Raw genomic sequence first — 144,179 nt, 5'->3', positions numbered from 1 at the left:
AAAAACCATGGTGGGATTTGTGATCCATAATATCAATCCGCTAGCCATATGAAGAGATATTGTAAAATATAGGGGCCTGCACTTGCAGGAAGGCTTACAGCCTAGAGCACACTGCTCAATCACAAAAGGATCCTCACTAACTACATACAAATCCAAACTACAATCTAGAGAAATGATTGAACTACAAAGATAGCATCTTCTATGCTTGAATATAGTTTTGATTAAGGTCTGTCTGTTTCAGTCTAAAACCCTAAACCCTTACCAAAATAAACCTTACATAAATATCCTCACATACATGATCTCTCTCATATGTTTTGCATCTCCTTTACATTTAATAATATTAAACACACATCTATATTTCCATATTACAAAATGATCTACTCAACTGACCTATATATCCCTTTACAATCTATCATGCCTTGTCTCGACTTACAAAGATAATTGCAATATGAATATACATGTCAGCTCAATAACATAAATACATGAATATCAAAATAATTGTCGATGTCGGATCTCCCCAATGATGTCAGCCTCCAATACTAATAACCTGATTCTAAACCATGTCAGCCTGCATTACTAGTAACCAAAGAAATCTATCCAACCTACTGGTGTTGGTGTTGGTGTTGGTGTCGGTGAAGTGTCTATGAAGTGCTTGCCGTACACAACTAAACCAAAATACGAAGCCAAAACATGTTGCCATGTTTCCATCAATGACAACATATTGAAACCAACCAATTGAGTGTCAATTGCCAACAATCCTGATCATTAGACTCATAATTAAACTCACCGGAGGTAAATTCTCCTCCTCTATCATACCTCAAACACTTCAACTTCAATCCAGTCCATGTCTCCACTTTAGCTTTGAATATTTTGAATTTCTCTAGTGCTTCAGATTTCTCCCTTAGAGAAGTGACCCACATCATCCTAGAATAGTCATCAACCGGCAACATAAAGTATCTATCTTCCTGCAAGATTCTCACTTTAGAAGGTCCATATAAATCAGTATACACAAGATCTAATAATCCATTAGATGTATACTATTTTCTCTTGAATGAAATTCTTGTTTGCTTTCCCAATTGACATTCTTTACATACCGGATTAGTAGGATTCACTATCTTAGGCAGATCTATAATAGCTTGAGTAGAACTAATCTTAATCACGTAGTCAAAGTTAACATGACACATTCTCCTATGCCACAACCAACTCTCATCAATGTGAGCAATCAAATAACTTTTCTCACTAGAATTTAGATGAAAGATATTACCTTTAGTCTTAGTACCTGATGCAATCTCTATACCAGAGCTATTCTAGATCTTACATTTCCCATTCTTGAGTTGCAAATCATATCCCTTATCAACCACCCATCCAACACTCAAAATACTATGCTTCAAACCATCAATATATTAAACATCATTATTATACTTACCATCAAGAGAAATAGAACCTCTACCATAAATTACACAAGATTTGTTGTCTCCAAATCTCACTACACTACTATCATGTTGGAATCAGGGATCACTGAGGGGGGGGAAGTCAGTGATCTACCGGTTAGGCTATTTTCTGTCTTAACTTTAAACCACCAGAAACATACACATGAAACTAAAATGTAGAAACACAAAGCAACCAACCACAAAATCATAACACTAGGATTTTTACGTGGAAACCCAAATGGGAAAAACCATGGTGGGATTTGAACCCACAATATTATTCTACTATAGCCAGTAGCAAAAAAATATTACAATATGGGGAATGCACTTGCATTCAGGAACACTGCCTAGAGCTTGCAACTCATTTACAATAAGGGCTACAACCTTAGAAGGCTCACTTCCTTACAAGTCAATTAGAGTCATGTATTACAATGAATGAACTCCAAAATAGCATCTACAATGCCTCGATGAGTTTTGGTTAAGTGCCAAATATTTTGACTGTATCACCTCTGTTGTTCTGCTTTGTTTTTCCATGTTCTCTGTCTCAGTTAGCAACCGGATCAAGAATGTGCATGTGAAACTACGCTACAAAGGATTATCAATCACCACTCGCTTGCATACAATCATACCATACTCTAAAAACATCTTCCACATCAGACTTATATATCTGCAATCACAAAATAGATCATTCATCAAGTCAGCCTACTAATGTAACGTGTAGTCATATGTTGGCTTGACCGGATCACCAAAGATAAATTTGGATCACCAAATTAATGATAAAATGTTGTCTCTATGTTGGCCCAATCAACTCATACATGATTCATAACACTGCACATCGGGAAGCTTCCGGATCAAAACTGCTTTGATCAAACAGAAATAATAGTTAACTAGCTACCAGATGACGTTCGCTTTTGGATATCAAGATCTGTGATTACCGGATGGGAATCTCATGAAGATTTTCCATCAATGACAACCCTAAACCATTAATCAAGTAGTAGAAGCCACCATATAAGTATCAATTGCCAAAAAATCTCCCCCTTTGGCATTGATGGCAACAGTCATGAAAAATAGCTAAGTAATGAAAACCTATACACCGGATCAAAGGAATTTCTAAGGATCCCCCTTAGACAAAGAATTTTGAAACATGTAATTACACTCTTCTTCTATACATTTTTCACCTTTATTCTCCCCCTTTGACAACAATGCCAAAGACAAGGTTCTTTCCAAAACTTATACAAGGATACCTATCGAAGACTTTACAAGTACTTAAAGACATTAGCAAAAAAGGTCTTCTAAAATCCTAGGTGAGTGTCCCACCCACTCTTCAAGTTATTCAAAACTGTGATGAATACACTAAATGTGTATGCATAAATCTCCACCTCCTTCTATTCAGATGGAACAGGTTGTCCCATAACCTGCATACAATCAACCTTATTACTCAACATGGTGTCCAATTGAGGGGCAATCAAATTCTAGAGTTCACCAACTCTCCTTAAAATTCTATCTTTGTTCATATTAAGGCTCAAGATCTGATCATTTAGAGCCAACATCTTCCCTTCTACACTACTGGTCAGAGCTACATTATGGTTAAAAGACTGTGATATACCAACAAGTTTTCCCTAGCAAACACTTATTCGCTTATCTATGTCTACTGTAAACTTTGGCAAAATTAGACAAGACTTATATATTTTTCCACCTTCTGATAATGCATCTAATATAGTCTGCAAAATTTCATTCAATCTTACTCTATCATTTTCTATCATTATTCAAAATGTCTGCATTCTTACCTCCTTAAATCTATCTAATAGTCGCTTATTAGTAGATTTCTCCAAAGAAAATCAAAATTGGTATTTATATTTTTAATTAATTGAACTAATTTACCAGAGGGGCAAGAATTAGGATCTAACTATACACTCAGAGCCACCTTTTGTAACACATCAACAGACATCAAAATGATTTTTTTGTCTTCAGACTATGATTTGACAAGATCTTGACTGACCTGTGCCTATATAGTAGTTGCAAGCATCAACTTCTCTATAGGTGACATTTGTCCAAGATTTAGAGGACCAGCTAGATTGATAGAGATTTGAGGTGGGGTCCTTATGACTACAGGAGTGTCAATTTCTAGATCAACAACTCCTTTTCCCTTGTCTACCTTAGCATCCTTTACCTCTACTTTCTCAGGTTCCTTTTCAGCTCCATCCCCTTTATCTTATGCACTGGTGTTGCCACTTGGTGCAGTATCATCCTTTTGAATCTCAGGGACTGCAAAAGTACCTACCACTGAAGGATTATCACCGATCTCAACATCAAGGGTTGTGTTTCCTTGATCTTCTAGATGTCCCTTGGTTTGAGTTTCATCCTTCAGATCACCAGAAGCACCTTCTTTTACTTCTGACTGAGAAGACTTAAATGAGTCTTTATACAAAGGATCATTCTTTATGATTCTTCTCCAAATATCTTCAGCCTCCTTTCTCACCTCTTCCACCTTACAAATATCAACCTGTTCACCCTGTTTTTGCTTCTGAATTCTTTCTTGTTAGCTTCCTCAATTATCCTTTTAGCCTCATCATGGGATACATAGGTGCAAACATTTATCAATTCTCTTTACTTCATTTCCTTATCAATCTTACTAGCTATTAGCCTTCGTGCATCAATAATGTTGTATAGATCCTTAGGGATGCTTTGCTCTAGCTCAATTAAAGCTTTGCTAAAGTTATGTAAATACAGAACAACAACTTCTATAACCTTTCTTTGATCTACCAGTTAGGCTATTTGTTGTCTTAACTTTAAACCACCAGAAGCATACACATGAAACTGAAATGCAGAAACACAAAGCAACTAACCAAAAAATCATAACACTGGGATTTTTACAAGGAAACCCAAATGGGAAAAACTAAGATGGGATTTGAACCCACAATATTATTCTACTATGACCAGTATCAAAACAATATTACAATATGGGGAATGCACTTGCATTTAGGAACACTGCCTAGAGCTTACAACTCATTTACAATAATGGCTACAACACCAAAAGGTTCACTGCCTTACAAGTCAATTACAATGATGTATTATAATGAATGAACTCTAAAATAGTATTTGTAGTCACATAAATCTGTCCATTTTAATTAAATGAATATTTGCTATTTATTTTATTAATAAACCCACTAGCCAATAGTTAATTAAATTAACATTTAATTAATTCATCTTCAATCATTCACCTATTAATTAAATAAATTATTTAGTTTATTTCAATCAATTCATTAAACCAGATTCACAATCAATTAAATGAATAAATCATATTTATTTAATTTTAATCCCCTTTCCTCTTTTAAATAAATAAATAAAACATTTATTTAAATCATTAAATCCCCCCCCCTCCCCCCACCTGCATTCTCCTACAAATGCAAGTTGCAACCACAAGTTGAAATAAATTAATTTTATTTTAATTTAAATCCTATTTTCCATCACCCACCAAACCCACTTGCAATCCTAAATCCCCTTCTAGACCCTTCTAACCACTTTCTAATCATTCCTAATTATCCTAATCCATCCACTAAATATTGTCACATTCCTAAGCAACTTGGAGTCACTTCTCAAAGCCTTCAAAGTCTTTGAAAAGCATTTAATGATTTATGTGTTCAACAAGCTAACCACTAATGGCTCTTACATGACCATTAATGGCTCTTACATAACCATTTATGGTTAAAACCACTTGCTCCCATGGTTAGAGAATTTACCTCTAACTCAACCCTCATTTGACCCATGGGTCTCTTCAAGTATTTATTGCTTTGACCATGGTTATCCTCACTAACTCTTGCACAAGAGTTTATCCATTGGATAAAGACATTATTTATTAGATAATGGCTTTATTCTTTCAACTCAACATTAACCTCACCTCCAAGTTAACCATCAAGTCATGTCAAGCATTTAATGTGTATTCCCTCTCCTCTCAACCCATCTCTTGTTGACATTTGTCATCTTGGGATTGGGTTGAAAGTCCTCACATGGATCATAAACCCATCAATCCCGACCCTTGTTGAGATTGCTCAATCTCAACCATCCATTTCTCCATTTTACCTATAAATAGAGCTCATTTCTTTATAATCCAGATCCTGAAAATTTGTATGCATCTAACTTATAGTGAATTTTAGAGAGCATTTAGCATAATCATCTATATTTGTCATTTTGGGATAAAATTAATATTAGATAATTAGATAATATATCATTTTAGTTTGTTCACATTTGCATTCTCATAATCATCCATTTTACAATCTTGAACCTCCATAAGACATCCAGAATAGTGCAAAAAGATACTGAGAGCTACACTCATTTGGGAACTTGGAGAGGAGAGGAACATGAGAGGAGAAGCTACAAGCATGGTGGAAGGCATTTGTTGATGCCTTATTGCATTTGTTTTCTTTGTTAAATGCTCTATTTTTCTTTTAGTGTCTCTCTTGATATGCTTGCTTAGGATAGTGTTTGATCTTTGATTTTCTAACACTAACAATTGGTTTCTTGCTTGTTTGTTTGTGTTTGTCATCCTAACCATCCTTTTTGCAGAGCATCATTTGGTGAACCCGACATGAATCGAAGATGCAACCTCCCGATATAATTTTTTTGAAAATTACTAACTTTTGCATGTTTTAACTGACACATAGGTTGTGCTTTAGTGCTTTTGTTCACACTCTAGCACCTTCAAAATTTGGTACTTTAGCGCTTTTGTTCCTAATAATAGTGCTATTGACCATTAAATAGTGCTATCGTATCTATTTTTAGCGCTTTCAGCTCTCTGTTTGACAGAATTAATTCTGTCTAACAGAGTTCTTTTAGCACTTTTGTCTCTTTTTTTAGCACGCTTGCATTTCTTTTGGTGATTTTGATTGTTATTTAGTGCTTTCGTGTTAAATAGCACTTCTGTTTTCACACAGAGTAGCACTATTGTAACAAAGAGTTGTAAAAAAGACTTTTTGTTACTGAAAAATCAGGATTTAGGCTTGTAGAAGCCCACCATAATCATTTTTGGTTAACTATTTATCTCTTTGTGTAGGTTTTTAAATTAGATTAGGAAGTAGATTTACTTTTTTTACTAAATTTTTCAAAGTTGGCTTAAAAATGAATTCACTTTTTATTTTAGTTTAAATAAACTTCACATTTCTATTTGGGTATAAAAAGAATTACATATTTTGTTTGGGCTCATAAAAAGAATCTCATTTGCCAAAGGTAAAAAGAACCACAATTTCAAAATCCAACAAATTTCTTTTTGCAAGATAGGAGCAAAATCTTTATTTTGGTGCTTAAAATCAACAAAACAAATTTCATTTCTTACGTCAACTTAAAGAAATGACAATCCACACTTCGTTTTGGGAAAAGCTTAAAAAGAGAAAGCCATTTTTCCTTCAAGTTCAAAGTGATTTTACTTCAAGAAAAAACGTGTTCTCAATTCAGTTGACCAGGATTTCAAATTCTTAGACTACAAAACATTTTGCCTTTGAAGTTAAAATAACACAATGATTGTTGGAGCAACATCTCCAAATAGTTAGATCACATTGCAATGAAAATCAGTTAAAAAGAACAAGTGTTTTCAGTGATTGGCATGCTTGTGCAAAGTTTTGTCGAGTGGTCCTACTTCTAACACACACTATCCTCTCCCTTAGCTTTCGTGGTCCCAGGTGCAAGAGAAAAGTGTTAGTAACACTCAAAATTTTATCTTTTTAAGAGAGGCCTGCCAAGAGACACATTGCTCTTGGGAATGACCTCGTGCGGTAAATCCTTTGAGCTACTATAGAAATCAGGTGTGAGTAAAATTTGTAGCCTTGGGTATAGTTGTTCCTATAGTGTAACTTGCCGAAAGGACATATGGGCCCCACCACAAGTTACAAGGCTCTTAAGTGAGTCATTGCAGAATGAACTTATGTCCAAAAACATCAAACATTACTAGACACCTTTTTTTGTAGAAGCCCACCTGTTCTATTGATTGAGGATATTTGTGAAAAGTTCAGTGCAAGAGCATAGATGATTTTGCTCCCAAGATACTCACCATACATATTTCCTTGAGTAGAAATAGGGCTTTTTGAAAGGCTACTTGTAGCTTGATAAAAGTGGTGGCTCCCGCATCATAGGGATCATCTATTTGTTATACTCATGCAAAACTTAGTATATCACATCCTTACTCGCCATGGCGGGATTCATAAGGTATGTAGTACCAAAGTTGAAGAAATATCAAGATTTGGGCTGAAATTATCGCAACTGGCCATTGACCTTAGGGATAAAGTGTGTTTGAAGTGTCTTCATTCTATGTCAGACCAATACAAATTTGAGCCAACTTAAGGCTTTGGAAACATCTAAAATATACTTTTTAAAAAAGGGGTCAAAAATTTCAAAGATTGGGTTGATTTAGACCCATACCTATTTGTGCCTTTTGAGGCAACATTATTGTGCTTGTGTGCTTTCTCTGTTTTCTTGTAAAGGAAATTCCAAACAAATAAAACCAAGTACTTCATCCAACAATTTTTACATCAACATTGACCAAACATCAAACAAAAGTGAAACAAAGTATCAATTTGTATGACCATCACTCACATTTTGAGAAATGCGAGTCTTCATCAAAAGATCACATTGAAAAAGATATCTTTGAGTTCAAAAGCTCTTATCAAAAGAAGGAAAATTTTCTATATCAATAGACAAATTTTTCTCTCACACTGAGACTTGTTGCATCATATGCACTTGTATCTTCAAGGCAAAACCAATGAATTTGACAAAGAGCCTTTGAAAAATAGAGCTTTTACTCAACATAGAGCCTTAAGTTATCATAAAACAAAGGGGGCAATAGAAACCCTTCTTTCTTTCCTCGCATCTGCATTATCTATAACAAAGCACTAGGGGAACCACCAACCCCTAAAAGAGAGGAAGAAGTAGATACTCCCTTCATCACATAAAGTTTCTATTGAGGTATACATCCTACCCATTTCCATTTTCACATTCAGTACATCACAAACCACCTAAATCTCAAAACACAAAAGGTCTTGTCCTTAGTTCTTTTTGATATTGGTCAAATCAAAACAAAATCAATTTTTAGAGTGTCTCTCATCTAGGATCAATCATCCTAAGAGTCATTTCTATGCAGGTTAAAACTAGTCTATGAGTGCATCCTCTCATTACTAGGTAGCTTGGTTTGTAACACATCTCAAAACCTGGCTATATCTTATCACATCACAATTGTTAAAAACATAAGGGCAATCCACAAAGAATTTTTGTTGACATCCAGCCTTCAGTGTTAGAGATTTTTCATTCAAACAAACATTTCATAAACATTGTATTCCATCAAACACATCATCATCACCTCATTAATCATTTTCATAAAACATCAAAAAAATGGTTCACACAAGATCAATGAGAAGCCGACAACCAGAAATTGAAGAGGAGAAAGAAAACCTCAATGATTATCATGAGGCCTTTGAAGGAGGCACAAATGATGAAGGACCCTAATCATCAAGGGAATCCTCCTCAATGGTTCATTCATCCATTCCTTATCTTTCTATACATTAGGGAAACCAAATACATCTTTCTTCTAATCCAAAATGCTCCAAAAAAATTGAAATATTCAAAAAAATAAAATTAAAAATTGACAAAATCAAATAAAAATTGAAAATCAAAGCATGAGCGCATGACTCATCCATCAATTCAACAACAAGAAGACTCTCAAAGTCTGCAATCAAACTAATCACATGTCTTGTTAATCAATTCATCACTCGAAATCTATCAACATCAACATGTCTTATACAAGGATAGGTACAGTCGAAACTAGACAGATCGGTCTAATATGGGGTACTCACTCTTTGAAACTAGACATTCCCATCAATCATCGAGTATTGATAATCAATCCATCTATCAACATCAACATCAACATGTCTTATAAAAGGATAGATACACTCGAAACTAGATAGATTGGTCTTATACGGGGTACTCGCTCTTTGAAACCAAACCTTTTTATCAACCATCGAACAAAACAAAACAATGACATAGATTAGTATGACTGTTAGATTTTGTTCTAGTTAGCCTTATCTTTATTAGTATGACATTCAATAAAAAATCTCATATCATACATCTCATTTTCAATAAACATCTCATCATCATCATCTAGTCACATTCATCTTGCATCCATCACATGCATCTCTATCACATCATCATGAAATCTTTCTTCACTTTCATATCTTCATCATTCTTCCAACTCTTGTCTATCATGTCTTATACAGGTTGTATCATTCCTAAAACCAAACGCTTTGATCATCTTAGTCTTATACAAGATATATCATTCCTGAAACCAGATGCTTTGATCATCTTTGTCTTATACAGGAGGTGTCATTCCTAAAACCAGACTCGATCCCAATCTTATCAATTATATCCGACCTTTTCATTTGATCCATTATATCATGTCTTATACAGGATGTATCTTTATTGAAACCAAACACTTTGATCATCTTAGTCTTATACAGGATATATCTTTCTTGAAACCAGAAGCTTTGATCATCTTTGTCTTATATAGGAGATGTCATTCCTGAAACCAGACTTGATCCCAATCTTATCAATTCTATCTAACCTTTTCATCTGATCCATTATATCATGTCTTATATAGGATGTATCTTTCTTGAAACTAGATGCATTGATCATCTTTGTCTTATACAGGATATATCATTCCTAAAACCAGACACTTTGATAATGTTTGTCTTATACAGGAGGTGTCATTCCTAAAACCAAACTTGATCCCAATCTTATCAAAAACTATCCATCGAAATCCTCTGATCCATTACATCCACAACACCAATAACAACACCAGCATCACCCACAATCCCATCAATAGCGTCAGTAGCACCCACTACACCAATCAAAATGCCCGTACCACCCACAATCCCATCAACAATACCCACAATACCTACCGCACCAATAATACTACCCACATCACTAATAATACTACCTGCAGTACCCATCATCCTACCAATCAAACTAGCAACCCCATCAGCATCAACAACTACATCAATAACACCATTAGCAGTATCAATATCCCCAGCAGCATCAATAGAACTAGTAATCCCATTAGCAACATCAGTAGCGCCTGCAATACCAACAATCTCATCACGAGCAATACATCAGTCGATTACAACTACAGTATTCAACTCAAAGGATATCCTGGTTTGGTATAATAATCGAATACTAGAAAGCGACTCAAAGATAGACTCACATGAGTGGGAATTTGATTTTCTACGTCTATATACTTCAGATGAGGAAGACACATCACCACTTCCACCTCGCAAAGAAATTCCTATTTACGGAGAGGCACAGATTAAAACCTCTTGTGTTTCTGAACTTGAAGTACCTTCCACAGACCCTATGTCACACCAATGATCTTCACCATAATGTCTTAACCCTCACTGACACATCTTATGAACTTAACTTGATCGATGAGTTAATTCCCATTATCCATCCTGAACTCATTGAATGGAACCAACCTAATCCCCCATGCCTTGACCATTTCCAAAATGATGAGGCGATCATTGACTTTTTGGAACTACGAGATAACATACCAAGTGAGGATCACAAAGTTGGATTCTCCATCGAACTTAATAGTGTAGCATACTTTGGGGCCAATGCCAAACCTTTCAGCTGCAAAAATATCACAATAAAACATGGATCTTCTAGTGAAAATCACTTTGTGGCACTGTTTGATCCCAAAAAAGTAAAAAGAAAGAGCGTATCCAATGGTGAAAACCTCTCTGAGGCACCTATGGATGAAAGGTTTGACATCCTCCCCCCCAGTGCAAATAAGGAATGATCAATGATCCTCATTGAGGAAACAAAATAATTCAATGTGGGGACCCCTAGGACTCCTCACCAAATACATTTGGAATCTCTTTTAACTCTAGAGGAACAACCTAAATTTGTAGAACTCTTCCAGAAGCATTAGATCAACTTTGCATGGTCATATGTAGACCTGCTTGGTCTTGATCCAAATTTAGTCATGGATCACCTCACCGTGGTAGAAGGAGCTAAACTGGTAAAATAGAAGCTTTGCAACATGCACCCCCAGATTGCAATATGGTCAAAGCAGAACATAAGAAACTCTTGGATGTTGGTTTCATCTGACCAATTGATTATGAAGATTGGATCTCCAACATTGTACCTATTGGAAAACCAAATGGGGGCATCCGTAACTGTATAGGTTTCAAAGATCTAAATAAAGCATGTCCTAAGGATGGCTTCCCCTACCAAACATTGACATGATTATGGACCTAACAATAGTATATGCCATGCTTTCTCTTATGGATGGCTTTTCAAGGTACAACCAAATAAAGATCACACTAGAGGATCAACATAAGATGACCTTCACATGTCCATGGGGAACATACTGTTAGAATTTAATGCCTTTTGGTCTAAAGAATGCAGGGGAAACCTATCAAAGAGAAATGACCACCATCTTTCATGATATGATGCATACCATAATGGAGGATTATGTTGATGAATTACTAGCAAAATCATTAACAAGAGAAGGCCATCTTGCAATATTAGAGAAAATCTCTAACAGACTAGAACAATATCATGTTCGACTCAACCCAAAGAAATGTGTCTTTGGAGTAACCTCGGGGAATCTTCTTGGATACATTATCTCAAGCAAAGGCATTAAGGTCAACCCAGCAAAGGTCAAAGCAATCATGGACATGCCACCTTCGAAGAACATCAGTCAGCTAAGGACATTACAAGGCCGACTTCAATCCATCCGAAGATTCATTGCACAACTAGCAGATAAGTGCCATCCTTTTACACATCTGTTACACAAAAAACATCTACTTTCAATGGAATGCCAAATGCCAGCAAGCATTCCAAATGCTTAAGGACTATCTCATGAATACACCATTGTTGATCCCACTAGATCCAAGTAGACCTCTATTGCTCTATATTTCAGCAACTAATACGACATTAGGAGTATTGTTGGCAAAATACAATGCAAAAGGGAAAGAGTGTGTTTTTTACTACATCTCTCACACACTAGTCGGCTATGAACTCAATTACACACCTATTGAGCGAGCTTGCCTAGCAGTAATCTTGGTAGCCACTAAATTGAGGCACTAACTATTAACACATAAAGTACAACTCATTGCAAATATCGATCTACTAAAGTACCTACTTAGCAAAGCAGCATCGACAGGCTGCTTGGCCAAATGGGTGATGATTCTAAGTGAATTTAACATTGAGTATGTAGACCATAAGGCTATCAAGGGCCAAATTATTGTAGATCAGTTGGCCGATGCACCCCTAATAGGCAATCATCCTCTTCTTTCCAATTTTCCAGATGAAGAGATATTCATGATCACAACAACACAATCATGGAATCTCTACTTTGATGGTTCATATACTAGACATGGCTCAGGAGTAGGCATTTTGTTTATAACACCTCAAGGCGACAACATCCTGAAGTATTACAGGTTAACTTTTCCATGTATAAACAACATAGCAGAATATGAGGCCCTGATCACCAGACTCAGACTAGCCATACAATGGAAACTGAAAGAGCTATAGATATATGGCGACTCACAACTAGTCATCCGACAAGTCACAAATGAATATCAGACCAAGGATGATAAACTCATGCCATACAAGCAAATGGTGGACAGTTTAAAAACATCATTTATGACTATCACCTTTGAGCAGATACCCAAAGATCAGAATCAAGCTGCTAATGCCATGGCTACCATTGCATCTCTCCTAGATCTTCCACAAAATTCAACATGCTATGAGTTCTTGGTAGAACAACTTTCAATTCCTTATGATATCCCCGAATCTGAGATGATATGTCACCTTGTCAGTTCTGAATCCCTATGGTATGGTGAGTTCTACACCTACCTCCATGATCATACACTTCCTCCTAACCAATTGAATAACCAACGCAAAACCTTCATTCGCTAAACCGCTCAATACACCATCATTGTTGAAACCCTATACCGATGTAGTCTTGATGGTACTCTCCTTCGATGTTTGGAACATGATGAGAAAAAAAAGGCCTTGGAAGAGGTACATGAAGGAATTTGGGGGACTCACCCAAGTGGTCCTTCCTTAGCAAAGAAGATCATGCATGCTAGATACCATTGATCGTCCATGGAAAAAGACTCCTACTATTTTGTCAGAAAATGCAAGAAATGCCAAGCTCATGGAGACCAAATACATGCACCAGCACAAGAATTGCAACCAATCACAAGACCATGGCTCTTTTGTCAATGGGGACTTGACCTTGTGGGTAAAATTCATTCATCTTCATCCAACGACCACAAATTCATTATTACCGCCACCAAATAATTCACAAAATATATCGAAGTTGTTCCACTTACCCAAGTCACCGGCAAGTAGATCACCTCATTCATCCTTAATTACATCATCTGTCGGTATGGTGTACCCATGTCCATCATCACAGATAATGGTCTTCCTTTCAAAAATCAGGATGTCCGTGAGCTCTGTGAGAAGTTTCACATCCAACACCGCTTTTCCACTCCCTATTAGCCACAAGGAAATGGTCAGGCTGAAGCATCAAACAATAACATATTGAGAATCCTCAAGAAGATAGTCAATTATGTTGGTCATGATTGGCACATTCAATTAAATCCAGCACTATGGGCGTATTGAACTAGCATTCGAACCCCTACAGGTGCAACTCCCTACTCACTGGTCTATGGCGCAAAAGCCATCCTTCCTATTAAGGTCGAGATACCATCTCTACGGGTTTCCTTGCATAATCTGATAGATGATGAAGCATATCGAGTCTCCCATCTTCAAGATTTGGAACTACTTGATGAAATATGACAAGTTGCATACAACCACCTCAAAGCCTATCAACAGCGCATGAGCAGAAGCTATAATCATCGAGTTAGACCTCGTACATTTGAGGTAGGTGATCTTGTTCTTCGAGAGAATCCTTGTAACCAACCAAAAAAAGAACATCAGGGAAAGTTTGAATCAAATTGGCTGGGTTCGTATGTTATCACTGTTGTATTTGGGTCTGAGGCATATTAGTTGGCTACTTCAGAAGGAGAACCGCTAGCAGATCCGATTAATAACATGCACCTCAAACGGTTCCATACATAAGCTATACAGAGCATCCGTATCTGGTACATATTAGAGAGAACACCAAAAACATTCAGATAAAAGTCTTGAAGAAACTACAAAAAAATTAAAATAGTAAAGAAAAATCATGCATCCAAACAGTGAACAACCACTCTGGTGGCACCTTGGGTAAGTACGATGGTGAAAACCTAGCAAATAGGAGCCACTTGTAAAGGTTATATCTCCAATGTCTTTTAGACTTGTTGCAATCACATTCATTGCATCCATTCATCCATCAGTCAAACCATGCCTTGTTATTGATCTACAATCAAGTATAGTACTTCATGCGTCTTGCATCTCGCTTTTTCATAGTCATGTCTAAATTGGGGGCAATACTCTTAACCTATTTATGGAAGTGGATTCTACATTACTTGTGATTCATTGAGTTCTTCATTCAAAAATGTCTCACAAAATCCAAAAATATTCAAAACTATCTCACAAAATCCAAAAACATCATAAAACATCAAAAATCAATCAAAAACATTGCCATGCATAAAAATCCTTTGTACATACACATCAAAGCAGATATCAAACAAACATTTTGGACTACTCAAACGATGATCACTAATCAAATCAACCAAACAATCAACATCGACACACAACTGTCTTAAACAAGGATGCATCTTTCCTTACCAAAACAAAGACATGATAACATTTTATTTGACAAGAAAATTATGTTTAAGCTATCAAGTACTTGGTCATTTTGATAAAGTTATTTATTCATTTATATCAGGTTCCTACACTACTCCGAAATATCCACAAGTGATTAGAGTAGCCAAGATGGTTCCTGCATATTGTTTGTTTATCTTCTGCGAATTATTCCAATGAAGTTTTGGGGCATGTACTAATGGTGTCTATGTGGGAAGTTCACTAAGCTACATGATCTTATGCAAAATACAGACATAGATCACTATGGATTGTTGAGTACAATGTATACCTCAACCATATGAGCATGAACCATTATGGAGGGTCCATATTCTTTATTTATGTTGCTTGCTTATAGGTACAATACTCCAAACTTGGTTCCTATTGCCTCGTCCAAGATTGATACTACCATTGCTCAATGATGAAAAATAAAGCACTATGGATCGTCATTCTATCTTATATGTATATATTGCATTTTGTTGCATTCCATCCATCCATGTACATTCATAATAGCTGCATATCATTCATACATAGTAATGACAATGGATGCATACTCGATTTTTTTTTATCTTCCTCCATAAGATTAAGTTCTAGGTCCTCCATATCTTCTATCTAATGCTAAATCCCCCCTCACCCTCCCTATATTGACATCAACATCATCATAATCCCTTCATCAGTTCCCATCAACCCAATCAAGCCAGTTACTCTATCTACATAGGTACATCGACTCACACACACCTAGGCTATCAACATATACTCTGATCAAGTATCTTCGGGTCTCAATAGGTAATCGATTATGGAAAACCTAGACTACAACAGACATTTCTCATAATGACCTAATCTCAACGGGTCTGCTATGATTCACCACAACCATCCATCATAACACAAACACTATCAATTACTCAATCAATCCAACGCAATCACAATGGACAATTACATCAATTGTCTAAGTCTCAATGAGTATTTTGCTTCCTATACCTTGACTTCATCGAGCAATTACATCAATTGTCTAAGTCACCAATAGGTCACTTTGATTCACTTACTCAGACTTTATCTTGTCCAAGCAAACAACTAACATCAACTGTCATGCTTTGACTCAACCGGGGCAATTAAACTGATTGCACCAGATTGTCCAACCAATTTTGATCAATTGTATAGCATCAATCAAAAGCACACACTACCTTTGCACCATATCTCCTGGATGACCTAAGGGTACTCACTGGCTTCCCCTTTCTCCGTATTCACCCCGTCTTCCCCCATTCTTTTTCCATTATTTCTCAATTCTTCTATTCTACCTCCCCTGCACTTCTCATCCTTTTTCAAGTGATCGCCCGATTTTTCAAAATTCTTTGGCCCATCTCTTGAGGGGGCATACCACCCATTAAATTAACATTTATGGGGCATTTTCTTCATACCTATTTTTCTTTCTTTGAAATGATGTGATAAACTGCACCGTCTCAAAGAGGGGAAAATATAGTCACATAAATCTGTCCATTTTAATTAAATTAATATTTGCTATTTATTTGATTAATAAACCCACTAGCCAACAGTTAATTAAATTAACATTTAATTAATTCATCTTCAATCATTCACCTATTAATTGCATAAATTATTCAATTTATTTCAATTAATTCATTAAACCAACTTCACAATCAATTAAATGAATAAATCATATTTATTTAATTTTAATCCCCTTTCCTCTTTTAATAAATAAATAAAATATTTTTTTAAATCATTAAATCCCCCCCCCCCCACTTTCATTCTCCTACAAATGCAAGTTGTAACCACAAGTTGAAATAAATTAATTTTATTTTAATTTAAATCCTATTTTCCATCACCCACCAAACCCACTTGCAATCCTAAATCCCCTTCTAGACCCTTCTAACCACTTTCTAATCATTCCTAATTATCCTAATCCATCCACTAAATATTGTCACATTCCTAAGCAACTTGGAGTCACTTCTCAAAGCCTTCAAAGTCTTTGAAAAGCATTTAATGATTTATGTGTTCAACAAGCTAACCACTAATGGCTCTTACATGACCATTAATGGCTCTTACATAACCATTTATGGTTAAAACCACTTGCTCCCATGGTTAGAGAATTTACCTCTAACTCAACCCTCATTTGACCCATGGGTCTCTTCAAGTATTTATTGCTTTGACCATGGTTATCCTCACTAACTCTTGCACAAGAGTTTATCCATTGGATAAAGACATTATTTATTAGATAATGGCTTTATTCTTTCAACTCAACATTAACCTTACCTCCCAAGTTAACCCTCAAGTCATGTCAAGCATTTAATGCTTATTTCCTCTCCTCTCAACCCATCTCTTGTTGACATTTGTCATCTTGGGATTGGGTTGAAAGTCCTCACATGGATCATAAACCCATCAATCCTAACCCTTGTTGGGATTGCTCAATTTCAACCATCCATTTCTCCATTTTATCTATAAATAGAGCTCATTTCTTCATAATTCAGATCCTGAAAACTTGTATTCATCTAAGTTATAGTGAATTTTAGAGAGCATTTAGCATAATCATCTATATTTGTCATTTTGGGATAAAATTAATATTAGATAATTAGATAATATATCATTCTAGTTTGTTCACATTTGCATTCTCATAATCATCCATTTTACAATCTTGAACCTCCATAAGACATCCAGAATAGTGAAAAAAGCTACTGAGAGCTACACTCATTTGGGAACTTGGAGAGGAGAGGAACAAGGGAGGAGAAGCTACAAGCATGGTGGAAGGCATTTGGAGATGCCTTGTTGCATTTTTTTTCTTTTTTAAATGCTCTATTTTTCTTTTAGTGTCTCTCTTGATCTGCTTGCTTAGGATAGTGTTTGATCTTTGATTTTCTAACACTAACAATTGGATTTTTGCTTGTTTGTTTGTGTTTTTTATCTTAACCATCCTTTTTGTAGATCATCAGTATTTGCAATGCTTGGATGAGCTCTGGTTAAGTGCCAAATATTCTAACTGTATTGTTGGTGCCCAAAACCACAAATTGGAAAACCTAAAGACTTGCCAAATCCTCAAGCAATCCAATCAGCCTTGGCCAACGAACAGGGATAGTCAAAGACTAAATCCCTCTACACTTTAGGCTCCACTGAACCTAGGTGGGTATACCTCCCCCTCTCAAGCACAACAAGAGTTATTTAAAGTAGATTTAAACTTTGATAAGACATCTCTTTTTAAGAATGACAATAATTTCCTGCTACTGTTGAGTGCTTTTATTTGAATGCTTTTGAAATTGAAAACTAAATGTAAAGATAATTGTATATAAAGATTGTTGTATTTTGGAAATAAAATGCTTTTAGGACATACAAGAAATATGCAATATATTAGTTCAAAAGGCTTTAGAAGAATGTTTCTCTCTCAAGGACCTTATGCGTATCAAATCAGAATCTCATAGAATGAATAACAGATCGGTGCCTCTATCCAAGAGTATATATGATACTTTGTGGATAAATAACTTTATCAACTCAGGAGACAATGTTAATCATCACTATAAAGGTTCAGTATGTGTCACATAAACAATAAGAACCCAATCTCACATTTAATGTAACAACATGTGATTCACATTATAGCAAATCCTTAAATAGATTTATCAAGAGGACAAAGAATATTTCATCAACACAGAAGTATACACTATATTTGAACTAGAAATAGTGAGCCTTGTATATTAATCTCTGAGAAATGACAACACACAAATGCTACACTTGGAGATACTTCATTACAATTTGCTTGCACAAAATGATACTTCTTCTTCCTATAGACTTCTCTAATACAAATGACTTTCAGTCCTTATAGTAGCATGATGTTCTATCAAAATCTCTCCTATCCCAAACAAAATTACTCCCTATAAGTATTTCCATGAAAAGGCATATATGAAAGGACACACCCTTTCATACACAAGAGGGAGTTACAGACAGTTGCATTCCCAAAGGACACACCCTTTGGTTTGAAAAATAATTACAAGTAATAACCCTAAAATCAAACTAAAGAAATGCTTTAATAATGTTCTTTTATTTTCTTCCTTGATGAAGTTCCTCCGTAAATCTTTAAATATTCATTATCTTACCAAAATCTCCTGCACATAAGATAAACCAATTAAATCTCGTGGTTTGAACATTAAATATATCTCACCTTCAATTAGGTTAGAAAATATTATTTGCAAAATCAATCAAACTCGTATTCATAGGATATAAATAATTTACCCTAAAGAACATTTTAAATATATTGACTTAGGGTAAATATCATATGAATATATTTCCTCATAACACTAAAATCCATTTTACTAAATGCTACTCATCATTTTACCTTGGGTAAAAAGAAAATAAAATACATTTTCTCTTTTAGCAAAATAATAATCACACTTTGACTCCTCACATACATTATAAATATTTACCCTAACATGTATTCAATTAAGTGTTTTTAGGGGTAAAAATATTTATAAGAATACAATATAATATCCACTTTGGTAATAAAATTCTTTCAATGATTTTTAATATGCATTTAAAACATTTGCAAATATAATGTATTTCTCTCTTTTGACAAAATATATTTATTTTAAATTTCTCAAAAGGCTCTTCGAAATATAATAAATTTACTTTCAGAACGCCTCATAAAATAAAGAACATTACATCTCAAAATAGAATATTAAAATATTATTCTTGTATAAGGAATACTCCCTGCTCCTTAATGTGCCTAGAAATTTAATTTTTCCCATGTGTAACACCCTGCACAAAAAATGACAAAGTTAGTTTATCGATAAATAAAAATATTTACATTAGGGATATATTAAAAATAGAATCTTTAATAATGTAATCCCTAAGGCAAATATTTAAAAACAATAAATCTGCCTTAAAAGAGATATATGTATCATTTCTTTATAATATAACACTTTTAAATTTAGGGCAAAAATATAATGTGAAATATTTCCAAACATTTTTTTTTAATAATGAAGTGATTTTTCTTCTTTAAATAAACTTTAATAATAAAAATCACTTTAAGAAACCCTTCTCAAAATTTAGTAAATAACATTTAAGAATAGGGAGCACCTAAAGAACCTGGATAAAAAGGGGAAAAACATGGGTGAGAAGAGGGAGGATGAAAATAGAGAGCAGCTAAACTAGAAGCAGATTATGGAGGATAAGGTGAAATCACTGGAAGATGGGAAGGAAGTGATAAAAAATCTTATGGGTGTTATCCCGATTTTCCTTTCTGTTGTCATTAAAAACCTAGAGGATATCGCTAAGGTCTGTGACTCTCCAAAACCGGTTGTGGATCTTGACTTGGATGAAGAGACCATCCAGACTAGTAGCGGTGATGCTACTCTAGTGGGTGGTACTGCGAAGAGGACCAGGGCCAGTGTCAAGAAAGTTGTGGCTGCTCCTGCAAAGAATATCCCTAATCTTAGGGATAACATCAAAGAGTTGCATGAAATTAGCAACACTTGGCAAAAGCTCTGGAAAAAATCAACCAGTATCTTCTGGACTCTGGATGGCCTGCTGGCTTTGTGGGGCTTTTTCCGGTTTTCTTTGGTTTTCTGTTGGTTTTTCGTAGGCTTGTCCTCGTTTGTTTCTTGTCGTTTTGTTGTTTAAGTTCTGCTTGTAAAAGGTTTCGGGGCCCCTTCAAAACCTACTTTTACCTTAATCAAAAACATTTAAGAATATTTACTTTTAAAATTTTTAAGAGTAAAAAATGATATTTAATAATGCTTTTGGAAAAACAAAATCATTTTCACCCTTATTAAATAAACTATTTAAAATACACTCACCTCATGGAAAAATGAAAATAATAATATTACCTCCAAATCTTTCATCATCGGGGTAGCTTACTCTATCTAGTGAGTGCAATTTCTGTTATACCGATCCTGATGACTTACTTATTTTTCTAGAATCATAAAATCATTAATAAAAATAATTTACCCTAAGAAATGTATTTTATCAAAACTCAACCTTTAGGGCAAAGCTATTTTTATTACAATAAAACCCTCACAAAATTCTCCTAATATTTAAGAGATTTTCAAGAATGATCTATAAAATGGAAATCACCTAAAATAAACAAAATTTCAAGATCAAGAAGTCCCTATAATAATGCCTTTGGAGAAAAATTCATAATTACTTTACCCTATGAGATAAAAACCTTTTACCTCCCTTAAAATACTTTAAATCTTTTATTTAAAAGATTCAAAGTATGCTCTTCATAATGTGCCCTTAAATCATTTATTTAAATGATTTAAATATATATATGGAAATTATAGTATTTATATATTGCTTTTGAAAATAAACTCTTTATTTCCTTCAACCGACTACATAGTGTTTGATCATTTCATTTGATCAAACACAAAATCTTTTATTTCCTACAAATTACACGAGCTCAAAGTTTGTGTTAGTTTTTAAAACATCATATAGTTTCATAACACAAATAATTTAAATGCTATAATATTAATTGGAGGATAAAAAATAATATTTTTAATCTTTAACACTCTCCAATTAATATAATTAAGACTAATTGTAAAATAAATAAAAATACTGTGATGGAATTCAATCTATATAATGTCCTTGTAGGAGAAAACCACTCAATGTCTAGATAACATGATTTTGAGAAAAATTTAACATTGCACATAGTAAATTGCATTTGGATTTATTTTACAAGATATATAAAATAATAATATAATACTAAAATTTGACATAATAATACTTGCATGTAAATAGAAATGCAAAGACAGCTTACTTTCAAATGAAAGAATTAGGGTTTGAGAGGGCGCACCTGGAGAGATCTGAATTTATGAAGTATATACATACCTTGCATCATAGGTTCCTGAGAGTTGATCATAGGTAATACACACACTCGAATGGAGAAAATTGCTTTCAAGTGTGAACTTGGAGCTAAAATTTGAAATTTTTTAGGGTTCCAACATGTATCACCTATGTTGTTCTACTTTGTTCTGCCTTGTTATCTGTCTTAGTCAGCCACTAGATCAAGAATGCACACGTGAAACTGCGCTACAAAGGATTCTCGACCACCACTCCCTCGCATAAAATCATACCATACTCCAAAAATATCTTCCACACTGGACTTATATATCTGCAATCACAAAATAGATCATTCATCAAGTCGACATGCTAATGTAGCATATAGTCATATGTCAGCTTGACTGGATTACAAAAGATAAATGTGGATCGCCAAATTGATGATAAAATGTTGTCTCTATGTTGGCCCAATAATCCCATACACGATTCATAACACCGCAATCACCGAAACGCTTCTGGATCAAAACTACTTTGTTCAACCAGAAATACCGGTTAACTGGCTACTGATTGACGTCCGCTTCTGGATATCAAGATCTGTGATTAATAGATGGGAATCTCATGAAGAGTTCCCATCAATTACAACCCTAAGCCATTAATCAAGCACCAAAAGCCACCGAATGAGTGTCAATTGCCAACACATCGTACTTCTCCATATTCACAAATTTACCTTTATCATTTGTCATATGATGTGAACAACTATTGTCAATCACCCATTCATCTTTCTCATTAATCTTAGCAGCTAAAGCTTTCTCTTCAATAGTAAAACTTGTAGAATCAACAGATATCGGATCATCTTCCTTGATAGAAATGAACACAAATTCATCTTTTGAATTCCCTTTCTCAGACTCCTCATCTGTCACACCTTCATCAGGAAAATAATTCTATTTCTTCTAATATCTATACTTCTGGTTAGGCTTGTAAGGCTTATCATACTTTGACACTTTTTCTACTCTCTCATGACATCTAGAAGCAAAATGACCAATCTTATTGCAAGAAAATCATTTCAAAGGCAACTTCCCTTCATACTTATCGGCTCCCTTAGGCAATCTTCTAGAAATAAGTGCTTCAAGCTCTTCCAATTCTCTTTCTTTTTCTTGCATCTCTCTCATTTCTCTTTCATATCTGGATACCCTAGTTGAACTTTCTCCTAGATCATACTTCTGCTTCTCGGATATATTATATTTAAATGTAGTCAGTTTTACCATGTGATTCTCCAAGTTCGCTCAATTCAAAAGAAGCAAGCTTACCCACTAACATATCTCTTTTCATAGTTGTCACAATTTGGATCTCATCAATAGCAGCAAATTTATATTTATAAGAAAGAGGTAAAGATCTTAACACTTTAGCTACAATCTCATCTTCTTCAAGGACTCCACTGACACACCTAATGTTCAACAGAAGATCATTTACTTTAGCCATGAAGGATATAATATTCTTATCTTCTCCCATTCTCAACAACTCATATTTTCCTTTCAAGCTCTTCAATTTCATAGCTTTCACATGTTTATCTCCTTCATATAGGGTTTCAAGCTTCACCCAGATCTCATATGCAGTCTGCATGAACCCATCATATTAGTCATCTTTGCATCAGTCAGGACACTTAGCAATGCTTATTTAGCTCTTATATTACTTCCAACATCCTTGATCTCAACTGCAGTAATAGGACCATTCGCAGGAACAAGGTATACCTTTTTTGTGATCTTCCAATAATTTTCTCCAAGGAAATTCAAGTGAACTTCCATCTGGTGATTCCATATAGAGTAGTTAGTTCCATCAAACCTCAGACTCTCCTTCTTGAAAACAACAACTGCCATCCCATATCTCCTCAAGTTGTCAAGCTATTTCCAGAGGATCTAGCTCTGATACCAATTGTTGGCAGCAAGGCAACAACAATGCAGGAAAACTAAGAGGGGGGGTGAAGAAGTTTCACCAAACTATAGAAAATTAACCTTAATTAAATATCTGATCATGAATAGCAATATCAAAGATAAACACCACATCAACAACACACATAACACATGGATTTTTGACATGGAAAACCCAATTAAGGGAAAAAACATGGTGGGAACCTACCCACAATAAGATAATACTCTACAACAATACGTGTAAATATTACAATGAGAATCCACATGCATTTAGGCACACTGCCTAGAGCTTACTGCTCAAAAAAAAGAAGGGCTACAACCCTGAGGAAGGCTCACTACCTTACAAAGATCAAACAACAACCTGGATTACACAAACTGAAAGAATATCATCTCCAAATGTCTGATTATAGTTCTGGTTAATCACATTAGCTACACAAAAACACTTCTCTTGTCTTCCACACTTTCAAATGATAAATTTTCTTGCTCGCATATACAATATACTGTTAGATCATAAAAACAACTGCAAACACACAACTAGCATGATTGCATCACCTATTCTTACAATTCATCAACCTTAACATGAAGGTCAACTCAACACATAAGACCTAATTACAAAATTACGTCACACGATACATAAATCCATAACCGGACCAATACAGTATTGAAAAGGACATAGCATGGACCCAAATCAAATACTTGAACATGCAACACTGCAAAATAATTTGCCAAGATCATCCACAACATACTATACCACCGAATATGTCACATAACACGAAGAATAACACCAGACCAATAAAATATTCAATAACGTGCACCTTGATCAATGCAAACCACGAAAACATATAGCACATGATTAGAGAACATCAAAAAGCAACGTTAATTCCACCACAATCATTGCAACAACTCAGATAACAAGATTCATTAACACCATGACCAGAGCTCAAGAACATCAAGTAACAAACTAAAAGATACACTTGAAAAGTTCCAAATCATGAACCATTTGATCAGAGGATACACATGAATGTCCCAAACATTCTCCAAAATCTATAACTCAAGAAATCATCATTCTGGAGCAATATGGATCAATATGAGCCAGAGTTGTGGTATTTCTACAATACTGATCACTAAAAAACCATTCCACATACCAGACCACACAACTCGACCAAATCACCACATAGCATCATGAAACTCATATTGAATCAACTATAGATAATTATCTCAAAACCCAATAAACCACATCATCACATCTGCAACAGATCACCAAAACAACTCTCTGCAACAAACCAATTCTCTGCAACACATGAATACGTTGACATCAATGACAACAACATATCCCAACAACTCTAATATCCAACAGGAATAAATGGGGCATGTTGTGAAACCTCACAACACAATATAGGTCTCACCCTCTCTTAATTTTTCTTAACCATTGATCTTGAATTTAATCCCCACCATTGATCAAATGAAATGTGACATATAAATGAGACCTTCATTCACTCATTTTCTATCTAGCACTTTTGAGTACCTACGTTATCGTCAAATTATGAAGCAATAATTATCACTATCAATAGCTAGCACTATTTTTTTCAAGTATCAATCCTTAATACTAGCATAAAAATATCAAAGTTATGTAGCGAAATTTGAGAGAAAACCTACATCAAAGCATTCCAACAAGTCTCATGTAACAAGAGACTCTCCGAAGGTCTTTTTATTGGTATTATTTATCATTTGATTTTATGCATAGATCTTAGACTCTTCTTCATGTTTTTGTAGCTTGTGAGTTTGGATCTTGCATTGCATTGCTTTCATTATTTTCATTCACATTTTCACATCAATCAAAATAACCAATGTATTAAGTTTCATTAGTTGGTACCTTGGTAAAATTCATCTTCTTTTTGTCTTAGAATGATGAAGCTTGAAAAATTTGGGATACTATATTTTAGATTACAAAATAATAAGTACCTCATAACATTGCGATATTGGGATATGTAAAGTCTAAAAATTGACATGATAAGAGTACACTACATAAAGAGCAATAAAATATGACCAAAGGGTTGATCAAAGTATGTGAGTCAAACCTATCACTTACAACATGTCAACATATAACAGTATCGAAAAAACTGATATGTATATCAAGGATCAAGCTTTGAGCATATTATCTATAAAAAGTATGTTCAATTAGAGCCCTAAATACCCAAATCCAAAAAACTATAAATACTAGCAATTGTTAATAAAAAATATTTGGGTTTATCATGTCTACAATGTTGAATTAAACATACTTCTAAATCTCTTTGCCTAAATATTTCTTAAGGTAAAGACCCACAAGAATCAATACTTAAGATTATTACTTACATCTTAATAAATTAAGCATATCATTGAAGCCCATACCTAAAATAGTTCTTAAAGAAAAAGCTCAACAAGAAACATAACTCAAGGAAAACACTTATAACTATCTAATTAAGTAGACCCCAAAAGTCTAAACTTAGAAAACTTAAAACACTAGACACTTCTTTTAAATGTTTTAAAGAAACTCATCATAAGAAAACTTAAAGCTATAGGTTTGATAGAAAAGAGGGTTTCACCATTATGAGGTAAGTGGCAAGAAATTTTTTTTTGGGATCCTAATATATGAAAAATTATAGGACTTATTTATTTTTAATGATTTTGATTGATAGTTTTATACATTAGTCCATTACTTTGTATTGATTTTTTACATGTTTCCTAGTTTGAAAAATAAAACAATATAGAGTCAAAGAGCCATAATCAAGTAACAAACTAATCATTCTTTTTAATTATTTTTTAACAAACTAATTATTGACCTTATTACAATAAATTTAATTAATTTTTAAAGTAAAAATTAAAGTTCCCCACCCAGAATAAGGACTCAAACGAGCATGACTAACATTAAAAACCCTCAAAATAAATATAACAATCAAAATCTAGAGTATAATGTTGGAATCCAAATCATAAAATAATTTCAATTTACAATATTCAGATATTATTTCTCCAAACAAACTTTCATTCAAGATAACTACAATGGTATGATTAAAATACATTAGAATAAACAATATCTACAAAAGTGAAATCTAATAATGTTGAACCTTGGTTGAGAAAACCCTAACACACCACTCCAAACTATTCACTTTTAACTAATCACATTATTGTAGTGAAAAATTAATTGGTCATGATTAATGAGAATATTTGATATAGTGGAAGAATTTTTTAATACATAAAAGCTTTGGAAGTCAACTTGTAAGGTTAGGAAAGCAAATGAATATCCATTGAAACTTTTAAATGGGCTCACACACATGAAACCAAGCCATTGATATAGAGTCAAGAACAAAGGTTGGATTGAAGGAAACGCATGCAAAGCATGAGCAATCAATATTTTATCACATCTAATGCAGTTATCAAATTATGTAGATTAGAAAACAAGACCCAAAATTCTCACATTAAAGATTAATATATACAAGATGTTAGGAACCCAAATACCTCAATGACAAAAGAATAGTGTTTTATTAATCTTGACAATTAAAAGACAAGAAAGCAACAACATAAACTCTTATAAAAAGACAAATAGTTGGCATTTGAAGAAGAAAGATGAAATATCAACTAGCCTTTCTTTTCCTTACTTCTCTATTATAGGCAACACATATTATAAGTATTAAACTACTCACTAATTGATCACGGTGATCCAATTTTCCCAATTAGTCAAGAGGTGGAAACTAAATAATATAACTCTATGAAAACATTAATCTTCAATAATGCTCAACAAAAGGAAATAAAAAATAAACTCAAAAACACACTATAATACTACCCTAGAGCGTACACCACTAAACTAGAAATTAAACCATCTACTTACACCAAAAATGCTACTTGACCATTTTACCCATTCATTGAGTAAATAGGAGAAGGGAATGGTCATATACCTCCTAGTGGGTCCTCTAAAATCCATTTTAAATCCATTAGATTTAAAAGTATAAAAGCTTTTGCAACAAAAGAAAGATTCATATTTTAAAGAAGCAACAAAATGCATAGATGGTTTTTTCTCTTTGATTTTTATTTAAAGTACAATATGGTTTTTTCTCTTTGATTTTTATTTAAAGTACAATCATATGTATAATGTCAAAAAAATACATAAAAAATATTTCACCAATATTTAATTCTTAGATTCAATGTTATATGCACTAAAAAAAGAAGAATATGCAAGATTATTTCAATAACTTTAGTGAGAAAACTTCTTATGTTTTGATAGTACAGATTTTCTTCTTTTGATGAAGCAACACATAAGCTCATTCGAATACAAAAATATATTTCTCTTTTACACATGGCCATTCATAGTAAGTGAGAAACTCACATATTGATTCAAATGTTCTCATATTAAAAGTCTATCCCTTAATTGTAACATTTTCAAGAAGTTTGTGTAATTGAAAGTAGGTCTAGACTCTAAGCATAGAGATCGGCACATCATCATCAATTTTACCACATGTAGTACATTATTTTTTATCCTAGAGATATATTCTATGACATCTACATCATCATTAAGTTTGATTTTTAACAACTATATTAATAAATCAAATTTTTATATATAAATTGTTCGTATATAAATCTTTAACCATCTTCCAAACTTTCCAAGCTTCAATTCTGGTAGTCTCAGACAAAGAAGATTCTAATAGTGTCAAAGCTTTCTTGTCATTCTTTGGAAACTCAAAGAAAGTAGGAGCATCAATAAGCTGGGTGGGTTAATTTTCAGCCAAATCTCAAGAACATACTCCAAAATCATATGGTATCATATGCAGTGACTCATGAACACTGATATTTATCGTCCTCCTCACAACTATCTAAATATGATATAATCTTAGGTTTCTGACAAATCATTTTGGTAAGGTGTAACTACTTTCATCACACTACGTCTTTTTCAGAGATTGAGTTACAGCAGAAACAAATGGTTAGCGCTTCTTTCATATGCTCTTCTCAGTGCAACAAACCCTCCCCGTTTACCACTCACCATACACAATCAACAATTCAAAATTAAGCCTTAATCTACCGTGTAGTTTGTTGCTGATACATTTGTTTGATAGAATTAAGCAACCTCAATCACAATCTATATTTAAAATAAAAATATATCATGGATTTCCAAAATTAACTTCCTAGACATGTTACAGTTTATTTTTCATATCCAGCAGATGCTTCTTTCAACTTAAACAAATAAAATTATAGCTTTATCTAACCTATTACTGTAACAAGAAAACATGAATGCGAAAAAGTTTAAGCAAACACATGTAAATGGCTTTTTTAATTTTTAGCGTCCAACTTGCACTCTTGGCATGCCATGTATTATCAAATAACATGAGTTTTCCTCTCCCTATATATATAACAAATAAATAGGTAGCAGGGAAATTAATTAATATAATATGTTTTAGTATTGCATCATACTCTCACAGAAGAGAGTTGATAAATTAGAGTTTTGTCTTATGTTCGCTAGTAATCAGCAATCTCTTCAATTATACTCTACAGGGACTATATATATACTCCAGACTTACACACATTCACGAAAAGATTGCATCCATTGCCTTCAGATTTCATCCATTTCTTTCATTTTAGCTGAAAATACAACAAAGTGAACATCAAGGCTGGAATTTGGTAACTTTTGAAAGATTAAGATTATCCTTCGCAATTCATATGCAGTAAATTTTATATTAAGGCCAAGAGAAGAAAAAACAAAGAAAGAAAATAAGTTAAAAATAACCTACCCCAGATGAAGGGCTGTTAGCTCCTGACGTGCAAAGTGGTGAGCAGGAATCATAAGATTAGGTTGCATGTAATTTCGAGTATCAAAAGCTGGCAATGCATCATATTCAGGATGGTGTACTATCATGTTCATGTTCTGGTTGCATTGGCTTTCCATTATCTGCCCAAGACACAAATTGCAACTCGTTGTAATCATAAACAGAAAGTGTTCAATTCTCAATACATATTCTTTTTTTCATAGGGGAAAAACATTAATAGTCTTATAGTTTCAATAATCTTTTACTTCTTGTACATCCAATTTCTTAAATATTAATTTTAAAGGAGTTCAAAAATTGATAATTAAAAATTAATAAATTTCATATGTATCAATAGTGGTTCTTTTTTTACATTTTTGAATTATAAATGGATCTTTGTGCACAACTACTAAGACAATTGTGCATGACTATTTGAACATTTATGCATAACAGATCACACAACATACACAGTTACTATTCAAAAATCAAAATAACTATAAACAATTAAATTACATGACAGCTACCTTTACACTTCCCTTTATATAATTGTTACATTTACTACAAAGTACAAAGCACTACCTGTTTAGACAGAGCCCATAAATTAACTAATAAAATTAAACAACTCAAATAGTCTCTAGAATTCATACCCTTGATCGAAAAAATTGATTCGCTTCCTGTAGCTTTTGTTCCTGAACAATACAATCATTCCATATACACTCTCTTAATTACAGCTCTTAATAATGCCTACCTAGAATGTTGGTATGTTATATCAATGTAAACAATTTACTGGCCGTTTAAGTTCTTCTGTTTAATAGAGTCTTAACTAACACAAAAGTATGGGAGGGGAAATTTCTAACTCTTTTTAAACAATATTACTTACGTTCCTCTGCAGCCTCTCGATTTCCTCAACACATCTTTCTTCCTATTTAATGAGATCATGAACATCTACAAGTAATTAATATCTGGATTTTGATAGCATTTTCACGCTAAATAAGATGCAACTTAAAGCAGACAATCGGATACTTGAAAAATTATTCGGCCAACCTTTCTCTTCCGCACTTTGCTGTGTGCCTTGTCAATTTTTGACTCAAGTTGTTTAAGGTCCTTCTGGTTGAAATCAGATATTCCTTGTCCCAGAAGATTTCTGACTCAAAGCCAAGAGCAACGATAGTCATTTATAATAAAGAAAAAGTTGACTAACAAACAAAGAATAGAGAAAACATATAGCGTAAGAAACAAACTCTTACCCATTTGAGTTGGTCAGGATGTCAATTTGTTGTCTCAGTTTTGCTGCCTCCTGTTGCCAGAACTGCAATATTCAAGAAAATTATATAATTATTTCTCTAGCTGTAAAGGTACGTAGACCAAATTATGTTATATATTCATAATAGATTGTTTAACATAGAGAGTTTTACTAGAATAGAGATATCTTTCTCATGCAAATCTGAATTTGATCAAACAAATGTCTCTTCCTTTATCACTTTTTACTGTATCAATTATTTCTAGAGTTCATAAAAAGCATCATTTAGATTTTGTATACTCTTATCCCATGTCCCCATGCGACTGCTTAAGTGCAATTTCTGCTTAAAATTAAGCGGTCAGAGTGTTTAGGATAAATTGGAATCTTTTCCTATTTAAGTGGAACAGCAGCTGCTTAAAACTTAAAAATAAGCCTTGAAAAAAAGGGGGGGCTGGAAATAAGCAGCAACTGCTTATTGAGAAGATTGACATGTGGCTTTCCAAAACAGTTTCCCTCTTTTGATTTGTTTCCAATTTTTTCTCCACAATTTATGTGACCAATTAGAATTAAATATTTCTTTTAATAATGCAATTTAAGATAACTGCTTATTTTATAAGCAGCAAAATTTTACATTCATGGGGCCACCAGCTCTACAAATTAATGCTAAAAAAATTGAACAGCGGCTGCTAGCCAAAATAAGCTAAACAGCCGCATGGGGACCTGCCCTTATAATTCAAGAAGATAAAGCTATATAGCAATGAAATTCAAAGAGGACTTAACCTGAGTATTGGCCTCCGTCATGGCTCCTCCATGACCGTTATCGGCGGTAGACTTCTTATATTTTTCAATAGTTTTCTTCACACTGCATACATGAAAACAACATTGGGAATTTTCATTCAAGGCCCAAAGGAAAAGAATCAATATAAACAAACGAAATATTGTGTACGGTACCAGAACTATATTAATCTTATTAGTGTTAGTATTCCTAGCCACAAGGTTTAGTGCTGAACATGGAAAACATCTGATCATAACAAAAAAGTGGGTCTTGCCGTTCAGTCAATCTTGTAGCTGGGCTTTGCTTTCCCTGTTAGTAATTGTAGAAAAGAAAAAAATTGTAAGATGGAGTTAATGATCAGCCATGTATAATAAATGAGCGATGAATGGAGGAGTTTAATGTACTCAAGATTAAATATTCTTTAGATAGAGACTGTATTCTTTCTAGCCAGACAAGTTGTAAGATGAGTTAATTTGATTAGCTATATATATGAGGAGCCTCAATGGACTATTTGTTATGAGATTAAATAATATTTAGTCAGAAACGTCTCTACTAAGTCACTTCATATTAAGACGAGATAATCCTTCACCTTTAATGGCATGTATTCTATCGTTAGTTATATTTTTAGTTTTCTGTTTAGGCATTCTAGTTCTCTCGGATATATATATATATATTTTTGGTATTAAAGTTTATGAATACTAGAATATCAAAATGAAAAGTCTATGATTGTTGCAGAAATTTGGGGAACTAGTGTAAGTTGGATTCATTGAATAAGTATATCATAATTCTCTAAATACTTTTATAATATTTTAACAAACTGAACTAACATGTAATAGAAACAAAAGACAATTTAAGTCATATTTTCTATAGAAATTGCATTGGATGTTTTATTTTTCTCCATATTATTGGCATGAAACAATGAAAGAACGTGTGAGTTGTTTTGCAAACTACACACCAAGGATTTGATAAGTTAGATTTCTAAAGTTCCAAACTCTTAGATGAGACTTTGAAAGTTTAAGGATGAGAGAACTTGAGTGCATCTATTGAAATTTTTACAAGGACTTAAATATAGTGAAAATTTGAAACATCCACGATGTAGTGGTTATTTTCACTAAAGAAAGCTATGATAGAGTAAAGATGTAGAGAATATTTGAAGATCTCTCGTTGTAAAATATGATCTATTGGTTATTTTCATTGAACAAAGAAAAGAGGACTTGGCATCTATTTTTTACAATCACATAAGGAACTTATGCAACATTTTATGGATATTTTGGTTCAAGTATTACTATCTATAATCAAAATTAAAGAAAAAATCTAACCCATCCTCCTTAGAAATGTCAAATATAATGGGAGTCTTCTACATATAGAGCATATGGTATAGAAAGAGTATGAGGAGGATATTGTAGAAGATTAGGAAGAATTTTTCTTGGATCATTGATGTCTAATAAAATTAATGCCAATATTTTGGGCTCTACATATTGCCTAGGAAGAGGAATATTTTTATTAGGTAAAACAAGTTTTGAAGGGGCATCAAAACCCTTCACAAGAAAATTTTGCAGGGATCTATCAACCACTTAAAGAACACTATTAATAGATAAGAAAAGGTAAACAACAATCCAACAACAAGACCAAACAGATTACAACATTAAAAAATTATCTGCAAAAACACAAAGTTGAAGCCACCAACAAGCTCAACTCATGAAAACAATAACCATGGGTTCTGAGAAGGCTCCCATAAACTTACAAAATGTTGTAGCACGTAAAACACAGTCTACTTATGACTTTCAAATAGTATAACATAAGCAATTGAACCAAAGAAACCCTACCGAAATAATAACAAGACCAAGCTAGCAAACCACATTAATGGGTTTAGAAAATGCATCCATGACTTTGTGATGCAGTTCTAAGCAAATATTAGGATTCTCAAAGTCCTTAACATAAGAATCAATAAAAGACACCATTGGCATCCACAAAAATAGGATACGAAGAGTGTTGTTTAAAGGATGGGAAATCACAACCCCCTTACAGAATTTTCCACCATCTCTTATAAACCAAGCCTCCACCTCAATAAAAGACAACTCCACTTTAATAGGACATCCCTATAGAAGACAAGCAACAAGAAGAAAAAGAACAAAATAACCTGGATCACTTCCCACTCCACCTCAATAGGAGCAAAAAAGGAATGGCAACTAGACAAGGCATCAAGAGCCCCCTTAGAGAAGAACCACAAAAAAGGAGTAAAATAATCCTTATTAGCAAAAACCCCTAACGAAAAACTGCATAACAAAATGTGCCCTTGAAAAATAGTAGCCACAAGTAACCCCACCAAGACAAGTAACTTGATGGGGAAACCCCAACCAAAACAAGGCATGGGAGAGACAAGGCCAAGCCAAAAGAAGCCTTGCTAGGACCTAGGAAAGGAAAGGGAGTAAGTTCATAAAAGCTCCTTCTACCAATGCCAAAAACTATAAACCCTTCCCCACCCAACACCACAATAATAGGCATCCATCCAACAAGAGCCATCAAGGTACACGATCGAATCCAAAAGTAGAGATCGCCAAAATAAGTAATACTAGGATAGAAGAACCCAAGCTAGGAGTTAAGGAAGGAAAGAGATCAAATTCATCAAAGATACACCCACCAACACCAAATAACTCAATCTCTTTCCCACTCAATACCACAATAATGAGCATCCATCCAGCAACAACCATCAAGCGGCAACCACAAGCCAAGAAGAAAATATCACAACAAAAATGTCCAAGGAAGATCCACCAACAAGAATAGCCAAATTCATGCCAAAGGAAACCAAGCAAGGAGCAAGAAAAGGAAAGAGAACAAGATCATGAAAGCATCGTGCACTGAAAAAAACTTAAAACTCTCCCCCACCCATCACCACAACAAAAGGCATACTTCCACTGAACAAAAGGTTATCTCAAAAACAAGATCCACTACCTAGCAATCGAATTGAAAATCTACTTGCCACAAAGCAGATAACAAAATAAACAAAGGATGAGGAGAGACAACAAAAAATTATCCTCCTCCAAAAAAGACAAAGCTAGAAATAGGGCTGCTAGAATAAAAGTACAAAAAATGGCCTCAATAAGGGAGAAATATTGCAATAGAGCATGTTGACTCCCCAAAAAAATTAGAAATAGTAGCCAAGAACAAAACCCAAACAAGAAAAACCAAAGGTCTACAAAAAAAAAAAAAAAACTACCAATGAATCCTCAGCCAAAAGCACAAAACCATCACACACAAAAATAGCATCACTAGCAACACCTCCTTCTAGGCATGAAACTCCAGCAAGAGTATCACTCACAAAACAAAAAAAGGTAGCATGTCATCCATTGTGAGAGGACACAACATGCCTTTGACCACATTAAGCCACAATGAGCCCTTTGCAAGCCAATCATCGCAAAAAGCCACACAATATCATTTGCTACACAAAGCATCAACAAGTCCATGGTCGTGGAGAAGCAAGAGAAAAACCATCACCATAATCCTTTGAATCCCCTTCATTCTCACCCTCATTCCCTACAACTCCTCCACCCCAAACCCTAGAACCACTCCTTCCTCTCTCATTCCTACTCATTTTGACTTGAACATATCAAGGGCTAATTATATTGAGGATTTTGTTACATAATTAAAAAAAATGTATTATTCATATAGCATAAAAAAAATTGTTAAAAATATGTGTGGTTCCTAGATAGTGATTTCTCAGATCATATGACTAGTAATAGTGAACTTTGTCAATTTAGATGAATATTAGAAGACCCATAAATGTTGTCAATGATAAAGAAGTTGTATAATGGAAAAATGTACCCTTGTTGTGAAAATGAAAGAGAAACAACATATATTAAAGGTACAAAGTGCATACTAATATTATAACATAATCTCCTAAGTGTTGGGCAACTCAGTAAAAAACTACAAAATTATTTATAAAAATAGCTTCTACAAAATATTTTATAAATTAGGTAATTATCATCTTGTAGATAAGTTTCCTATAATAAAGAGTAATTTGTCTCCTCTTAATTGATTCTTAATGATTTTCATGTCCTCAACAAACCATAAATGGTTTATGGTTCTAGCACACATGTTATAGATATCTAAAATTTCAAGGATCAATCTTGTTTCATAAGAAGAAATGATTGAACGGACTTCAAATTATTTATAATCTGATAATTTTTTATGTGCACTTAGAAAACAACATTATGTAATAAGAAAAATTACACAATTGAAGAATATAATAGAAAATATGCTACAAATACTTAAGAACACTAGGCCACATCAAGAGGTCAAACATCCAAAAGTCCCCAAAAAGAACACAATTCACAATATAATGATAATAACTAAGCTATACCTCTTATTTATATCACTTTTGCATTGGATTCTACCTAGGATAACATCACTAGCTACACGATACTATATTAATCATAATATAACTTTAACTCAACAAAAATCAAATGGTGAGTTGGAATAGAAGCATACGAAAGAGAGGGTGTTTTGAAAAATAGAATGAAAAGCAAGATTGGGAGTAGGAGAGTATTAAAAATAAAATGGTGAAAGAGAGTGAGAATAAAAGTAGAAGAGGGGGTTTTGAAACCTCTATGAATAGGAATAGTTTAGAAGATGATGAGGATGATGACAACAAATATATTGAGGGTGGAAAAGAATATGAGGATTTTAGGGGCATGAGGAGGGATGATGATGCATAGCATCCAAGGAACTCAACCAGTAGGGGAGATATTTCTCCCAACTCACCTATACAATAAGGTGATAACCCTCTTAAACCTCACATGACCCCTCACAAGGTTATGAGTGCTCACAAGGTTATAATACATCAAAACACCCTCATTCTTCTTATTCCTCAACCACTCATTGGAAAATGCACAAATATCCCTCATCAACTTGTATGAACCCAAATCCAAACCCTTCAACATTTATAAACCATAGGTCTCCCTACTAGTTACTCACTCAACACCATAGCCAATTAGGACTCCAAACTCCATTCCAACATACAAAGACTACTCCAACCACATATAATCTTGGTAATTCCTTCAAGGAATTCACAACACCTGCACTCTTTACTCTATACCCACCCAATATACCCAACATGGTTACCCTTCATTCACAATCAACACATTGCTTATTAGGATAGTCAAACGTGCTTTGGGGCAATCATGTAGTAGACAGGGGCAGCCATGTTTGAATGAACTATTATTTTCTTACCACCCTTAAAATACAAACAATGAGAATGGGGATCCACCCTACCAAACCCTTGACACTCAAACTAACACCAAATCCACTTCTAAATATGTAAATGCAGTAATTTTGCAACACATTGTCAAACTGTGACAACCAACTCAAAGGTTTAAGACAGTCATAACTCCCATGGATTAATTGCCTTCCTTGTTAATTTCACACTTGGATAATTCCAAGGGGACCCCTACTCATCCCTCTCTTCACTTACAACACCATTAAACAACTTTTTTTCTTTTATATCATTCAAATCTTCATGAAAACTCTGTGTTTTCAGATTGTGCACTATCAAATCAGCAACTTGACATCAATGGGAATGCGGAAAATAAATCATGGAGATCTAAAACTAATATAAAATGAAAGATTACACTAAAATACATGATTCCACCCATTTTGGGGGTCTAATAATGAAAAAAAAGAGAGTTTTACATTTTTATTGTTCACTGTCAACCCTAGGTAGGGTTTTGGACAATTTTTATAAAAGATAAGATATCTCTTCAAATTCTTAATGAAATCAAATTCCACAAAAGAAAACTTAAACTAGATTCACCCTTCTTTAATGTGCAATCAACTCTAGGGGTGGATCAATGCATTCTAGTGGTAAATAATGATTTTGAACAAACTGTTACGTGGGAGTTCTCAGGAAAAGTGCAGTAAACAATGAAATTTTTATTGATTGTCTTCTTCCCAATAAACATCAACCTTTAATCAGGCTGTGGAAAGGCTTATTTAAAGGTCTTCATGCCTTCCCCAATGGTTAGAACCAACATTTGATATTTCATTACTAACCAACACCTAATCACCTCTTTAAACACAAAAAGTTGCAATGAGCAATTTTTGACATTATTGACAACTTTGGCTAACTTTAATCCTAGACCCAACCTATGACTTAAATGACTCAAAAATAATAAAAATAGGTCCAAATAGGTCCATAAGACCCTTACATAACATCAAACATCATACTTGACCTATTGAGACATATTGTCCACATTAGGCCAATTTTGTCAATATGTGCCAACATGGCCCCCATTAGGACTCAACATACAAACCATTAGTCTCAATGAAATTATTACATAATATATGGACTTATTGCATCTTATATTTCCTTTCAATATCTTATTACAACTTTAATACTTCAAAACACAAAAGATTCAAAATTTGCCTCATAGAGGCTTGATGGTAGCCTAGGTGGTCCTGCACCAAACGATAATGAACTCATTTTGGACATCTTACTTAAATCAAAGTTGCAAGAAGAATATTCCTTATATTTTTTTTTTGTTTTCAATGATTGTTTAAAGGGGAATAAGAGCTAGGCCTTTAAATTGGGGTGTTTCCTCTCCCAAGAATCAAATTCTTCAATTTATGTTTTTTAAAAATTTGAGTTTGTGAGCAATGAAAATTTGCATGTGGTAAGGGCCTTGGTTCTAATGGGTTTCTATATGTGGAAGCATTCGATCTCAATGTTGTTTTAGGTTTATCCTTTATAGAGATACCTTCTTATGTATCCCCTAGTTCTCCTCCTACCCTTCTATTACTATAGGATGTTATTGTCTCATAATCAGATGGGTCATTCGAGGATCCTTTTAGTTGATCCTAAGATGGGCTTTTTTTCTTCTATTGAGCCTTTTGTTGGTGTGGTTATTCCTAATCCTTATTGGGACACCCTTTCCTTTGTTGGTTCTTCCTTCTTTTATTTGGATTCTAGATGTGTTGGTTGACAAATCTATTTCTTCTAAGGGAAACACTCTAATTAAGAGGTTCTCAAGCTCCTATCACAATATAGACTGTATTGGTAGCTAGGCTTCAAATAGATGGAGTGTTGTTGATCAACTATATGTAGTTTCTATGCCTAAAAAGTTCTTCCTTTTTCCTTCCAAAAAATTGAGTAGAGAAATTTTTTATATGCTTAGTGGACCTTGGTTCTTTGGAAAATATATCCTCTTTTGAAAAATATGGACTATCGGATTTTATGCATCCAAGGAAAAAATTAATTGGGTCCAAATTTGGGCAAGGCTCCTAGCTCTTCCTATAGAATACTAACATGAAAAGATGTTCAAAGGTATTTATAATACTCTTGGTTCTTTTTTAGCCATAGACAAGGTCACAAAAGACATAAAACACTTATATTTTATACATTTTTTTATTTGTGTCGAGATTGGTAATCTTCTTCCAAACATTATTAGGTTACATTTAAAGAGGGTGTTTGAGTGCATATTATTCAATTTGATTCTTCCCCCATGGCATGCTCTCACTACCATAGAGCTAGAAATTTTTATCAACATGCCTCACTTACAAAGATACAATTCCTTCTTTCAGGAAGAAGTATTTTGAAGGGAATAATTTGGGCTTCTCTAGTGCAATCCTTGCAAAAATATATATGGGATACCCTCTAATGGAAAGTCAAGGATTTTTTAAGCAATTTGGTTAATGATTCCTCTTTGAAGTCCTCATATGGGTTTGGATGTTGAGGATTCCATTGTGGTCCTAAGGGGAGCTCCCCTCAAGGATAAGAACATTCTATAGTTTTTGGATGAGATTTATTCTTGAAAGTATCTTAGAATGACCCATTCAGGTCAATCTTCATTATAGAGTTCTTGGGTTAAGCTCAAATTCAACCCTCATTGATTAGTGTGCCTATTTGTGTTGTCCTTCTACTACTTGATTTAAATTCCATTTCAAAATGTGTAATCCTTTCCTTTAACCATTTCAATATTGTACAATGAGAATAAAACACATGAACTTCAATATGACAAAACCAACACCTCTATAAGATTGTATAAAACCACGAGACAATATCATCAAATACAAATCATTGGTCTACATGACAAGATTCTATTGGCTATTTTTAATGTGGGACCATATGGGTTCTCATGTATTTGGAATAGTAAGAATGAGACATATCAACCCAAGTACCATATAGGAAATATTTAATTAACAGTTCGTTTGTGACTTTTACTATTATGCTATGGTTAGATCTAGTGCTCAACATTAAAGATCAATAGTTGTGGGTGAAATAGAGTATCCTAACTTGTATGGTAAACCCCTTTGGTAATTTCACCACATAGAGAAAAATACCCAAAGCACAATCTTATATATTCTATCATTTCATCATAGAACAACTCATAACACATGTTGATCCAATTCTCTACCTATTTGAATACGACCAACCAAACATTAATAATTACTTATTATTTGTATTACACGATCCATTGGGTGGTATTATTATAGCTAACCAAACCTATTTTATATGTCCCTATAGCCGATACCTAGTCATTTATAAGTAAAAAAATATCCGCTACACATAAAAATATCTTATTGTAATTCATCCCATGGATAGAAATAAATTGTAGGAACAAATTCAATATAGTTATTTTTTTAACTATTTAGCATAAATGCAAAATTGAAGGGTGAAATAATCCCAAGTCTCTTAGTAGGTCTCTTGTCTCTTTCCTTTTCTTCCATCCCTCTTCCTTGGTGCTATGGTTTATTACATTTTTTTTGGTTAAGTTAAAGGTTCTAGAATACTATTTTCACATAACTCTCATGCATGGAAACCATAAATATAAAAATTGTAATTGTAATATGTGTAGATGGTAAATGATATTCAATATATTTATTAAACCCATTAATTGTTGAAAGATTTGTTTGGATTGATAAACATAATGAAGTTGCATTAATTCTTATATGGATGTATGTTTGAATGATTTTACAACATCATATTTAATAGTGTGAGAGTGGCATGGGACAAATTAAAATTTTTATTTGGTGATATCAATAATTTCAAAATATTTTAGTGGAAAACACAATTGACTTTCATGCATACTAGTACCTTCTCACCATTTAGAACTATCTTTCCAAATTCAATTCTATTGACACATAAATAAAATAATATGCCAAGCATTATGACAATACATCTAGGTAAAAAAAAATGATCTTGTCTATGTTGAAAGGTCATTTTCTAATTATTGTATGCACTTTATTACTTATCATGGATGAAATATATATAAATTTTAAGATATCAAAAATTTGAAACCTTTTAGGAGTTCCTTACTAGAGGGGAAATGAAACTTGTTCAATCTTATTATAGCATGTATAGCTCTAGGATCTAAGCCTTAGTTGCAGATAATTGTATAGAGGAATCTTATTGAAAAATCTTACTTTAGATTGAAGGTATTATTGGCAAACAAACTCATTTTATAGCACCTCAACAAAATCAATTACAAGTGGATGACAAAGATCCTCCAAAGGCTACTCATAATGAACATATTAGTTTTCCTCAAATTTCTAAAGATATATACATATCATTTCAATTTTACACAGAAAGATAAAAAATATAATATTTTCATATAATGAAAATCAATGGCATACTATGTGATGGTATGATGGTAAACCCTAGAAACTCACTAAACATGATATTACAAATAGGTGTATAGAAGGGAAGTTAAAATAAACCACAATTTATAAATAGTGTAACATGATTCATTCATTCACATGGTCATGATCAATGTTCTAAAAACAAATGTATACAAGAAAATATTTTTTATAAAGTGCATAGAATACAAATGGTATCTTAGTTAGTTTTGCAAAGATGACATCAACTTTTCCATCTTTATATACCACTTCTACTCATAGAGAGACAATTCATGGCCATAAGTTATCAATATCTCTAATAAGGCTTCATGTATCGCAAAACAAAATTTCATGGGTGTATATGTTTTCCAAGACATCCATATATGAGATTAGTTCTTTAGCACCAAAATATGTTGATATTGTTAACTAACCTCTTTTATGTGTCACCAATTTCTTTGTTCAATGACATTATTATGTGGCGATATTTTTTTAATATTATATTATTATTCTTCTCTGTCTTTTCATTTGATATCACAACTTGGGAGATATAGAATTTATTTCTTTTTTAGGTTCTAAATGCTCACAATTGTTCTCATTTTATGTATCTTACACATTCAATCAAACACATAGGTAAAGTATGCATTCCATACTCAAACTCATGAATTAATCTTACTAAATTTATTTTCCAATTATACTCAATTGATTTTTCACGCCATAGTTTTATATTTAATTTTGCATCATCATCAATTTGTGGGATATTCTTTGTAGTACAAAAAATTTAAGGGTGCATATTATTTCTAGTTTACACATAAATTTATAAGTTTATATTTTTCCATTGATGGTATTTAACAAGCCTAATATATACTAGCTAAATATTAGAGACATGGAGCAAGTTCTTCTTCCATTAGATTAGATTTATTGAAGATATTTTTAATCAATAATTTTTATGGGAAGAGTTGGAGAAACTATAATTATTCCATTACATTTATAATGGATATAAAATATGGATAGTTTGTCAAACTTCTAAATGGAATAAAATGCCAAAGCCTTATTTTTCCTTCTTTTATCAACTTCACATGTAGCATGTGAAGCATAAAATTTAAAAGGTGAAAATAAAAAGAATTATAATTTTAATAAAATTTTGTATAAAAATTAGTATGACAACAATTTTCTTCTAGAACACTAGTTTATTTTTAATCACTATTTAAATTCTAGAATTTCCTTAAATTCCTTAGAACATGTTATATATTAAACTCCAACAAAACATCATGTATTTATCTTTTATTTTTAATTCACTTAATCAGGCCTACGCATATGGTGTAATTCCATACAATATTTATTTACTATAATTGTTCCCCCTAATATTATTATCTTATCACAGTTGTCATCTAATAAAAATAATGTTGTGATTTCATGTGACATTTCTTTATTGTAGTTGTTCTCCCTTGTAAATCATCCTATCACCACTGGCCATCTAAGTGGAAATAATGGTGAACTTTAATGTGACATTTTTTACAATGATTGTCCTCCTTATTAAATCATCCTATCACCACTCACCATCTAAGTAGAAATAATGGTGTAATTTCATGTGACATTTCTTTATTATGATCGTCCTCCTTAATAAATCATTCACCATCTACTTTGCAATGATGTAATTACATGTGACATTTCTTTACCATTTTCCTCACTTATCCTTGCTAATAAATCATCCAATCACCATTTGCCATCTATCAGAAATAATAATATAATTTCATGTGATATATCTTTACTATAGTTGTCCTCAATAAATCATCCTATCACCACCCACCAGCTAATAAAAAAAAATGATTAAATTTGGAATGCCATTTCTTTTTCATTTTTTCCAATCATCTTCCCTAATAAATTATCCTATCACCATTCACCATCTATAAGAAATATTGCTATAATTTGTGCGACATTTCAGGCAATTATTTTAGTGGCAGTAATAAGTGATGGAGACAAGTCATATTTAATCGAACCTGCGTAACGTGGCGCGTGCACTCAAGCTCATTCTTACACGGTACACTGAATTTCACAACAGTCAAATCAGTCAAATGAGTCCACGTGATCCGAGAGACTTATTTAGTCATAACAGCCTCACAGAGTAAACTGACACAGTACCCGACAAATTGACTACCAAACATTTCAAGTGGGCACGGCTCTCCAGTCATTTGTAGAAGAAAAGTATACTACTTCAAAGCAAAATTGACGAGACAGGGCTTGTAATAAATCTGCTATCTTCAACCCTTGAAATTCTTCTATTGGTTTTATCCCTGTATTTTCTAGAGAGTCCATTAACCATACTAGACATGTCAACTTATCCATACATGGGATATCGCTTATTTTGGAGGTGTGTGTAAAAATGACTCGACTTGAAGGAAGACATTAGATTACACAAAATGTAATGGACAAAAGGACGGTAGACATCTGTTAGTGTGCAAGTATAGAAAGGAAACTAAGCCAAGCAGTAAATATGACACGAAAATTAGGGCTTATATGCAGCACAATTTAAGGAGACAAAAGGCAGGGGGAAAAAGTAATGATAACTGCACTGTATTAGCTTGAGTGTGTTCAATATAGTTAATAAGGTCACGAAGCAATGAATATCGTAACATTTTTTTATTTTATTGGGTTAAGCTGAAATTTAATCTTAAATAAAGCTGCAACGACAACTACAGCATGATTACTGTAACTTTTTTTTCATTGGATCATGAAGCATGAATAGTGTATTTTGGTACAAAATGAATATAAGATGAGATCAAAAGATAGTTTGAAATTGACTTGTCGGAGCATTTGTGGATAGTTGTGGAATAGAGTCAATTAAGATGTAAGCGATCACGTTAGACCGTAATATCATGGGGTTTCTCCTAGTTTGTTTACTTTCGATGATGAATCATGTTCGTCTCAATTGTACTTCTTATCACCATTCAAGTTTCCTTGTATAAATAGCATTTAGGAATACATTCTTTTTAGATACTAAAGATATATTTGTGCATAGGAAGAAATCATATCATTAAGACAAACCCACATTAACTAGACTAGATCACAAATATGACATCACTTTTAGTGATGCTGATCTTTTCTCACTAGCAGCCTTTTATTCATTAATACAATTACCTTTATGCCTTGTAAACAATTTACTTTGGACAGTTCTTTAGACAGTTCTTTAGTAAAAATGGGAACAAATAGTACCAAATAATATTATTTCGCTTTATGGTCTATTTTTACAAGTTATTTTACGCTCCTCTAAGCGGCGCACATTGCCTGCTGCACAAAGTTTTATATGATGTTTAAATGTACTTGGTCTGACGATTGTGAAGTGTATGCAGGCTATTTGTTCCATAAATGGATATTCTAGCTTTAATAAAGGCTACGACTTTCATCCCACCACATGAACTCTCCTGATTTGGTGCAACAATGAAATTCAACTTTGAACCATTCATAAGCTCCAAATGGGTTACATCTGGGAAACTCTTTAAGTTGTTAGGTAAGTCGAGCGCCTATCCCTAGACACAGATGTGCTGACAGGGAACTTTCACAAAAGTTGCACCTTGATTGTAATAGTCTTTTTTAATGTTCTTTTTATTTGTTGTAGTCTATATAATTTACTATTTGAAATATTTTAAATTGCACAAAACAATTACTTATTTCAATCTTTTCTTTTAAAAATCAAGAATTGGGAGATATTCATTTTGTCAAATTATATGGTGCATGAACCTAACCTCATCACTTATGGTTTGAGGTCTTCCATTTAACTATATATCATCCCTAATGGGCTCATTTAAAGTCATTCTTGACTAGAAGACCAAGGCCCTATTGACAATGCTAGTTATTTCACTTGTAGCTTGAATTCATAAATGTCCTTATGGTTCCATATATACATATATATATATGTACAAACAAAAATACAAATGCAATGACAAGATTTTAAAATGTTAGGAATAAGTATTAAATTTGGACCAATCATTGAGAGATTATTAAAAATGGAGTATCAAAGTTTGGGTTCTTAAAACATTGATTTTACTAGACCCATTTATATTATTTTATCATTTATGTTCTGATTAATTAAGTAAAGCAGGAGAGGGCCCATATCCAAAACATAACAAGGAGGAACTCACAAGAAGTGACATCGTCAACACCAAAAGAGAGGACACCACTTCTCTTAAAGAGAGGCTTTTGACTAGAGCACCCAACTGGCAAGAATAGGGGTTCCGAACCCTCAACAGGCTTACATTCTTAGAATGGAGGGGTTTAGGAAAGCACCCTAAACCATATACCAATAAATAAACCTTGCACTAATAGACCAAACAAGGAAACAATAATGCTACCAATGGGTTTTGCAATTCCCACAACCTTTTGCCTCAAGGACCACCATGAACAAAGACATGCTCAACCATGGAAAGGGACCACAAGGATCTGGGGGCATCTAGGGACCTTATGATTGCAAAAAAACTAATCCCCGGAAAAGAAACAATACACACAATAACAAGGGACTAGACCTAAGCCAAAAGACTCCAAGTGTTTTGAAAGGAATCCTTAAATCTTTTGCCAAAAAAAATTTTGCACACATGAGGACCACCTCCATAGGTCCTCTAGTAGTAGTATCAATAACCACAACAACCCCTACAAACACAAGCTTCAAGACCATTTCCATAGGCCCACTAGCAACACAACTATAAACCACCACCCCTACAAGAACAAACATCAAGGCCACCTCAATAGGCCCATTGTTAGTAGCAAACATAGGATAATTGAAAACCTCTATTGGTCCATAGTAGCATTAGTGGACATAGTGAGAAAATCCTCACCAAAATGGGTGTCATCCACCTCTAGAAGATAGTCAACTATAGGAAACCGCAAAATCATTCCACCAAAGTAAAGAAGCATGAGAAAACCAAGAGTGTGAAATAGGGATCAATACAAATCCCCACACATAAAACTTAGTCCCCACCAAGATAGGAAAGTGAGAAGAAGCATGGGCTGAGAAAGAACAACCCCAAAACTACAAACAAAGGAAAACATCCAGAGGAGGGTTTCTAGCCCAAATCCAACCCACATGAAGAACAAACAAACTGTATACATGTGCAAACCACAAAGAGGAAGGGGACCAAGCCAAACCACCTTGCTATCCACAACCAACCCCCAAAGGCATTCCATCCACCATGGACCATCAAACCTTGGGAACCAAAGGAGTCCACACAACAACCATCAATACAACATATATATGATTGGTAAGGGGTAGGGAGGGCCAAACCGAAACTGGGTTGAAGAGAAGCTAGGGCACCCATGCAAGGAATAACCACTAGGTTATTGAAGGCGACACAAGCATTAGCACAAATACTGTCATAGAGAATACCCCACAAACCATAACAAGAATAGGATCAAACATAATACCTAGGCTCAACAACAAGGTGAATAGAGAAGACCCATGAACCCAAGAAGCAAGTTCCCAAGATCTAACTAGTCTCCCCAATGAAACTTGCAAGCAAGAACACTATAGCGATTCACCAAAGGTCCCAAAAAAAGACATGGCATCGATGAGCATGCCAAAAAAATACATAGCATCAATGAGCATGGTATAATTTATTTTTATCATCTCTTTTTTTTTCAATCAAAATTTAGTCGAATCATCTTGATTCATGTAGCAACCTACTAAAAATATTATTTCTTCAATAAAAAAATGGTGTTCAATAAAAAATTACTCACTCAATACACATGGTTATGCCAAGAAAAGCAATAGAAATAATTACTAAAAATTCCATAACATTTAAATTTCTAATTCTTCACAAAAAGTGGTGTTGTATCAAAACTACAAACACAATTATAGATTCATCCCTTCTAGACATCAAACTATGAGAAACTAAACATTACAAGAAATAACTAATAAAAGAGAACAAATTGGTTGGTAGTTGTAAATGGAAAACCATTAACCACTCTTACAAAAAAGGGAAACATATCACCTTACAAAAAGGAAAGAAGGAGAAAACATAATGGAACTCCATCCACCATAGTCACCAGACTTGGAGTTTTAATAATTGAGAATTGGGAGGTAAAAAAATGATGTATGCCTTGCTTTCATCATAGAACAAAACTAGATGTTTTTGCATTTAAAGGTATTTTAACATTAGACATGCCTAACTTTCCTTGAGAATGTGGAGATGCTCCATTTTTCAATGAAAAAGGTTTCAACTTTGTTGACTTTTCCATCAATATTTTCATGTAAAAAATATGTGTCTATATCTAGTGATAGTACCAAACCACAACTAAGACATTAAGTGGCATAAAACACATCTCTCCTACCCAATGACTATTAAGATCCAAAATCAGAATTAGACATAGAATCCCTATTCCAACACAAGGTGACCCATGTCCATCTCCTTGGTAACCTTCCATATACACATCACTAAAGAGTAGAGGTCTAAGATTGAGATTTCACATGCCACCAACTATTGCCTTTCTTTCCTACTATTATTAAATCATCACCACTAGCCCATAGTCCAAGTGTGTATTCTCTCCCCTCCTACTAGTTGAAGATGAGGCCATGTGACAAGCATGGACACAAGGATCATTGAAGACAAGAGTCAAGAAAACTAGATATTAACAATCCTAGCCTTTCTTTATGACAATCCAATGCAATAATTACATAGACACAATGATCATTGAAGAAAAGAGTCAAGAAAACTAGATATTGACAATCCTAACCCATCTTGAGGAGGAGTCCATGTGAAAAGTACATGGACACAAGGATCATTGAAGACAAGAATCAAGAAAACATGATATTGACAATTCTAACCTATCATGAAGACACGGTTAAGTATATAGACACAAGGATCAAGTAGACAAGATTCAAGAAAAAGATATTGACAATCCTAACCTTTATAAAAGTTGAACACAAGGAATTAAAAAAGACATATTATTACCAAGCATTCTTAAATATCTTAACACCACCAAATACGTATTGCCATATCAACCCACAATATGCTAAGATGTAAAATGTAGTATTCTCTTGATATAATAAAATCCCCACATTCAGTATAATCCATCCTATCCCTACACCCTCTAAACATCAATTCAACTCTTATCCTTTTATCATGCTTGAGACAATAGATCTCTTATTAGATAGATACATATTTTTAAAAGTCTATTTTTATTATTTTATTTAAAAGATAAATAATAACAATTAAAACAGGTTACATCATAACTAAATCAATTATAATATTTTTAATATTTATAATGAAAAAGCAACGGACTGAAAATCACCCGAATGCCTATTTATTTTTTTGGAAAAATTATATGCTGAAGAGAAGGCAAAGAAAATCTAAAATTTTTACCGTTAAGGGATCTTCGTATTTGATAATGATATATTAATATAGTCAGAACATTAAGATGTTCTCGTATCATTTTTCAAGGCCTCTCCACAAACCCAGTTTATTGAATGTTTTTTCTATTTGCAATATTACCAACATTTCTTATTTTCCACAGAACTCTGGTTTCACGTGGTTATATGTGCTGTTAGAGATCTAGACACCAAATAGATTAAATCGAGGTTAAAGAGGATAGATAATTGATATTTTTTATATTGTCTTCAATGATACATCATTATATTTTTATAAATAATTAAAAATTTCATATAGTCAAATTTATAAATGTCTGATGATAAATTTCTACGATTATCTGATAATAAAAAAATTAACATTGACCATTACAATTGCATTTATTAATTCTGAAAATTTTCAGAATACAGAATAGAATTTTCGTGACTTCCTTTATCCCTTTCTGAGGTAGCTTAAAAGGATTCAAGCCTAACTGTCTATGGCACAATTTATGTGTTTTGTATATCTATTTCTCTGTGCCTGCATAATAGCCCTATTGAGGAGGTGCTATGGATAAATACTAACTTGGAAGCTAATTCCTAATGTTGATCCTCAGTGTGTTTTGGAGGGATCTAAATGTGATTATGATCCTTTGCCTTATACAACAATATACTGTCAAGGGTTCTTAAGTTCTGCCATTTTATGATTATTTTGGGCTTTTGGTGATATTTTCTTTTCCTTCAACCTGTGTGGATTTTACTGTGGTTTACTGAAGACGGTTTCAATTAGATTTCGTTTCTTATGTACCATGATATTGTTTGGGCTAAGACAGTATGCTATTGTTGCTCTCCGGCTTCATGACAACTGCTATTGATTTTGTGCTCTGTATTAATTAATTTTGTGGTACTTCTTTATTCATCTCTATAGTTGATGTGTAGATACATGGTTTTGACAGTTTTTTATATTGTGCATAATTTCCCATTTTGGGCTTCTGTTTTTTTATCAAAATCTATGAATTCTCTTTTCTTATCTTACTTTTTCATAAAAATCATAAAATTTATCTAAAACGTCTGAAAAAAATTCACACAATCAAAATCATAAGAAAACCCATCAGAAAAAGCAAAACTGGAGCGGATGCAAGAGTGTGGAGGGGGATTGTTTTCACTAAAATTTCTTATTCCGTACCTGCACTGAAATATGACTGTGCAAACATGTGACTACAAAAATATGACAAACATGTGATTGCAAAATATCACGAGACATTATGGGCAATCATGGTCTCGGGGACGTTTATAGTCAAAGAAAGTGATGAGTTTTAGTAGCAATATTTTCGGTCTTGCTGTGAGAGGATACTCTTTTGCTTAGGCGCAAAAACCGCAGAACTGGATGCGTACGACTACTGTTCTCTGGTCCATGGTAATCAGAGGAGTGCTCACAAAGAAACGTTTGTTCATTTAACTACACAGGATTTAAGAAAGAGCTTGTCCACAGGTTAAAATAATAACATCTAAGTTTTTAGGTTAATAACATTAAAGTATGTATATGGAAAGTTTAATGTTTAGAGTCTAGTTAGTCTTTAGAAAATAATAACATCAAAGTTTTTGGGTTAAAATATTTTTTAAAAGACAATTGAAAAGTAAGTTGTATATTAATATTAATAAAAAATTTATTGAAAATTTGAAGTATAAAGAATATTTGTAATTCAAAAGTAAAACATCTATATATATATATATATATATATATATATATATATAAAAGTCTTAAAAAATAGTTTAATTAATCTAGAAAAAATAATAATATTTATATCTTATTTAACTATCAAAATTAATAAAATTGATAATTATGCTATTATATATAAAATTAAAAAATTTCAAACAGTAATTCTTTAAAAAAATATTAAATTCTAAGAGCTCAGATTATTAAGAAAATGAACATCAATTAAATATAATATGATGAAAATAATCTATTTACATAGATAAAAGATAGATTCTTATGAACTTAAATCAATAAATTTAATTTAAAAAATTATATAATTACAAAACAATAGAAATTCATTCATAATTATTTTAAATCTTTGAACTTAAACATATAATATAATAAAATCAATAAAATATTTTATAATATTAACTTTAGAGTTTTTTAATAATTTAATTTAAATTTTCTTAATAAATTTATTTTTAATTATAATATTATTTCATATTTAAAATTCATCCCTAGAAGGCTAGGAGGGATCCCCAACAACCTCATGAGGAGGGACCGTCCCAAGAGTGGCACGAAACATGTAGTGTTACTCAGATTCGATTTAAAGGGAGAGTGGCACGAAACATGTAGTGTTACTCAGATTCGATTTAAAGGGACAAAAGATTGAGGATAGCACATTTAATATATATATATAATTCATATCCTTTGAGGTTAGACTAACTTTTGTTTGTTATTGGGAAGCTACAATTAAAATATAAATAATCCAAAAGCTGGCTCAATTTTTCAAACCTACAACTAATGATCATAGAACTTGTTCAATTTTTCCAAACAAGCATAATATGAACGTGAGTATGTATTTCTTTCTTTCTTTCGCATTATTTTATATTTTATAAGCAGTGTCGTTTCATGTTATTTTTTGTGTATGGAGTTTTAAGTGGATGATATAAATTTATGATTTATTTAATATGAGATATTCAATTTGCGGATGGTTTAAGTCACACATACTAAAATTTGATTTCTATACTTAAAAGTGTTAAACAATTAGAATTGATTGACATTCTCTAGACTTAATATGTTGCTTAGTGCCTATGGTTTAATAAATCTTTCCATTCATTTTTTTTGTATTTTTTTCATAAAAAATATAGTGTCTCTAATCTTATGCTATGACTAGGAGAGTTATAAAACTCATCCAAATTTAGTGACTTCTAAAGAAAGTTATCATTGTTGACATTAATAGAAGTTTGAGACCCAACTACTCAATGGGTTTGGTCAAACTCGCTAAACCTATCAAACTCATCAAACCTAGTGAATTTTGTCATGCAAATTTGGTCACAATTATTCATTGATTGTGATTTTTAAAAGCTAAAAATTTAAAAATTGATTCTAATAGGATTTGATGGTGTATATAAATACTCTTTTAAACATTTCTAGTTAGCTTCTTCAATGGTGTGCAACTGCCCATTGACCTATAGATTTTGAACTTCATAGCAAAGGAAAATTTTTACACATAACTAAGTACTTGTATAGATATCCTAAATACATTTATCCAAAAATAAATGACAAGAGATATCAATTTGGAGCTATTTTAAAAATATGTTTATTTTAAATATTAATATTTTGACATGTAAATTGTCAAATTTAAGATATAAAGTAAGAGTTTTGTTAATACACTCACAACATTATACTCAATTCTATACCATTATATAATGTCACACAACATTGATAAGAAATACAATAACTTGATTTTGTAATGTAAAGAAATTTATTTAAACCACAAGATAAGATAGGGTAATGTGGATATAGCTAGGCTAGCATACATTGTCTAGAATATACAAAAATTGAAATTAATGTATGTATGGCATTTGAATTATTTAAGATTAGGTAGAAATGATAAAATTATGAAAAATGGGATGCGTTATGAAAATCTAGGTGGTTGTAAAGGCCTTAATTTATGCTTGGTGGCAAGGGCTCTAACCCTTAGCCTTATCTTATATTACAATAAGTAGTGGACCAAAGGTGTTGCCCTTGAACCCTCTAAGGGGAATTGCCCTTTGACCCATACACTAGTTCCAAAAGAAAAATGTAAAAATTATTTTAGGTATGATTAGATGGAAAAATAACATTCTAAACTGTTTTGACTTTCCCCAATTCAATTTGGTAGCATCATAAATTGTACACCCTTAATTAGGTTATCCAATTCCACACTTAGTTAACACTCACCTTAGTGTGTCCCATTGCATTATGCATTATAGGACTTCTTTAGCCATTTAATCAATAATTTAATTAAACATTCTTCCTTTCATATCAATTCACATATCATAAAATTGGGCCCTTGATCCTAGGTGTGCCCCATTTTATTATTTAATCCTAATCTTACCCTAATTTCATTCTTCAAAGAAGATCCCACATATCTACACATTATGGTTTGAGCCATCGAGTTGGATTCAGCACTAGAATTCTATTATCTCACATCCCTAGAAATTTAGAAAAAAGGTTGATAGGATTGAGTAGTATACTATGGTCTCACACTTTTCCCCGAATTTTAGGAGGATAATTTGATGGTCTTTCCTAATTCAAATCTCACTTCATGTCAAATTATATAATTCTAGGTCAACTTTTCATCAAATTTAAACCTACAGAATCATCAACTGTTGATTGGCGTGTACCTCTTCCTAAGGATTTGGTATGATTTCATGTTGTTCCTATGCCTCTGCATTGAGCTTTAGGTCTGTACATCACATTATTTTTTAGGATTACATTATTTCTTTATATTTGCATCCCATTTGTGATTTAAAGAATTTATATTACAATCATTTAGGGTTTAATTTAATACACTTGGTTAGGACTCTAGTTTGTATTTAGCTCATAGCAATCTTACATATACATAAGATTCAAGATCACACACTTTTTCAGTTACAATACGATCTATTTATGGAGGTGGAAATAACCACAACAAGGGGGTTGACTACGGAAAACCCCTATAAAGACACAACCCTACCATTTTTCATTTGCAGGTGCAGTTATAGGTATCCAACAAAGTGGGGAGATTTTGGGAGACCTTAGAAAATAGGTATATGTTTACTGTCAAAATTTCAGCCTAGTTTTTAGGGACCATCGCACCCAATGCCCTTGTCCTAGGACCAAGGCGCTCCATGCCTTGGTCCTCCCAGTTTAGTCTCAAGTTTTAGGGTTTTAGCTTAGTCTACATCAGAATCCAAACCCCTAGATCATAACTTAGTAGACTAGGGCATCCAACACCATGGTCCGGCCAATTCTACTCCTAATTTTGATCATAGGTGCACACTCAGATTCTTCTATCATTTTGTACTTGTTGTCTCAGTACTGATATCTGTAGTCTGTCATGATATCTTTACATTCACTTCTCTTTGTACTTTGATCATAGTTTTGCATCTTATTATACTTTGCATATCTGTTTCCATAGCAGCAAAAGAAATATAAACTATAAAAGTATCCCTTAACTCTCTTTCACAAGAGTTATTCAAGGACGATCACTCCTCTAAGTGCTTTTGTAATCCAATGTTTGTATGAATTTGATTTTACGTCCTAATTCTACCTGATTCCATTTTCATCCATTACAAATTTCATATAATTTAATTACATTTATAATTTTGGTTTTGTTAAATTAATCCCATTTGTTAGGATTCAAGCATATTGAAGCAATATTTATAATATCAATTATAATGCAATGCAAAAATAAGGAATAACAATTTACAAGATACATAGGTTCAATTTGGTTCACCAAAAGTGGGCTACATCCACAAAGAAATAGTCCTCCACTTTTTTCCATTATCTAGAAATAAAAAATTATACTCTTGCAACAAAGATTGAGCTATTGTGTGCTATATCAATGCACTCACATTGACTTAGATCTCTTAACTTTTCACATTTCATAGCCACTTATTTATCAAGCAATTTAGGAAGTTTACAAAGCTTGATTCACATACCCTACTAACAACCAAGTATTTTATTAAGTAATGGAAAGAAAATTTCTTCAAGGGCACTAAGCTAAGCCCCTAGATGGAGGTGCTACACTTAGAATCCCAAGGTAAGAAAATTGCTACTAGACCTCCACAATGATCTTTTCCCTTGGGCCCTCATCAAGGGGATGGGTCCCTTGGGTCTCAAAAGAGGGGCTCTTTCCCCTACACTCCCCCATTGATTAATTTGGGATGAAATTGTAGCTATTGAATTCACCAAATTTAAGCCCAACAACATGATTAGTTGCCATGTACACCAACAACATTCTAGAGAAATATTGTCAAGAGTGTGTGTACTATCATATAAGAATTAAAAATGATCTTTGCAAGTGGTGGGTGGGAATATCCTGATGTGAAGGCAGTGATGATGGGTGCATTGAAGGACTAATATGTGTTTGATGGGTCCTTCCTAGTGTCAACTCAAGTATGAGGACTAACATGTAGACAACCATCTCTTTTTTCCTAAAAATATATTATGAGGGAGGTCTTGAAAGTGGAAGTGGATCCTTCTTTGTAGTTCAAACTATGCTGGAATAAAAATGTATGACAGATGAGAAGGATGTCAACATTGGCAATAAGGTAAGTGGGTCCTCTCCTTTCTTGAATTTGTCAGTTGTCAACAATTTTGAGGGGCTTTGGTAGGACCTTTTTCAAAAGTGGGAAGTTTGTCCCAAAGGATGGGGTCTCCATTGAGCTAAATAAGAAGGGAATATGTTTAAATATCAAGAACCAATCCTTGAATTGGTCTCTTGCCAAAATGGAGAACTCTCTTTTAAGATTTTTTTTGGGCAAATACTCTGATATTGTTGTGGTGAACACAAATGGGTTGCCTCTTAGTGGCTTGTTAAAGGTAGTGTGTCCATTTCAGTGCTCCTTATTGCTTCTCCTTCTCTCTTCAAGAGGAGTGCATTCAAGTATTGCAATGTGACCCTAGTTTTTGGGAAGCAACATATTTTCTTCTATAAATGGCGCCAGAATTTTTATCTTGAAATCCATCTAGCGGGTGCTATCGTAAACTAGGTTTGACTCTTGGGGCTTCCCTTAGAATTGCATGATGAAGAGATCATTGTTCGTAGTGCTAACTCCTTTGGCCAATTCCTTTCTCTAGATTTGGTCACTAAACATAGAGTTGAACTGGTATTTGTGTGCTTCTATGTGTGTATTGTGCTTGGAATGACTTTACGTATGCCAATTGAGTTAAAATCTCATTTGATCTCATAGACTCAACCACTAGAATATAAGAAATCAACTCCATTTTGTGAACTTTTCTCCTCTGAACATCATCTCAACAATGCTTGTCTGAAAGGTGGTCGTCAAAAGAAAGTCTTTTCCCCCCAAGTTAAAGGCAAGCGTTTGATGGTCTCTTCCTCAGCTAATGTGGATGGTGGTTTTGGTTCCCATCCTATGGATTCAACTTTTATGATTGGAGGTTTGGCTTCCCATTCTATAGAATCATCTTCTCCTTCCTCATGGGATGTTGAGACTAAATGAAAGAAGTTCCCTCTGGCTATCTAGAAAAGGGTCAGTATGTTTCCTTCTACATGTCAAGGGTCTAAATTTCAAGAATCCTCTCTTGAGGTTTCTTCTCATTGTGCAATTGGCCTCAAAGGAGTCTACCCAATCTACTATGTCTAATTTAGTTTTGGTGGGGGACCCAATCTCTCACCCTATTCTTGACATAGTTCCCTTCATGGAAACAAGTTTTTTGAAGGTAGTTTATCCTTCTATTTTTTACTCTAAGGTTAAATCTCCTCTTGTCAAGACTCCACTGTAGGGTTTGGCCCCTCCTATGTCCTATTTTGGAGATAAGGGTCAATATAGAGCAGTGATTTAAGATCCATCCTCTCATTCTCCTTGGTTATCAGTTCTTTCTTTGTTTATAAATACCTTCCTCCCATCCATTTTGAGCCCCTTTTCCAAGAGTGCTAAAGAAAAGACAGATGTGGGGAAATTCCCTAAGGTGAGCAATAAATTTGCTAAGGAAAATAGATAAACTTATGTAGCTAGAGATGTGGCTAATGGTGGCCAAAGTACTCTGGAGCAATTATGCTTTCAAAAAATATAATAAATGATCATCCTTTGTTGTATTATCAAGTGACTTAATGGTTCCCACAAATAGATTTTAGTAAAAAATTTGGTCAAATAGTTTAAGCATGATATTTTGCTTCTTTGAGAAATGAATATGAATTTTGATGCCTTTCAAAAAGTGAGTAAATTAATTTGGCCCTTATTCTCTAGTTGTCAATGTAGATGGAGCTTCTAGGGAATTATCCACTATATGGAAACCTGACAATCTCAAAGAGCTTCTAAGCTCCCAATTTAAGAATTTCAAAAATTTATCATTCATGGATGAATTCACTAAAGTGGAGCGAATCCTATTTAATATTTATGCACCAAATAATTTGGTTTAGAGAAGGGGTTTATGGTATTCACTTCTTGTTTCAAGGATATATTTTTAGAATTCAAATTGAATGGTGACTTCAATACCCCTCTTTACCCCTCTGAGAAAAACAAATTGAAATTGATGAAAAACAATATTTGTCTATGGAGTAAATCCTCCTTTGGCAACATTTTTATTCAAAAGGAGTTAAAAGACCAAATTCAAACTTTTCAAATAGAAATGAAATAATTTATTGTTGCCCTTGATAAAGTGAATCTTGAGATGAACCTCATGGCTAATCTTCATAATTTAGTTTTTAAGGTGGAACTTTTCTAGAAATAAAGATGTGGAATTTAATAGGTAAATGAAGGGGACAAGAATATGATTTTTTTTTCAAGCGGATATTGACCACTTTTGTTCTTTTCTTAATCTTTCTCCTATCATTAATCCCTCAATGGCTAACATCTTGTGAAGGATTCTTCGTTGTATCCCTAACTCTATTTCCCCTAGAGATCTAGAGACTATGGAACATAGGTTCTTAGATGAGGAAGTTAAAGAGGCAGTCTTCTCCCTAGGTCCTTTAAAATCCTTTGGCATTTATGGTTTACCCTCCTTCTTCTAATAATACTAGAACATTGTGGGTCAGGACATCATTCGAGCTGCTAGAGAATTTTAATCTTTTGTGTCTCCTTAAAGAAGTTAACAATACTTATATTTTTTTGGTCCCTAAAAGAAGTGGGGCTAACAAAATGGTAGATTTTAGACCTATTCTATCCTCTACAATAATTTATATAAAATATTCTCTAAACTCCTTGTTTACAAAATAAAGCCCTTTCTTGAGAAGATGATCCAAGAGCACCAAAAGGGATTTGTTCGAAGGCAATAGATATCTAATTTTGTCCTTATTGTTCATGAAACTCTCCACTCTATGGATAATATCAATAGAGAATGTATGCTCTTAAAACTAGATATCTCCAAAGCCTACAACATGCCATCTTTGCCCTTCCTCTCTATGGTCCTTCGTAAATTTGGCTTCAATGGAAAAATCCTGAAAATGATTGAGTTTTGCTTCCACTCACCTATTTTTTTAGTCTTGGTTAATGGAGCTCCCCAATAATTCTTCTCAACCTCTAGTGGTATTAGATACAAAGATCTCCTATCCCCATATGTCTTTATTCTTATGGTAGATGTTCTTGGTAGGATTATAGAATTTAATATAAATTAGAGCTTCTTAAAGGGTGTTAAATCTTCTTTGTCCCCCTATGTGGTCTCCCACTAGCAATTTGTAGATGATACTCTTCTACTTGGCTTTTCTTCCTTTGTAGAAGCTAAGAGATGGATCTCTCTCCTTTTTGAGTATGTCATGGCTTCTAGTCAAAAGATTAATTTGGAAAAGAGTTCTCTTTACTTTATGAATGTCCCCCCACCCTTGCAAAGTCACATTGTAAAGATATTGAAATGCTGAATCTTGAGCCTCCCTTCTTTGAATTTGGATATGCCTCTTACGACTACAAAAGTAGATAACTCAGTTTGGTCTACCTTTCTTGAAAGAGTTTAGAATAAGTTTTTGGGCTAGAAAGTAGCCCTACTTAGACATGTGGGTATGTGTAGGATCATGAGGGGCCATAAAGTGGCGATATCATGACCAAAGTCCTAATTGATAGGCTAATTGAAAAATATCTATAACTTTCAAATGGTATCATATTTTTTGAATCCGAAATATGTGTCACATTCTATGCTTCGTATACTATAGGATTTTTAAAAAATTGAATTTCATAAAGTTTTGACCAAGTTATGGTGGTCAGACATATGATTTTTCTATATTTGTAAAAAGCTATAGTAAAAAAATCATATTTAATTATTTATTTAAAAAAAATACAAAAAATATGTGTCACATCTAGACATGATTCTTCTACTTATATCTAAAATCTTATAAAATAATATTATGATTTGATTGTAGTTAGGGTGCTCAGATAGACACCTGCTTCTCACCTTTTTCCTAAAATTTTAGTACTACTGCATTGAAATTTCAATTTTTTCAGAAAACAACTAGTAGCCTAGAAACTACATTCAATTTTCTACAGAGTCTATTCTTAAATATTTTTGAAATAATTTTGGTAACTTATTCAAATTTGTTACGTCAAGTTGCCTGACTCTATTTTCTCTAATTTTCATTGCCACTTAAGGGCTTGTTTGGCCCACCATGATCCTGCTCATAACCATGTAAGAAAACTCCAACTTCTTAAGGCTTTCCTTTAATAACCTTTGTGTACCTCCTTTAACTATTCCATATGTTGGATTCCGAAGCTAAAAAATTAGACCAAATCCAAAGAGGATTCTTATGGTTGGTCCTTGAGCAGAAGAATCAAAGCTCTTTGATTGATTAGGAAAAGGTCTACACAAGTAAGGAGTCTGGAAGTCTGAACATTAGAGTCTCATGCTCCTTAAATGTGGCCCTTCCTACTAAAATTAGTTGTAGACTTATTTAAGATAAGACATATTGGTCCAATGTGATGAAGAATAAATACCTTCAAGGTAGAGAGAGTGAAACTTTTCTATTAAGCGATCCCTTCATCAAGGGTCCTACATTGGAACAATCTTATTAAAACTAAAACTCTTTTATAAAAGGGTGTGTTGTGGCATGTTGGTAATGGGAGGGAAGTTAAATTCTTAAAGAACCCTTGGACCTCTTATGTGCCCTCAGAGTTCTACCTAATCAGCTTGACCATTAAAAAGGAATTGATTAACAAGCTTAGAATCTTTGTCAAAGACTACTAGAACATAGCTCCACCCCTCCCCCCCTTCCCCATGGAGGATTGATCCCCTAGAATTCTATCAACCATTATGTACTCTATAGAGAAACTCCTCAAGATTTCAAGTAACCTATAAAGATTTTTTAGAATGGATGTTGAGGACTATTTGGTTTTGTCCTCCTCAAAGGATGAGAACTATTTTGTGAAGACGGGTTATAATCTTTTGGTTCCCTCTTTTCCATCATAGTTTAAATGGATGAATATTTAGAGATCTAAAACAATCCCTAAGGTTTTTTTGGGGGTGGATGGATTTCCATAAAAAGCTCCTCACTATTAACAGCCTTAAAAAATGGAGTATCAAGATCATGAATAGATGTTTGCTATGTGAATAGGTTGAAGAAAGCATAAATCATATAATGTTTTATTTATAGTATTCTTAAAAAAAGGGGGCAAACAATTATGAGTATGTTCTCCATGTATTGGGTGTGGCATAAAGATCCTAAAGTAGTTTTGTCCTGTTGACCCACTTATCAGCCCACCCTTCATAATAGAATTCCAGTGGTAGGCTTTCCCTCATATTGGTTGGAGAATACAAAAATAATGTAATAATGAATATTTAGGGATTTAAGAGTATCTAATGGGAAGTCTTGGCATATCCTATTATCAATAACTCTAAGGAATTTATAAGAAATATTTCACTAAGAACTAGTATATTCATCCACCTTTGACTCTTGATTACAAAATAGCTAAAAATTGAGGTGTGTTTTAATCCTTCTCTCTTTATTTTTTCTCCTCTTGGTCACAATAATGCTATTGGTCCCCCCCAACATGAGCTGGCTGAAATTAAGTTTCATTGGTTTGTCTAAAGGTAACTTAGGTTGGACGGGTGGGTGTGGTTTCATCATGGACACTAAAGGTAATATGGTTTTCACTTACACGGTTAAACTTGGTACCCAGAACTCAAAGTTAGTAGAAATGGTGATGGAATTTAATGAGATATATATTTCTAAAGATAGAGGGATACAAAGAATAATGATTGAGGGTGATTCAAAAAATGTAATTATGATTCTTCATGGAGAAGCTTTTCCAGGATTGACAACTAAAGATCCCATCAATAAAGGTTGATGTATCCTGCCTACCTTTGGCCATGTAAGTCTTACCCACACCCTAAGAGAGGGGAACAAATATGTAGATAGGTTGGCCAATTTGGGTCCTTTCACCAATTCCCTTAAAATGTGGACTATGTTGCATGAGCTACCTAGAGATGTTCATGTTGTGTTCTAGGAGGACATAAAATCTAATGATGTGTAAAGATTCAAGGAATTCCTTTTTAGTTTTAGTCCTTTCTAGAGTTTCCTATAATCACTTCACGATAGGGAGATGACTTTTTATATTAGGAGAAAGGACTACTTTTCCCAATACCACCATTTTCTATCCTTTTCCTACTTTACCTTTGTCTTACACTTTCCCAATTACTATCATTGGTTTTTTGTGAACCGGATTACCATGGGAGGTGATCTCATCCAAACTAAGCTAGATAAGTGTGATAATTTCAAGCAGAATGATATTCTTTGTTCTATGATTGAGAGGGTCCACCTTGTGTCCTATGTGGAGGGCATGAAAGGCTTTGATCTTTCCCTTTTTGAGGATTTTTCTTAGTCTTGGGAGGAGGGTAAAGTTATCATATGGAGTTTTTTTTTTCACTATCTCCATGGAGTTAATATCTACCACTATCACGCTCTTAATTTAAGGTGTGACTTTCCCTAAAAAAACTAAAGGAAATTATAAAGATGATTTCAAGAGATTTTTGGGGCTAGGATAGAGGGTTCCTCATTTGTAGAATGACTTTAGCAGGGAGGATCTCCCAAGTGAATGGAAGGATGTTGCATTGGTTCTTATGAAATAAATCACCCTAGATGATAGCTACAAGAGATTCCACTCCCAGGTGTTTCCTATGCTAAATCATTTCAGACATGGTGTTAAAATGAACTTTCCCTATTGGATATATTTTCTTTTGTATCCCAGTCTGTAGTTACAACTAAGATAAAGGAATTGCTCCCACTACACCAGGGATTAGTTTTCAAGCTCTATAATTTCCACTAGGCCATGTCCCCTACTAATAGGCCCTCCATATATACTTTTGGTCCCCTTCCTAACCCCACTCTACTCGTGAAGCTATCCAATATCCCTGAGGCTAATTGCAAAGGTTCCTCTAGTTCTGTGATGACCACACCCTAGAATAAAACTTTGATTACCTGAGTTAACCCCAAATGCTCAACCAAAAGGATGATTTTTGAATCCCAAGTCCCACCTCAGAAGGAGAATCATGACAAAGGGCTGAAAATTGAAGAAGTTATCTCCAAGGATTCTACTTCCACTTGGTCTATAAGCTCTGAATAGATCCTAGACAATCCTAATGTTACTACAATAGCCCCTAGATCCCCTACATCTTCTTTGGGTCCCCTTCTTCTCTCCCTTGTTTCATCCCCCTATCGAAGGTTGCTAAAAACTTCAATAAATCATGTGTTTCCTATAACAAGCAGAGTGCTACCATCTGTTGGCTCCTAATGAACTTAATACTACCAAAAGAAAAATTAACAAACTAGAGGTGTTGGGCAATGCATAGGATAGAGTTTCTAACTAGGTGACTAAGGACAAAGATTGTAGAGTTTGGATCTCGACAAATGATCTAGTTGAAAGGCTTCTGAAATGGGATACTTTAGAAGAGGAAATCAAAACCTTGAATGATAAGGTGGCCTAGGAAGAGGACTAGAAGGAAATAGATAGGGTTTTTGTGAAGTTACAAGGCAACTAGGATACTCTTAAACGGAAACTAGAGTATATAGTGGCATACAAGAATGAAATGGCACACAAGAATTTGGCATCAATTTAGGCCATTCAAGAAGAGCTCAAGATAAGATATGTAAAGAGGAAGCAGTCCATGGAGATCATGCTAGGTGTTGCAATTGAGTGAACTGAAAACATGGTCAAGGCAAAAATAGAGTCCCCTACTACATTGTTAGATAGATATTTGATCAAAAGGTTGTCTTTCTATGAGAGGGTCAAAGAGCTTAGCCATGACTAGAAAGTTGTGAAAACCCCCAACATGTAGACCATCAGTTTGTGTTTTCTATTGGTAGTGTTATTTTTTTCATGTCTATCATTTTGAAGTTTAGTATTGTATTTTTTTTTTGGTATTTGGCTAGTTCTAGTTCTTTTTGTGCTAGCTAGTCTTCATGTTGGGTGTTCTAACTTCTTGTGAGATCCATGTTCTCTATTGTGTGGCTCTTATGTAAGGATTCAGGCCTTATTCCACTATATCCAATCAGAGCAACATTCTAGAGATATGTTCCTATGGTTATAGTGGTATTATAGACTTTTTGGAGATACACTTGTGTAGGTCTCCACATAGATCTAGTGATGTTGGATCAAGTGGTACAATATCATCTCTTCCATAGTATACCTAAAATAATTAATAATATTTATCTAAATTAAATATTAAATTATTCAACTCCAATAGTTTTTTGCACTCATTTTAACAATCCATACTTGGTATGTCATGAAAGTTGGTTTTAATCTATACTTTAATTAACAAAATAAATTCATATAGAATTGATCAAAAGCACCAATCACATCACCAATCCCCCAATTTGAACATGAATCCATGTTGTAAATGTGATATTCTTCTACTTTCAAGTAAATTAAATCTTCCCTTGATGCCCAATGCATAATTTAAGATAGAAAAGCTTGTAAATCTTAACTTATATGTTGTTGGATGTGTATTATAATTAGAACTTGTAATGAGTGACAATAAGATGACAACTATTCTTTAAAATATAAATGAGTATATTTTATATTTTCCAATGTCACCAAGATCTAGTTACATCCTTGTTTAGGACAATACATGTCATGCCTACATTCATCAAATCTAGAGATTAATAATGATTGAAAAATAGATTTATGGAGTGTGAAAGAATTTTATATTAGCCTGTACCTTACAATATTGAAGGTTGAGGCAATAAAATAAGTAAGGGCGTAGTTTGCATTAGATGTACAGTTATGCACATGAATTCTACAATCCTACAAATAATTAATTTCTAAAAAGTTGTAAGGAATGAAGGCAAATGGATAATTTACAAGGAATGCATGAAGGGGCACTATAGGCCAAAAAACTCACCAAATAATAATAATGTGAAGATACATAGATTTGATACATGAATACTTTACAAGGAGAATTCAAAACTATTCATAGTTTCACCAATTCACCAAATAAGATTAACGTATAAGTTTGTAGGGACAAAGGTTTAGGTTGCAATTTGTAAATGATAAAAGATGCATGTATGGTCTAGAATCTTGAGATGATTGAATTTTTATAGAGTGTAGGATGTGGAGATGAGGTTCCATTTTGTAAAGAGGGTATATAGGTATAAGGTAGGTCCACCATATTTTCAACATTATTATTTTGTGGAATGTGCGAGATTTTCAAGTAGCTTTGTAAGACATGTAAAGTGTAACTGAAGCCCCCCATCCTACCAAATAAGAAACTTATAATTAAAACTTACAAACCTAACCCAATACATTAAAATATGACACTTCAACACTAGTGCAAATTATACATAGTCATTAGAGGAAGATACATAACTTAAAAAACACTTGTTGGTTTTCTGCCCTTAATTATTAATCTTATGGATCTCCTCTTCCCTCGTATCTTAATTATCTTGATGATAATAAATGATTCTATAAATTTTATTTTATAGGTCCTATTAAATTATTTCATGATGTTCTTTTGTCTCTCTAGACACCCATTTGATAATTATTTGATCTTAGTATACCTTGATTTATATATCAAGTTTCAATTGTTTGTAGTCTTAATAACAAAAGTATTTTCTTATTATCTTTTTAAGATATAAATAAGTGATTGAATAATAATGATATGTAGTGTCAAAAATTTAATCTATGATCATATGATTCAAGAAGAGATGTGAATCTATGTTAATGTGTGTTATTTTCTAGATAGTTATTGGTGAATCTCATTGTAGGAATGCATTGTATTATCACCTGTGGTATAATTACTCTACAAAAATGATTTTGTGGTTCTTTTTTTCCTTCTAGCTTGATTTCCCTCACATTTTTATCTGTTGTTACATTTTATAAATGTTAGTAAATATGCATGTAATACCTTAGTGGGTTCACATGGCTAGTATACACAAAGACCACACCAGCTATGAAACCTAGAGGTGGATGGTATATTGGTGTCAACCCAAAATATGTAGGAACCATAGGATATTAGGTTGATGTGGATAATTATGTTCCCTAAAATATCTAAAGGATGATAGGGATGATCAAATTTTCCTAGTGCACTAATAACTAGGAGATATTTTTATAATTATGTGGTCTTGAACATGTTATAATTTATTAGTTTTTTAAAGAATGTAGGCTATATTGATCTTGTGGTGTGTGGAAGCTCTCTAAGATTAGTAAAATTTTATCTTAATAAGTTATAATATATGAAATACTTTTACACTCCCATGGGTCAATATAATTTATATGTTCTTGGTTTTGCACTATTAATCTCCTTGTAGTTGTTTCCTATGATAGTGAGGTTGTTATCTTTTATTTGTATAGCTATTAATGAATAATTGTAATAATTATTTAACTAAGCACATATGCTACATGCATGCATATCTAAATACTTATTATTCTCATAGTCTTGAGTTGTTGTTACACTGGTTGATGAAATCCATTTCACCTATAGTGGGCCCTTTAGCGTATATCTTATGCATGCTTGATATATCAAGGAAATGTGCTTATTGGTGTGTAGTAATATAGTAGTCTTTGAAATATTTTATATAAGGATGATATCATTAGCTTATAGATTCTATTAAACTTTAGATAATATTTATGATGCAAGGACCCCTACATGTATTTAGATGGGTGTATGATATGTCTATGAGGGGTTACATGTATTTTTTTGTCTTACTTGAGGTGAATGATCTTCAAATATAGAATTTTATTATGTGATAGGTTGGAGGTTGACTAACTCTTAGATGTCTAATTTAACCAAATAATGTCACATGCCATGGAATATTATGATGTACTCATTGTGATTGATTGCCAATGGTGTGTGCTAGACATTTAATATGGCTAAGGATATGTGTCATTAAAAAAATATTTGTACAAGTGTGTTTAATGATATGTTTTTTTTATATTTATTGAGCTCAAATAATTTTATTAGTCCTTTGCAAACATCAATGATATCATTATTAGTGTCAAAATACTCAATAAATCATTGAGGTTGCACCATATAATATTTATATGATGTGAACATAGTATAATTATATGATGGGAGCAATTATATGTTGGTGGTGTTTTGCAAGGTTTAATGATGTTAATCTTATTTCATGTGCATCCATACAATTTTAAATTAATACTGAAATTAATTGAAACAATGTAAGTAAGAATTATAATTGTGTAAGAGTGAGGAAATAATGTCACTGAAATATGTTTTCTAATAAACATTCAAATCAAAATATTTTGGTGCTAGATTGAATAAGTACAAAGCTCAAGGTATCTAGACTCATAGCCTTAACTTGTATCTCTTCTCAAGGATCTTATTAGTATTATTTCAAGGTTTTGGTGTTATTAGTTGCTATGAAACCCATCATGCCTTGTTATTTACCAATATGATTACATAATTAATTGCAGATATGATTTTTTATCTAAATTTCTCCTAAAAAATCTAAAGAACTATTTACTTTTAAGTCCTCTCAAATGTTTCAAATGTATTAGCATCATGTGGGTTTGGTTGTAGAAACAAAAAATACTTTTGCTAATTTCTTACTCCAAATATTTTCTATAGCTATTTCATAGAGAAGATGGGGGGTGTACATGTTCACTAATTGAATCCAATTATAACATGATAATTGAGAAAACTAGACTTAACCAAGAGTCACAATACGATTGATTTAGAGTTATCTATAATTTATTATATATGTAAACTCATTTGATTATAAATATTATGAATTTGGGTTTTTATGGCTAACTTTCCAAGTTTTATAAGTTCTTTATCTTGAAATGCATATCTAGGGTGTCAAATGATGAATAAAATTGGATTTTTTGATTTGGGTCTTTCCTTAGGATTGATATTTGTTTTAGGAGATTGTAGATATCTTTTATATCTCATTTGTGGATATTATATTGAGAAGAATTGATTTTCTTATGTAGAAGATGTAATACATTTTTGAGGTTCCTTAAAGTGTCATTCTATTGCAATATATGAAACTTATTTGTTGGTCTAAGGATTGTTAAAGTATGTTCAACTTTTAGTTTCTGACCACTGATTTTGGAGTGTAGTATAATAAATATATAAAAAATACTTATATGTGCTTAGATGCGAATTGAGTTTCTTTATTCTATCTTGAATCACATGATGCTTTAGAGGTAAAATATATGATATAAATGAGTATCTAAGGTTCAAGGTTTAATCTTGCCAATAAATTCAAATCATTTCACCAATATTATTACAACTATTATTCCCACCATATCACTATAATAAACTACTAAATATAGCTTACTTCATTTTCTTATCCTATTAACTTTCATAACTTAATCAAATTGACATCTTTCAATTTTTTTTAATTGAGGGCTAATTAATCAACTTAAACTTTATGTTATTTTTAATATAAATAAATGGAAAAGTCTTAACCAATAACCCTTGTAGTTGCAGGTGATAAAGACTCTATAGGTGATGGCAAGGGTAGTTAAGATGACGTGGGTGTGCAGTCAAGGTCTCTTCCCCATGCATTGGTGCTTGATTCTTGTGTGGATGATGGTTGCTCCATTGAAATTGCATAAGGAAATGATCTCATTGCTTTGGATGATGTTTAAATGGGGTTGTGTCCCTATGTCTATAGATCTCAAGGTTTCTATCAACAAAGATTCTTGGGATGAGAATAGTGATAACTAATTAGGAGGTGATGGCCTAAAGGAGCTCTACACAGATAATGAGGAGAGCTTTCTTGAAATTCTTCTAGAGGCAAGAATACTCATCAAGTTTGTTATTTTTTCATTTTTTGTTGATACGTACCTTTCATATGGCTTTTGTTTATCCAAGTACTTAAAGGCTTCCTTTTGTAACCTCTTATTAATATGGGGTATAGAGAGGATGATCTACTTGAAGGTTATAACGGTGAGATTATTTTATAGAGGGTGTTTTTTCTTTCATTAAATCCCTTGTTTCCTCATTTATTTTGCTTCCACCTCTAGAAGGGGATATTGAGGTTCCTTACCTTGAACCTATTGTTGGCAATTGACACTCATCTGGTGTATGATGATGCTTGATTATTGGTTTAAGGGTTGTCATTGATGGTAACTCATCATGGAATTCTATCTGGTAGCTATAGATCTTGATAACTGGAAGTGGATGTGAGCTAGTAACCAGTTAATCACTAATTTAGGTTGGGCAAAACAATTTTGGTCCGGAAGCTTTCTGGTGATTTCGGTGTTATAAATAATGTATAGGATGATAGGGCCGACATAGAGACATCATCTTATCATCTTTTTGGTGATCCACTTTTGTTTCTGGTGATTCAGCCAAGCCGACTCAATTCTACACATTATACTTCAGGTCGACTTAATAATTCTTTATTTTGATTGCCAATATATAAAACCGGTGTAGAAGATATTTTTGATGAATGGTATGAAGCAATAAGAGTGAGTGGTGATCGAGAATCTATTTTGGTGCAGTTTCACGATCACATTCTTGATCCAGTAGCTAACTGAGACAGAGAACAGAGGAAAGTTGCAAAGCAAATACAGTCAAAGTTTTTGGCACTTAACTGGAACTCATCCAAGCATTGATAGATGCTATTTTGGAGTTCTTTCATTGTAATTCATCACTGTAGATGATTTGTAAGGCAGTGAGCTTTCCAAGTTTGTAGCGCTTATTGTAATTGATTTGTAAGCTCTAGGCAGTGTGCTTGAATGCATGTGCATTCCCTATTTTATAATATTTTTTCGCTACTGGCCATAGTGGAATAATATTGCGAGTTCAAATCCCACCGTGTTTTTTCCCATTTGGTTTTCCACATAAAAATCTCATTGTTATGATTTTATGGATGATTATTTTGTGTTTTTGCATTTCAGTTTCATGCTTATGCTTCTAGTGGTTTAAGGTTAAGTCAAAAAATTTATTAACCAGTAGAAAACTGATTCACCCCCCCTCTCAGTGCTCCTTGATTTCAACAATTGGTATCAGAGCTTGGTCATAGGTTCAAACCCCTTTCTTTCACAGTAGGGTATTGTTCAAGGTATGCACCCTTGGTCTCCTTGTGTTGTGCAACACAACAAGTTTGTGACATGGCTTAACCGCCTTAATTAGGACAAAGCTAATGACTGTGAAAAGCTTGCTAGAGAGAATATTGTGTTGAAGAATGAAATGTAATCCATTGTGATGAAGCTGACTAAGGAGATTGAAGACCAAAAGAAGAATGAAGAAAGATTAATTCAATCATTAAAGGAAAGAGCAAATGAATGCTTCAGGCTTACCTATGAGAATGACCAATTGAAGCTGGAGTTGACACAATCAAGGAATAATGGTCAAGAACTTGAGAGATAGATTGTTGCCCTAAGAGATGAAATTGCTACTACAAATGAATACAAAGAAAAATTCAATGCTAGCTCAACAAGGCTTGATGAGATGCTGGAAAGTCAAAGACATGGAAAAGACACTCGAGGACTTGGATTTGAGAAAGGTGAATCCTCTGGATCTGGACAAAGCAATGCAAAACCTAATCCCAAGAAGAGTAAGAATCCTCTAGTAAGATAGCCTAATGCTCATAAATTCAATGGTAGATGTTTTGCTGGCAATAAATTTGGTCATATGGTGAATCAATGAAGATGAGAGGGTAAGATATATTCTGAGCTATGTGCATGATGAATTTATCTGGTTAGACAAGCCATACTAGATCACCAAACAAGCCATCCATGCAATTACATATCTGCATCAAATCGATGACAAGCCTAATCTGAGGAAGGTAGGTAATGCAACTGTGACAAAGGAAACCAGTGCGTAGTTTGATAACAGATTGATGACTATTGATGATATTTGGGAGCATGATGTAATATTTGCGTCAATGATCATTGGTTACAAGGTCTATCAGTCTAGCAGACTAAATTTTGTCTCTGACACAACCATTTATGCAATATAGATCAAATTCCCGTTACAGGAAAAGTGCATTGGCCATTTGATTTACCGATGGCTACTCAAATCAAGCAAGGTCTGCAAAGATTGAGAAATAGAGAAAATCAGACAGCATCCTTGTGGAGTTTCTTTAAAACTTTCCAAGGCCAAACGAAGGAAAGAGAAAGGATTCCCAAAGAGATTGTTGAGAAATATGAGAACACTACCTGCTTCATGGTGGACAAAGACCAATGTCACATGGAATCTTTGGAGCCCAGGACAGTCTAGATCTTGCCAATGGGTTACGAGGTGGATGGTCAGCCCCTTGAAGCTTATGTTCAATATCTTTTTGTGCAAACTGGTGGACCCCAATGAACCAAAGTTAGGCACCTTTAAGGAAAAAGACCTAGAGTTGCACAAGTAGTTCACCACACCTGCAAGGAAGAGGAAAGTTTCTAAGATGGTTGAGGAAGTAGTTGTGTGGATGATATTTACTAGAGAGGTGGTTAAACAAGATAGAGAGAAGCATTCTCAGATCCAAGAAGCCCAAGGTTGAACCGGTTCCTTCCAAAGCTAAGCCAAAAGAGACCAAGTCTACCCCTACTCTGGTAGTATCATCTACAGGACAAAACTCATCCTGAAAGGGATTTTTGAAGCAAAAGGAGAAGCCTAAATGAACTTATGTTTTTGTATCTTCAGTGGCATCTGAGACTGAATCAGATGAAGAAGTAGATAAGGCCAAGAAGAAAGGATAATTTGTAAGGGTGGTGAGGAAGCCATAATCTGATGGTCCTGAGTAGAGCAAGAAACTTGAATCTGAACCTACCCTTACCAGAAGACCTAAGAGGGGAAGGAAGCTCAGAACTCAACTTGATGATGATCTTGAAACCGGTAATGTACAAGGTAAATACACATTTGTTCTTCCATTGAAAATAGATCAATTAATTGATGAGATAATTATTGATGAAAATTTGAAGAATATTGGAGCATATTATGAAAATCTAGATAAGGAAGATCAGAGAAAAGTTGAGGAAGATTTTGTTTTGTATTTACACAACTTTATCAAAACTTTGATTGAACTGGAGTAGAGAATCCCTAAGGATCTGTATAACATTATTGATGTGAGGAGGCTAACAACTAGTACAATTGATAGAGAAATGAAAGAAAGGGAATTGATCAATGTTTGCACCTGTATCTCCCAAGATGAATCTAAAAGATTCATTGAGGAAGAAAATAAGAAAGAATTCAGAAGCAGGGATAGGGTGAATAGGTTGATGATTGGCAGAGTTGAAGAAGTGAGGAAGGAAACTGAAGAAAATTGGAGAAGTATTATAAAGAACAACCCTCTATATAGTGATGCAGTTCAGACTTCTCATCTTGAAGTAAAGGAAGGTGTCTTCGATGATCAAAAGGTGAAAGTCAAACTGAGGGACATCTGGAAGACCAAGACCATGCAACACTTGATGTTGAGATCAATACAAATCCTCTGGTGGTATATAATGTTGGAGAAATTCCCAAGGATGACACTGCACCAAGCGGTAACACCGATGCATAGAATAAAGGGAATGATGTTGAGGAAAAGGAGACAGAGAGGACAAAGGTGTAGGATGCTAAGGTAGACAAAGGGAAGGGAGTTGTTGATTTGACAATTGACACTCCTCCAGTCAAAGGGACAAGGACCCTACCTCCAATCTCAATCAAACTTGATGTCCCCCTAGATCTTGGACAAATGTCTCCTGCTGAGAAGTTGATGCTTGTAGTAGCAGTACAAGCTAAGCCCAGTCAGGATATGGTCAAATCAGAGAATGAAGATAAAAAACTTATTCTAATGTATGTTGATGTATTGCAGAAGGTGCTTCCGGGTGTGCAACTAGATCCCAATTCTAGCCCTTCTTGGTAAATTATTGCAACTGATTAATAATGTAAATACCAATTTTGATTCTTTGGAGAAGTCTACTACTAAGCGAGTATTAGATATATTTAAGGAGGTTCAAATGCAAACATTCTAGAAACTGATAGAGGATGATAGAGTAATATTGAATAAATGTTTGTAAACAGTCTTTGATGCACTAATAGAAGGCGGTAAAATGTATAAGTCTTGTCTAATTTTGCCAAAGTTCATAGTAGATATAGACAAGCAAATAAGCATTTGTCAGGGTAAACTAGTTGGTATTTCACAGTCTTTTGATTCTAATGTGGCCCTAACCAGCAGCATAGAAGGGTGGATAATGGCTCTCAATGATCAGATCTTGATCCTTAATGCAGATAAGGATAAAACTTTGATTAGAGTTGGTGAACTCCATAATTTGATTCCCCTCGTCTAGACACCATGTTGAGTAATAAGGTTGATTGTATGAAGGCGATGGGACATCCTATTCCATCTAAATTGAAGGATGTAGAGATTAATGCGTATTTTTTTAGTGAATTCATTATAGTTTTGGATAACTTAAAGAGTGGGTGGGATACTCACCTAATATTTTTGAAGATTATTTTTGCCCATATCTTCAAGTACACGTAAAGTCTCTGGAAGATATCCATGTATATAAGTTTTGGATAGCACCCCATCTTTAGCATTGCTATCAAAAGGGGAGAGTAAAGGTGAAAATTGTACAAGTTTTAGAATTATTTTTCTAAGGGGGACCCGTATAATTTTTGATAGCAACTTTGATCCAATGTATAGGTTTCAACACTTAGTCGTTTATCACAAGTGTTGCCATCATTGCCAAAGGGTGAGATTGTTGGAAATTGACACTCATTTGGTGTATGCTGATGCTTGATTATTGGTTTAAGGGTTGTCATTGATGGAAACTCATCATGGAATTCTATCTGGTAGCTATAGATCTTGATAACTGGAAGTGGATGTGAATCGGTGACCAGTTAACCGGTAACTCAGGTTGGGTAGAGCATTTTTGGTCTGGAAGCTTTTTGATGATTGCATTGTTATGAATCATGTATAGGATGATAGGGTTGACATAGAGACATCATCTTATCATAGTTTTGGTGATCCACTTTTGTTTTTGGTGATCTGGTTAAGCCGACTTAATAATTGTTTATTTTGTGATTGCGGATATATAAGACCGGTGCAGAAGATCTTTTTGATGAATGGTATGAAGCAATATGAGAGAGTGGTGATTGAGAATCCCTTTTGATGCAGTTTCACATCTGCATTCTTGATTCAGTAGCTAACTAAGACAGAGAACAAAGCAGAGTTGTAGAGCAGATACAGTCAAAGTTTCTGGCACTTTACCGAAACTCATCCAGACATTGATAGATGCTATTTTGGATTTCTTTCATTTTAATTCATCATTGTAGATGATTTGTAAGGAAGTGATCCTTTCGAGGTCGTAGCCCTTATCATAATTGAGTTGTAAGCTCTAGGCAGTGTGCCTGAATGCATGTGCATTCCCCATTTCGTAATATTGTTTGCTACTGGCCATAGTGGAATAATACTGTGGGTTCAAATCCCAACATGGTTTTCCCATTTGGGTTTCCACATAAAAATTCTAGTGTTATGATTTTGTGGTTGGTTGCTTTGTTTCTGCATTTCAGTTTCATGTGTATGCTTTTGGTGGTTTAAAGTTAAGACAAAAAACAGCCTAGCCGGTAGATCAAAGAAAGGTTGAAGAATTTGTTGTTTTGCATTTACATAACTTTATCAAATCTTTAATTGAGTGAGAGTAGAGCATCCCTAACAATTTGTACAACATTATTGATGCACGGAGGCTAACAGCTAGTTAGATTTATAAGGAAATGAAGGAAAGAGAATTGATACATGTTTGCACCTATGTTTCAACGTAAAAATCCTAGTGTTATGATTTTGTGGTCGATTGTTTTGTGTTTCTGCATTTTACTTTCATGCTTATGCTTTCGATGGTTTAAGGTTAAGTCAGAAAATTTATTAACCTGTAGAAAACTGATTCACCCCCCTTCTCAGTGTTCCTTGATTCCAACAACCGTGACTAGGGTTTTAGTGGCACCTATTCCTCCTTTGGATTTTTCTACTTCTAGAGCTAGTGGTGTTCCCTTGTTGAAGATTTTTATTTTATTCAAAATGAGGATAGTTTTGAGTCCTTTTTTGTGTTTTAGTGATGGTTTAGGTTTGGTGTCCCCCTTCTAGGTTCCTCTCTCTATTGCTCTAATAGGTTCTTCCTTTCTAATTAGATTTGTTGGACATGATACCTTTGCTAGATTGCCTCATGCTCTTATTTCTTTTTCTTCTAAGTAGTCTTGATGGGTGGGTAGATCGAGCTACCATCATCTTGTAATAATTGAATATTGACATTATTCACAGGTGGGCTTTTGATTTTTGAAAGGATCCAGAACTCAATATTGAGGATTTACTGAATGGAAATCTACCATCCTCCTTTCCTTCCTTGAGGAATACACTCACATTTATGAAGAGGGTCTCCGACTCATTGGTAAGGCCACTCTCCATTTACAAAGTTGGTTGTTGGTTTTCGTTCTTCGAAACTTAAAATGCTTCCTATTTAGATTTGTCTCTTAGAGATGCCTTTGTAATTCTAGGATGAAATTAATAGTAGGGGTTTAGCTAATGATATTGTTGAGTATATTACCATTGACAATATTATTAAATCTAGAACCAATTTTCTCTTTTCTAGATTTTGTGTCATGGTCGAGATTACTTTGGAGCTGCCTAAATCTGGAAACTCTACTTCAAGTTGTGGCTTTTGGGAGCAAGACTTTCATTATGAGAGCTCTTGTCTATATCACTACTTGTCTATACCCATGGATAGGAACTAGCTGGTCCAATTCATGAGTTTTTTATTTTATTTTACTCATGAACCATTTCCACATATGTTTAAGAGAGACTTAATTGCCAGTTGGAATCCATAGGTATATAGTCATAAACACATGCTTCACTTCATACCACTCACTAGGAAGGCAAGGAGGTTGAGGGCTAGGGCGGGTCATTATAAATTTGGTTTTATGCATGGTCTACATAAAACTAGAGATACAAAAGAGCTCCAATATATTTTAAGTGAATGTCACTTCTTAGCCAAATTTTAAATGAAAAGTATTTTATCATCAACAATGTAAGAATTGAAAGCTTTAATATTACCTAATAATGAGATACCATACATAATTCTGAATAATATTTTATTTCATAACAAATATTAATAATTAATAAATGTCACAAACATAATAATAATAAAAATCTTTGAAATATTTTCACAAATTAGATGCATACTGAAACATTTTCTCAATATTATTTTTAATATGCAAGTAATTAATATTAACTATACTATTATTTCATATAGTTTTTATTCCATTTCTTTAATCTTATGTCTCATATCTAAATCACCGTCCTCTCCATGACAGTGTCATGACCGTCACTTATATTGTCTAGATCACTATAAACACAGATAATACCATTTATTATTACTATCAACGTTTGGAATAGATAAATTATAACTGATTAGATAAGTTTTCTTCAGCACGACAAAATTCTCCTCTCATCATTTCTCCATGGTGTACTAAATATTAATGAGGCTTTGTGTAATGAATTCGCAAGATCTGTATGATAAATGTTGATTGAGTGTTGGATGATATGACTCGTTCATCATAATGATATTTTTTTCTCAAATGCAGGTTTAATGGGTTTGATTGCAGAAGCATGAGAATGACTGAGCCTTACATCATCAAGGAACAGTGTCATCAGCAAGAGAGAAACTCTATTATGAGCCATGCTCCTTAATCATCTACCTGAAGATATAGGATTTTGTAACAAACTTTTTAGCCTCCATGTATACCTCACTCATTACCGTGTGCCTCCCTTCTATACCTGGTTTATGCAATTTTTACACAGATGTCTCACCGGACTAGTGGTGCCACATATCCTTTGCTTTGGATGATTTTGATGGCTAGTTGCGATGCAAAAGTAATTAGAGTTAGGATTAGGCATGGATTCTTTCATAGATTTGAATTTGGATCCAGCCAAAGATAATGTGATTATTGACGTTCCCAGGTCTGTTTTTTTTCATTCGGTATACTTGACCATGATATGGTTGTGCCTTGAACTCATTGTTGACAGCCATATAAAATGACATCATGAATTCAATATAGCTTGACACATTGGATACGACACAAATAATTCGACTTAATAGTAATCATTATTATTATTATAGAGAATATTATAAATTATAGTTCTTATTTTTTTAAAGTTCAAATTAGTTTAGCAATACAATCAAAATCTGATATTAATTGTTTAGCTAACAGTATCAGATATAAATAAGGTTAAATGAAGATCACATAAATTGTAGAAGATGAATTTTTCAGTCTCCATAATAGCTAAATCAATAGCAATTGAATATATTAGTTTATACAAATAGAGAAATACGACATGGTTAAACATTCAAATGCAGTTTATATGTGATTTGAGTCTCACTTAAAAGATAAATATATTTTTTAAAATCAATTTATGTATATGAGGCATATATAACATTCAATGTCTAAATTTAAAATTATGACCTTGATTCGAATTCTCTATAATTGTGTATGTTGTCACCAATTACCAAGTGATGTGATTTTATTTAATTTGTGTAACTTGTAATATCTTGTATCTTGACTTGACTTGTATAAATAGATGGTTTTTTTCAAGTCTGTTTGATTTCCTTGAGTTAGAAATTATACTAGGAAGCATCAAGAAGCTTGAAAATGTGCCTTCTACTACACAATTAATTTGGTGAACAGTTGTTTTTTTGTCTTTCTAGTAGTAGTTTTAAGGTTTATCCTTATAAATAATATTTTAAGCCATGACATGATCATTTTCTTCTACTCTTGCATCACTTATGCTTCATTTTTAGTTGGAGTAACACTAATACAATGATTATTTCTGTTTATAAATGAAACTCATTAAAGTCACAATAGATTCTCATATCACCAAACTCTTTTTCTTATTTCTTCTAATCTATTTCCCATCTTCTTTTCCATTTTATTATCTCCTTTCCATTCCACTCATTTTTTCTTCCCTTGATTAGATTAGGATAAAACATGATTAGTTTAGGATTAAGATTAGCTTCTTTGGCACTCCATTGCTACATCTAGTTGTAAGAGCATATATCTATAGTCAAGATTCAAAGCACTCATTATGTGCCTATCTCTCACGAGGAAAATCAATGTTATGTGTAATCAACTCTAGAAACGCTAATCAATCTTGCATTCACTATACGTCCCTTGTAAAAAAGCATTACACCTATGACTCTGTTATCCATGTATAGCGAAGACCTAACTATCTTAAGACTTTAGGAAGATCCAGCTTTAGGCTATTCTTTTTCACCAGAACTTTTAAAAAGGTGGAACGGGCTAAATGTTCCAAAAATTTTGAAGATGAGGCAAGAAAACAATAACAAGAGGAGGAGGATGGTATAGTGGATTTCCCCTTCGCAAACTAAGGGCAAACTGGGACAAGTTGCGATTGGATGTAAACTGAGAAATGCGAAAGGAAAATTAAGTTAGGGTTTGTTAAGAAGGATGGGGATTGCCAGTAACAATGAGGCGGAACTTGAAACTTTGACTCGGAGGATCTAGGTGTGTAAAAACAAGGGTGTTGGGCAGGATGACATAGAGGGTAACTCCATGATATGCAGTAATGTTGTAAGAGGAGGGATCCATTCAATTGGAAACTACAGCCTTGGGTGGAATAAATTTGGGACTGTCTGGATGGAGTGCAAGATTACACCATTGGACATGTATATTAGGAAGCTAATTGTGTCGTGGAATTCTTGACCAATGCTAGAGTTTCTCAGGATCCTCGAGAAGTTTGAATTTGTTGCGCGATGGCTGGTAGGAACTCGACGTGATCCACAGGTCCACAAGACCCCCTTTGATTTGTTTAGCATGTCGAGAATGTACACCGATGTGGTGGCTGTGACATGGGCTCAGTGGTTGTGTCATGGGCTTGGTGGTTGTAAGGGCTCCTAAAGGGAGGATTGGAAATCTAATGCCATCGGAACTCTTATGGAATTGGATCAATTGAAAGTAATAAAACATACGACTGTAATGTTAACAAGACGATGATGGTCTCAGGTCCATGGCTGGCAGACTCATGGGTTAAGTAGGATTGTGAAGGTGTCCCGTGGTCCTGGAAATATCCTCCGCGACTTCTGATTGTGGTCAAGGGAAACTTAAGTTGATGGACTGGTCTTGAGCAAAAATTCCAAGATAATCAAAATAACGTTCGAATAGGGACAATCTCGCTTGATTCTGAACAAATGAATATCAGTTGGTTTAGGAAACCATGGAAGATTGGTTGTCAGTTGTCCTAAACTCTCACAATTGTGACTCTCTACAAGGCGCGACTTGGATTGCCTCGAGATTTCATCACAGGCTGGTACAATCCCATGTAACCCACTAGACTATATATGTTCCACCATGGATATAGTGCCTACCACATAATGGCTGGGCCTAACATCTTTGGGGTTTCTTGCAGCTATGCGGCAGAGACCAAGGATACGCAGGCCTTCATTAAGATCACCGGGGAGGTAAAATAGGTGGGTGGACGTATCCGTGATGGAAGAGTTTATGAGATATTCTTCTCCAGCATTGTCCAAATAATGGAAGTCGATGGTAGCGAATAACAAAGTGACTGATAACAATTTTGCAGCCGCCCAGGGTGCAAACTCTACGATAGAAAAGAGGCCCTCGGTTTGATCAGTGGCATTTTCGATGCCAATGTTGCTAACAAGAATTCTGTGACTTTGTAGGTTCTTCAACTGTTCTAGGAGGGGCTAAGCAGAAAATGCTTCGGGACTTTCAGTAGTTATATCAATCAGTATGGTGACTTGTTTTCTCCCTCCCAAAGTTAGAGAATTTGGGAATTCTTGGAAGGAATGATGTACGGGATCCATGAAAGCATACGCACACTATGGAATTGTTCTCTTTGAATTAATATATGGGAGTTGTTCCCTATTGCTTTTGAAGACATCGAGAGGGGAAGGAGTTCATCTACTAGTTATATTCACTTTCTTAGAATATTCAACCTAGTGTTACACTGAATTGAAGAGAAAATCAAAGGTGAACCCTACAGAATTAAAGAGAAGAAAATAAAAGCGAGGAATAGATTGTTCAAAGGAACACTTAGGATCAATAGTTTCTTTTATTGAATTATTTATTATTTTACCAAAATTGAATGATGAGATTTTGAGCATTTTAAAACATTTTGAGTATCTTGAAACATCTTATGATTCTTCATCTGCCAAATAGTAAATATAAGTCCAACATCCCAAGCAATCACCAACAAGGAGGTTGATGCATGAGCACAATTCATATTTGCCTCAAATTCAAAGAAAAATGAAGCAAGAATGATAGGAATGCTTCATATAATCCACCATAATACCCATAATTCTTAAAAAAGGGCATTTAAAGAAAAAACGAGTTAAATTTTCCTCACTATATCCACATAAAACACACTCAGAGGGGTCACAAAATCCTATTTTAATGATACTTTACTATGTTAGAAATCTATTTTGCCTTTGTAACTAGATGAAAAGATTAAATTTGGGTCAACCATATGTGTGTCAAATTTTTCTCCACCAAAGAAATTCTTTGTACAAACCTCTCGTATATTTTGGATATTGATAACTAAGAGAAACTAAATAAATTCCTCTAGAGTTAGTACCATAAGCAAGCATATCATATCCTTCTAAATATCTACATGTTCTATCTTTAATAATTGAATCAACAGTAGTTTGATCTTTAGATAAGCCCCTTTAGGCCAAACATTGGAAGGATAACTAAGAGAAACTAAATAAATTCCTCTAGAGTTAGTACCATAAGCAAGCATATCATATCCTTCTAAATATCTACATGTTCTATCTTTAATAATTGAATCAACAGTAGTTTGATCTTTAGATAAGCCCCTTTAGGCCAAACATTGGGATCCTTCCAGTAGTATATCCTAGATCTTGAGGCAATATCATAAAAAATTTAAAATCTTAAATAAGAGTCCAACTTGCTACCTAGAAAATTTTACTAAAAGTTAAAGACGAGCAAAGTGGAAAGGATTAGAGGGAAATATTCTTAAGAATCCCTCTAAAAATAGCTTTATTATCTTTGTTGATAATCCAAAACAAACCCCCCATAATAATCAAATCTCCCTTCTTTAGAGCATTTTAGACCATATAACCTTTCCCAACCAAATGTGTTCTAGGAATATAATCATTATCACATCCTCCCAAATACTTAAAATTAAGGATCTTAGCCTATAATTTTTTTGGTTGATTACACTAACTCTAATATAATTTGATAGTAATAACCTAACAATTAAATTGAGACTATCTTAGACCAAAACTGCAATGAGATTTAGAACTACAAACTTGATCCAAACGAGTTAAATTTCTTTGTTTGGACTTTAAATTAGTTAACCAAATAAATATCCAGCAAAGAGTATCAAAATATTCAAAAAAAAATTAGAAAAATATAAAACCATAAATCTATAAATCTATAAATAAGAAGATCTTACAATTTTTTAAGAAAGTCAACCTTCCTACAAAAGATAACCATTTTAATGTACAATCACTAATCTTCATGTGAAAATTATCCAAAATTATCTTCCAATGAGTACATGGAAGAATACCAAAAGATAAGGGAATTTCCAAGTAATTAAAAGGAATATTACTAATTCTAAAATGAGAGATGTAAGCAATTCTTTGCTAGATCCAGCAACTGCAGTATTAAAGGAAAATGGATAGATTTGTTCTCATTTTTTTGTTGACTTGAATCCAAAGTTATTTGTCTCATTAATTTTTACAAACCCCATTAATGTTGTATCATCTATAAAGTGAAGGTGGACTGAACCTATAGACCTCCAGATAATGATATTAAACCTTCTCTATTACATTTTAATAAATCATTCCACACCTTCAACCATTAGAATAAAAAGTAAGTATATAATGGATCTCCTTGACAAAGGCTCTTAAGATAGAAAAAGGAGAATAAGGAATACCATTTATTGGCATAGAGAAGAATGGAAATGATTTACACAAATCATCACCCAATCAATCTAATGAAAACATAACCCAAAATATGATAAGGTGTTCTTGAAAAATGATCATCTAAATCTATCATAAGCCTTTGACATGTCTAATTTCATGGACATAGTTATAAACAGCATTTCCTCTTTCAGCGATGGGAATGAGCGGGAATGGAGGCAGCTGTGGGGGTAGGGTTTCTGAGGTTGAAGATGATGCAGAAGAGGCGGATGGTGTGGATGATACTGACGGTTATGAGGGGATGGGAGTGGTATGTTCTTTTTCAACGCTTCTTGATGGGTGTGTTTGGTCCCGGCATTGGCTCGTGGTCGGCTTTGGTGGGAATCTGATTGTTCTGCATGCAGATACTATGTCATCTGTTCTCGGTGGCTGCGGTGGCATTCTGCGTGTGCCCTCTCTGGGTTTCTTGCAGCCTAGGGTTTTTGTTTTTGGTTTGAGCGGATCTGTGGGTGTGATTGTGCGGCGCCCTTGTTTTGGTTCGAGGACAGTCTGGTCAGGTGTTCTCTGCTGGATCTTTTGGCTTTTTTGGGAGTGCGGATCGCCTGTGTTTTCAGAGGGTTTCAGCGCCTTTCTTCCTGCCTTCTTCTCTAGGTTCCCTCCCTGTTCTTCATTTCAAGGGTTTCTCTTGGTTGTGTCTCTTGAGGTGACTCCATCTCCTATTAAGGTGGAGATGTGTACAAACTGTCTTCGGAGTTGTTCAGGGTGGTGGTTATGGTTCTGGGAGCCATGAGGATACCTAGTCTTTTAGGTTTGGGGATCCTACTAAAACCTCATGGGGTGGATTGTATTGCTTATGGGATCTTCATGTTAACTCTTGTTCTTTCATTTTAGAGGAAGGTTAAGGGAGTCTGTCTAAAACCCTTTTCTTTTTTGTTGATGGGGTCTAGTCTCTCATGTTCTTATCTAATGACTCCCTGGTTTGTTCATGCTAAGGATCTTTCTTCCCCCTCTAGTCTTGTTTCTTGGCTTTGTTTGTTGTGCATCATTTTCTGCATCTTGGGGTTACTCCGACTATTCCTATTGAGGTGGTCCTATCTTCTATGGAGTGGGAGATGGATGTTGTTAGAGCTGACTTGTCTCCAATTGAGGTGGAGGTGGATGCAACTTTTTTTGCCTGGATTCGTTGTTGGGGGGCTAATTATTCTTAGGTGTTGGGTTGCACTGGTGTTGTTGATGGTATTGGTGCCATCTTATTCTAGATAGGTTGTGGGAGCCTTTTAAAACCCACTCTTGAAGGTTTGGGGATCCTTTCAAAACCCTCCGGTCCTAGATTGTGTTTGTATGCTTATCAGAAAAATCTGGAGGTTGTTACTTGGAGATTTTTTATCAAGTTATGGGGTCTTGGAAAAACCCTTATTTTTTCTATGTTTAGGTCAGGGGTTCCTTGTTAATACCCTTGTGTTTGTGTTAGGATTTTGCCTGCTTCTTGTTCGGTTGGTTCTCCCTATTTTATCTTTATGGCTAGGCTAAGTTTGGGTTGCTGGTTCTTTTTGTTGTATTTGTTGGCAGCTGTTTGTTTAGGGTTGTGGATCTTTGTTTGATCTGAGGGTTTCGGGTCCCTTCAAAACCTGTTGTATGGGGTTTCTGGTCCCCTCAAAACCTGTTTTCCCCTTTAATCAAGACTTTATGAACATAGTTTTTCCTTTAGAAGTAGACATAGAATTAATAGCATTAATAGCAATGATGACACTATCCAAAATTTGTTGCAATTTACTCAAATTTATTTAACTAAAAATTATGTAAAATTCACATGCATTATCTTTTTAAATTAATTAGTAGTGATTTTATAGATTATTGAACCTTTTAGGCTATTTATTGTTATTAATAGGTGATCTTAGTTAATTAAAATTAAAAAAATCAAAATGACACTTTTGGGGTACCACTAGTTACTACGATAATTCAATATTTGTAGAAAGTGTTAATCTACGATGAATATACTTGTGTAGAGTGACTATTAGTAAATATGATTATGACTTGGTATAGTGATAGCTTTCCTTCCTTACTCTATCATATACACATGGTGGTTTTCCATATGCCTCATGGTAGGAATGAGCATAAATTTAGTTTAGTGTTGAAAAGAAAATTCAAGCTAAATGTAACATTAGAAAATATAAACATTAAGCTTATGTAATTGAGGAGGTTCAAAATTTCATAATTATAAGATTAAATTATTAATCATGCTTAGAAATATATTGATCTATTCATGAAGCAAGTATTAATGTGTTATATGATCCATAACATAAAAATATACATAATATTCTTAAGGAGAAACCACACAAATAATTTTTGAATGGTGACTCATCCACTTAGAAGCTTGTGGTAATGATATTATGCGATAGATCTTGTATGGTACTACCCATGAACTTACATTCAACAAATGGAAAATAAGAATATTTACATTTAGAAAATTATATCTTAGATTTCATGATGAAACAATCTATTCAAATTATTCAAATTGATTGTGATACCATAAAATTTAGATATATTTATACATTTATATTGTATTGTATTTATAAAATTTATTATGAAAATAATTGAGAATACAAAATTTATTATATGAATCATGTGTGAAACTAATTGTTAGATATAGCATTTTTTCTGCTTCTTAAAAATATTGATGAGATCATTAACTTGTAATATTGATATAAAACAATTGTTTTTCAATAGGAAAACAAATATAATTTTATATAGTTGTGCATGATAGAATAAGGTATATCCATTATGATATATAATCATTTGAATGTCATTCCATATAACATTTTCAATATTTTTATCATAGAATATGAAGAATGATTATCTTATCCTAAAGTTAATGAAGATTATACCATATATTTCTATATGAAAAAATATAACAATGAAAGGGAATTTAATGTGATATAATTTTATAATTTGTAGTTAATATATTTTTATAATTACTTGATAATTTATTAAAGTGTTTATGTAATAAACTATCTATATAAAGTATAATATCTTCTCTTGATTACTCAACACAAAATTTTATTGTAATTTAAAAATTACATATTAGAAATTTAAAATCACAATCCTCCTATAATCCTTCATGTTTTGATACACAATTGTATCATATTTCAACTTATTTATTTAATATTATATATAAAATCCTATAAGATGCATCTTATAAAAATGTTTCATAAGATTTTCATTATTATTACAACCTAATAACTGTAATAAAAAATACATTAATTCTATCATATCAAATATAATCAAATATATTTTTATATATTATATTTATGATAAAAATAAACCAATATTATTAAAATCTAAAATAGTATGAGAATGAAATCCTAAAATAATTAACAACAAATATTAAATTAAGAAAGAAAATAAAAATACATATACACATAAAACAAAGTGTAAAAAAGAGAGTGGATTAAAACCCAACAAAAAAATCAAGAGAACAATTGAAACTAATCCTTGATTTTCTCCTCCAATAGTATGGTTACTATGAGCTCAAATATTCCCATGGATAGCTAGTTAAACGAGACCTCACCGACATCACTCTCCTTGTAGTATATGTACATATCTATATTATAGGTGTCACGTAGTGCGAAAAATATTCACATGATAATCAAGATTGTGCTTCAAATGGTTTTCACATGTAGTCAACTACTACACCTAAAACATCATAAAATATTCAACAAATTTCTTTATTATTTCTTTCTTTCAAAAGGTTCAATATATTGTTAATATATTAGTGAAGAGTATGTCAAGTGTATTGCTCCTTTAATTCTTTACTACGCATATAAGGAGAACTAAATTTATCATTAAAATGGATATGGAAAGGCATTAGTTACCTTATCCATGCTTTTGAAATGATTATGAACATGTTATGGTATTGTACTCAAATTCCTTTGAAATTATTTCACGTGTTTATTCATATTTATTCAAATTTTTATATAGATTCTATTTCATTTTTATTTTTATATATTTGTATTTTAATCTAATATATTCATTATTTGGTTTGAAATTATCACTTAATTCTTAAGGGCTATTTTTCAGCAGCTTAAGATTAACGTAATCAAATTACAAAAAATAATCCTTAAGGTCTAGCTCTAAGCACGGGTTAGGATTTACCTTGTTCAATCTAAGGCGTATAAGAATGAGTCTATAGTCCAAAACCTACACCCTAAGGCCTAGTTTGGAGTGGTCTAGGATAAAAGTGATTCAATCCCAAGGCAAGTAAGAATGGAACTAAAATCCAAAATCTTTAAATTAAAATTTTAAATTCTTCACAATTTTCTAAGAGAAATGATGAACCAAATCAACACATGTTTGTTTAACATGTTGTAATTTCACATGATATATAAATAAATTTAATGTATACTTAATTACACTAGTGATTACAATAAGGAAACTCTAATATCACACTTAAAATTTTATATATAGAAATAAAAGTTTACATTATCATAATGGTGGCAATTTGCATGTTTGCCTTTATTTTCTTTGACATCATCGATCATTACTACTCTAGCTTTCCAAGGGGCTTGACCTAGGAGAATACATTTATCTATAGACTTAAAATATTATTCATAGTGTCTAGATACCACCTTGAAATAATCATATGTAAGAAAGATGAACACGAGTAGTTATTTAAGCACACATTTTAGTCATATTTTTCTGTCAAAACAAGTTTGTCATTCATGATCAAACATATAAGACATGGGATTGAACTTCAAATATTTATAAGATATTACAAATCATAAGATAATCAAATTAAGACTATTTTCGAATGATAGAGAATCAACTAATAACTTCAATATCATTATTTAATCAATAATTTTAAGAGCTAATTAGGTGTATCCATACAAGTTAATTTTAATAAATTTATTACAGTTATCTATCCCAACCTAGTATAGTCTAGGTTGTTTTTTAATTATTGATTTCATTTATGTAATTAGCTTATATATATATAAAATATTTCTTCAATTTTCAATGAATTTGACCTATCCTATATCACCTAGGGCTTTTCCTTTGAAATTAGGGGTTTTAAATTTGTTCTTTTTCTTATTTTTTGATTTTTTTTTATAGAACTTCCCTATTTGTGTCATTTTCAATGAATTTGACCTATCCTATATCACCTAGGGCTTTTCCTTTGAAGTTAGGGGTTTTAGATTTGTTCTTTTTCTTATTTTTTGAATTTTTGATAGAACTTCCCAATTTGTGTCTTGTAAATAGGTTTGTGGTTTATAGGCTAGCCTTGCTTTCACCCACCCTACCTAGGCTTGTTGTGCCTTCAGAGTTATATTCAGATTTGGTTATTGATTTCATGTTTTTGCTACAACTCTTTCACCCCGATGATGAATCACGGAGTGTGATTCGAAACTTCGATACAAAAAATTTTACACATTTGAATCTAGATGTAGAATATATGTATTAAATAATATTTAATTTACTATTTCATTCTCATATCATTTATCATGTATTTTCATAGTTTATTCTCCTTCTCTAATATTCATGTTTCTATTGTAGATTTTGATGAGTTCCTTTTTACAATGGGATTCCCTTATCCTCAATGTTTTTATTTCATTTATTTATTTTGTTATAGATGTGGACATCTATTCTATCCAAAGATGTTATTTCATTGTGCTCACATGCATTTTTTTCTCTTTCATTGATTTTTTTATTATTTATCACTCTCTGAGACACTTTATTCATATGTCTATGAGCTTCATTATTTTTCTACTCTTCCTATGACTAATGATATTCATGAACATAAATTTGTTACCTTTGAACACCTTCACTTCTTATACTTTGGTTCATATTGATGATACTTTAGCCATACCTTCTCATGACAAATTCAATTATTTTTCTTAACATGAATATGATATACCTAGTTATAATATCATTTTAGTTTTTCTTGTTTTCATATGTGTTCTGCTATATGTGCCTCGCTTGCTTCATCATGTAATGGGGATCTTAGTGATTTCAATATACACGTTTATCTTCACATTAGGTCATTATCTATTGTTTTATAACTTTTGGTTCATTAGTGATAGTTCTTTATCTTCTCATAATATGGTTTATGACTCTTTCTTTCATTATTATTGGGATTATAATATACATTATTTATGCACATGTATGATAACATCAATTAGTGGTGATGAAGATGCACATTTGCATGCTAAATATTCTTATCAACATGTTATGCTTACATGCATATTTAATGTTCATTATTAATAATTTTTGTGATTCCTTAGTTGATAGAGATAAATAATGGTTTGTTTTATACCATGCTTATTATACATCCTTCCTTGATTTTTCATGTAATTGCATAATGCATATGATAAAAAATAAACCTCTAGCAATGCATGTTGATACAAGTGGGTTTGAACATGTGGCATGTTTCTAATGTCACTTGTATTTCATATCACTTCTAATTTGGTTTTTTAATATGCATTTGGGTTGTTATCCTAGTTTCCTATAGACCCAATTACCTTATATCCTTACTCTTTGGCATCATATTTATCCTATGGTTTTTATGTTTTATCTTTTTCTATTTTTCACCTTACAAATTTGGACATGCTTTATTTCCCCACTTTGGGGCCATATTTATTAAATTTCTCTTATGCTTAACAACTATGCTTTATTGTGAATAATGTTTACCTCTAATGCTTTCCTATTTCCATTGTTACCTACAAGCCTCTTTTGAACCTTATTATTTTCATGTCCATGTTTTTCATCTATTTTTCCATATGTTCTGTGTAACCTTCCTATACTTAATTTTATGAAAATGCATAATTTATTATATTCTTTTTATCCTTATCTTTCATAATTAAATATGTTATTTTCATACCATGACTACTTTTATCATAATCCTAATACTTCTTACATTTACTTATATCATCCTTTTGATTTCATGTTCATGCCATATGATTTTTTAGATCATATATTTAGATATTTTATCCTTACCATGTCCACATCATATAATTCAATGACCCTTATAACTATTAAATATTATTATCCACATCATATATTTCAATGACCTTTATAATTATTAAATATTATTACCCATATCATATCTACCTATTTATGCATCCATATTTATCTCTTTATGCTTATCATCTTGTCACATCTAAGTTATCATGCTTAAATTATATTATTCATTATGATCTTTATCATTTCTTTTTCTTATGATCACACATTTAATGCAATTATCATAACTTTATCTTCGACATCTCGTTGGTAATTTTATTATCTTCATTTTCTCATGTTTCCCAATTCGAAGGTAATCATATCTACAATTTCATTCATTATTATATGCTTAGATGCTTATTTTAATTGACTTCATTATATACTCGATATACTTACATGATTCTCATTATATACTCAATATAATTACATGATTCTTATCTATCCATTAGGCCAATTCTTACTTTATAGCTTGTAACTTATATCATAGGAAATAATATGCCTTTATTCTTCTATCTAATTATGATCTTACATTATGAGAAATGTCAACATTCTTATATTCTTGCATCCTATTTAATAATTTTAGTAATCATCTTATTTTTCTCTCTCATCTAGATTTTACATGATTTGTATCAAGCTAGTTGGAGGGCAATATTATGTCAAGTTAGCACTTTTTTTATGGTTGATATGTTAGATAATGTGTTGTGCTAGATAGGGGCTCATCACCATAGATAGAAAAAAAATTATCATCACACTAGCATCATACGAAGATTTAGTGCATTTTCCACATGTGTGGAGATTGATCACATCTCTACACCATGTAAAGTTTTATCACATTGCCATACTACAAAGAAATTTTGTGCATTGCATGCTTGTATTATATAGATATCTATTAGATTGCTATGCAGTGATGGAGATTGATCATAATGCTACATCATGTAGAGATTATTGTATTACGTTATCCATATTGTATGAAGATTCACTACATTGCATTCCTACATCAGATGAAAACTTATTACAATGAAAAACTATGTTGATGTTTATTGAATCGACACATGATGTGAACATTTATCATATTAGCACATCACGAGGAGTATTTTGTGTCGCATTCAATATAATAATTTTTTTTCTATCCATTGCATATTTTTCTAGTTTTTATAGTTGTTTGAAGCAAAGTTGGTAGTTTTTTCTTATTTTAATTATGAGACAAGAGTTACTCATTGCATATATTTTAACTATTTTATATCTTTTATTGGAGCTTTCATTCCAAGGAGAGTACAAGAGTTACACCACCTTGAAAAATTCATATATGAAGAATTTGAAAGTGAGTAGTTCTACAACAACATACTCTATCATAATGCTCTTTTGTAGTAGATATTGATCTCATGAATTAGATCAAGCTCACATCAATTAGGATTGTATCTACATGACTTGAGATTAAACCATAAAGATTTATGAGATTGAATATATTTTTAGGTAGTTATAAAACTAACAATATTAATGCTCCAATAATTGTGAATCTATTTAAAATAAATTAAACAACATTCTTCTATCAATTTCTTTTAGAGCTATGTACTCCTATACATGATAAACTTATCTATTTATTACAATCACTTTTCTATTTTATCTATAATAATTACATTACTTATTGACTACCTTTATTTAATATACTAGATAATATAAGAAAAATGCTTTCTTTTCTTACAATATTATTTTATCTTAATAAAAGTAAATTACATAAGAAAACAACATCAATTGAACAAAATGATGAAAGGTTATAGATTGATGAGGGCCAAATCCAATATTCCTTTCATATAAAAGGTATTGTACAATTGAAAAGGTTCCTAAAGAGAGATAGCTTAAGTGGTGCATTATGTTTTTCACATTAAAAATAATTTTTCAATTGAAAATATTTCTAAAGAGAGATGGCTAGAGTGGTGTATTATTACTTTTTTGGATAGTGCATGTAATCAACACACTTCTTGACTACATATATACAAATTTAAATTGAGTTTTCATCAAAATTAATATATTTTTGTGGCATTCTAAATGGATATATTAGAAAATGAATAGATGACATTTAATTTTAAATATTCAACAAATGAATTATAGTGTTCAGATGAAGATTTTAAAAATAATTTCATATAAAGGAAGAGTGAGAGAATTACAATGACATAGAAAGAGATGAAAGAATCTAACATAAGAAAAATAGTAATAAAAATATTAGAAGCCATTACGATGTTGATACATATTATTTACTATTAAAATGAATTTAATTATTCTTGATAGTTTAATCTTTGATTGAATATAATTTTATAATTTAGATGATTATAAAATTATTTAATTCATTGCTAATTTTGATTAAAAATAGCAATTTTTTTAAAATTGATTGTGTTTAAATGCTTAAATTGATAGATTTTCACAATAAAGACTTCGGTTTCAATCTTTCTCAAAGTGATAATTCCATATTAAACCTTCATACAAAGTGTGGGCCTCCTAGGTATAACTAAATTAAATTATCTAATCTTTAATATAAAATTTAGCAGATTGCAAGGACTTTACTTTCATATGCATTTGATGACTGATTGAAAAAAAAATCATTTTGCATCAATACACTTATTGGCATCACCATGACTTGGATCTTCAAGATGGTCTCAAGGATGAGATCCTTGACTAGTATGAGATCTTTAATCTATTTGAAATTATGATACCTTTCATTTCTTTTAAATATTGAACTTAACAATTTTTAAAATTGTATTAAATTAAAAACAAAATTACAAAATACTTTTATGATTATATAAAATATAACAATTAATTATCAAAATTCATTTTTTTATTTTATTAAATGATAAAATTGTTTTTAAAACTACACAAAAATAAAAAGGATCTTATCATTATAAATTATTAATAATATTAAGAAATATATGTTTAATATTTAGATTCTAATTAAAATTTTAAAAATAAATAAATTTATTATAATAAAATAAAATTTAACTCTTTACAACTAATCAATATATTTAAACATTTATTAAAGTTAATTATTAAAAATCTATTTAACAAAATTTATTAGAAGGTCTTTATATACAAATTATTATATAAGTCTTAGTGAAGGTGAATTTATGGAGAGGTTAATGATCATAAATCATTTAGATGTATATAATATAATTACTATCTTAAATTGTAAATTGTCTATATACAAATAATATATTATTTATGATATATTTAAATTTAACATTATAAATAAAACTGAAACAATATTAAATTTAATTAAAGTTTTTAATATTTAATATTATTTTATTTATTAATTTTATATAAATAAATATTATTATATTAATTTTTAAAAAATTATATATTACCTTTATTTTAAAAAATATATAGCGTAAATTACAGCTCGAAAAATCCAAACAAAACGGAACCTTATATAAATAAGAGACAAAACCACTGTCAAACACTGTAGAGTTTGATTTATAGTAATAATAATAAAACCATTTAAAGTAGACAACTACTTTTGCAATTTGTAGATACTACTCGGGGTCACTAGTGTGGACTGACGATAAATCGATATTTGGTTGTGTTAAGAAGGATAAGTACATTTTTTACTTGAGTTTCAGCAGGTCAGCAGTTTTACTATTTATATAAGATATTTATTGAGAAAAGCCTTTGGCTGACAGACGATCATAGCTTTTCGCACCCAAGATGTTCAGATGTTCTTGCGAGTAGTAGAATAATGTCTAGCGTCATGCCACACAAGCGGCGTGAACTTATTAGAAAGGCCGTCTAAATTACTCCTACCATTCTGACTTCCATCCCAGGCTGCGGTGCATTTTAACTGCTTCATTGTCTCTTTTTGTGAACCTTGTCTTTTCTTAAGCTAAACTCAATCGTCTGGTATTTTTTCTGTTACTGCTTTGATTAAGCATAATGTTGATTATTCTAGGCCGGATATTATTGTTCAAGTTGACCAAAGTGTGCAATAATACGCTGATACAGACTTTATTAAGAGGTATTCACAGACTAGTTATCACGGGGGATTTCTTAAAATTTTGATAAAATTTTCTTTGTTGACCATGTGTACAATCGACTGTGGTTAAAACAGACAATGAAGATTGATACGCTGTCGACGTGTTTGATTTGGTCGCAGCGGTAGTCGCTGAGTCCTTTAAAATCGTTGATTATTCGATTTCTTGGCTTGATTTGGCAGTCTGTAAAGGGGCTGGGAGCATCCATTTTCAAAGGGTTAAAAACTAACTTCTTCCTGGGGACGTCATTTGTTATGAGGGGGGGATACTAGTTCAACTCTCGAACTACTTTATAAGCGGAAGATTCTTGACAGGTAAGAATGAGGACAAATGGAGCAAAGTGGCTTTGATCACCAGTCACGGTAACACTTTGTTCAGAAAGGTAAAAATGGGAGAATATTTCTTCTCTCGGACACCTGTGAGGGGATATGACTTCTCTATTTGTTGAAAATGTTTTGACGAGCTCTTAGCGCATTTACAGGTTCCTGGGAAAAAGATAATTTTTGTTAAGGAAGCGTGCGATACGAATACGAATACAAATACTCCACACCTGTGAGGGGATATGACTTCTCTATTTGTTGAAAATGTTTTGACGAGCTCTTAGCGCATTTACAGGTTCCTGGGAAAAAAAGAATTTTTGTTAAGGAAGAGTGAGATACGAATACGAATACTCCACTGCGCTCTCACGTTTTAGTCCGCTCTTTCTGTTGATAAACTGCATATAGCTGTGGTTACTAGCTTATTTTACTGAAGGTTTAGCAATCAAAGAAAAAAACAAATATTGTTACCGGCGCCTGCAAATAGAAGTCAAAATCGTTAAGAAATTCTGCGAAAAAATGAGACTGCAAATACCGTTCTAATCTGGCCGTTCTAGTAAATCTTAACCAGTAGGCACGCTGTAAGTTATTGTTAATGGAAATAAATTTGATATTTAAAGTCGTTTTTCTGATCATAGTTGAGTAAGTGAAGCCGCTCCATTTGAAAATGAGAGGTTGAAAGGTAAATTTCTTTTGCTGAGCCCCGTTCATTTTCTCCTTTCATTAGATCCAGATTAAGCTCAGATAAAGGTTCATCATATCTTTCAGGGATGTAAATGATGAATCTTGTTCTGATCTGTTATTATTTATTATGATAGCCACAGTTTAGCAGAAGATAAATGCGACTGACGAAAATTGGGGCTGTATCATAGTTTAAATACGGAGGGAAATGGAAAGAGGGCAAATTATTTATGAGCGGAGGTCGAGGACTACCTCCACTGTACAGACGCTGCCAGATCTAAATCCTATGTACCTACCGTAGAATTTACATTCGGAAAATAAAATAAAGTTAAGCGGATTGTACTCAGATCTGGTAGACGAAAATAAAACCAAACGTGAGAATGAGTGTTTATGAAAAGACGCTTTCACAGTATATTTCATTTTAAGAAAGAAAAAGAGCGCTCAAAGCTTTCCAGCAGTGATGATAGTGATAATTTGATGTCTGAAGCCATGTGGCACACTCAATGATTTTTTCACTTATTTCATTACCAAAATGACCTCGTTTACGTCATATTACACCTCCATAACAAACCGTTTCGTAGAAGTATTAAGCCATTTACAACAAATTAAGAGCTAACATGAATTTAAAGGCCAAGAGCGAAACCCCGAACGAATATTAACCTCCAGAGATATAAATAGAACGAATGAATTCAGTCCTCTAAGTAAAATAAAGCAAACCTTTGTTCTAAAGATCAATCTCACACCAAAAAGCACTGAACTGCCGGAAATTTTATGAAAAACAGTAAAGTTTCAGAAAGTCTTGAAATTTTATGGAAAACAGTAAGGTTTCAGAAAGTTTTGTTAAATAGGAGAGGGAATTAAAGAAAGAAGGGATAAATTTGGGTACCTCTGCAGGCTTGAATATTCGTAAAGCTTTCCTCGGCTGGAGAAGACGACAACGGCGACTTCTGCATCGCAGAGCACTGATAATTCAAAGGCCTTCTTCAGCAAGCCATTTCTGCGCTTACAAAAGGTCACCTGGCGGTTTGTTGTGTTCTCTATCCTCTTTATCTCGATCTTTCCACGGCCCATGACTTTATACTAACAAGCACAGGTAGATCCACACAATTAGAGAATTCCCTGAAAAACAAAAACCAAAAAACCACAGAAAGTTACGTGCCTGAAACCCTTGCTGAAAGAAGAACAAGAAGGAAAAATACTAAACGATCAGTAGCTGTTTTGTGATCTGCTAAATAGGGTTAGGGTGGGGACTGTTGCCCATTTAAGTACCTCTAAATCTAAGAGACTCGGCTAATGTGGGTGCCGCTGCTTCAAAGTGGGAACAAGTGCTGAAAGATGGAAGAGATTTTTCAAATGGGATTAGCAGCAAGCCTTTTTTTGGTGTTAGTGGTTGTTTTTGGTAGGTCTATCAATATACGTCTCCTAACAGATCATAACCCCTGCCAAATCATAATGATGAGATCGATGATGATTTAGCAGTAAATTCTGCAACCATGGACGGACAGACACACAGCAGACGCACTGAGCAAACAAGGAATGGAGGAGAAGAAGAACAAAGATACATGGACGATAACTTTGCAGAAATGAGGGAGAAGAATGGAGATTTAAGTATTTCAAGTCCTCGTCTTACAGTATGATTGCGACTTGTGGAGGAAATTAATTGGTATAATTTTAGGTTTGGAGATGAACGAAAGGGGTATATGGTAGCGACTCCCATGCTGCACAACAAGGACCTATCTGATACCCTCTGAATGCGACTCCCATGTGAACCCTGACCCCACTCATACATTTTTAGTAAAATTAGAAAACTGCACCTCCTACATTGCATTTATGTTAATTCCTCATTTATATCTTTTTTATTTAAATTGCTATTCTCCTCCTTTCCTTTCATAACATCCTTCCATGAAATGTCTTCATATTTCATCATCCATGTCTACCCCAAATTTGAAAGGGAGGAAGTTAAATAGGAAATATAAAGATTATTTTTCATATTTTTTATTCTATTATTTTTACAATTTTTTTTAGTCATAAGTGAGAAAATATATTGGGGCACAATTTCATTAAGATAATGGCATATAGTTAAAAATTTAAGAGATAGTATTTTGAAATTATTTAAAAAGTAGATGAGTAAAGAAATTCAGAATATTCTATCAAAATTACTGTTGAAAAACAAATTGTAAACCAAATATTTTTTTACAAATTATTTTGAAATCTTATCCAAAGGGTAGCACAACTCCATTACAAATGTGAAACATGGATTGATTGCATCAAGAGACTCTCGTCACCATCCTAAAGAGAATGTCTTCTAAAATCCATTGAAATTCTTTCTTAATGAAGTTTTGAGATTTAACTATTATTCCCACCTGGTGCTGAGAGGGGAGGGGTGAATCAACACTTTACCGGTTCCACACAATTAAAACTTTTAACTCAAGTTTGCACTAACTTAACATTCATCGATATAAATAATTACTGTAGAAGAATATGCATACATGAAAAGATACATAGTGACAACAAGATTTATCTCGTGGAAACCCAAATGGGAGAAAACCACGGTGTGAGTAGGAACTCACAAAATTTGTACTCTTTTGGAGTACGCCCGGTGAGGAGCCATCCCTGTTATGAGATTACAAAGACACTATTAGGTGCCACCCAGTTAAGGGATTTTGATCAAGGCCTGTCAGTGCCCTTATCCTGTTAAAGGTAGCCTTGTTAAAGGTCTTAGGATCATCAATTAAGATGACAATCGGTTAAGGGATTTTTACAATGGGACCTATTAAAGTCCACCCCATTAAGGGATTTTAGTTGCAATGGTTAGAGAGCAATAGAAAGATGATCTGCTGGAGTGGCTACTGATAGCTTGATCAGATCACACTGAAAATCATACTCTATCTGCACCGGTTGTGTCTGCTTTGCACAACACCAGTTTTCTGAATATACCTTTGGCTCTACACTCTATCGATTTACTGATCCTTGGCTCTTCACTTTGTCAGTCCTCTGTCCCTCGGCTCTACACTCTGTTCTGCTCCCCCTGTGTTCACTTTTCTATATCTCTTTCACATAAACAACAACCTCATCCAAATGAATTAAGTGAATTTATTAACCTTTGATTCTGTTGCCAAATTCGATTCAAAATTTTGTTACCGTGCCATAAATCACTCTCCAGAAATCGTTCCAGGAATCTCTGTCAAAACAGTCGTTCATGCTGATAAGTCTGTCGGTTGATTGGAGAAGATTGTAGGTTTAACTAGATGTTAATTGAACGTTACCAAGTCTGTCAATTACAGACACTATCAGTGTACCGATCAAAATCTACCTAGCCAATCACCTCCTCTATACCGATATGTACACTACTTAGCCGGTTGACCTCTTCTGTGTCGGTCTACTCACTGCTTCTTGGTTAACCTCCTATGTGCCATTTGTCCTCCTGTGTGCTGGTCTACTCACTACTTACCCTATCTACACATTGCGTAGCCGGTTAAACTTAGTATACCAGTCTACTTACTGTCGAGAGATTGTGAAGACTTGGAAGATGATGTTGCCAACAATGACAACCATATCATTCACCGGTCATACAAAATGCACCAAAATGCCAACAAACTCCACCTTTGGCATTGGTGGCAAATACTACAAAAATGTGCCAGTTCTGGCCCCTGTTTCCGACCCCTGTAACTTACAATATACAAATATCTTAAACTCCTCCTTTTGCCACCAATGGCAAAGACTATACAAAATAATTTGTCAAAGTAAAGAAAAAAGCTCCTTGAAATTTTCTTGAGCTACTTTCAAAGAGGATTCCCATGAAGATTTTACATGTTTCACGGTGGTGAAGTGTCCATGCATAACTACAATAAAAACCTCCATATCATCAACTGATCATGGTGGTGAAGTGTCCATGATATTCTTCCTTCAACTGATCATTAACACAAAACCCTTTAAATTCATTTCGAATGAATTTGTCTCCAAGTTCTTCGAGCTTGCAATGGATGAACGAGAGAATGTCTTCAACCATTAATACACCAGAGGGCACACAGGATAAGGCACCGCTCATGTCGATCTCACTAGCTTTCATTGGATGCAGCTTGAACTCGAGTTCGGGTTCTTTGATAGCTTCAACCAACACAGGAGTTGATATAGGCGCTGCCATAATGACCTTCAAACAAACTTTTTCAATCGGGGTTTGAATACCTTCTCCCTAGAAATACCAAACACCACTATCAGTTTGCTTGAACTTTACGCACAAATATTACTAGCAAGATTTCAATCGCCTTTGATCGCACAAGAGCTGGAGAAATTTCACTACAAATCAGGGTAAATGAATTATGTCGACATTTTCTTATTTAACCGTTGAGATTTATTGGTGTTATGATACAACAGTTAGATTAGAAACTCACAACGTAAAGTACATCGATTTGCCTTTTACCAGTTGTTTGTTACCAATACCAATATACAAAAAAATAACTCACAACATATTTGTCAAAAAAGAACTTTAGGGTAGCTTTTATGCATCTCAACTATGCAGATAGACATAACCTTATATTGGAAAACAGGATACAAAAATAATCATACCATATGTGCTCCCCCTGAGCATCGGTATGCCTAGTTTGAAGACAAACTATCATCACTGGTGGATGATGACTTAGTTTCTAGAGGACTTTCTCCTTCTTTTCTTTATTCTCTCTTAACCCATGTCTTTTTCATTTCATTCTTCGCCTCTTCAATTGTCTCCTTTCCTTTTAATTCATTTTGTCCTTTCTTCTTGCCAGACTGGTTCTTGTGTCCAGACTGGTTATAGGATTGCTTCCTACACTCTCTACCTAAGTGACCGGTCTTATGGCAATTGAAACATGCCATACCACTTGTCCTCCACGGTCCTACATTATTTCTCTGCCCCAATCTCACTATGGAATTTTCTACAACATGACCAAAATTACCACAAGTGGAACAAGTGACATTGAACTGATTATTCCTTTTATTAGGACTAACCGATTTTAATGGCGAGCTTGATAAATTTGACTTGAGCATGCATTCTTTAGATTTATGTCCAAACTTATTGCATGTAAAGAAATGTCGATTGAATCTTCTTCTATTTGACATACTTCTAGATTGAGATCTACACTCATAAGCAGTGTGGCCATACTTATGACAATTATGGCAATAACCATGAAAGGTGAAAATATTCTTTTGACTAACCACTTTGTTTCTATAGACATAAGACTTATGACACGGTTTCCCACAATGATTACAAGAAGATTTGAGAAACTTCATACCTTTCACTTCTAAATTATTCCTTCTATCATCTATTATCCTTTTGGATTTAGATGATTCTCCAGTTTCCATAGGACCTATACCGGAGTAACCAAGACCACTTGTTTCCTTTGTTCATCTCTGAGCCTTCAACTGTTTATATATTTTCTCAGAGCTTTCATTTATTTTCCCCATCTTTTCATTTCTCTCATTTTCAGCTTTCAACTCACTCTTGAGTTGTTCAATCTCTTTCATCGTCTTTTCCTTTTCCTCTATGCTATCATGCAGATGTTTATGTATGTATTCATTCTCCTGAGTGAGAATTTGGATTTCTTCATCTTTTTCAATCATGATTGCATCATTCTCTCTCAGGGCATCTTCAGCAAGCCTTTTGGCTCTTTCAGCTTTTGACAAAGCTTCTTCTACCTCTCTTTTTCTTTGATCACCGCTTCTACTGGCTTCCAGTAGCTCAGTCATCCTCAGGGCCTGACTTTCATGTTCTCTTTTGAGATGTGTGATATCTTCAGTCAACTTCTTGTTCTTTTCCACGAGTTATGAGATTGCTTCTTTAGCTTCTTCAAATCCACTCTATTTTGAGAGTTGATCTATGATGTCCTAACTCTCATTTAGTTGTTGAGCTAGTTCCTTTCTTTTTGCAAGAGGTTTTCTCTGTCTCTCTTTTAGCTGAGCAATAACTTAATTTGATTCATCAATCTACTTCTGATACCGGTATTCTTCCATGATCTCTATCCTCAAGCTATCAAGCTTCCCTTCCAAGGACCAGAGCTCTGATACCAATTGTTAGTCCCAACCGATGCTAAGTGGGGAGGGGTGAATCAACACTTTACCTGTTTCACATAATTAGAACTGTTAACTCAAGTTTTCACTAACTTAACATTCATCAATATAAATAATTACTGTAGAAGAATATGCATGCATGAAAAGATACACAGTGACAACAAGATTTACCTCGTGGAACCCCAAATGGGAGAAAACCATGATGTTAGTAGGAACTCACAAAATTTTTACTCTTCTGGAGTATGGAGTACGCCCGATGAGGAGCCATCCCTATTAGGTGCCACTCGGTTAAGGTATTTTGATTAAGGCTTGTTAGTACCTTTACCTTGTTAAAGGTAGCCTTGCTAAAGGTCTAAGGATCATCAATTACGATGACAGTCGGTTAAGGGATTTTTACAATGGGACCTGTTAAAGTCCACCCTATTAAGGGATTTTAGTTGCAATGCTTAGGGAGCAATAGAAAGATGATTTGCTGGAGTGGCTACTGATAGCTTGATCAGATCACACTAAAAATCATACTCTATCTTCACCGGTTGTGTCTGCTTTGCACAACACCGGTTTTCTGAATATACCTTTGGCTCTGCACTCTGCCAATTTACTGATCCTTAGCTCTTCACTCTGTTGGTCCTTTGTCCCTCGACTCTACACTCTATTCTGCTCCCCCTGTGTTCAATTTTCCATATCTCTTTTCACATGAACAACAACCTCATTCAAATGAATTAAGTGAATTCATTAACCTTATTCTGTCCCCAAATTTCCCTCCAAAACATTTGATTCAAAATTCTATTACCGTGCCATAAATCACTCTCTAGAAATCATTCCAGGAACCTCTTTCAAAACAATCGTTCATGCTTAGAAGTTCGTCGATTGACTGGAGAAGACTGCCAGTTTAACTGGATGTTAACTGAACATTACCAAGTCTATCGGTTACAGACTCTGTCGGTGTACCGATCAAAATCTACCTAACCGATCACCTCTTGTATACCAATTTGTACACTGCGTAGCCAGTTGACCTCTTTTGTACTAGTCTACTCACTGCTTTCTGGTTGACCTCTTGTGTGCCTATTGTCCTCTTGTGTGCTGGTCTACTCACTGCTTACCCTGTCTACACATTATGTAGCCTATTAAACTTAGGATACCGGTCTACTTGCTATTGATAGACTGTGAAGAATTGGAAGATGTTGTTTCCAATAATGACAACCATATCATTCACCGATCATACAAAATGCACCAGAATGCCAACAAACTCCCCCTTTGGCATTGGTGGCAAATACTACAAAAATATGCCAGTTTTGGCCCTTGTTTCTGACCCCTGTAACTCACAATGTACAAGTGTCCAAAAGTCCCCCTTTTGCCATCAATGGCAAAGACTATACAAAATAATTTATCAGAGAAAGCAAAAAGCTCCTTTAAATTTTCTTGAGCTACTTTCAAAGAGGATTCCCATGAATATTTTACCTGTTTCATGGTGGTGAAGTGTCCATGAATAACTGCAATAAAAACCTCCATATCATCAACTATCTTGTAGTCAGGATCACTTATGAGGCAATCTGCTTCTTTAATATTCATTTGCATGAACTTAATAATTGGTGCTAGATAGCACTGTAGCTCTAACAAGCTAAGATCTCATTTGTCCTCTCCTTCTTTCAACCTTTTGATTTCATGATTAAGCTACTTGACCTTGCCAGTAAAAGTTGATGCTAAACTGGTAAGAGGATCAAAAGAACTTATCAGATCTTGAATTTCTTTTTGAGTCTGATTTCTTTTCTCTTCTAGATCTCTGATTAAATTGGTAAAACTTGAAGATTTGACCAGTAATTGACCAACTTCTTGAAGTATTATTTTGACTTCTTCTGTTTGGGTGGAGAGGGCAGCTTTTCCAACTGATATTTGTTCCATTAAATTTTATCCACTCTTTGATTCATATTGCCTTATTGCAACCTTGTCCAGATCGGTTGCCTCTGAACCGATTGTTGTAACAAGAGTACTCAATTGATCAATGATGGGAGCAGTATCATCAACAACAATGTCACGAATTAGGCCAGAGAGAGTTATCTTGGCAGAATTGAGGATTCTTGCCTTCTTTTTCTTTTCTCTTAATTTAGCCTTTTCAGCTTGAATTTTTCAGTTTTTTCTGAGACTCTCCTCAACTGCTTGGGAGTCATTTTCTTTATATCAATGACCAATTCTCCCTCTTCTTCCTCCTTTATTTCATTTTCCTTTTCTGCAATCTCAACCTTTGCACTAGGTGTGATGATGATTTTTACCTTCTTCTTTTCACTTTCATTTTCTAAGTCTAACTTCCTCTTTGCTGGAGGAGTATCCATCATTGCTTTCTTATCCTCTACTTTCTTCTCTTCCTCTTTGCCTTCTTCTGATATAATAGGATTTGGTGTCAATGAATTTGTGTGAGGTGTATCCTCATAAGGAATGTCTTCGATTGTCACTTCATCTTGACTGGGAAGCTTAGTTTGATCAGCTTCCTTCATCGGTGTAGTGTGAACTGGTTGCTCGACATCCTTTGTTAGATTGGGAATGTCTGACACAACATTTCCTATGATCTCATTAACTGAGAAGACATCAAAACCTTCAATAGAGCCCTTTTCCTTACCTTTTCCTTTGAAGGGCAGTTGCACCTTGGTCCTGTTTTGTTTCCTTTGCTATTTCTTCTTCTGCTTCCTTTTGTTGATTCATGATTTTCTTCCACAAAGCAACACCTTCTTCGTGCACTGTTTCAACTTCACCTACTTCCACTCTCCTAGTTCTATTTCTTATCTTGAAATGTTGAATGCATGCTTCAACCACTAGTGAAGCTTCATCAAGGTCTAAATCATGTTGCACTTCCATGAGTGCTTTTATTCTATGTTCTTTCTCAATAGCCAGAGTTGTTTTCCATCTCCCTTCAATTTTATCTTGCAAATCTGATGGGATTAATCCATATAATTCATTGGGAGTCCTAAAAAACTTGTGCAAGTTCTAGATCAGGGCTTCTTCAATTTTCCTTTTGTCTTCTTCATTACCGAGGGAATATATTTTCCCAATACTGGACAAACCTCCAAATTCTTTGATCCCATGGACCAATTCATCAACTGTTGGGGCTTTTCTTCTTCCACTTCTTCTAACCTCTTTAATTTCCACATCTAATTTGGTGTCAGTGATATCACCCTCTTTCTCATCCTTTTTGAGCTTGGTATCTACTTTTCCTTCACTCTTCTTCTTTCTTGTATAAGTCGCTCCTACTAGTCTATCTTTACTTGGGGAAGATACAGGAGTACCTAAATCCTTTTCTTTTGTATATGTTGTGGTTGTTGTAGTCCCCTTGGGTTTTGTCTTTAACACTTTCTTCTTTTCACTTATTAATTCTTCATCTTTATTAGGGTTGATCCCTGATTGTACACTAGCACTGGTGGAGGTAGTGGCACCAGATTCTTCACCTTCATATTTCTTGTAAAGAGTATCAATCATTATTCTTACTTCTCTTTTCATGATTGGCACTTGAAGTTCTTGTTTTATTTTGGAGCTTGCCTCCTCACAGGTTCCAAATCTCTTTGCCTTCAAGTCTACTGGTTTGGACAGTAGCATATTAACATGTATTTTAACAATGTCTACTGCAACCTCATTGCCCATAGGTGGAACCCAAAAGGTTCTAGGTTGAACCACTTGAATGATACAACAATCTATGTCTACAAGAAAAAAAATGTTGTCTTTGTATTTCTGCACTATACCGGTTGGAATTCTTTCCCTTGTGTGCATCCTAATTTGAAATTCCTTAAAGTATCCCCACATTGTTTCACCAAACCTATCTCCTGGATCCCTAATCATCTCACCTATCTGAACCACGATAGGTTTTTCTTCAGACCATACTATATCACCCTTACCGAGAAAGAAGTTTTGCACATAGAAAAATATACACACGAGTAGTGACCCATATTTGAAAGACTGCTTCTGGTCCTTCTTTATTCTCTCCATGTTTACCATAAATTGGCTTCTAATAATTGCACAGATATCATATGAAGCATCCTCCTTAATGATTCGATAGGCAGCATGTATGGCACCGCTCATAACACTATTTATCCGGCTTGATTGATAAACCCTGTAACCCAGCACTGCAGAACCAAATCTTACTTCAGCATCCTCAATATGAGCAATTGTCATTGCTCTACTATCACATTTGGATTTGGTTAACCTAGTGACTCCAGTTGATGAAATTATTCTTAGGGTTAATGCTTCACTGGTTGCACTAAACCCTGTAACTCTTCGAATCACATCCTTTGTGATCTTGATCAGTGCTTGAGTTTCTAGCCACAAGAATTGATCATGAACTCTGCTCAATTTATACCTAACCCAGTCGGCATGAAACTGATCAGGAAAATCAACAACATTAGACAAACCCTTGGTCATCAGAGGTAGATATTCTTTCTTCAACTAATCATTAACACAAAACCCTTTAAATTCATTTTGAATGAATTTGTCTCCAAGTTCTTCGAGCTTGCAATGGATGAAGGAGAGAATATCTTCAACCACTAATATACCGGAGGGCACATAGGATAAGGCATTGGTCATGTTCATCTCACTGACTTTCATTGGATGCAGCTTGAACTCGGGTTGGGTTCTCTGATAGCTTCAACCAACACAGGAGTTGATATAGGTGCTGCCATGATGACCTTCAAACAAACTTTTTCAATCAGGGTTTGAATTCCTTCTCCTCAGAAATACCAAACACCACTATCACTCTGCTTGAACTTTCTACACAAATATTACTAGCAAGATTTCAATCACCTTTGATCGCACAAGAGCTCGAAAAATTTCACCAAAAATAAGGGTAAATGAATTGTGTTGACATTTCCTTATTTAACTGTTGAGATTTATCAGTGTTATTATACAACGGTTAGATTAGAAACTCACAACATAAAGTACACTAATTTGTCATTTACTAGTTGTTTGTTACCAATATCGATATACAAAAAAATAACTCACAAGACATTTGTCAAAAAAGAACTTTACAGTAACTTTTATGCATCTCAACTATGCAGATAGACATAACCTTATATTGGAAAATGGGATACAAAAATAATCATACCATATGTGCTCCCCCTAAGCATCGGTATGCCTAGTTTGAAGACAAACTGTCATCACCAGTGGATGATGACTTAGTTTCTAGAGGACTTTCTCCTTCTTTTCTTTATTCTCGCTTAACCCATGTCTTTTTCATTTCATTCTTCACCTCTTCAATTGTCTTCTTTCCTTTCAATTCATTTTGTCCTTTCTTCTTGCTAGACTAGTTCTTGTGTCTAGACTGATAATAGGATTGCTTCCTACACTCTCTGCCTAAGTGACCGATCTTATGGCAATTGAAACATGCCATACCACTTGTCCTCCACGGTCGTGCATTATTTCTCTACCCCAATCTCACTCTGCAATTTTCTGCAACATGACCAAAATTACCACAAGTGGAACAAGTGACATTGAACCGATTATTCCTTTTATTAGGACTAACTGATTTGAATGGTGATCTTGATAAATTTGACTTGAGCATGCATTCTTTAGATTTATGTCCAAACTTATTGCATGTAAAGAAATGTCCATTGAATCTTCTTCTATTTGACATACTTCTAGATTAAGATCTACACTCATAAGAAGTGTGGCCATACTTATGACAATTATGGCAATAACCATGAAAGGTGAAGATATTCTTTTGACTAACCGCTTTGTTTCTATAGACATCAGACTTATGACACGGTTTACCACAATTATTACAAAAATATTTGAGAAACTTCATACCTTTCACTTCTACATTATTCCTTCTATCATCTTTTATCCATTTGGATTTAGATGATTCTCTAGTTTCCATAGGACCTATATTGGAGTAACCAAGACCGGTTGCTTCCTTTGTTCTTCTCTGAGCCTTCAACTATTTATCTATCTTCTCAGAGCTTTTATTGAATTTCCTCAACTTTTCATTTCTCTCATTTTCAGCTTTCAACTCAATCTTGAGTTGTTCAATCTCTTTCATCATCTTTTCCTTTTCCTCTGTGTTGTCATGCAAATGTTTATGTATGTATTCATTCTCCTGAGTGAGAATTCAGATTTATTCATCTTTTTCAATCATGAATGCATCATTTTCTCTTAGGGCATCTTCAGTAAGCCTTTTGGCTCTTTCATCTTTTGACAAAGCTTCTTCTACCTCTCTTTTTCTTTCATCACTGCTTTTGCTGGCTTCAAGTATCTCAGTCATCCTCAAGGCCTGACTTTCATGTTCTCTTTTGAGATGTGTGATATCTTCAGTTAGCTTCTTGTTCTTTTCCATGAGTTATGAGACTGCTTCTTCAACTTCTTCAGATCCACTCTATTCTAAGAGTTGATCTATGATGTCCTGACTATCATTTAGCTGTTGAGCTAGTTCCTTTCGTTTTACAAGAGATTTTCTCAGTCTCTCTTTTAGTTGAGCAATAACTTCATTTGCTTCATCAATCTACTTCTTAAACTGGTATTCTTCCATGATCTTTATCCTCAAGCTATCAAGCTTCACTTCAAAGCACCAGAGCTTTGATACCAATTGTTAGTCCCAATTGGTGCTGAGAGGGGAGCAGTGAATCAACACTTTACCGGTTTCACACAATTAAAACTTTTAACTAAAGTTTGTACTAACTTAACAATCATAAATATAAATAATTACTATAGAAGAATATGCATGCATGAAAAGATACATAGTGACAACAAGGTTTATCTTGTGGAAACCCAAATGGGAGAAAACCACCGTGTGAGTAGGAACTCACAAAATTTATGCTCTTCTGGAGTACACCTGGTGAGGAGCCATCAATTTTAGGAGATTACAAAGACACTATTAGGTGCCACCCAGTTAAGGAATTTTTTTAAGCCTTGTCAGTACCTTTACCATGTTAAAGGTAGCCTTGTTCAAGGTCTTGGGATCCTCAATTAAGATGATAGCCGGTTAAGGGATTTTTTCAATGGGACATGTTAAAGTCCACCCTATTAAGGGATTTTAGTTGCAACGGTTAGTGAGCAACATAAATATGATCTACTAGAGTGGCTACTAATAGCTTGATCAGATCACACTGAAAATCATTTTCTATCTACATGGGTTGTGTCTGCTTTGCACAACACCAATTTTCTAAATATACCTTCGGCTCTGCACTCTGTCCGTCCTTTGTCCCTTGGCTCTACACTCTATTCTGCTCCCCCTGTGTTCACTTTTCCATATCTCTTTTCACATGAACAACAACCTCATCCAAATGAATTAAGTGAATTTATTAACCTTTGATTTTGTCGCCAATTTTTTCTCCAAAACATTCGATTCAAGATTTTGTTACCATGCCATAAATCACTCTCCATAAATCATTCCAGGAATCTCTATCAAAATAGTTGTTCATGCCGATAAGTCTGTCAGTTGACTGGAGAAGATTGTCGGTTTAACTGGATGTTAACTGAACGTTACCAGGTCTATCGGTTACAAACTCTGCCGGTGTACCGATCAAAATCTACCTAGCCGATCACCTCCTGCACACCTATTTGTACACTGCTTAGCCAGTTGACCTCTTCTGTGTAGTTCTACTCAATGCTTGCCAGTTGACCTCCTGTGTGTCGGTTGTCCTCCTATGTGCCGGTCTACTCACTACTTACCCTGTCTACACATTGTGTAGCCGATTAACCTCAGTATATTGGTCTACTTACCGTCGATAGAATCTAAAGACTTGGAAGATAATTTTTCCAACAATGACAACTATATCATTAATCGGTCATACAAAATGCAGCAGAATGCCAACATTAACATGTAGCCTTTTGGCAAAGGATGCATGGTTTGGTATGTTTTCATTTCTATTTGGGCTATGGTAAGGGTCATAGAGGAGGCCAAATAGCCTTTAGCTTCTTCTACTTCTTTCAAAATTGTTATCCAAACCATTAGCCTCAACCTTATATGGGTCATCAAAATCTACTTTTGGGGTATCCTAATTTTCCATCTAGTTCACAACCTCTACACTCAAATCAAGCTTGCCCAATCAACCTCACCCAATCCACTATAATATTATTGTTGCTATATGTTGGTGAGGAGGGATACTCATTGGAAAAAAATTATGATTTATCTAATAAAATTTTGCATCAAAGGAATAAGATTTGAACCCATTTTTGTAATTAAATAGTTAGCAAACCTAAATAAATTTTAGAAACTCTCTACAACATTGGGTCCCATACTCTTGCATCAAAAATAATTGAAGGAAGTCATTAACTATTAATAAATTGTATTCAAACACCTTGAGGAGATTAGATTTTGATAGAGTGGTAAATTGGTTTTGAGACATCCACCATGAAACAAACCCTTACAAATATGTTCTATTTAAACCAGCTCATCCATTGTCAATTTTGATAAAATTGCCAACCTTATCAATCATGAGTTCAACCAAATTAGGATGATGTGTTACTAATGAAATTTTCTACAACCAAAGCCACATTGTAATCTCAATTATCAAAGTCTAATTGGATAAAACAATGTGTGTGCATGGACACACAAAGATTTTAATAATTTAGCAAACATATAGAGACCTTTATTCCACACCTAATTACAATTTTTTTTGGATTGAAAATGCACTAAGAAGGAACCTTTGTCCAAAGTGGATAGTGAAGGATATGAACTATTTTTCCAAATAGTATTCATCCATGTAGAGAGAACTACTAAATGAAGGATTCTTCTCCACATAGAAAAACAACAATAACCTACACCTAAATCTTCTTCTATCCAATTTAAACATGCAGTGCTAGTAATTTTTTTTTTAAAATCATCTTTTAGTGTTATTGGAAGACTCCATAATGATAATTGGAATCAATTTGAATAGGTTCCTTGGACACATTTGAATCAACTAATTAAAGACACTAGAATTTCATCATTTGAAGTCCAAATCCCTATCTTTTCTTGAATTGGTGGTGATTACTCAAGCAAAATGACGGATACTGAAGGGTTTAGAAGAAGATTTTATTGTTTGTGTACAACAGTGGTAAGGGTTTAAAGAATTTTTATAAGCGTTATAAACCTTATCAATTTGTTGAGCCTCTTTTGATTGGAATTTAACAATTTTCAAATATTTTTGAGTTGATTTAGAAAACCCTTGTACAAGGAAATAGTAGCATAGTTAAGCTCATTTCCTTATTGTTTATCCTTAAAGGTTTAATTGAATTTCAAAATCAATTGTTTACCCTCTATAATTACCAAAAAGATTTCCTACAAAGATTTACAAATTTTTATAAACACTACTACCTTTTCACCTTGCCAATATCTCTTTATTCACTCCCTCTCACTTCTCACTCTTAATCATTGAACTATATTTAATTTTATAATACTTTAAAAATTAAAAAAAATTATTCACAAACTTAAAAATATATAATTACTATTGAAAACCTACTTCAATCATATTTGCATTTACAAATTAAAATCATATACCATAATCTACGTCCTCTACAAAGTTTCCTTATAAAATAAAAATCCTGTAGTAAAATTTAGAGTAGCTTTTTTCTCTAAATAACAATTCGATATTAAAATTTCGGTTTGATATTTGCACTATTAAAGAAAACCAAAGTTCCTCTTGACGGAAAAGGGGTTGCTTTAAAAAACAGAAAAGGACCGTCTTTCAACTCATGGCAATGACTTCAATTAACGAGGGAAGAAAAGATTATCACTCTTAGATTGCCTTCAAGTTATAAATTTAGGATGATAAGTTTTATTTGGGCGAGTATTTTATATTATATAATTGCAATAAGTATTTAGTTCGTACGTTGTATGGAGCTTTCATTTAGTTTAGTCAAGTCATTTTTTAAAAAATAATTGGAACTTTTGTACGTTGTACATTGTATGGAGCATTAATTTAATTTTTGTTTGTGATTTTCTCTTAAATAATTGCAATAGGTATTTGGGTCATACATTGTATGAAGTATTAGTTTTTTTTTATTGAGTGTTTTTTTAAATATATAATGAAAATGCATATTGTATTGTTTAAAAAATAATAAGATGTACAAAATGATGAATATTGTTATTGTGATATTTTCATATGTTCTGACTAATTAAAGCAGTATGGGCCCGAATCTTTACATATTCATTAAACAACAACATTTAGGGCACATGAAGCATGCACATCTAGCCAAAAAACATAGGACACCGGAATACACTAGAAACCACCAGATGACTAGACAAAGACTAGAGACAAAAACAGAAAATAAAAACCAACCAGCTACTTGCCAAAGACACAAAGGAGTGATCTACTAGACTAGGGCATTACCCTGTTGCCAATCATTACATAAATCTATAACTATTTAGAAAAGGAATTTTTTTGTTTGAATCCTTTGTAGAGGTCGGAGTGCTAGACTCTGTGGTAGCTTTGACCACAAAGGAAAGGGGATCCATCATTACAAAGGGAGACTCCTTGTGTCTCTTCCATTTCGCTCTCCTACATTCAATTTCCACCTGTATGACATGCAAGGAGGCGAAATTATTTAATGCCATCTCTTGGCTCAACATAGATATTTCTTTGACTCTTCTCTTTAGGACCTTCTGGTTCTCCTTCAACTTATCCAATGCATTTTCTCTTGACCCTTTGAGACTTTTTTTTCATTTAGGTCATTTAACATCACCTTGACCTTATCCCATTCTTCTAATTTTCTAGCTATAGTTCGAGCATGTTAGTATGTTTGTTGTTGCACCAAAAGCTCGAGATGTAAATGAACGTCACAAACACCAAACTTGCCCAGATCCATGAGAGGCGGTTAAGCCATGTCGCGAACCCCGAAGGAGGTGCTGACCACCAAGCTAACAATCTCCCCCTCAACACCAACTGAGGGTTCCGCACCGACGGAATGAAGGAGACCTCTCGAGATTCGAACCCGTGACCCAAGGATCTGATACCAATTGTTAGTATGTTTGTCATTGTGCCAAAAGCTCGAGCTATCAACGAACGTCACAAACACTAGACTTACCCAAATCCACGAGAGGCAGTTAAGCCATGTCGTGAATCCCGAAGGAGGTGTTGACCACCAAGTCAGCAATTTAAAAAAAATATCTACCACTGCATCATGTTACAACTAACATTACTTATATGCATTAACCATAACATAATATGAAATCATAAACTGCTTAAGCATAACCATATTAATAACATTATTTACGCAAGTGGAATAAAATTACACAACTATCATTTCTCTAGGGTACTTCAATGCCATTAGTTAGCTATTACTAACACATGCACACATCCATAATATGATTCAATAAACAACCAATGCATCTAACTACATTCATTTCCCAATTAACCTGTATCCTTTTTATCATGATAATCATTACCTAAGACTGCATATCATAACATATACCCATTAATTCCTTAAGTTCATTTTAAAAAACCAAATCCAAATGTTCCTAAACCATATTTATATGTTATCCATCTAATTCATCATAAATCTAAATAACCATTATCCACAAATAGAACTAGAGCTTTCCCTTAAGAATCATAATACATTCCATCAAGATTACTACTCACATACTTATACAAATACAATAACAACAAGTGCTAATCTCATTTTCATTAGAATCTCATAATATAGTATAATCCACATGGAATCATTTACCACAATTTACACTTGAGCTACCTATTACAATTCATAATCAATATAGAATTTCCATTCTCTAATCTTCACATAAGTAACATTCTTTAACTACATAATACATATAATGTTTACATCATCTTAATCCATTATAATAGCATAGCCTCTACATCATCACATCCTATTACATGAGAATACATGATACAAGAACATAATCTCCTTTACAATGCCATCATGATACAATATGCTATCTCAAATATATAGAATTCAACTCCACAATCCCACTGCATAATGAAGAACCATAGAATCCACAACCAGACACGCTAGCCTCCAAGAAGAGAATCCCAATGGAAGAAGGCATCAGACCACTTAACCATGTGGAACCAAATTAGGAACAACCCCTATTCTAAGAGATGACATGGGGTTCCAACTCACACTCAAGACCTAGGATGACACCTAACAACTAAGGGAATCAACAAGACATCCATAAGATAATAATCAAGAACAATGAATCAAATACATCATAGGGATAAACACAAATAAATAAACTCCTAGAGGGCATAATCAATAATCAAGGCATAAGGATAATAGAAACATGTAGGGAAGAGTGTCATCGCATCCTAGCCTCATGTGGAATTTGCCTCAACCTTGGAGTCAAACAAGTGAGGTCGGTTTACTGTGCCAACAATCTTCCCAACCATAGATCCCTAAACCATCTCCCTAGGACTCTCCATTGGGGCATACAACTCAAATTCATTATCTTCATTAAGTGAATCCTAACTACCCAGCCCATTAGTCAATGTATTAAGGTTATCACTTGCAATTATAAGAAAAACTCTTCATGTGCTTTCAACTAGTCTAGACCCAATCCTAGAGGTCTATTGCCCATGACCGTGGTCCTACACATGCAAGAGCCCACTCCCCCTAGTCATGGACCAATACCTTAGGGTAAAACACAACCAAAATAACATCACACCAACATCATGAAGGCTCTCTAAAGACATAAACATAGTCACAACATCACTAGAACAAACTGAAACATAGCATGAGTCATACACCCAGATGCAAGCAAGAGCCCTCACAAAATCAATACAACAATGAATGAAGGAATATAAATGAGATAAAAAGATAATCCAATAGGATTACTAATCCTAAATAGTGAGGCATAAAAATCCCACTGAAGCATTCAAAATATATCCCTCAACAACAAGGAAATCAACCTCTTGTTAGAGTAATTTTGCGAATATGCACAACCCTCGATGGTAAGGCATGAATCTTCCTATCGGAGCCATATAAAAACATGAAAGGATCAAAATAAAATTAGTAACACATGTGAGAACATCAATATCAATCACAAAATCCTCTGGTACAAGCCCCATATCCAGAAAAGTGACCGATTTGAGCAAAATTGACAAAACCAACTGAGAAAAGAAGATTAGCACAACAAAAGATCAGTCTAGAATATCCACAAGGAAGATTAGTGCATATGTTCCATCTTTTACTACATCCATGCCAAAGATTAGTGCTTTGGGTTCAGAGAACAAAAATGAAAGGAAATGAAGTCAATAGGTGATGAATGCATCCAGAATTGAACATAGGCTTACAAGTTAACTCAAAAACACTCCCTAAAGGTGTGGGAGGATGAAATAACATAAGGGAAACACTTAGATAAAAAACAATGATCATACCAAGAGGATTTGTCATCAATCTCTAGCCTCAACAACACTCAGAAATGCACATAACTTCACCAAACTCTCACAATAACTTAGGGAGACAAAATAAAAGGGAGATAGGTATAAAATAACATTGAAAAAGCATTCTAATGCCCCAAAAAAACTCAAGACATCTTGCTGGGAAGGCTAAGACAAAAAAGAAACTCTCTAAATTTCATGAAAACAACTCTTGACAAAGCCACATACACTTCCAATCTTGCAAATGTACATAGAATCATGAGAAGATGTAGGAAACACAAGGAAATGCAAATTAAATCCAAAATCTCATTTAGACTCAATCAAGATCACAAGAAAGAGGGAACGCAGATTTAAATAGGAAAATGCAGAAAAGACATCCTTGATAAAACACAATTTCTAGATTTCACTATATTCAATTTACATTATCAAATACTCATAATTTATTCCCCAACAACCAAATTGAAATCATTAAAACATCAAAATCATTCCCTAAACAATATTTTAGCATTTGCATTTAAGACAATCTTTTCAAAAATAAATTGCAAAGAGAGGAATGAAGCTCCAACCTGGAAAATTTGCAATGATGACAACTAGAACTCGGAGAACAACAATCTCAATCTAGCAATCTCAAATCAACAATTTTCAATCCAATCGCAAATCTTCCAAAATGAAATCCAAATTATTGTAGATGGTAACCCGATAACATCCCAGGAGACTCAAATAAATAAAAAATCAAATTCAAACTACAGAAATCCACTCGCCAATCAAAAAATTCCATAAAACTATATATTATACCTACCATGCGTGAATACAAGGTAGATAATATAAAACTATATTATTTACTTACCCTCATAGAAAACAACCAATCAAAATAGAGGGTAGGTAAACTTTATATTATAACCAATTATGCAAATAATAATAAGTAGTAATATAAACATAAATGGGATAATAACAAATCAAATCCCAATAATAGATAAATAAGTAAAAGATTAATAAATAGAAACTTATAATAAAATATAAAATCAAATCAACAATAAAACATAAATAATAAATAAGAAATAACCATTAAACAATAAATAAATAATTAGATAATCAATTACGTAATAAATCAAATAGATCAATAAGTAAATCTCAATTAAATAATTATAAAATCTCAACAATAATTAAATATCAAACAATCAATTAAACACTAAATAAACCAAATAAATAAATAGCCATGCTATATAATACATTAATAAATCATATTAATCCAAAAAAATAATTAAATAATAACCATGCAACCACACCACCTCAATCAACTCGACAAAGGGTCAAACACCAACACAAGACTCTAACCACCAACTTGTGCCACAACACAAATCCAACAAGGTGAACAACTTAATCCTAGAGTATGAGAGGGGAACACATGCCATCTCCAACAACTTACCATTGGGATAAAGAAACGCTTAGACTTGTGAGACCAAGTGGAGTTGATGTTTGATACATGTAATCCTGTATCCACCACCAAACACAATACAACATATATACAACACATATACATCATAAATGATCAAAAAAGTGATAGAGAATCACAACGATATATCATGCTCGTAATGAGTGGTATGACATCGTCTCTAATCATGAAGACACTAGAAGACAATCACAATCATTGAAACATCAACTCAGTTATCATAATCATGGAGTGGGCATAGTATAATCATAATGTCATCAAAATCCCATATGAAATATTTAATCCATCCTAAACAATGAGTACATATAAATCATCAAGTATAGATCCATCATCGATATAGTCTAGAATGTATGAATCATTCTCATAAGTCATCAAATAGCATATGTCCACAAAAAGTATCTAACATCGTCAATATCATCTGAGATAGAAATAGAGTCATAAGTAAGCATCTAAACATCAATCATATATCTAAATAAGTCCATCGACGTATAAAGCAAAATGTGAATCTAGGAGGAATACTACAATGAATAGATGCATGGTCCTCAAATACTTTGATAGAAGAACATTATAGAGGAGTTGATAGTAGAAAATAAGAAAAAAGAAGAAATATCAAGGAAAGAAAAAATGTAATGCGTTAAAAAGATGGAGAATTGACACTAGTAAGAAGAAACAAAAGGAGATAGTAGAGGAGGAATATAATGAGTATATCACAAAATAAGATGATTAAGATTCAAAATACTTTCAACACACCAATAATCAACATGAAAAGATTGTGGAGTAAGCTAAATAAAAATTATACAAAAAAAAAAGATAAGGTTATTTGTTTCACTCAGGAGGAAGATAAAATTTTAAAAGATCTAGCATCCCTAGCATGGCCAAAAGATTCATTAGTTAACTTAAAACAATAGGATAAATATTGGAATAAGCATAAACAAGTGAATGAACTATTATAAGATGGAACATCGAATAATGGTCCTTCGTTAATAAATCTCCATCTAAATGACTAGAAACTAAAGTATGTAATGGTTGACCTTGGAGTATATTTGAACATTATTCTGGAAAAACACTTGGGAGAAATTAGGGAAGACTAAACAAGTGAAAACACTAATGAATATCAATCTTGTAGATGGTTTCATAATGGAAAGACTAGCAACATGGAAGAACATAGCAATGAATATAAAGGGAATAAAATACTATGTTGATTTTAACATTGGTGAAATGAAGGAGTGTTTCAATATGTTTAGAGAAATACTAGGTTCAAGATGGTTTGTTAATTAAAAATGGAATTATAGACTCCACTAGGTCTATGAGATATTTTTATTTGTAGATGATAGTAGAGTTGTTCATATCCCACTGGGAAAACTAGAACATAGATCATATTGGCATTATGTTGTCATTGATGTCAACCATCATGGAATGGTCACCGATGAGTAAGTAGTGGTGACCAGTATGGGTGAAGTAAGTAATGATGTCAACCAGTATGAAAGATGGAGTGTGTAAGTCGATAGAAAAGGTATGTTACTAGTACACATGAAGTGAAACATCTATCGGTAAAGCAGGACAACCAGTGAGCAAGCAAAGAAGAAAAGAGGGATGTGATCACTGGTATACAAAGAGAAGTATAATGCAATCTGTAAATGGACTTAGTGGATGAACTAGCATGTTTGATGGAAGGCCAAGATGATCCATCGACAAAGGAAATGTTAGTAGGTATAAAGGTCCACCAGTGAAGTTAGGTTATACTTGTAAGGTGAGTTGAACTAGTAGTATGTCTTGGTCGGTGATGGATGTCAAACCAACTTTGCAGTCTGAGCATAGGTGGATGTCGACAAGGATGATAGGTGGACACTAGGTCGCAAGCATGCAAAGGTCAGTGAAGTATTCATCGACATGGTAGTTTGACGAGCAGGTCAATATTAATTAAGAATCTGCAAATCATGGAATGATGGCAGGATGTTGTGACTCAAGGAAGACAAAGAAGCAACATGATTGATCTGATTATGTAGGACAATTTGATCCTTGTGGTCGCTGGTCGAAGGAAACAACTGAAGCATTAATGGTGATGTACAAAAAAAGGCTAAAAAGCATGTTATAGACGTCTAAAAATAGAAAACGTGCATTGGAAGGAAAGGATATGGTGGGGTTGATTGATATGATGCAGATCATCATTTCAAAAAAGCAGATCTGGTCAGATTTGATACAGATCGAGTCGGTAGAGGAAAACCCTAGCATGCCATCGTTTGAATGTTTCTTTTGGCGGGAACCCTCACACATAAATATCTGAACTCGAGACTGAAGATGTTGAAGTTGGATGTGAGTTGAGAGAAAGAAGAGAGCTTGAGCAAGAAGAGAGACTATCTTCGTGAGAGTTCTTTCACAGAAAGTTAAAGTGTGGAGTTGATAGGCTAAATCGGTGAGAGGTTCTAATCGACAGAGATAGAGTAACTAGTAAACTGTTATAGTCTTAACAATCAAGCGTACTAGTAGAGATTGAATGGTTAGGAAGGCATCCAAGTGTGGTACTATGTAGGGTGAGGTTCTGAGAAAGAGAAAAGAGGTGGAGAGTAACCAATAAGAGATCAGAGAGCAATCTAATAACCGACAGTAGAAGGACCGGTGAAACAGAGGAAGGTGATAACTGACAGACAATTAGCTGATCAGGTGTTGCAAAACTCATTTGCAACTAGGTGCTATCATTGCATTAAAATTGTATTTCATTGTATTACACCGAGGTGGTGCTTGGTGTAGGGGTTGGTGCCTTAAATCATTGTGACATTTTGTTTCATTGTGAGGCTGGATTGGAATAGTAGAATCCAGCAGCATTTCTCAATGAGCTTTTTCCCATATAGGGTTTTCCTCATATATCTGGTGTTGTAGGTTATGCGTTTGTGTGTTTTCCTCTTTTGATATCCTCTCATATCTTACCGGTTTTATTGCTTAGTGTTTAGGTTGTTAACCAATACTCAAAGCTTGGTTTAAAAGGAAAAGATTTTTAGGTACCACTGATTCACCCCCCTCTCAATGGTACATTGTGTTTAACAATTGGTATCAGAGCCTAGGTTCCCGGTTGATCACAGCTTTCTCTAGCTTGGGTAGATTCTGGTCAAAGAACACAATGGCAAGAAATGAGTCTACCTCCTCAAAAGCCCCCATGTTTGATAGATATAACTAAGCCTTCTGGAGAAGAAGAATGGAGACCTATCTTTCCTCTCTTGGTTTTGATGTGTGGATGTCTATCAAGAATGGGTATACTATTCCTAGTGTTCCTCCCATTGATCCAGATGCTAAGAAGGATTATGAGAACAATGCAAAGGCTAAACATGCTATTCTAAGCGGGTTGTAAGATAATGAATTTTTCAAGGTCATGTACTGTGCATCCGCCAAAGAGACGAGATAAATTACAAAGATTATTTGAAGGAGATGCCAAAGTCAAAGAGGCCAAGCTGCAATCACTAAGATGTCATCTTGAAGGCTTGAAGATGAAAGATCAAGAAAATATTGTAGATTACCTTCACAAAGTAGATGAAACTGTGAACACCATCAGAGGACTTGGAGAGGAAATTGCTAATGAAATTATTGTCAAAAAGGTACTTAGATCTCTCACATCTAAGCATGATACTAAGGTTTCTACCATAGAGGAAGCCAAGGATCTAAAAAAACTTCACAATCAATGAGTTATTTGGCTCCTTAACTGCCTATGAAATAAGGACAACCAGTGAAGCATCTTCAAGGAAAGAGGCAGTCTTCAACTCCATAAAAAAGGGCAAGGAAGAGGTTGCTCATAAAGGATCCAGTGAAGACTCAGATGCAGAGGTAGAAAACTTTGTTAGAAATCTCAAGAGAGGATCCAGTAAGTATAAAGGATGATGCCACAGATGAAAAGAGAGTGCATCAAAAGATGACTACCATGAAGATGAAAGAGAAGTCAATCTCTTTATGGCAATAGATGAACCAGTTGTGGAAGAAGAAGAAGATGAAGATATTGAAGCTGAAGTGGATCTAGAAGGTGAGCTCATAAGTTCTCTTGAGGAGTTAAGTAAGACAAGAAGAGAACTCAAGAAAGTCAAGCTTGTTGCAACAAAAGAACAAGATCACTTGAAGCAATCCCTAGATGAGTCCAATCAAGTTATCTTTGACTTAAAAATCTAGTTGGAAGAAGCCAAGAGGATATGTGAAGTTATATCCTCTAATTTGATGAATAAGAAAAATGGGCATCAAGACCTGGAAGAAGAAATAGCGAAGCTCAGAAAGGAGCTTGAAAAGAGTAAGGATGAACCAAAAATGAGGAGAAAATATGAGCGTAGCATAGAAGCCTTGGACAAGATGTTAAGAAAATAGAAGCAATCTAAAGATACCAGTGGCTTAGGATTTGAAGAAGGACAAAGTTCAAACAGCAAAGATAAATCCGGTAAGGAAATACAGTTAACTCCTTCAAGTGAAGGTGAAGAGAAGAAAACATTTACAGTAAGCAAGGATACTTGTAAGAACATATCCTATTAGGGACCACCAGGTTAAGGGATTGACTATAATGCCCTATTATAAGCAATAACCTGTGAAGAGTAACCTCAATAGAGGATTTGAAATCCAAGCTAATGGACCACCTAGTTAGAGGACTTGAATAACACTAAGCTTGTTAGAGCTTACCTAGTTAGGGGATTTTAACTATTGTAATTGGTAGAAAACAACAGGGGTTTGTTGATCTGTTTGAATAGAACTACACTTGCTTGTTCAGATCCTTTTCATGCTCCTATTTGCCTTTACACAAACTATAGATATATCATCTAGTTCGGCAACCACACTCTCACTCTCAACTACAAATTGCCAACTCTACAACAAAACAACTCATCAACCTAATAAACAAATCACTAGGTCGGTAACACAACACAAACCTAATTCTCTCATAGAGATTACAAACAAATTGGTTCAAGTATGACTGTTGGATTACATAATAATCTCTACACATCATTCAAGATAGCCTCGATCTCTCCTTGATCACCGCTTCATCGAACTCTGTAACTCATCATGCAGTTTGCATTACATGCAATGTACTAGCTCATTCCCAAGATAAAAAACCGTTATCTCAACACGCCAAAAATCATTTGAAACTCTTCTCATACAACATGCATACATGTCATAATCATTACCGCTCATCATCAGATCATAAACTAATACAACCAATTCACCAAACTTCATCAATTAGTGTTTATCATATCAACAAGTAGGGTTTACCAATTGATCTCACCATTTCTTAAAAATATCAGTTTCCTCCACAAACTCACCTACCGGTTGCAGTTCCCTTCACTAGCTCTTCCTATTGGGTACAAAACAACATTATAACAACATCATTACCGGTTAATTGACATCAATGACAACATAACAATTCATTAATGCAATCTTCATGCAAATGCCAACAATCTCCCCCTTTGGCATTGATGGTAATACAAATATCAAAACCCTTGATTGCTATGATTGTGAATAGGAATCCCGGTTTACATTTTACCATGTACTCTCCTTGTCTTCTACTAGTAATTGGCTATAGACCTTCTCTCTATCAATCATACAATTCTTCTCCCCATAATCACGTAGTTCTTCTCCCCCTTTGACAATAATTCCAAAGTGTAAGTAAAACATGCAATGTCAAACTTCACTGTTCAACATCAACAACTTGCAACTTGATGCTCCCCCTATGGAATAACTCCACTCTACACCAATCCTGTTGTAAAATTCTGCAAGTAGCTTTGGGACTAATGTACTCTACATCATGCTCAATTGACCTCATGGAGGGTACAACCCCTAGCTGACTTCTAAGATACTCAAAAGTAGTCTTAGGCATAGGTTTAGTAAAGATATCTACAAGCTGCTCCTTGGTAGAAACATGCTCCAATATCACATCTTTACTCTGCACTTTTTCCCTCAAGAAATGATACTTCAATTCAATATGCTTGGTTTGTGCATGCAAAATAGGGTTCTTGGAAATATTTATGGCACTGGTATTGTCACATAAGATCTTTAAAGGTTCTGTAAACTTCATCTTGAAACCTTCCAAAATGTGCCTCATCCAGATAGCATGGGTACAATTCTTATAAGTTGCAACATACTCAGCTTCAGTAGTAGATTGTGATATACAACTCTAATTCTTGCTACTCCATGAAACAAGTCTTCCTCCAAGAAAGAATTCTCCACCGGTTGTGATTTTCCTATCATCAACATTACCTGCCCAATTTGCATCTATATACACCTTCAAATCAAAGTTATCTTCATATGGATACCATAATCCATAGTCAATAGTACCTTTCAAATATTTGAATATCCTCTTGGTTGCTATCAAATGTGTTTCCTTTGGATTCTTCCGAAATATAGCAACTAGACCAACTACATGAGCTATATATGGTCTGTTGTGAACAACATAGTGCAATTTACCAGTCTATTGACCAATACTCCTTTTCATCAATAGATGTGGCTTCATCTTCCTTAGACAATTTACAACCTGTAACCATTGGTGTCCCAACTGGTTTACAGTCATTGATACCAAATGTCTTTAATACCTCTTTCACATATTTAGATTGTGTGATGAAAATACCACTCTTCATTTGTTGTATTTGCAAGCCTATGAATTTTTTTATCTCTCCCACTAGAGACATTTCAAACTCACTTTTCATTTCATTTGCAAAGTCATTGCTCATTTCATCATTGCCTCCAAATATGATATCATCTATAAACACTTCACTAACCAGTATCTTCTCTCCTTCAGATTTGAGATATATGTTGTTGTCTTCACTGGTTCTCTGAAAACCTATCTTCATTAGGTGTGAATGAAGCCTCTCATACCATGCTCTCAGTGCTTGCTTTAACCCATATAGTGCCTTGTGCGATTTGCATACCATGTCTTTTTCATCAGTCAAAGCATAACCATCTGGCTGCCCAATTTATACTTCTTCTTCCAGTATTCCATTCAAAAATGTTGACTTCACATCCATCTGATATACTTTGAGTCCCTTATATGCTGCAAATGCAAGTAAAGTCCTAACACCTTCCAGTCTAGCAATTGGCGTAAAAATATCACCATAATCATCTCCTTTTTCCTGTGTATAACCTTTGCAAATCAATCTAGCTTTGTTTGAAACTACTACACCATCTTCATTTAGTTTGTTCCTGAATGCCCACTTAGTACCTATCATATTTTTATTCATCGGTTTGGATACTAGGGTCCATGTGTTTTTCTTCTCAATTTGATCAAGCTCCTCCCCCATAGCTTTAATCCAATGATCATCTCCAAATGCTTCCTTACTAGTTCTAGGCTCAATAGTGGAAATCATGCAAGAATTTTCTCTAATTATTCTTCTGGTTAACACTTCAGCATCCTTATCTCCAATAATCTGGTCAGGATTGTGATTGACTCTCACATACCTCGAAATAACATGATCATTATCTTCAAGTTCTTCTACTTCATTATCATCATCTTCTTCTGAATCTACTTGTTCCGGTTGAACTGGTACTGTTGTCACTGAGGATTACACCCATGATGCTAAGTTCAAAAACAAGCGATCCTGTGAAACATGAAAACACCTTCAAGCCTCTGGGTTTTTCAAAGTGAAGGTGAATCTTCAGAGATCAGGCCGGCTTCCTGTTTGATGAATTTCTTGTAAATACTTTTGATAAGAAAAGGGATAGAAAACTTGTATGTAATAAAAATCTATTCTAATGAAGGTGATGCACCAAATATGTTATATGAGATCTGTAACCTGCCTAACTCACAAAAACCTTCAGCAAATAACCTTGATTGCTTCACAACTCAACTGAGCATGTAGGTGCATAAATATTTCCTAGAAAGGGGTGAATTTAATGCATGCATGAAGGAAAACAACAAGTTTTCACATCTTCAAGCAATTAAAATCAATTAACACAAACTAGAAACTACAACTAACACGTATCTCCTTGCACCACAAATTGATTGAATGAGAAAAATTAGAGGATAAAAATCATAGGAAAAAATCAAATCATTCATTCACTAGATAATACAAGAAGTGCTAAGAAGGAAATCTGCTGCTATATTATTGAAAAATAAAGGAGTGTTGTTACAAAACTCAAATACTGCTAAGCTACAATGTTTTTTTGCAAAAATGTGTATGCAAAAAAGAAAGAACCAGAGGGAAAAAAGAAGGAGAGAAGGAATATATAGAAATCATGATGAATCCCCTTCAAAAACCCTAAAAACACTGCATGAGAAAAGCCTTGGGCAAAATTGCCCAAAAAATGGCATAAAAACTCATGCATAATCTGTAAAGTAATAATCTTTACTGCTCAAAACGACTACCACTGGTCCTCTTATAAGAAAATATGCATATCTAAATGCGAAAAAATAGTTATCCCCATGTGCAAGTTGCATGATGAAATGAACTGTGACTGTTTTTAAAAGAAATCCAACTGAGAAAATCTTATGCATCCCTTGGCAACTTCTCTTCGTGTTGAAAAATTATGTTAAAAATGGTTGTGGAAATGATCTCCCTATTTAGCTTTCCAATGGTATGTAACACTTGCATACTCAGATAATCAATAAGCATCTGCATTAATCTTTCATGCAGAAATTTATCTTCTTGCTTGGCAGGAGTTTCACCATTCAAACAACCAGTTCTGAGTTCACCATGCAATTTAATATTATTGCCAGCCACTAGATCGACTGCATTAACCATGGCCACTTGCATTTAACTTTTTTGTTTACTTCTTAGCGGGCCCCACCATTTGTCGCCAAGTCGTTATGATTATCCATTGAGCATTTTTATCTTGCGATATAGCGATAGTCACCGATCTGTTAGAAACCTACTTGCCTTTTAGTCTGCTTGTTTTCTTTTATATTCCTGGGCCCACAAAAACAAGCAATGCTAATGAAATTTGAACCATTGAACCAATTTTGAAGTGTTGAACCAATGAACTATGAACTATTGAACCGGTTTGAACCCATTGAACCACTTGAATCACTTTGAACCACTTTGAAGTTCAAGTTCAAAGTTGACTTAAAAATATAGACATTCACTCATCTGTAGACTTTTACCATGTGTCTGCCTCTGATTTTCTTGCGGGTCCACCTTGTTTTTTGTCTAGACTGCCATCTTCTCTCTACCAAGTGGCGCATCTTCGTTTGTTCTGATCCCATTGAACCACTATGAACCAGTGAGCCACTTTCGGCTTCTGACTGTAACTGGCGTTGTTCTCTATCAGGTCATTAGAATAGCATTAAAACACTTATTTTGATGGCTGATGATATTTTCCAAACTGCGCACTCCCTCAACAGTTTCCATCGGGTCATCAAAATAGCACTGAAAAACTCATTCTGATGGGCGATGATGCACTCCCACTGAATACTGTTCTATTGGATTATCGAGCGGCACCTAAAAATGCTATACCAATTCTCGATAGCTCCATTCTGATTCGCTCCAATCCACTGGCAACCTCATCGGGATATCAAGGTAGTTGGAAAATCGGTTGTTCTAATAGCTGATGGTAGCACTCCATAGATTTCTTTGACAGGTCCCATCACTTGGTTGCCAAGTCGCAACAAATAAACACCATGCATCTTTTGATCGCGGTATAGCGACCACCGCTAGATCTTCAAGAACCTGCTTTATTTCTATCTTTGGTTGTTTCTCTCTACATCTATGCCATGTATCAACCTCTGGTTCATCTTTGAATCGAATTAGGCGACACCTTAACCGTCAGGTCATTAGTCACCATGTCATGTGAGATAACCGGTGAGCATCTTCATCATGCGGTATAGTGATGTCCGTTGATCTGCTCTCAAACTGCTCAACCTTTAACTTCTTAGCCGCTCACCTTTTCTGCACGTGCTTTGTTGTCAAGTCGTGGAGATAATCAACAAGCTTCTTTCTATAGCGATATAGCGACCGCCGTCAGATCTCTTGCATCACCGTTGATCTTTCTTCAAATGCTCAACCTTTAACCCCGACTGATTTTCTCTCTTATGTTGCGTGTCAACATGTGTCACCCCCTGATTGGCTTTGGAGATCCGTTTGGGCACCACCTATCTTCTGGGCCTACCACGTGTCGCTTTTTGTTTTCCTTTCATCCTTTCGATCAAACTACTCCCTCGATAATCCACTTACCAGTCTCATTGAACTTGCAGTTTCATTGATATCTTTTATTTTGATGGAACTGATGCCTTTAGTGAATCCATTTAGAAATCCATCGATGTCGAGGTCTGCTTGATATCGATGGAACTAAGTTTTTGGTAGAACCTTTTTGGGACTCATCACAGCCAAGGTCTGCTTGATAAGTCACCCATCCATGCCATGTCACCGGACACTGGACAACCACCTGTCTACCACCTGTCCTTGGTCTTATACTCTCTACTTTGCCAAATCATTAGTCACCAAGTTGCGATGATATCCGGTGAGCATATAGCCATAGCACCTTAGCGACCACCATTAGATCTTTTGCCTGACCATTGGATGTGATCAATCTACTCGATCTTTACCTTCTTATTTATGGTCTAATGCAAAATTTGGGTCACCTTGAGATGTGCTCGTGCACGGGGTCCACCAGGCCATGAGCTGCCTCTTCTTGCCAAAAGCCCATAAGCTTTGACACTATAGTTATATGTGACCTTATATTTAAATATGATAAACTCCCTCCGCGTGGCCAATGTGGGATAAAAGGTCCTCCTTCCTTGCAATTAAAAACCGCTTGGAAACTCTAAGGCATTTTAAAACCCTCTTTGGCGCCCAAGTAAAACTTTACACAAGCCAACTGCATTTTTCTCTGAGTTTCTTTTGGCCTTACATTAGCCCCACCATTTCATCTGCGAAGGAGCATAAATATTTCTGTGATCTACAACATTCTGAGCTCATTCCCTCATGGGAGCCCATTTTAACCCACATGATACATTGCTTTTTCTGTATCTGCACATGAAGCAAACAAATTAGACAAAAACAGTGTTTTTATGATTTCTCGCTCATGATTTAGCCTTTTCAATATGAATGAATGCAAGGCTTCATTAGGGCACCAAATTTGGCATGTGCAAAATTTTGGTAAGATTTTTGGCGACCTCTCAGGGATGTTTGCTTACTAAACAGTAGAATCTAGTAGCCTAGCATGTCCATTGGGAATTGAGTCAATTTTGCTTTCCTCAAAATCTAGAACTGCAACTCAGCACTGTAAAAATGAAACTACAAAGTTTCTGCATACAGCTGAGCCTGCACACTATGCAATCTGCACTTCTTGGAAAACCTAAACTAAAAACTAAACTCAAATTGAAAAAACTACTCTATCCTACCCTAACCAAGTGTGAAACCTGGTTATACAAAACCATTAACTGGTTTTGAGAAATAACATCCTTTTCTTCCCAGCTTAGGATGTTTCAAACTCTTATGAACAATTGACAAGAAATGATGAATGAAGAGGTTCCTCACATAATGTTGTAAGACTATTGTAAGTATGAAAATAAGGTGGCCTACCTCTTTTGTTTTCTCATATATACTGCTATCTGTGAGGTTATAGGTAAGATGATAACCTTTTACTGAAGCTTCATTTTTAGGCATAAGCTCATCTTGTATTGTCTTTTTGGCCTACAATCTGGAAAGATATCTTATAGAACAGCCCCTTGTATGAATGAAGCTTGGGCTCCCCTTGTTGGTTTCTTCTTGGTTAACTATGTCTTGAACCATAACTGTTTCCTCCACCTGAGTATGTGTTCACCTTTATTTTCCCTGATGTAAGTTTCTTGGCAGGCCCAGTTGTGATCATTGTTTTTTTTAGCCAGCAGGGCTGAGCGTGTGTGACATTTGGTGGCCTGGCATTGCTCCCCCGGTTCGTCTTTGGCATCCAGTTTTTGAAGCAGCGCGGAAGTGACAAATGGCAATGCTTGCTAACTGTTCTTCTGGGTGGGCCCACTCGTTTGCACAGTTTGCAAGCAGTCCCTCACAGCGGTCCCCTTTTCCACATTCCTTTCTCTTCTGATAGAATATTTTCAGTTCTGGGCAACCTCTAGGCCGTTAGAGGGAAAGTTTGAGTTACAGGGTTTGTTTTGCTGGGTCCGGCCTCTATTGTGACACGCAGTGTTTTTTCTGTTCAAAGGAGGTTGTGCCAGTTTTGGATTTTTAGGAGAGCCGTTTTTGGGAGTGGTGGCCTATTTAAGGGCGGATTTCTCTATCGCAAAAAAAAGAAAAACAAAGAAAAAAAATGAATTTAGAAGGAGAAGGACAGTCTAATTTTCTAAGTAGGAGTTTTCTTTCATTTCTAGCCTTTAAAAACTATTTGGGTTTTGCTATAAGAAGATTGTTTAGATTGTGCCTGTGGCCTTTATGATGTCTCTCTTGGCTTACTGTTTATAGTGTTTTCTGTGCTATTGTTGTTGAAAATTCTGATGAACTTTGGGAATATTTTATCTAAGACTTCACTAATTAAACTATGTTTTTCTATACTTGTTATCTAGTGAATGCGTGATGAATGTGTCCCTTATGTTTTCAAGCAAATTTGGTTGTAGTTTCGATTATATCTTTGGCTCAGATGCTTACAAAAGTCGCAAATATTCCTTGATTTCTGTTGGTTCATTTCCTCTTAATGATATGGCGTATCGCCTAAGTATTTAGCATCTCATTTTCTTAAAAAGGTATTTGTTTCCTCTCCCTTTCCTTAAAACCCCAAGAGGAGTTGACTTCTCAATCCTAGAGGTCATTCAGTGTTTCTTTGCGCAAGTTGGTCCCCCAACACTAAATTTCCCATAAGGCTATTCGCCCCCAAAGCACAATTTAGAGTCAACAGTTCTTTTTCTGGCATACCCGGTGGGACCATTACCTTAGAAACAAAAAAAAAGCATCCCAGCTAGTTTATGAGTCATAGGCCCATCACTAGGAGTCAAACAGCCCTAAATCCTCATCTTCTGCTTCCTCCATTGGTGACCATCCATTCCACCTCAGTTTCACCTCCACGGGGTCCCCCCACCATCATATACCCTGCAATGGCCCAAATCCCTCCCCGAAATTTTCTGACCTGGGACAATGGTAGCCCTCTTATTCCTCTAGTTCCACCCGTAATTTGGGGAGTCATTCCAATAGCCGCACTAAAAGCTGTTCCCAAATTTATGGGAGAATGTCACAAAACCCCTAGAGAACATCTGTAGGATGTAGCTATTGTTTGTACTGTACATGGCATCACCAAGCAGAATGTGGCTTTGTGGTTGCTCATAGCTTCTTTCAAAGGAAAAGTTATGGACAGGTTTAGTTCTCTAGGCCCTAGTACCATAGGGGATTGTGATCAGTTGGGAGATCGCTTCTTTTAGAGATTCTTAGATAAAGTTGATAGATCATCCCTCATGCACCAACTCATTATGATCAAAAGAGCTCCCATGGAGGTATTAACTAATTTCAATCTGAGATTCCAGCGAACCTGGCAAAGGATATCATTGTCCGCCCGCCCCCCAAAAGATATGGCCTTCGTATTTTATCTAAAAGCTTTCAATTCTGATATATCAGTAATGATTCAATTCATAGGGGGTAACACTCTTCCGCAAGCTTTCGACTTAGCAGTTCAAGCTGAAAATAACCTTATTGACTCTAGAAAGCTCGCACCTCGCCCTATGATGCTAGTATTTCTTGAAATGTCTACCCAAGTAATGGAAGAAGCCACCCCGAGCACTTCTGCTCCACAGTCTATGTATTCGTTCTCCACTCCTGAAACTACCGTCCATTCTACCTCTCTGGCTACTGAGGTCGATGATATGAAAAATCTCTTAAGGTTTTTCCCTAATGAAATTGTCAACCTAAAAAGGGCCCAGGTCTCCCCTACCAAGCCTCCTTTTCAGCAAAATTTCTAAGGAAACCGACCCCCCTATCAACATCCTAATTATCGGGCTGAGAAAAATACCCCGCTGAATGGCCAAATAGTCCCCGTCCCTAATCCATTTAAGGCCATCCACCCAAACGATGGTAGAGAATCGACTATGGGTCAGAATAATTTGGCAGACAATGCCAATTCTTGGTGTTTTCCATGCAACAATGCTCACACCTCGAGGAATTGCCCAAGGGGTAATCTACAACAAAAGGTCACAGAACAAAGGAACTCAAGTATAATACCAAATGAATCTGCATATACATCCCCGGGCATGGATAATGCGGCTTTTGTTGCTCAGATGCAAGGAAAGTCATTACAACAAGAAGTGGAAATCGCCCCTGATCACGCACTTTTTTTATGGATAGAGGATGACGATACAACACTAACTATTGATGGAGGAACTTTGAAAAATGGGACCCCTATGGTGCATTCAGACTACAACCTTCACTCTAAAAGGCATTTGATCAGGGAGGATGCCAACAATATAAGGTCAATACCCGTAAATAGACCTCCAGAACCACCAGTCATCATTTTTGCCTATCCTAGGAAGGAATTCATCCCTTACAAACCGAAGGAACCTAAAGTTTTTGCGCCCCTAGTGCTGGATGTAGTAGATTAGTTAAAGAAAGCTCTAGCCCATGTCTCTCTCTGGGACCTCCTAATTATACCTTAGTAGAAAAGCGAGCTAAGGGAGGCATTGTCCCATGATCAAAAGGATACAGGTGTGGTAGCTCCGCCACCCTCTCAAACGAATGGAATGGATCACCACTCAGCAGTTAACAAGGCATGCTCCCCTGCTGCTTTGACAAATAAAGGCTCACCCTCCACTGCACAAGGAGAAGGTAAACCTAAGCCAAATTCTTTTTACCTTACCCTAATAGTTGGAAATAAACTTTTGCACAACTCCATGATAGACTCAGGTGCTAGCACCATGGTCATGCCTAAGTAGATTGCTAAAGTATTAAACATTGAGTATGACCCTTTAAGTAAAGGGGTAATGCAACTCGATGGGAATAAAGTCCAGATGATAGGTCTCATCAAAAGCCTCCCTTTGACTTTATTTGCATGTCCAAGTATAACAGTGTCCCAAGAAGTAGTGGTCATCAACATCCCTCCTGTCTTTGGGCTCTGTTTGTCCCAAGACTTCACCACTAAAATAGGAGGATATATGTCCCTAGATTGGTCCCACCTGATTCTTCATACCCGACATGGCACTAAGATGAAGATCCTTTCATAACCTCTTCATGCCAAGCATATAGCTGACCAAGCCTTGATTAATTTTGAGCCTACTCACACCTCTATAACCCATGACGAGCGAAAGGTGGTAGAACTGTTAGAAGATGAAGAGGTAACTGGGGAGATCCCACCCAAACAAGAAGCCTTCCTAAATGAGTTCATAGACAGATCCCTTCTCTAATTACCATGCCATAGGCCTAGGCACTTATTACATTTTTGAAGAGGATTAGTTATTCCCAAAACTCACCAAAGATCCATTCTCCAAAGATCAACTATCTTCGACACTATGAACCCTACACTTTGACGGCGCCAAATGCAAAATGGGCTCCGAAGCCGAGGTTTGTCTCACCCCTCCGGTGGGCGATCTGATCCGAAGGTCTTTCCGACTACAGTTTGCATGTTCGAATAATGAAGCAGAGTATGAAGGGCTAATTCAAGGCTTGAACATGGCAGAAAAAATGGGCATCAAGAAGCTTAAAGTTTTCGGTGATTCCGAATTAGTAGTACATCAAGTCCAAGGGATATCCAGTGCTAAGCACATCTGTATGAGATCCTACCGCTCCAGAGTCTAGGATTTAATAGAAATTTTTTATGCTTTCAATATCACCAACATTCCCCGAACACTAAATACCGAAGCAGATCACATGGTGACCATAGGGGCTCATTTTGATCCAGCTGTAGACCTCTTGGCCGGCCTCTCCATAGTCAATGTGGTGGTCTATCCAGCTATTCCTAATAATGATACATATTGGTAGGTATTTGAAAGTGATGAGCAGATTGCTCTATTTATTCAAAGCTCAGGAGAATTTGCCGACCACCTGCAACCTAGGGTTAAAGAGGCTTACGGAGACCAGATTATCCAGCTAAAATCCAACAAGCTCCCTAACAATCTGATTACCTTGGAGAATTTGTTTGATCATGAGGATGTTAAGAAGGATAAGTAGAAGCTTATAACAGACAAAGGAGATTACGCTAAAATGTCAGTGGGTTGCAGAAGAATCCTCAAAGTGGGCAAAGGTGTTTCCTCTGAAGACAGGACGAAATTGGCTCGATACTATGATGAATATGAAGGCATCATGGCTTGGTCTTATGATGATTTAAAAGGTTACGATCCCAGCGTCATTCAGCACACCATCGAACTCACAAATGAAGCTAAGCTAGTCTGACAAAAACAAAGAACCGTTAATCCTAAGATCGAATCCCTCATGGCTCAGGAGTTGAAGAAACTGATCGAGTCAAGGATTATTTATCCTATAAAACATAGTACATGGGTATCCAATCTGGTCCCTGTGAGGAAAAAGAATGGGGACATTTGACTCTGTGTGGACTTCTGGGACCTAAATCGAGCATTGCTCAAGGATCATTATCCCTTGCCGTCAATGGAGCAATTATTAAGCACTGTAGCTGGATCGAAAATGTTTTCTATGCTCGATGGTTTCTCAGGATACAATCAGGTAAGTGTCAAAATAGAGGATCAACACAAGACCACTTTTACCACCAAGTGGGGAATGTTTGCATATCAAAAGATGCCCTTCGGCTTGTCAAATGTTGGGGCTACTTTCCAAAGGGCTGTGGATCTGGCTTTCAAAGAGATAATAAATAAGATTATCTTAATATATTTAGATGACCTAACCGTGTTTTCTAAACGCCAGGAGGATCATTTCGATCATCTTGAGTTAATCCTGCAAAAATGTCTGGAAATTGGGATCTCCTTGAACCCAAAAAAGTGTATTTTTGGGGTTCTCCAAGAGAAGTTGCTGGGACATATAGTTTCTAAAGAAGGTGTCTCCATCGACCCTGACTGGGTCAAGGCTATTAAAGAGCTTTCCCTTTCGATCAACAAAAAGGGAGTGCAGTCATTTTTGGGAAAAGCTAATTTTGTCAATCCTTTCATTTCTAACTTCGCTGGGATAATAAGACCTATCACCCTCATGCTTAAGAAGGATGTACATTTCAAATGGACTGCTGAAGCCAAAAATGCCTTCGATCAAATAAAGCATGCCATCAGTTCAGCCCCAGTATTATCTAATCCAGACATGTCGAAAGATTTCATAATGCATGTCTACTCCAGTTAGCATAGTATTGCCATGGTGCTAACTCAAAAAGACACCCTAAAAGGAGGAGAGCACCCTATCACCTTCCATTCAAAAACTCTCAAAGATTATGAGCTTCGCTATAACTTTGTTGAAAAGCAAGCCTTAGCTATTGTAAAAGGACTGAAAAAATTCTAGCATTTCATTGCCTGCAACAAGACCATAGTGGGCCTGGATTCAACATCATATTCTAGGATCTTAGTGATCCAATTCGCTCTTTTTCTGTGATGTCGCCCTCCTCTAACTATTACCCCCAAGGGAATGGTCTGACGGAATTTACTAACAAGAACCTAATCCGACTTATCAAGAGGATAGGCATAGAATATAAGAGGGAGTGGCACCATCACCTGAGGAGTGCATTATGGGCTGACTGCATAACACCCAAGCAGAGTCTCAAGAATTCCCCATACAAGCTGGTATATGGGAAAGACACATTTTTTCCTCTATCACTGGAAATTCTAGTGTTACAGTTGCTAAAATCTATGGATATCACAGAAAATGGCCCAATGGCTATAAGGCTAGCAAAGATCATGGAGTTAGAGGAATCGTGGGAGACTGCCTTCACAGCTCTCCAGGATAGGTAAAAAGTCATAAAAAGGTCGTTCGATAGTAAAAAGAGCTCTGATGTTATATTCACCCTCAGAGACCTTGTTCTAAAGTATAATGAGATAATGACAAAGCCAGGTCAGCACACCAAGTTCGACTGCCTATGGGAGGGTCCTTTCTGCATCATAGGATGTAAAGGTTTCAATGCCTTTGAGTTAGAGGATATGAATGGAGACTCCCTCTCCATCCTGGTTAACGATTTTCATCTTAAGCCTTATTATTAAGGGTCCTTTCCCCCTTTCCATGTAAATAGTGTATATTATGTGCATATGTGTGGCGTGTATTTATTTTAATTATTTTCAGCCTAGATAGCCAAAAGGAAAGAGAGACTAGATAAAGAAAAAGCAAAATCATTATATTAAGTCTTTCTCGTACTATTACAAAATGTGTGGGCCCTCAGCCTCTCTCTTGTTTACATCTATTAGTTCCAGCACAAGTTGTGTTTTGCCAAGGCCTCTCAGAGGCTAGTCTCAGTGCCTTCCTCTTCAGTATCAGAGTCCCCTTCTTCTCCTAGCCATTCCGAACCAGAAGAACTCTTAGGCTCCCCGTGTATGAATATAACCACCAGGTTAGGAGGCTGATCAGGCAATAGGACTCTTGGGAAGATATAGTCCCTGAAGCCAGTATACCATTTCGTGCCTTCCGGAATAGGGACCATCATATGCACTCGCAGAAGAAACTCGGTAGCTAGCTCGACACGGTACCTGTGGGAGGACAATGACATGGTTTTCAAGCCACTGATAAGTGGATGCCACCTCACTTCTTCATTCTGAAAGATGAAGCACTCTAAGTCAGATGTCATAGGGAGTCCGAGAAAAGGTACATGATACGAAACTACATCTTCAAGGCCTCCCAGATAGTCTAAAGGAAAGAGGGCTTGCGTCAGCTACGCTGTCAGTAGCCCAGATTGGTTGCAGTCCAGCAGAGAAGCCACGAAGCGTGAGCAAATATCTGTATTCACTCGATATCGGTCTGGATTGCCAATGAAATCTTCCCCAAGTACCCATTTGATGGCAACAATTATTAATGGATTTTTCCTTCTCGTCATCCCTTGTAGTCTCCAGTCTGATATATTCCCTAGGAAAGTGACTTGTGCTCTTCTGCTGATGAGCCAAACTGGAGTATCCATTTCTTCAGAAACTCCGCCGTTATAGCTCGCATTGTGATGAAAGAATGTCTGAAAAGACATATTTATAGCAAAAATCTTGGTAGGTAAGCAATCGGCAACTTGAGCTCACCCTTGTCCCGCTTTAATGTCTCTGTCACACCTCTATTAATTCGTGTCATGCAATGGGATTATTTTCAAGATATCGGCATCTAGTCAGTCACTTTGAATAAAGAATGGATGGAAACAAAGAGCCATACATACTTTTAGGTATGTCCCCCTTAAATGAGCCAGCTCTGCCAGCCCGTTTCAACTGATGCGGCCATTATTCCTAGCTGATCTTCTCAATTAAAGAAAAAATTGGCACAAGGTACTTTTCTTCAGGAATGCCAATACAACCAAGTAGTTTTTTGGAAAGTGGGAATGATGGCTCCCCTCATTTGTGGAGGTTGATCGCAATAGCATTTTAAGTTGGCGCGCGTGTCAGCCGAACCTTAGTTGTCATGAAAAACAAGGCATGACATGCATTTAAAAGCTCAAAGGTTCTCTTGGTCATCAATCTGTTCATTTTGTTTCCAAGGAGTTAGGCCAGAGGACGACGCACAGGTTTCCATTCTCATATCTCTGGTTTGATAGCAATCCAGGAAAGGTCGATTGTCTACCATGATGGATTTAGAGGCCTCCTCTACAAAAGCCACTCCCAGAGGTTTCTGGGTTGATATTTTCAAGGAACTATCTTACTCTTCTCATGCCATCCCAACAAAAAAGGATTATCTAAAGACAAAGGCCAAAAAGAAAATGACGACCCAGAACCCGTCGGTCGTTCTGGATTCCTTAAAAAACATCTATGAGCCTGAGATCCGAAAGCAGCCCAAAAACCTTAGAGAGGCCACTTGTTCGAGGATGTTGCATCACAGAAATGATCCTCATTTTGTCATGGTGCATTTTTGGAAGAGTGGTGCTCCCCAATCTTTGGTTCCTGTAGTTCCCTACTGTCCTAAACTCGTAGCAGCCTGTGCAGGGGTTTTTTATCCTACCTCATTTTCTATTAGTGGCTCACACTTGAAACTAATCATATCTCCGGAGGCCATTAGGGAAATGCTCTGCTCCCCAATCTTGGGAAATATTGAAGTTTTCTCGGAGAGATCCATGGAGGAATTTTGGACCATCAGGAGAGATGCATAAACTTTCTATTAGAATTCCCTCAATCAGAGTTTGTCAGTAGGGCCTCTAAAGTTCCCTTTGTCATACAACGATCTGAAGAAAGATGGCCTCAGAGATATTTCATTTACCCTAGCTTGGCTGTGTGGTCATGATAGCGATCGGAATATCACAGCTTCCATGATAGGCTTTCTTTTCAAATGTAGGAAGCAAAGGGAACCTTTCCACTTCGACTTCTCCATGACTATCGCTAAGGCCATGGTCAAGCAGTTATCCGAGTTCCAATAGTTGCAATGTTCCAGGTTCTCTTCAGTAGTGGTGCACCTACTTCTACATCAGAATGAAGCTTTTTTCACACAGTTCATGCACTTGTCCACTTTCAATGAGGCGGGGAGCGTATTGTCGGTGTCTTGTTGGATGCCTCTGTTGCTGGCCTCTTATGATTCCTATCAGTTTTCCAATTTGTTCTTGGCTCCTATACTCAAGGATTTTGGAGTGATTCTCAATGAGCCTCTCACCCGTTTCTCATAAGTCCAAATGAACTGGATGCAAAATGAACGCCCTCCTTGTGACTGGTTCATGAGCCTGGATTTCTCTTTCATCCACGTGTATGGTTTCTTTGAAGAGCCATTCCGGCTACCTACTCACGTGACTTATAGAACCCTAGCTCTGGAAATGGCAAGGCAGCTGGTAAGAGTCGAGCAAGAGATTGGAGCTGGGAAGCATGATACTTCCATCACAAAGGATAACAAGGCCATTGGCCCAATTACCCTAGTAAGAAGAAAGGTAGCTGAGAAAACCCTAACTTCAAAGATGGTGCAGCTAGGTTTCATGGTAATTGATGACCTTTGGAGTTACGATCTTGATGGCTACTTAAGCAAAAGGAAAAATGCTGTGAGGCATGAGCCTCGAGACTCATGGGCAGAACGTACCAACCCTCAGGTTGACGACTCAAGCAAACATGTGGGTCTTAATGTTTTTCCTATTTTGGATCACCCCTCATGGTTAAAATTTTATTCCCCAATGCAAAGATTCAACCCTATGAAGCCAATTCCTCAGGCATTACTAGAAGGCATGAAAGCTTTATCCTGGCCCAAAAAGAAAAGGAAAATTTTTTGGGTCTATCATCAGGAAGTGAATCAGCTTAGAAATAGCCTTGGAAACGCACACCTGGATGAACGTTTCAAGCAGGAATGGAGTAAGGTAAATAAATTTGACGATGAGACAGGCGACAATTCCTCATGCGGGGACTCATCTCTCGAGATGGCTTTTCAATAGGAAGTTGAGATTATAAGTACCGAAGGGCAGGAGCCAGAGCCAGAAATCCCCCCTCCTCTAGATAGTACAACTCACAGACCTCGTTCGCAGTCTAGTAAGAGGCGATCTGAGAAGCAGTCCTCTGAGGGCCCCTCAAAGAAGAAGCCATATCTTAGTGGATCAGAAGAGATTGCACCTAATACATCAACAGATCTTCAGCCGCTGCAGCCTTCGATCGATCACGTACATCCTTTTTTCCCTTCCTCCCATTCTTTGGATGTTCTTGCGGCTGCTCTCATGCCTATCATGCAAACCTCAGTCCCTACTACTCTTATGTTGGCCCCCACAGGTATGACGATTAATCCCTAAGATGTGCTCGCATAGACTTCCGCTCCTCTCCCAGCCAGAACCCCCATACCTACAACTTTTCAATCACCCACATCAAAAGCGGTCCCTGTGTCACGTAGGCTAGGTTTTGAAGAGTTTTCCCCCCAGAATATGGCTGCGGCATCCGCATGTTCCTTCCCATTAGTGGGTTCCTCTTTTGTCCCATTATTTTCCCCGCTGGTGATGACTCATCCAGTCCAATCCTCCTTCACTGCTCCTTTTCTGCATTTCCCTTTTGCTGTCTCTCCTGGTGTAGTTTTTTCAAGTCAAGCCATTGATCACCCGAATAGTTTTCGGCAGTAGGTTGTTTATGATTGAATCGTTGGTTTGAATAAGGCAAATAAGAGGAAGGAGAAAGAAGGTGCTCATCGCACTCGTCCTCTCCTGCAGACCCATTTTAGCGAGCAAAGAGATTGCCTTTACTTTGCAAATCTAGTTCCCAAGGTTGATAAGACAGAATCTCAGATGAAGCCTGATGATTATGAGTTACAAGTAATGGGCGTTAGTCTCCAAAGTGCCATGACATCTGACAAGGTTGGAATGATGGAAGAAACTTCTAAAGCAGTGTCCATGGACTTTATTAAGAAGAGCCATCATTTAGAAAAGCTCCAAGCAGAAAATGTTAGTCTCTGCAATTCTCTTTCCTAGCAAAGGAAGGAAGATAAGGCTCGGGTATCAGAGATCAATCATCTGCAAAGCCTGCTAGCTCAAACAAACATAGAAAAAGGAAAGTTGCAGTCGGCCCTTAATAGTGTCGGCTCCCAGCTTAAAGGTCAGGAAGTGATAAGAAACGTAGCCCTGAAAGAATCACAAGATAAAGACTCTGAGATACAATGACTGAAGGCCGCTTCCAGGGATGTCACCCAGGTTCAGATGCAATTGCACGAAGAAATACTTCTCAAAGAAGGTTATGCCCATCAACTGAGTGAAGCCCAGGTGTCACGGACAGATGAGAGGACAACTTTCGAAGTTGAATTGAAAGCAAAAGAAGCAAGTCTCGAGCAATCTGGAAAGCGTGTTTCAGAATTGGAGATTCTTCTGCAACAGGAGAAGAATCATACATTGTAGTTGCAACAGACTGTTAGGATCAAAGAAGCAAAAATCTTAGCTTTGGAAAATCAGGTGGCTATTGAGCAAAAAAAAATCCAGTAGCTCCAGCAGGAAACAGTTGGGAAAGATAATGAGATATCTCGATTGATGAGCATCTCACCCCCTCAACCAATTGCTCCAGACTTCTCCACCATGCTGACGAAGCTGTATGTTTTTCATTGGGAAAAGGTAAAGCAGTTCTGCCCATCTTTGCAGTCGGTGTTAAGATTTCTTAGTGATGCGCAATCCCTCTATGCTGAGGTTGGGCACCTTATAAATAATTCTATGCTTATCATCGGTCTGAAAATCCCAATAGCTCAGAATCTTATTTAGTTGCTTTATTCCACTCTAGAGGAGGAGCTTAGGGAGAAAGGGATTGCAAATCGCCGACAATTAATCAAAAGGACTAATATCTTCATAAATCGCCACAAGATAATTATGCAAGTATCAGCTGCTTTGGAACCTTTGCAATTTTCAGTACCAGACATTAAACGGTGGGTCAAAAAATTTGTTTCTCTAGGCTTACCTTCTCCTTTCCCTGCGGATGGTTTTGTGCTACGGATTGAACAAGTATTGCAGCAGATCGAGATTTTGCAGTAGGACAAAGTTTTTCTGCAACGACTGGGAAGCCCTATTTCAGTGAATGAAGTGGAAGGTCTTTTGCATCCTTTAGCCCAACTCTCCACTCTCCTGAACCAGATCCAAGATGAACTTGTCCCTCTGCCCCTGAATGAAGTAATTTGCCTGGAGCAATATTTCCAAGAGTTGGAAGCACAAGTTACACTCTCAGAGGATGAGTGACTACCCTTGCAGCAGGTTTTTGATCTTTTTCATCCCGTTGTGGGTTGAGTTTTAGTCTTTGAACCAGTAATTTTGGGTTCTTTTATTCAGCAGGCAGAATCGACTCTGATAGTCGCCAGGAAATGTTCACCTTTATTTTCCCTAATGTAAGTTTCTTAGCGGGCCTGGTTGTGATCATTGTTTTTTTTAGCCAGTAGGGCTGAGCGTGCGTGACATTTGGTGGCCCGACGTTGCTCCCCCGGTTCGTCTTTGGCATCCAGTTTTTGAAGCAGCATGGGAGTGACAAATGGCAATGCTTGCTGACTGTTCTTCTGGGTGGGCCCACTCATTTGTGTAGTTTGCAAGTAGTCCCTTTTTCCACATTCCTTTCTCTTTTGATAGAATCTTTTCAGTTCTGGGCAACCTCCAGGCCATTAGAGGGAAAGTTTGAGTTATAGGGTTTGTTTTGCTGGGTGCGGCCTCTGTTGTGACACGTAGTATTTTTTCTGTTCAAAGGAGGTTGTGCCAGTTTTGGATTTTTAGGAGAGCCATTTTTGGGAGTGGTGACCTATTTAAGGGTGGATTTCTCTGTCGCAAAAAAAGGAAAAATGAGGAAAAAAAAAGAATTTAGAAGGAGAAGGACAGTCTAATTTTCTAAGTAGGAGTTTTCTTTCATTTCCAACCTTTAAAAACTATTTGGGTTTTGCTATAAGAAGATTGTTCAGATTGTGTCTGTGGCCTTTATGATGTCTCTCTTGGCTTACTATTTATAGTGTTTTCTGTGCTATTGTTGTTGAAAATTCTGACGAACTTTAGGAATATTTTATCTAAGACTTCACTAATTAAACTATGTTTTTCTATACTTGTTATCTAGTGAATGCGTGATGAATGTGTCCCTTATGTTTTCAAGCAAATTTGGTTGTAGTTTTGATTATATCTTTGGCTCAGATGCTTACAGAAGTCGCAAATATTCCTTGATTTTTGTTGGTTCATTTCCTCTTAATGATATGGCATATCGCCTAAGTATTTAGCATCTTATTTTCTTAAAAAGGTATTTGTTTCCTCTCCCTTTCCTTAAAACCCCAAGAAGAGTCGGCTTCTCAATTCCAGAGGTCATTCAGTGTTTCTTTGTGCAAGTTGGTCCCCCAACACTAAATTTCCCATAAGGTTGTTCGCCCCCAAAGCAAAATTTAGAGTCAATAGTATGCTGATCAAAAAAAATTACTTCCAAAGGTATCAAGTTATCAGCAAGATTAGAACAAAAAACTTCAATGATGTTTGAAAAAAAACTCACTTCTTGATCAATTTCACTATGATGAGTATTGTTTGTTGTAATTTGTTGATTGTTTCAGCACTCATATTTTGGAAATTTGTGTCTTGCTGATTTTCTTGCTCTACCTGAACCAAATTTGCATCCAGATCAACTTCCTGAAATTTCTCAACAATAGTGCTTTTTGTTTCCTCTAAATCATCCCAGAAAGAGTCCTCTTCATTATTGTTTTCAATCTGTCGAGAAAGAGGATTGTCTGCTACCTTGTTGCAGCTCTCTTGTGTGATCAAAACAATAATTTTTTGAACCTCTTCTTGTTGTGGTGAATTTGGTATGGCTGCAATCTTAAGTTCATTTTCCTCATCTTTCACAAAAAGTGGTAGCTCATCAAACAAATTAGTTAGAACTTGTCAATTATCAACCTTTTTTGAATTTTGAACCTACAGTTTTTTATTTATAACCTCTTCTTTTTGATGTAATAGATCTAACTTATCATCTTGAATATCGTAAGCATGCATCTTAATAGGTGAGAGATCTAATTTATTTTCACCAAGTACCTCTTTTTCTTGATCTTCAACTTGAATATCTTGAGGAACCAATATATCAATGGGTTCTTCAGGAATGAATTATTGAGGCTCTTGAACTAAAAGAGGTTGTCTAAAATTTGGGAACGCAAATCTGTGAGGCTCTTCTTTAACAGGTTGATTCATGATGGGATCTTCTTAAATGATCTTTTTATAGGGATGCACTTGTTCAATAATAGGTTCTTGAAATGATTGATGACTCCTAAAACTAGGAATTTGAAAATTAGGAGATTTAGAAGACTCACTATGTTTGAAACTTCGTATTTTGATCTTGGAAGTCTCTTGATTGGCACATAATAACCTTATCTGCATCTCCTTTGTAGCGATATTTTGTTGAAGCTCTTCTTCAAACCGTCTTTTTTACATTTCATATTGAACATTATTTGCATGTGTTACCTTTTCTTTGGTAGGAGAAGGTACTGTTACTGGAGGTTCTTGGCTAAAACTAGGCATTGGAAGAATCTGATCTTTGTGAAATTGAATTGATAAAGCCTTCATTTGCTCACTTTTTCCTGCCATCACCTTTGCAAGCTGCTCTTCATACTGCCTTTTTTGGTCCTCCATCTCTTTCTCACAAAGATAAATTTGATAAACCAGTTCATCCTCTTCGATATTATCATCTTGTTGCTTTAATGTGTCTTGCCTATCACAATAACACTCTTGAGATTCAACGTGATCAATCAAATAAATTTGTGAAGTTTCTTCACAAGGCTGCTCTTGAGCAATCATAGGCTGAATTTTCTCATATGTGGGCTTATTAAGCATGAAACACATGGTGTTAAATGAATGGATTTCCTTACCAAAGAAAGGGTTTGGAAAAATATCAGTCGGGCCTTCTTCTTGTTTAAGCACAAAATCTTGCAATGAAAGAGGAGGTGTTGATTGTACCTCTAACTTGGTGAGCTTCTCATCATATTGCTTCTTTTGGATTGTCAACTGATTTGCAAACTTCTTACCTTGTTCCTTCAATTTTTGCTCATAAAATTGAGCTTGCAAATCTAACTCTTCTCGCTCATGAAGATAGGCTTGATGATCCCACTCATCTTGTTGCTAATATAAATTCTTGTTAGTCTCATCAATATGCACAACATAGCCTTGCGATATACTATTGATGGATTGTAGGTCTTTGGAATGATTTTCTGCCATATCATTGATTTGTCTAAGCTTTGAAGCATACTAGTTTGCATCAATAAAACCTCCCTGAGGCTGATTATAGGCTAGGTTAGGTTGCCATGCAAACTAAGTTGTGGTGGGTGGTAAGAAGGATAAACTTGCTGGTTATTAGCTGTAATATGGGTATTTGGGTATTGCTGATAAGAAACATTTTGGACAGAATTCTCATAATATGGAGGTGAGTAATTATACTTTCCCTAGAAATTAGACATCTTTATTCATATAAAGAGATGGAAACTAAAAATTTAAAATTGTTTTGAATCATACTAGCACTTAGACTACTGAAACCAGTAGATTTATAACTCGGAGTCGCTAGGTGTGGGTAGATCTTGCCTCTAAAGGCTAGATTTTCTAATTTTCACACCAAAAATTAAAAGTGAGTGGAAAAGCTTTGGATTAAAACAATCCAAAGAGGTCCCACTGGGTGTGCCAAAAATTGTTGTCACTGAGGATTGCACCCGTGATGCTAAGTTCAAAAACAAGCAATCTTCTAAAACATGGAAACACCTTCAAGCCTGTGGGTTGCTCAAAGTGAAGGTGAATCTCTAGAGATCAGGTCGACTTCTTGTTTGGTGAATCTCTTGTAAATACTTTTGATAAGAAAAGGGATAGAAAGCTTGCATGTAATAAAAATCTATACTAATGAAGGTGATGCACGAAATATCTTATATGAGATCTGCAACCTGCCTAACTCACAAAAACCTTCAACAAATAACCTTGGTTGCTTTACCACTCAACTGAGAATGTAGGTGCATAAACATTTCCTAGAAAGGGATGAATTTAATGCATGCATGAAGGAAAACAACAAGTTTTCACATCTTCAAGCAATTAAAATCAATTAACACAAACTAGAACCTACAACCAATGTGTATCTCCTTGCACCACAAATTGACTGAATGAGAAAAATTAGAGGATAAAAATCACAGGAAAAAATCAAATCATTTATTCACTAGACAATACAAGAAGTGCCAAGAAGGAAATCTGCTGCTATATTATTGATAAATAAAGGAGTGTTGTTGTTTCAAAACTCAACTACTGCTGAGCTACAATGCCTTTTTGCAAAAATGTGTATGCAAAAAAGAAAGAACCAGAGGGAAAAAAGAAGGAGAGAAGGAATATATAGAAATCATGATGAATCCCCTTCAAAAACCCTAAAAACACTACATGAGAAAAGCCTTGGGCAAAATTGCCCAAAAAATGGTATAAAAACTCATGCATAATCTGTAAAATAATAATCTTTACTACTCAAAAGGACTGCCACTGATCCTCCTGTAAGAAAATTTGCATATCTAAATGAGAAAAATAGTTATCCCCATGTGAAAGCTGCATGATGAATTGAACTGTGACTATATTTAAAAGAAATTCCACTAAGAAAATCTTATGCATCCCTTGGCAACTGCTCTTCGTGTTGAAAACTTTTGTTAAAAATGGTTGTGGAAATGATCTCCTTGTTTCGCGAGCTTTCCAATGATATGTAACACTTGCATACTCAGATAATCAATAAGCATCTGCATTAATCTTTCATGCAGAAATACATCTTCTTGCTTGGCAAGATTTTTACTGTTCAAACAACCAGTTTTAAGTCCACCGTGCAATTTAATATTATTTCTAGCCACTGGATCACCTACATTGACCATGGCTACTTGTATTTAACTTTTTTGTTTACTTCTTAGCGAGCCCCACTATTTGTTGCCAAGTCATTATGATTATCCATCGAGCATTTTTATCTTGCGGTATAGTGAGGGTTGTTGATCTGTCAGAACCTGCTTGCCTTTTAGTCTACTTATTTTCTTTTATCTTCCTGGGCCCATGAAAATGAGTGACGCCAATGAACTTTGAACCATTAAACTAATTTTGAAACATTGAACCAATGAACTATGAACTATTGAACTAGTTGACTTAAAAATATAGACATTCGCTCATCTGTAGACTTTTGCCACATGTCTGCCTCTTATTTACTCGCGGGTCCACCTTGTCTTTCGTCTGGACTGCCATCTTCTCTCTACCAAGTGGTGCATCTTCATTCATTCTGAGCCCATTGAACCACTTTGAACTGGTGAACCACATTTGTCTTCTGACGGTAACTGGCATTGTTCTCTATCGGGTCATCAGAATAACATTAAAACACTTATTTCGATAGTTGATGATATTTTCCAAATAATGCACTTCCTCAACAGTTTCCATTGGGTCATCAGAATAGTACTGAAACTCTCATTCTGATGGCCGATGATGCACTCCCACTGAATACTGTTCTATCGGATTATCGGGTGGCACCTAAAAATTCTATACCGATGCCCGATAGCTCCACTCTGACTTGCTCCAATCCACTGGCGACCTCATCAGGATATCGGGGTAGGTGGAAAATTGGTTGTTCTGATAGCTAATGGTAGCACTCCACAGATTTCTTTGACGGGTCCCACCACTTGGTTGCCAAGTCGTAGCAAATAAACACCATGCATCTTTCAATCACGGTATAGCGACCACCGCTAGATCTTCAAGAACATGCTTTCTTTTTAACTTTGGTTGTTTCTCTCTATGTCGGTGCCATGTGTCAACCTCTGGTATGACTTTGGATCGAATTGGGTGTCACCTTAAATGCCAGGTCATTAGTCATCATGTTGCATGAGATAACCAGCGAGCATCTTCATCATGCGGTATAGAGATGTCTGTTGATCTACTCTCAAACTGCTCGACCTTTAATTTCTTAGTTGCTCACCTTTTCCGCACATGCTTTGTCACCAAGTCATGGAGATAACTGGCAAGCTTCTTTCTATAGAGGTATAGTGACCACCGTCAGATCTCTTACATCACCGTTGATCTTTCTTTAAATTCTCGACATTTAACCCCGGGTGATTTTCTCTCTTGTTCCGTGTGTCAACATGTGTCACCCCTTGATTGGCTCTGGAGATCCACCTGGGCACCACCTGTCTTCTGGGCTTACCATGTGTCACTTTTTGTTCGCCTTTCATCCTTTTGGTCAAACTACTCCCTCGATGAGCCACTTACCAGTCTCATTGAACTTGCAATTTCATCGATATATTTTATTTCGATGGAACCGATGCCTTCGATGAATCTATTTAGAAATCCATCGATGCCAAGGTCTTCTTGATATCGATGGAATTGAGTTTTCGGTGAAACCTTTTCAAGACTCATCACAGCCAAGGTATGATCAATAAGTCACCCATTTGTGCCATGTCACCAGCCACTAGACCACCACCTGTCCTTGGTCTTATACTCTTTGCTCTACCATGTCATCAGTCGCCAAGTCGCGATGATATCCGGTGAGCATCTAACCATAGAGCCTTAGCGACCACCATTAGATCTTTTGCTTGACCGTTGGATGTGATCAATCTGCTCGATATTTACCTTCTTTACAGTCTGATGCAAAATTTGGGTTGCCTTGAGATGTGCGCGCGCGTGGGGTGCACCAGGCCATGAGCTACCTCTTCTTGCCAAAATCCCATAAGATTTGACACTATAGTTATATGTGATCTTATATTTAAATATGATAAAGTCCCTCTGCACGACCAATGTGGGATAAAAGGTCCTCTTGCCTGGCAATTGAAAACTACTTGGAAACTCTAAGGCCTTTTAAAAAACTCTTTGGCACCCAAGTAAAACTTTACACAGGCCAACTGCATTTTGCTCTGAGTTTCTTTTGGCCTTACATCAGCCCTACCATTTCATCTACGAAGGAGCATAAATATTTATGTGATCTACAACATGCTGAGCTCAACCCTCGTGGGAGACAATTTTAACCCACATGTTGCATTGCTTTTCCTGTATCTGCACATGAAGCAAACAAATTAGACAAAAATAGTGCATTTCTAATTTCTCATTCATGATTTGGCCTTTTCAATATGAATGAATACAAGGCTTCATTAGCGCACCAAATTTGGCATGTGCAAAATTTTGGTAACAGGTACAACAACATTCTCTTTACTAGTTTCAGCATTCATCGGTTCAAGTTCCAAAAATAGAATGCAAGGATCTTCATCCTTTTTCTCCAAACTGGTTTCCCTTGAGACTTCGGGATACTCATCCACTCAAACATCAGCACTCTCAATGATTCTCTGTGTCTAGTTGTTATAATATTTGTAGGCCTTACTCTTGGTGGAGTAACCAAGAAATATACCTTCATCACTTTTAGCCTCAAACTTACTAACATAGTCACCTCTCTTAATAAAACATTTATTGCCAAAAATCTTGAAATAACTGACAT

General features: G+C 34.8%; 1 protein-coding gene across 3 annotated transcripts; it reads right to left on the bottom strand.

The window, feature by feature from the left end:
- Positions 1 to 29,178: 29,178 nt before the first annotated feature.
- On the bottom strand, positions 29,179 to 94,237 carry LOC131066987 (agamous-like MADS-box protein MADS1). 3 transcript variants are annotated; one of them, XM_058001892.2, is made up of 9 exons: positions 93,756 to 94,237; positions 93,483 to 93,676; positions 31,697 to 31,778; positions 30,924 to 30,985; positions 30,721 to 30,820; positions 30,557 to 30,598; positions 30,324 to 30,365; positions 29,665 to 29,822; positions 29,179 to 29,515 (listed from the first exon to the last, which is right to left on the bottom strand). In XM_058001892.2, the coding sequence occupies exons 2-9, from the start codon at positions 93,665 to 93,667 to the stop codon at positions 29,512 to 29,514; spliced, it is 675 nt and encodes a 224-aa protein (XP_057857875.1). In that variant the 5' UTR covers positions 93,668 to 93,676; positions 93,756 to 94,237; the 3' UTR covers positions 29,179 to 29,511. The 3 variants fall into 3 exon arrangements, with proteins under 3 accessions (XP_057857875.1, XP_057857873.1, XP_057857874.1); XM_058001890.2 differs by having other exon boundaries at positions 93,483 to 93,715; positions 93,866 to 94,237; XM_058001891.2 differs by having other exon boundaries at positions 93,866 to 94,237.
- Positions 94,238 to 144,179: the final 49,942 nt, after the last annotated feature.

This window comes from Cryptomeria japonica, chromosome 3, assembly GCF_030272615.1.
Source record: "Cryptomeria japonica chromosome 3, Sugi_1.0, whole genome shotgun sequence".
In the NCBI taxonomy this organism is placed as follows: domain Eukaryota; kingdom Viridiplantae; phylum Streptophyta; class Pinopsida; order Cupressales; family Cupressaceae; genus Cryptomeria; species Cryptomeria japonica.
The sequence above is the reverse complement of the archived record's forward strand: the minus strand, read 5'-3'. Positions and strand labels throughout refer to the sequence as shown.

Excerpts from the sequence above, each read along its gene's own strand:
- LOC131066987 (XM_058001892.2), bottom strand. The coding sequence starts at position 93,667 with ATGGGCCGTGGAAAGATCGAGATAAAGAGGATAGAGAACACAACAAAC. Across the intron at positions 30,821-30,923 it reads ATCCTGACCAACTCAAATGG|AAATCTTCTGGGACAAGGAA; the intron begins GTAAGAGTTTGT and ends GCTTTGAGTCAG. Across the intron at positions 30,599-30,720 it reads GCAAAGTGCGGAAGAGAAAG|GAAGAAAGATGTGTTGAGGA; the intron begins GTTGGCCGAATA and ends CTCATTAAATAG.